The sequence below is a fragment of the Halichoerus grypus genome, chromosome 6 (assembly GCF_964656455.1).
Source record: "Halichoerus grypus chromosome 6, mHalGry1.hap1.1, whole genome shotgun sequence".
Taxonomy (NCBI): Eukaryota; Metazoa; Chordata; class Mammalia; order Carnivora; family Phocidae; genus Halichoerus; species Halichoerus grypus.
Window position 1 is genome coordinate 93,915,148 of NC_135717.1, and position 144,179 is coordinate 94,059,326.

Genomic DNA, 144,179 nt, shown 5'->3' on the forward strand with positions numbered 1-144,179 from the left:
AGTTGCATAGATAACATGAAAGAGCAATCTGGTTAATTAAGACTTAATTAAGACTAGTCTTTAAAGACGGAAATAGTAAACTGAGCCAGAGAGATTACCAGCTGAACATTTTGTGAGACAAAGAGGAAGAAACAGATAAATAATTAAATGTAACATTTAATGCTTAAATATTATGTGCTAGAATAAAAACATTCTTCCATGTGATAGACATGTACATCATTCTTTACAGTGATAGAGCAGAGATCTTCCTTCTCCTCCTCGCCTTTCTCCTCCCCCTTCTCTTTCCCCTACTTCTCTTCCTCCTCCTCCTCCTTCTTATTATTCCTATTATTATTGAAATAAACCATGTGTGAGATCTTTCTTGAAATGCGAATGAATGAATTAAAATTTTTTTCCTAATTAATTTATACCCTCTAATATGTCAAGAAAAACCTTGGCCACTCTGGGAATTCTTAAAAATTTAGGAAGTGGCTATATTTATAGAGATATAATTTACAATAAAAATTTATTAAAATAGGCAATATTTTGATGAAAGAGAATTTTTTTTAATTACTACTTACATTAAGATGTCCTTAAGTGTATCCAATTTTTAAAAAGTATTTATTTATTTATTTGAGAGAAAGCACAAGCAAGGGGAGGGGCGGGGGGGAGCCCCACATGCGGCTTGATCCTAAGACCCTGAGATCACAACCTGAGCCGAAGGCAGACCCTTAACCAAATGAGCCACCCAGGTGCCCTGTGCGTATCCAATTTTTAATTTTGGGGTTGGTATACTTAAATTTCTCTAACAAGGCACAGTTATGACATTTCAAGCATGAAATGGTTAAAAACATTGACGGTTAGAATTGAAGTATATTTTATTTTCTAGAATTCTCACGAGTAGTTCAGAAATGCTATCACAGCACATTAAATGTTATGCTGATTATTTATCACACGGTTAATTATGCCTAATGCAAAGTGAGGGTTTACTGCAACTGATTATAATTGGCTATATTTGGCTGCAGTTAGAATTTGTAATGGTGCAAGGTTTATATTTTAGCTTGGCGTGAGAAAGGGAAAATCTTTGGTAATGAATTTATAGCAATAAATAGGTTATAGATTTACTGCTAAAAGCATCACAGTTAAACAATTCTATATATATCTCTCAAGGCTAAATGCATACACATATTTATCTGCAAAACAGAACTAAAACATTAAATTGCTGATGCAGATTAGTTTTCTTTTGCTGGTTGATTTTTGTATCACTCTTTTGAAGGTTCTTTGAGATCACTGAATTGAGAGGTGTGACTAGAAGTCTTTATGTATATTAAAAATTACAGGACCAATTGAAGTTCTTAGCAGACTATTATCAAACTTAGTTACATATTATTAGTGTGGGCATCTAGGCAAGTGAAAGTCTAAGTAAGCCTATTAGATGGGAAGAGTTGCAGAATAATGGATCTTAAATTTCCTTGCATGGCACAATAAATACTTTCCATAAGGATGTTGGCATACCCTTGTCCTTCAGCTTTTCTGTGGTCAATAATAGTAAAGTTTTTTAAAAATTAATTTGCTCAGGTTGGCAATTGTGTATATCCCTTAATACTACTATACTTTAATCCTTTTGTAGACAGGGAGCAAATTCACCTCAAAATTCACATCATGAAGTGCGTTTGGAATTTTAATTTTTGATTCATAATTTAAAGGAGATTTAATATTTTTATTTCATATATTTAAGTGCTTAGATTTTGTCACAACATTTTGCCCTTTACCCTGTCCTGTTTAGTATTTTGATTTTTGACTTGGATAATGGAAAGGATAGCTGAGAGCTAGAAAAAATGGCTAATATTTCAAATGGCAAAATAAGAATTCAAAAATCTTATTAGGTGGGAATTAATACTTTGCAATGTAACAAGAATAAATTTAAAGTCCAGCAGTTAGTCTAAAGTTAAAAGGAATATAATGGAGAGTCTTAACTTTACAGAAAAATATGCAAAATACCTTTGGGTTTTAGTGAACCACAAGTTTTAGAATAGCCAAGTGGTGCTAACAAGTTAAAACTAAGAGGACTGAATTTAGGTCAAGAATGGTTTTATGAGACCGTTGGCTTCCTGGTGTTTAGATCTTGTCTGCTGGCCTGTGCTAGGACCTGAGTGCCACAGGGGCATTCCTGATCTGGAGTCTATCAGGGTGAGATGGGGAGAGAAGACATAGGAGGGCTACCAGGGTGGCTGAAGTAGGCCAGGGCAGCTGAGGGAGGGATTGGTAAGAGAGAGTTGGGGTCACTGCACATGCTCAGCCTAAAGAGTAATAGACTTAATGAAGACTCAGCTGTGTACAAACACTGTGTACAAACAGTTGAGGCTATTATTTAGGAATGGAAATGAATTTATTTTTCACTGTTCTGGAGAACTTAGAAGTGGAAGTAATGGAAACATTCATATTATTTCAGTAAAAGAAACTTTCCCCAAATAAGAACAACATTGGGACAGTCTATCTCACAGTTATTGAGTTCCTTGACATTTGAAGTATACAAGTTGGAGCTAAATCTTTGAGGAACCATAGGTGGGGGGAGCTTGGCTCTTATGACTTCCCAAGACCCTAACTTTCTTATGATTCATTAAATTCTCTGGGCATTTTGGAAGGCATATTTTGTTATTGTGTTCAACTGCACATAACAGTATTCTGAAGTTAATCAGTATTCCATTTGGCAAAAGAGAAACAGAATTGTGAACTACTCAAGGCCAAAAAGTACATAACAAATGTTGGAGATTTTTATCTTGAGATTCCTCCATTTAGTCCCATGTACAATGCATATTTCTGCTGGTGATTACTCTCACTTGCAACATTGTAATTTATAGAATTGGGTAGAAATTATGAAATAGAAAGAAAGAAAGAGAACTCAAAAATGTTAGGATCACATGAATTTTAATGATTTATTAGCATATGCACAAAGCTTGAATGTTAAATATGGCAAGCAAGTTGATTGACTTGAGGCAAACTTCCAAAGGGGGAAAACTGTTACTTTCTCTCTCTCCTTCAGTTAATATCTGTTATATAGTAGAGACTCCAGAGAAGAAATGAGAGGGGCTGAGTGGGCACCATCCACATGGAGGAAGTAAGCTACCTGGGAATCAAGAACAGAGGATGGAAGGCTGGCTCTGACATAGTGAGCATGAACACTGATTTTGGTCCTTTTGAGAAATAGAAAGTGGGGTGATTTTCTCTGGTCCCTGCAGTTGTTGTTGGTGGTAAGGTATTGGAGCTGGGAAGAATCCCCCTTGGAGCCTAAGGATGTGGAAGAAGAGAAAGCAGTGAAAACCCTACATCCGAGAGGATGTCAGGGAAGGATCATCTGAAGGGGGAAGGATCAAGGCTTTGGTGGCAAACATGGGGGCAGCTCAGGAAGTGGCAGGGGATAAGCTTGCTTGGCAGGACTAGCTAAAGGAAAATGTGTGAGTGGCGGTATCAGCAGGTGGAGAATCTCAGGCCTAAGCTGTATGTGGTGGTATTTGGGGCCACTGACAGCAGAATTAAAGAAAACTTGTGAGTCTTGAACTTCTTGAGGATCTGTCGGGGAACAGGTAACCCTGAGGAGAGAAGGAGTATCAGGGGAGTCCTATAGTTGGTTTACCAACAGCTTGCAGGTAGCACTGGATTGCTTAAGGGGTGCCTGTAAACAAACCAGACCAAACATTATAAAAACAATAGAGCAAGTATTCTCCCATCAGTGTTCTCCAAGAAGTGTCCCCATCTGCATTATCATCTAGGCATCTCCATTACCGTCTCTCTATTCCTCATATCTGTCCTTATCACAAGCCTGTTGTTTATCAATTCCTTCTGCCATGCTCAGATTTAGGCCACATCCTCTCTTGACAGGATTATTGCCATGCCTTCCAATTGATCCTCTTTAACTTGTTCTCTACCCAGCAGCCAAAGTAATCTTGTGAAAAATAAAACAGATCATATCATCCTCATTCATAATGTGCTTCAGTGGCTTCTGTTTTCTTCTGTGGTTAAAGACAAAAGGCCTCACCATGGCCTCCATGCCCTGATGTGATCTGGCATCTCTGTTCTTCCATGTGATTAGTGCTTCTCTCTCTTATTCTCTGCCTCCTGCAATGTGTGCATTAACTGCTGTGGAAACAGCACAGGTCGGACTCAACTAGAGGACATGGAGAGATTTGGCAAGAGGGAAGACCTTATAGAACGGGGGAAATACAAGATGAGAGAGATCAGGAGCCAATATATCTGCGGCTTAAGAGAAAAGGAGGGGCCAGCAGTACAGTTGCAAACAAGACACATGGGATTCCTTCAGGGTATGGCTCTTCATTGAAGCCCCATTTCAGTATCAGCTGTGATTGAAAATTCTATGAGGTCCTGCCTGTTCCCAGAGATCATGGGATTCCTTTTCGACCCTGGTGATATTCTGCAGAATAAAGCGTTGATCAGAGATAAGGTCTGGGATCCCTCATGAATTTTCATCAAAATTGATTTTTTGGAAACCAGAGCTGCTCACGGGGGCATTCAGGTAAACGATAGGAGAGCCAGCAATTCAGCATTCTTTTTGGAGAGTTTGTGGGTGAACAAGTTTAATTCATCTGAACTTGGAGTGAAAGTGTAGTGTTTGAGAATATCTGTGAAAGGATAATTGGATGGATTTCTTTATTGATTAAAATAACACAAGCCGCTGTAATAGGAAAATCTCTGTGGTTTAATACAATAGGAATGTTTCTTGCTCACACAAAGTCCAAATTGAATGTTTTTGGTTGGCTTTCCATGCTGTGATTCAGTGACTCAGGCTTATTTCATCCTATGGCTCTTCCATCCCCCTCTAGACCTTGGAGTCCTGCAATTTCAGCCAGAAAATGGAGAGTGGTGGGAAGGCCAATTTGCTATTTAACCACTTCAGCCTGGAAGTGACTCACTTTGGCACAAGTTCTACGGGTGAGGACCAGTGATACAGCCACATCTCAATACAAAGGGCCCGGGTCAGGTAAATGCTTTCCAAAAACAACGCGACACCAGGAAAGGAGACATGCACCTTTGGTAGACAGCTGGCCATCTCTGCCACAGGAAGGGAATGAAAATCATGTCTCATGTGTTGCTTTCTATCCATTATCTTGCATATCATTTTGTTCCTCAGAAATTAGTACTAACTACCGATGTATTTGTTGAATGAATCTAAAAACAGCTGAACTCTAACTGGAGGGGAGAGACTTTAGGGTTTTCCTTTATGACAAAGTTTGCTCCATACAGTTTTTATCTATTGGATAGTTGAGCCTTTCCATTTTTCTCATTGTGATAATGATTGATGAGAATCTCATTGGCTTGAGATCTGCTTTTTCCTCCCATATTGACCCAAGTTCATTGACTCACAACATTTTGTAATCATCACACATAGTTCAGGGGCTTGGTGGAGATATTGTTTACAAATATGGATTTATCATGTGTGTGAATATTTTATAGGAGGAAGTAATGCTGTTGAGTATATAGTCTTATTTTCTCTTATACATGGAAAGAGACAAGTTTATTTCTGTAATACACCTACGATGGGCAGAAAGAGCGTTAACTAAAATGTTTCAGGTTGAAGTATAAGAGTGCATAGGGGAAAATTCTCTATTCTACTAAGGAAGAACTGTCTTCCAATACAGGAGGCACATCAGAGAAAGTGAGTGCAATGTTTCTACGGGGAAGATTAGGAGGATAACTGCTGTTGGTGGATGCAGAACCTGTTAGTTTATCCTCTGACTTTCATTGTTCCCTTCTCCAAAACATCCAATTAAGTAGACAAAAACTTTAAGAAAACACCTCTTCCTTCAACAGTGTCAAGAAGGACCAGCTCAAAGAGCCATTTGCCTGTCTCTCTCTGACATTGTTTTAGTTCTTCATATTTGAACTATTGGACGGAGAGAGAAAAGCAATAAATCCCCTTAAGAAAAGCAGATGAATTTTCTGTGACTAATGTTTGGGGACATGGGAGAAGGAGGGAACAAAGTATCTCCTAGGAAGGAAAGTTAAGAAATAAATGATTTGTAAATTGAAGTTTTATTCAATCCTATATACCTACCTAGGGTGGCATTTTATTTTTAATTTTTTAATTTAAATTCAATTAATTAACATATAGTGTATTATTATTTTCAGAGGTAGAGTTCAGTGATTCATCAGTTGTGTATAACACCCAGTGCTCATTACATCACATGCCTTCCTTAATGTCCATCACCCAGTTACCCCGTTCCCCTACCCCCCTCCCCTCCAGCAACCCTGTTTGTTTCCTATGACTAAGAGTCTCTTATGGTTTGTCTCCCTCTCTGATTTCATCTAATTTTATTTTTCCCTCCCTTCCCCTATGATCCTTTCCTTTGTTTCTTAAATCCCACAGATGAGTGAAATCATATGATAATTGTCTTTCTCTGATTGACTTATTTCACTTAGCATAATGCCCTCCAGTTCCATCCATATCATTGCAATGTTTATAAAAGCAATGTCCACAATAGCCAAACTATGGAAAGAGCCCAGATGTCCATCGACAGATGAATGGATAAAAATGTGGTGTGTGTGTATATATATAATGGAATATTACTCAGCCATCAAAACAATGAAATCTTACCATTTGCAATGACATGGATGGAACTAGGGAGGCATTTTAATGACTGGTGCAGTTCCCAATAAGGTTTTTCTGAGATACTTTTCTCAAATTAGAAATAGGCAAAAGGATGAGGACTGCCACATCTCAATACACATCTTATCCTACTGTTGGGATCTACTTTCACATTTAGCCCAGTGTTGTGGAGGTTGTGTATTTGCTTTAAAATATATGGGTGAGCAGAACAAAAGATTATCCCTGAGATATAAAAATAGCAAGAGTAGGCTGTGACATCAGGATGATTCTATGTGAATTCAAAGGCTACATTTCTTTCTTTTTTTTTTTAAGATTTTATTTATTTGAGAGAAAGCACAAGCAGCGGGGAGGAGCAGAGGGAGAGGGAGAGGGAGAAGCAGGCTCCCTGCTGAGCAGGGAGCCCAATGTAGGGCTCGATCCTAGGACCCCAAGATCATGACCTGAGCTGAAGGCAGATGTTCAACTGACTGAGCTACCCAGGCACCCCTCAAAGGCTATATTTCTTTTAATACAAGGTGTATCTGCTGAGAGTAGGCCATCAAGGAGCTGTATATACTCTCTGAGGGTCTTATTATTCTTCAGAACACAAACTAGAGCCAAGTAGTAGGAATTGGCAGTAGGCACATGTTTGTAATTATTAATGGCTAAAAAATTGAAACATTGAAAGTTGCCTCAGAATGGAATAGGTCATCTTATATTTTGGAGTTCTCCATTATGCTGTACAATGGACAGGGATTAAATATTTGTGTTGGGATTTAAACTAGATGACTTCTAAGAGACTGAATATGTAAACAGACAGTGGCCAGGCCACCTATAAAAATTGAACTCTGATTCACAACCTGCAGCAACCAACCCAGGAAACCAATCCATTATCTATAATGATGAACCCAGGAAGGATGCCTGCTATCTGTAAGTCAGATTTGTAGGAAGTCAGACCACTGTCTTAAGCAATGATAACTCCTATAACAACCAATCCCCAAAAGCCAGGACTTGATTAGTAACTGATAGCCTCCCTCAATTTTGTCCCCTCTTCCAACTTAGGACCAACCAGAGACAACCAACTATGTACCCCTGTCTAATCACATAGAATACCCAACTTCTAGTTAGCCCACTTATGGCTTCCCCAGGCCAACAGCCTCCAATCAGGGCCTACCTGGAAGTCTTCTCTTTTTTCTATTAGAAAGCTCTGCTACCCCTCTGACTGTCTTTGGGTCTTTGCCAAAACACAAGTGATGATGGCTGACTCCCTTGCTAGAGCAAGCTGAGAGACAGCTTTCTCTTGTTCTCATTTGGGTGGTCTTCATTTATTTTCACCCTTCTAATGATTTCTGATATTTAGATTCTAAAAATCTAAGTAAAGGAACCCCAGTGACAAATCAATGCACCACTAGCCCTTTCCATCTCAGTATTATTATCCCCTCACTGTTTGCAGGTTTTCAGGCTCATGACACTGGAGCACTGGTGGTAGTGGGGAGATCCCGGGCCTAGGGAGAATGCCTGGGTGCAGCTTTTGGCTGGAACGCTTCCTGTCTGTGTGACTCCGACCATGCTTCTCAGACTCTCTTCCCACGGTTAACATGGGAGCAGGACTGCCTCATAGTGTTGCTTTTTGGATCATGTAAAATGTAATGTACGGAAGAAGAAAAGTCAATGATTAAAGAACTTTAAAAAAATTGTGTTTGTTTTCCATTTTACCGAACACATACTTATGTAGTACTTACCATGTACCAGTCACTATTCTAAGTGCTTGACAAATAATAACTCACTTAATTTTTTTATAATATCCCTATGAAGTTTGTATTAATATCATCCTCATTATTAAGGTGAGGGAACTGAAACTTGGAGAGATTAAGGAATCTTCCAAAAGTGACATGAGTAGTGAGTGCTTTGTGCTCACCCAGGGGTACAGTTTTCTCTTTGTTCTTCTCATACCTCATTCATTAATAAGTTCTCAGATTGTTTATGAAATATATACCTAGCCTCCACCACTTTCTTTTTATTTAGGCACAGTTTTGGTCCAGATTCTACCAACCTTTCACTTAGATAGCCACCACGTTCTAAGTTGGACTCCTCAGTTATGGTCTCTTCAGTCAAATGACAATAAAAATAAAATTTTTTTGTTTTCATTAAAGGCAGCTTATCAGATACTTCCCAACACTACCCAATTGTCCTTGTTATCCAATTCCAAACCTTGTGCCCCCAAATCACCTAATAATTGCAACTAAAATGCATTGCACATTTATTATGTGCTAGGCTTTGTGCTCAGCCTAGCACATAATAATATAACAATATATAATAATATAATATATATAATAATATATAAGTGAACACATTTATATCCACTGAGTAGGTGCTGTTATGAGTCCCACGTTTCAGATGAGGACATTGAGACTGGGAGAATCCAGGTAATGAAATACTGGCTTGTGGATTTAGAACGAGTCTGTAAAATCTCAGAGTCCTTCTGTGTCCTTTTCCCTCATTGTCATTTATTTGTTTTCTGTTGATTAAGTTTGTGTAAAGCTACTTATTTTATTTCCCATTCCATTCTCTCAAGGCTGGTTAGGATGCATTATGTTTCATTCTTGAGTTCCTCCTTCTCAGTCACTTTCCCCTCTTCTCAATCAAATCAAATCCTCGACTCCAAAATGCGCCTCTCATCTCAGCTGTTTTGTGAAAGAATTCTTCCCGGGCTAATACTTTACATATATGTTCAGTGTTGTTGTGATGCATTCTTTTGCAGTGCTTGGTCATTTAATTTACATCTGATCCTTCTGCAGGCACCCTGTTTCTCCTTTTTTGTCTCTTCTCATTAATCTGTGCCAGATAAAAAAATAATAATAAATTAGGAAGCCCTTTGTCAAGCATGGGGAATATTTTCATGAGTCCCCATAGTTCTGATTTCTACATTCTAAATTCATACCTATTCCTGATTGTCAGCAATTGAGATCTTTGTATAACAGATGCTGTGAAAGCACTGTTATTAATTTCTAGTAGTTCTTTTTCCTGTGTGGGAGGGAAACAAAAAGTTGGCTTCCCTGGCAGCCAGGTTCATGTCTTTATCTTACTCACTACCTGCACTTAAACATTTTGATACTCGACCAGGAAGAGTACACCGTGATATACTCTGGCAGTCATAGCCCATTCTTTTTATCTTGCATTTTCCCTTCCCATATATTCTAATCACAGTGTTTATATAAGCTGCACAGAGTCACATGTATTTATACATGGCCTCATGCTCACCTAAATATCTGATTTATTTGTATATAGTTCTATGAAACACAGAACTGCTCTCACAGATCCATGGATGCACACAGTCACTGGAGGAAGGAGGAAATGGCTAGTAAGATGAGAGGATGCATGGTGTAGTAAAGGAAAAAGAGAGTGGTCCAAAGGAGCGTGCTTCCCTTCCTTCTCCTAGAATTGAGTCCTCCTTTGACCCCCATGTTTTGTTGTCTTAACTTAGTATCACATTCTTTCTAGTTTATTTTGTATCAGAGTTCTCTGTACACCTCTCTCTCATTTATAGTTTTATAGGTCTGTGCTGTCCACTATGATAGCCACTGGCCACATGTGGCCACTGAGCACGTGGAATGTGGCTTATTGAACTGAATGTACTGTAAACCTCAAATACACTTGAAAAACTTGATAAGAAAAAAAGAGTGTGAAATATCCCATTAATCATTTTTATATTGAGCATGTTGATAATACTTTTGATATGTGTAGTTTAAAAAGATATTATTCAAAATTTTACCTATTTCTATTTACTTTTTAAGTATAGCCCCTAGAAATATTAAAAGTCCACATTCGCTCTTAAGGACACATTAAACTCGTTTGGAAGGGCTCTTTGAGGACCTTCCAGAGTGTATGTTCCGCTGACAGGGTGACACCGTCATTAAGACCACCCCCTTGATTAATAAAAAAATTTAAAAAAAAAGTCCACATTTGCTTTCACTTGTGGCTGTCATTATATTTTGATTGGATAGTGCTGTTACAGATGGCAGTGACTGTACAATTTTCAAACACACAAAATGTTGCATCATATTTTCAGGCAGTTGAAGAGAAGTATTTGTTGAAATTGGGAAAGTAGATTGGGAGCTTGGTGAAAATAAATGAGTGAATGGGTGATGAGTAGCTCAAAGAGTTTGGTTAATTCAGAGAGCTAAAATTTGCTGCCAGACGCTCAAAAATGTAGGTATTATTAGATATACTGAAAACACTGAGGCAGGAGCCTCATTACAAACACATGCGTGCATTGCTAAAGGCATTCTTACGATAGTCAACACATTTATTGAGGCCCTACTAGATGCCAGGTCCTGTTTAAACATTGGTGACACAAAATGATTCTGATAGTGCACAGTAGCAACCCTCCAGGAATTAGGGTGAGGGTAGAAATGCACACAGGGGCACCTGGGTGGCTCAGACGGTTAAGCGTCTGCCTTCAGCTCAGGTCATGATACCAGGGTCCTGGAATCCAGCTGAGCAGGGAGCCCACTTCTCGCTCTCCCTCTGCCTCTCCCCCTGCTCATGCTCTCTCTCTCTCTCTCTGTGTCAAATAAATAAATAAAATCTTTAAAAAAAAAAAGAGAAATGCATACAATTAATTCTCGTCCAGTGAGGTACCTAGTCAGAGCAGATGATCTTTGCCATAATGCCGTATATAAAACACAATGGAGTAAATGAACCAAGGTTTAGAAAAACCTAGGGCAGCCAAATGGCCATGAGATGAGCGTTTAATCGTGATTGGGAAGTGAGACCCCCGCAGAGGTTGTCCTGAAGTTCTTATCGTTTGTTTGGCTTGGCACAGTTCCGTGGGTAACAGGCTTCAACAGAAGGGAGCTCTGGAAGCATTATCTGCGCGAGTTTGTAACTGTTTATCAGTCGAACTTCTGGCAACAGAAAATGTGTTAAGTGTGGATGACTGTGCATTTTAAGCATTGGCTGAACTGTTCCCTGCCTACCAACAAAAAAACAAGTACCTCTAAGATATACGAGGTATTCCCTCTGTATGCTTTGCATGGGTTTATATGGCTTTGTTTGGGAGAAGAACCAATTTTCAAGTTAAAGCAGCACATCAACGTGTTGCGAGTGATTGTTGTGCATGTAGGTAACCATACTTAGTGCACCCCTGTTGCATTTCCCAGCAGCAAAGGTGATGTCCTCAGTTGTGTCCCAGGCAACGACTGTACCATTATCTCGTTCAGTTTTATGCCCTTTCTAAATGTAACCTTCCATTTGGTAACATTTCCAAAGTAGCGTGTAGAGAACTTGTTCATGTGATGCTCATTAAAGTCACATGGCTAACATTTCTCCTCACTTCATTTGTGAGAACTAGATAGAGACAAACACTTTGCCTTCTTTCAGAAGAGACATAAAACCGACATCTGGACCACTTGTGGCTATTGAAGAGCCTCTGTGGTCTCATACTAGGGGTGCGGGCCATCTGTGGTCTCATGTTACTGACTGCATTGTCCCGGCAAATCAACATTGCCTAAATTATGCTCACAAAGAGTTTTTCTTTGAATTCATAGTTCGGAATTCTATAAAAACGGTACCGTTATCCCCATTTAACAGAAGAAGCAACTGAGACCCAGAGGTGAGATAATGGCCTGTTTTTGCCCAGATAAGTTGTGAATTTCTAATTTTATCTCAGGATTTTGTTTATTAAAGCTAATGCCTTCCTCCTATGCCATGCAACCACTCAAGAATTGCAGGTGTAGGAGGGCTTGTTAGATGAAATCTCGACTCAAGTCAGTCAACCCTGACATTCATTTTCTTAGTGACTGAATATGTCATTTAACTTTTCACACTCCTTAAAACAGAGAAAACAAGTTGCTCCTTTCTGTGAAGAATACAACATTTAAAATAATTTCCTATTTTTAAAATAGAGAATATAATGGCTAGAATATGTCCCTGAAAAAATTCAGATGTTCTTTTTTTTACAAGAAAACATACAAGGACACACACATCCTGCTATTTTAAACCTATTTAAGATAGAATCTATGTAATAGCAGGTTTTTAAGAACTAAAATGTTTAAGCATACCCACATAAATTATTCTGAAATAGTATACTAAGCACATCAGATTTCTCTAGAAAGCAAGCTATAAAACCTCTACAGAATTCTCATTCACCTTAAATGAGAATGGCTCCAAATAGTGGACTCTTGCCTTTGCTACCTTTCTAGTTTCTATTTTAGCCCCTTATTCTATCTAGAATTTCTGTCCCAAACAACTGATAACTGTCTCTCTCCATCTTAGTAGAAAAGTAATGTACAGCTCAGGTATCATTAGTTAGTAAGGCTTTATAAGTAGAGTTTGCAATTAAATGAAATAATCACTAGACCAAAGATCTGGTCAAATAATTCATAAACATTTATTACATTTTTTAAAATGTGGGCTCTGAGATGATCAGCCCCTGGGAAACAAGGACATCTACACCATGGATCCTGCCCTCAAGTGGGTCATCATGTTGTAGGTGGAGAAAGAAATGAAAACAAATACCATATGGTCAACAGAAAAGGCATAGCTGAGAGGAAGGGTAATTAATTGTAAAGGGAAGGTTGCGAGGGTTCATCAGAGACTTCACAGAAATATCACCTAAACCACATTTTTAAAGATGATTATGAGATAAGAATTCCAAATAGAAAGAAATAATGGACAAAAGCACCAAGATTGAATATAGCATTTAGATGTCCTAATCAAAGGAATAAATTTCTAATAGGTTTTAGATGACCTGACTTCTGTAAAGGACTTCTATTTGGGTAGGCTGGGTTTTTGTTTTTCCTCAAGGCTCCTCAGTCTGTTTTTGATTAACAAATGGGATGGTACAAAATATTTTGCAATATTTGATTGGAATTTTATATTGCTAAATTTGTTCCTATATTATCAATATACATTCATTATCATTTATTTGAGTTCATATGACATATAGCATTCCAAAACAGGAATTAGCTTTAATTAGGCATTCTTTATGATACTGCTGTTGAACTCAACAAAATGTCTCCAGATAACCTCTTAAAGAAAAAATAAATTTCCTAACAATACTACAGTAAGAATGAATACCACCTTGACAAGTCTTAGCAGTGTCTCTGAAGGAGGAGTACGAAAAGGGATGTTTTATAGGGTGTTGAGGTCTGGTCTCATGTTCTTTTTAAAAAAAATTTTAAATTATTTATTTTTTTTAAGATTTATTTTTTTATTTTGAGAGAGAAAGTGTGATAGAGAGCACAGGCAGGGGGTGGGGGCAGAGGGATAAGGAGAAGCAGGATCCCCAGTCAGCACGGTGCTCCATCCCTGGATCCCAGGATCATGACCTGAGCTGAAGGCAGACAATGCTTAACCGACTGAGCCACCCACACACCCCTGGTCTCCCGTTCTTTAAGGAAGAGTCCTTTGAGACTGGAATCTGGTTGGGATTGGAAGAAGTCTATGATATAATAGGCTTTATAAAAAATAGAAAAAGCTAAAGGAACATGTCCAAACTCACCAAATCATAAGAAAATATGCAGTTTTTTCAGCAATGTACATGAACTTCTTTATGTACCACAAATATAAGTAACTTGCAATAGTGTTCTGAAAATATCTTGGAATTTCTCATCATTAGAAAATGGTGAAATCTTTGGCTAGCTGGGCTAGAGGAATTACAATGATCCAGTCTGTTACAGATTTTTGGTTTTGTTTTTTCTTTTGTCACCCAGGTTTTTATTATTCTGCTTTGTTTATACCTTGCTGCTTTAGTTTCAGCATAGTCTGGCTGACATAGTCACTCCTTGAATCAGGGCACATATTAATATTACAGACAATTCTCAGGGTATAATTGCTTAAAGATCAAATTTTCACTGTGGAGTCTTAATCTGTATTGAAATGCACCCATTACTCACAAATGACCAGATTTCCTTCCTGGGCAGTATTACAGCTCTGTTCCGGTTGATATTTCTAGTTCTGGTGTCTTTCTTCATTGAGGAAGGGATGGGTTTCATACTACTGTATTGTTATAATTTATTTAAAGATATTTAAACATTGACAGTATGATATATAAAGTATATTATCTATCTCTTAAAGTTAGTTAAGTAGCATTTAAAACACCTATTCAGGAATAAACACTGCTGCAAATTTGGCTAGATTGGAAGGTTCTAATCCAATGGTCCTCAGCTGTATCTGTAAATTGGAATCACCTAGGGAGGTTTGAAAAATACCGATGATTGCATCCCACCCCCTACAACTCTGATTTTATTGGTCTGGGATGTGGCCTGGGCATTGGGATTTAAAAGCTCTCCAGAGGTGATTCTAACATGTAGCCATAGCTGAGGACCACTGCTCTAAGCAGACCTCAATACTCAGCTCTAGAGTATTTACAAACTAGTATGTAACTTGTTTTTCATTGATGAAGTGAGTGATATTCAAGACATGTTGATTGGCTAGAAACGTGTAGCCATCTTAGCCTTGCTCAAACAGGACTTAAGAATCTACTGGCCTGAGCTACCTGTACCCAGATTCTAAACTCTATCAACCTCATGTCCTAAGATCTTTGGAAGGTTCTGTTACTTGATCCACCTAGAATACTAGTTGACTCCTTCTGCCAGAGCATCTGTTTCTACCTAAATCTCTATGCAAAGTGCTTGCTATCAAAGTGCCAAAAAGGACAGAGGGCTGGGGCTTTGTTGAACATACAGAACAGTTTGTATGATTGTATCTGTGGTTGCTTGCTAATAAATGTTGGTATGTGTTACCAAAATTCAGTCTAAGACCCGCTTTCCTTCTAACATACCTCCCAGAGGTGAGATGGCAGGGGAAAGATACAGCTCTCACCTCTGACCTTTGGAGATTACACATAATGTACCACCCAAAACCCTAATGGCTATAAACAAGCAAATTATTTTAGGGCAGTTTGCAATATGTACACCCTTTTGATGGGAGTATTTTCCAGGTCAACTTCCATCTACAATATAATTCCTCATAAGCAGAGCGGACACCATTAAACCAGAACTTCTCATGTGAGATATTAAAATCTACTTTGGCTGAGCTTTTATCATATGTCATTTGCACTATATACTAATGTTACCCAATGATGTAATTACTAGGAAAGTGTCTTTTAACTCTAACATAAATTCCCAGCCCTTCTGTTTTGTCTATGTAAGTTTATTAAAATATCATCTACGTAGAGTGAAATGCACACATTTTAAAGGTACAATTCAGCCAGTATTGAAAAAATGAATACATCTGTGTAACTCACACCCTTATCAACATAGAGATCATTTCTATCATCCCAGAAGGTATACTTGTGCCCCTTTCTATTTAATACCCTCCCCCCCCCAACACACACACCAAGCAATCACTAATTGATTAGTTTGACTCATCCAGGACTTAATTTCAGTGAATCATACAGCACACATTCTTTTGTGTCTGGCTCCTTTTCCTTAGCATAATGTTTTGGCGATTCATCCCATGTTCTTTTTTTATTGTTGAGAAATATACCATAGAATAAATACCACAGTTTGTTTATCTGTTTTCCTGCTGATGGACACTGAACTGTTTCCAGTTTGGGGCTATTATGACTAAAACTGCTGTAAACATTCTTTATACAAGGCTTTCCAAGGACATATGTTTTCATTTCTCTTGAATAAATACCTATGAGTGGAATTGATGTGTCAGAGGGCGAACGTGTGATTGAACCATTTAAACTTCCACCAGCAATGTAGGAGAGTACGAGTTGCTCCACATCCTCATCGATATTTGTACCCCTTTTTCATTTTAGCCATTTTAATGGGTGAATAGTGGCTTGTCGTTTGTCACTGTGGTTTTAATTCACATTTCCCTGATGACTATTAGTGTTGAACACTTTTTTAATGTGCTTATTGGACATTCGTGTCACTTCTTTTATGAAATGACTTTTGCCTATTTTTAAGTTGGGTTGTCTACCATTTTGTTATGAATCTTAGAAGTTGTTTATGTATTTTGAATTCAAATCGCTTGTCATTTGTATGAGTTGTGACTGTTTCTCCCAATCTGTGGCTTGCTTATTTATTTTTTTTCAAGTTTAATAGAGATTTTTATTTAAATGTTATTGGATCTACAGATTAGTTTAAGAAGAATTGATATCTTGAACACATTGAATCTTTTATCCAGTAGTATATCTCTCTATTTAGGTCATGTTTTTGTTGTTATTTTGTTTTTACTGAAGTATAGTTGACATACAATATCCTATTAGTTTCAGGTGTACATTATAGTGATTCAGTATTTTTATGCATTATGAAATGATCTGGTTAAAACTCTATTTTCTTAATAGAGTTTTTTTTTATGAAAACAAGTTTTCAATTTTGATAACTAAGATTTAGCATTTTTTTGTTTTATAGTTAGTGCTTTCTCTATCTTATTTAAGAAATCTTTGTCTATCTCGAGGTTGAGAGATGTCCACTTATATTTCTTCCAGAGTATCTTTAGATTCTACATTTGTGCCTGTGAGCCCATCTTGAAATAATTTTTGCATATGGCCACTTTCTTTTTCCCATTGTGTTAGTTTGGTGCTCTTGTTAAAAATTATTTGACAGTATAAGTTGGGCTAGCCCTTCTCTTGTGAAGTAAGTTTAACAGTCATGAATTAATACAAGGCACCCCTTCTTGTATTATTTTTTGATAAATTCTCCTCAGCAACAATTTACTGTTCTTCTTCTGAGTGATTCTGTTAGTTGTATTAAATATCTCCTAGAATAATCCTCATTATTACCTTTTCTCTTCTATTACCTATCTAATTGGCTTTTGTTTTACTTTATATTTCCAGAACATTATTGTCTAAATCTTTGATTTTTCTATTGAAAAAATCCTACCTTAAAACTTTAAGAGCTCTTTTTCAAAATTTTCCTCTTGAAAATCATGCTCATCTCCCATTTCATTGATATAATAATTTTTTTTATTTCTCTGACAATGTCATGATTATTATTACCTGCATTGTCTATTACCTTCATTATTTGTTTCCTCCTAGCTACTTTATTTCCTGTTTGTTCATTTTCTTCACTATATTTTATGTTGAATTTTTCCCTCAAATATTCAGTAATCCCAGGCTGTCTGTTAATTTGCATGAGGCTCTAAAAAGCTAGTTGGAAGATCTTTGGGGAGGAGTAGGCTCGTACACTGGTAGTCAGATGGCTAGTTAGCTTTGTCATTAGAGGATCCCAAATGTTAGTAGCTGTAGGTCTTTATCTCTTTATTTTCTTTGGAAATGGACACTGCAATCTCTTGCCTGGAAACATCAGCCTAACTGCTTCCATTCTGGAGCCAGGTGGGAAGGGTTGGGGGAGTGATCCAGTGGTTGGGTATGCAGACTTAATCACTTGTTTATGGTATGGCCTCTCCCACAGGCCCTTCTCTATGCCTGGAGCATAGGCTCCAAATGTTGGGTTGTCCACAGGGGAAACCTTTGGTCTCTTGCTTTACTTCTAGAGATTTTACATTTTTGGCTGCAGATCTAACTGCTGCTTGTACAGATTTTGGAAAAATCACCCCACTCTGTGCCATTTGCTTTTCCTTGTTTCCTATGGTATCTCACTTTTGAGACGTTCTGAATTGTCACCTGCATTGTTGTTCTGAGGTTCTGCAGGGATAGTCACTTGGCTTTTCATTAGTTTCCACCTTTTATAATCACTTAGGTTTGACTCTTCCTTGCTAAACCATCTTTATATAAAAAGTTTTATTGTACATGTCTCCTTTGCATTGAAGATGGAATTGGTTTTATGTTTCATGTTCTCCTCATTATTTGGGGGCGATTGTTTGAGAGGAGAAAAAAATGTTTTTACTCTTCATTTTGAAACTACATATCTAATTGGGTTTAAAAAGAGAAAAAAACATACCCTCTCAAATAACAAAGATAATTACAAAAGAAGAGAGAAACACATACACTCCATTTCATCGTCTTTGTCAAAATAGCAAATACCACTAAGATATTTGCATCACATCTTACATGAAGGAAGAAGTATGTAACCCATATATGGAGATGAGTAGAAATAGGACTGCCTTGTTTCTGATAAGTCATTGAATGACTGATCCGTATATTAAGGTCCTCACTCACAATACAATACATTCTTACTTCTATCTCTTTCTTGCATCAGATATTTTGTATGCCTATTGCCATTTCTGTACTGTATCTCGTATAGATAAACATTCATATCACCCTTCCTTCCACAAAAATAAGTAAAAACTGTTACTTTCTTAGGCTGTTGGATGGCAGGAAGGGTTCATCCTATCTTGTACATGTGCGTACTGAGATAGCCACTAGAGATAATAACTGGTGGTTCACAAGATTTATTTATTTATTTATTTTTATTTTATTTTATTATGTTATGTTAAATCACCATACATTACATCATTAGTTTTTGATGTAGTGTTCCATGATTCATTGTTTGCGTATTAATACCCAGTGCTCCATTCAGTACATGCCCTCTTTAATACCCATCACCAGGCTAACCCATCCCCCTACCCCACTCACCTCTAGAACCCTCAGGTTGTTTCTCAGAGTCCATAGTCTCTCATGGTTCGTCTCCCGCTCCGATTCCCCCCCTTCATTTCTCCCTTCCTATTATCTTTTTTTTTTTTTAACATATAATGTATTATTTGTTTCAGAGGTACAGGTCTGTGATTCAACAGTCTTACATAATTCACAGCACTCAACATAGCACATACCCTCTCCAATGTCTATCACCCAGCCACCCCATCCCACCCACCCCCCACCACTCCAGCAACCCTCAGTTTGTTTCCTGAGATTAAGAATTCTTCAAATCAGTGAGATCATGTCTTTTTCTGATGACTTATTTTGCTCAGCATAATACCCTCCAGTTCCATCCATGTCGTTGCAAATGGCAGGATTTCATTCCTTTTGATGGCTGCATAATATTCCATTGTATATATACACCACATCTTCTTTATTCATTCATCTGTCGATGGACATCTTGGGTCTTTCCATAGTTTGGCTATTGTGGACATTGCTGTACGTACCCCTTGAGATCCCTACATTTGTATCTTTGGGGTAAATACCCAGTAGTGCAATTGCTGGATCCTATGGTAGCTCTATTTTCAACTTTTTGAGGAACCTCCATACTGTTTTCCAGAGTGGCTGCACCAGCTTGCATTCCCACCAACAGTGTAGGAGGGTTCCCCTTTCTCTGCATCCCCGCCAACATCTGTTGTTTCCTGACTTGTTAATTTTAGCCATTCTGACTGGTGTGAGGTGGTATCTCATTGAGGTTTGATTTGGATTTCCCTGATGCCGAGCAATGTTGAGCACTTTTTCATGTGTCTGTTGGTCATTTGGATGTCTTCTTTGGAAAAATGTCTGTTCATGTCTTCTGCCCATTTCTTGATTGGATTCTTTGTTCTTTGGGTGTTGAGTTTGATAAGTTCCTTATAGATTTTGGACACTAGCCCTTTATCTGATATGTCATTTGCAAATATCTTCTCCCATTCTGTCAGTTGTCCTTTGGTTTTGTTGACTGTTTCTTTTGCTGTGCAAAAGCTTTTTATCTTTATGAAGTCCCAATAGTTCATTTTTGCCCTTCCTTCTCTTGCCATTAGCGATGTTTCTAGGAAGACGTTGCTGCGGCTGAGGTCAAAGAGGTTGCTGCCTGTGTTCTCCTTTAGGATTTTGATGGACTCCTCTCTCAATTTAGGCCTTTCAAACATTTTGAGTCTATTTTTGTGTGTGGTGTAAGGAAATGGTCCAGTTTCATGCTTCTGCATGTGGCTGTCCAATTTCCCCAACACCATTTGTTGAAGAGACTGTCTTTTTTCCACTGGACATTCTTTTCTGCTTTGTCGAATATTAGTTGACCGTAGAGTTGAGGGTCCATTTCTGGGCTCTCTACTCTGTTCCATTGATCTATGTGTCTGTTTTTGTGCCAGTACCATACTGTCTTGATGATGACAGCTTTGTAATAGAGCTTGAAGTCCGGAATTGTGATGCCACCAGCTTTGCTTTTCTTTTTCAACATTCCTCTGGCTATTCGGAGTCTTTTCTGGTTCCATTCAAATTTTAGGATTATTTGTTTCATTTCTTTGGAAAAAAGTGGATGGTATTTTGATAGGGATTGCATTAAATGTGTAGATTGCTCTAGGTAAGCATTGACATCTTCACAATATTTGTTCTTCCAATCCATGAGCATGGAACGTTTTTCCATTTCTTTGTGTCTTCCTCAATTTCTTTTATGAGTATTTTATAGTTTTCTGAGTACAGATTCTTTGCCTCTTGGGTTAGATTTATTCCTAGGTATCTTATGGTTTTGGGTGCTGGAGTTCTGCCGTTTTCATTGATGGGTAAACTTGGTCTTGGCTGGCTGTTCTTGCTGATCTTCTGGGGGAGGGGCCTGTTGCCATGGTTCCCAAATGTCTTTGCCGGAGGTGGAATTCCCCCGCCCTTGCTGGGTCCAGCCTAAGTAATCTGCTCGGGTTTGCTCTTGGGAGCTTTTGTTCCCTGCAAGCTTTCGGTGCAGCTTTGGAGGCCAAGAGTGAAAATGGCGGCCTCCCAATCTCCTCCCTGGAGGAGACAAGAACTCGGGGCCCCGCTCCTCAGTGAGCCCCCAGAGAAAAGCAGTCAATCACTCCCGTCTCCCCGGTCTCTGGCCACACTCTGTGCTCCCCTGGCCTGTGACCAAGCGTTTCTGTCTCTGGCACCCGACCCCATGTGGAGTCTCCAAACCCAGCAGAGTCCTACAGTGCGCTCCTGTGCCCCTCCTCCCGGGGGAAGAAGGGGAGTCTCCCCGGATCTGCCGCTTGTTGGGTCCCTGCTGGAGGAGCAGTGGCCCGACTGTGCCGGGGATCACGGTTTATGGCGACCCCGAGCTGAGAGCCCTTGCCTTGCCTCGGTCTCTGCAGCCAGCTTCCCTGTTCCCATACCTGGGAGCTCTGCCGCACTCAGGCACCCCCAGTCTTTCTGTGACCCCGAGGGTCCTGAGACCACACTGTCCCGCGAGGGTTCCACCCCCCGCTTAGCCACTGGAGTGACGTCCCTCAGCGGAGCCGACTTCTAAAAGTTCCAATTTTGTGCTCCGCGGCTCCATCACTTGCCGGTAGCGGCTGACTGATGGAGGCTCCCGACCCATGCGGCCTGTCCTCCCGAATATCGCCTTGGATTCACTTCTCCGCACGTCCTGCCTTCCAGAAAGTGTTCGCTTTTCTGTTCAGAGAGTTGCTGCTGTTCTTTTCTTCGATCTCCTGTTGAGTTTGTAGGTGTTCAGAATGGTTTGATCCCTATCTAGCTGAATTCCTGGGACCAGACGAAATTTAGGTCTCCTACTCCTCTGCCATCTTGCTCCTCCACAAGATTTATTTTCTAAACTGGATTCCTTGTTATATCACATAGTGAAGTAATTCTTGAACTACTTCAGATATTTTTCCACTCTATTGGAGTCTTAGTATGTATTATCTTTCAAATATGCTATAAATCGGTTTAAACTAAAAAAAAAAAACTTTTATACTAGCAGTTGGGTTTCACAATTTACAAAAGGAAAAGTCTTATTTTATTAAAGACTGCATTTATTTATTTATTTATTTATTTATTTATTTATGATTCTATTTATTTGTCAGAGAGAGAGAAAGAGCACAAGCAGGGTAAGCAGCAGGCAGAGGAAGAAGCAGGCTCCCTGCTGAGCAAGGAGCCCTATGCAGGGCTCGATCCCAGGACCCTGAGATCATGACCTGAGCCAAAGGCTGAAGCTTAACCAACTGAGCCACCCAGGCATCCCTTAAAGACTGTATTTAAATGCTAGTTGGAAACTTGATGCAGTAACTTCCTTTAAGACTAATATGGATGGGTTTTTTTAGCTATTGACGCTGTTCTTATCCCATCGTTCACTAAAGAGAACTCTCTGACTTCCAGAATTTCTTGAAAGCCAAACCCTGTCTCCTGCAAATAACAACAGGAACTGGGGGTTGGAGGGTGGGAGGGCAAGCCGATTATCATTGGACACTTTTTGAAATGCTGTCTAAGAGATGCAGCTGCAATCCTTTAGTATTGCTGCAAGCTTATGCTATGCCATCAAGCTCTAATCCATCAAGACAGGAGATAAGCCTGGCATCATGGTAAAAAAAAAAAAACTAGCAAGGCCAGCACCCTATGCAGCATTAAATAGTTTATTTTCCCTCTTTTTTTTTCTAATGCATCTCCCTTAAAACATTAGAAAGCAGAGTAGAGAGAACACCAGCATTTACAAGGAGACATTGCAAATATGGCTGTGAAGATTTTATGCTCCAAAAAACAATTAGGTCAACCTAATTTTTCTTGCATGATGTAGGTTAAAAAAAAAGACTCCTGCCAAAGAATGATTGAACTCACCTTAACAAGCATATAGAATGGATCATTAATACACTGTGTATCTACAGCCATAAACAAAAAAGGAATTAAGATTAGAAGTTGGATGATTTAAGACGGGGAAAAGCTATGGCTAAAGATAATTCAAATTAAGCTTGGTATGTCATTAAAACCCACTGCATATTATTTTAAACAATTTTTATGATAGATCATAAGAGTGATAAATGTATTTTGGAAAGGAAAATGACTCAATGATCATCATGATGCAGTTATAAAAACTTACTGAAATTTTCTTTTAGTTTAAGATGTTAGTATACCCAGCATTACTCAGCAGATTATATAAAGTAACTGATCCAATGTTCTAAGAATTTTTTAAAAAAATTTTACTTTGTTACAGTGATAAGAGAAATTCAGTTATGGGGCGCCTGGGTGGCTCAGTTGGTTAACTGTCTGCCTTCAGCTCAGGTCCTGATCCCAGGGTTCTGGGATCGAGCCCCGAGTCAGGCTCCATGCTCAGTGGAGAGCCTGCTTCTCTGTCTGCCTCTGCAGCTCCCCCTGCTTGTGCTCTCTCTTTCTCTGTTAAATAAATAAATAAGAATCATTAAAAAGAGAGAGAGAGATTCAATTAGCTTAATGTTTTTCAGTAAATTTTATGAGGGTTTTATTTTTTATTTTTGTATGTGACCATACTTTAAGAGTACCAAATTATCTGTGTGGGGGAGCCATTATTCTCCTGATTCCGTAAAGGAATAAGAAATGCATATTGACTTGAAGTCAAGTTTTAATTAACGTATGGCAAATTCATTTAATAGTTTTCCAACATAGTATGCCCAGCCGTTGAATTTTGGGGAATGAAAAATACACAGTAGCAAGAAATCAATACTAGCTATTATTGATACTAATACTATTATTTAACTGTGATATTTTTCTCTCTGTGGAAGTAATTCCTAGAGATTTGACATCCAGTATATCCACCAGCATTGTCCATGAATGCACATGAGAAAGAACAACCTTCCCATCTCCTCCGACGGCTAAAAATGGTCAAGAGCAGTGATTTAGAAGATACTTATAGACAAAGAAATGTAGAATTACATGAAAATTTAGAGACCATCTCTCAGTCAGTACTATTTAGCTCTTTTCCCATTGAAAATACTGTAGTCTTTATCCATTTAAGTGCTAAATAAAATAGAATTAAATGCTTTCTGATGCTACAATTTACCCTTACCACACGCATTCTAATAAGGATACCCTAGAGAAGCATAACATGCTGGCTCTTTTATAAACTTGATCCCTAAGGAGAAATATTCTTCCTTCTTTTGAAGTTTTACCCTTCCACCTGTACTATTTTTTTCATCTGTTTTGTGATATTGCCTCCATTAATTAGCCTCTTTTCTTAGACCTAGTCACATGTTCAGTCTTCTCTCATCAATTTTGAATTCTTGTCCCTTATTTTCTTTTTTTTTTTTTTTTAAAGATTTTATTTATTTATTTGACAGGGAGGTAGCAAGAGCAGGAACACAAGCAGGGGGAGTGGGAGAGGGAGAAGCAGGCCTCCCGCCGAGCAGGGAGCCCGATGTGGGACTCGATCCCAGGACCCTGGGATCATGACCTGAGCCGAAGGCACTTAACGACTGAGCCACCCAGGCGCCCCCTTATTTTCTTTCATTATGAAAATTCTCAGAATGATCTCTTTGTTTTTGTACCTGTTTTATTTCCACTCATTGTGAAACTCCTGCTTTTTTTAAAAAAGATTTATTTATTTATTTAAGAGAGAGGGCAAGAGAGCAAGCACAAGCAAAGGGAGGAGCAGAGGGGGAGAGAGAATCTCAAGCAGACTCCTCACTGAGCATGGAGCCTGATGTGGGGCTGGATCTCATGACCCTGAGATCATGACCTGAGCTGAAAGCAGGAGTTGGATGCTCAACTGACTGAGCCACCTAGGTGCCCCAGAAACTCCTACATTTTTTTATTCTCTCCTCCATTATCCAGCAAAGACAGTCTCCTAAAAGCTCCTACTTTTCTATTCACCAAATCCAGTGACCACTCTCTGTCCTAATCATATTCTGATATTCTGCAGCAGGCTGTATTTCCAGACAACATTCAAACCCTACCCATGGCAAATCCCAGCATGATATTAGCCTTTCACAACCTACCTTCAAGTTCCTTTTTTTTGTACCGTCCCTGCACCATCTCCCAATTGTCCATTCTCCTGTGGTCCAGCCCCTCCAGGCACCCTCTTGCACATGCATAATCATGCCTTGCTATGTTATGCTAGCCTTCACTGGCACCGCCTGTTCTTATTCCTTCCTCTCATATGACCTGAAACTTTATTTTATTCATCTTTCAACTCCAATACCATTTTCCCCCAAAACCTAACCTTTCATCCTTCAGTTCAAAATTAATGGGCCTTTCTTGTGCACGTTTAGGTATTGTATTTTATTGTAGCTCTTCTTGCATTTATTTATTCGTTATGCTGGGTCAATAAGACGCATAATGCCAAGAGCTCATATTTTGCCGGAAAAAAAAAAAAACACAACAGATGCTCCAAAATGATTTTAAAATGTAGTCACATACTCTTGTAAGGGTATTCGCATTTGCTCTGGGAGCATAAAAGAGGGGCTGACAAAATTGTCTGGGGAAACTGAGAAATTCTTTCTCAAAGAAGGAAGCATGAATTGAAGTTTACTCAACAGAAATATGGGCAAGGTTTTCCAGGGATTCATTCATTTTTTCAAAAAACACACGACACCTAATATGTGTCAGGAATGGTGCTGAACACTTAAGATAAAACAAACAACAAACAACAACAACAATAAACTCCAGTGATGTTAAAAACAATATTGGTCTTTTCTTTTTTCACCTAAACAAGACAAAGAATATCAACACCAAAAAAATGTTTTCCTATGCCTCAGTCAGGACAAATATATTAAGTGTCTACTATATGCCTTTCATGTGCTAGAGCTCATATATTGGCATGTGGTAGTAGGCATTCAAAAGTATCTGTTAAAGAGTTGAGAAAATGAATAATCATTAGCTATAGCAGCTAACAGTCCAGTGGTTGCTTTAGCCATATATTTGAATAAAAAATATTTTGTGGAAAAAAATGGGGCTAATAATAACATGAACACGGTAAGTCTTAACCTAAGAACCTAAAAGTCCTAGCCATAAGGATCAAGCAACCCAGCCTTGGTCTAGCCAGAAAAGGCCAAAAGAGGCAGGAGGAGTCGAACAGAGTCCTAAAGAAAAAATATGAGTTTATCAGGTAAAGTGTAAAGAGTTCATTTAGAACCAATGAATCACAAATACTACAGTATATTCTGGAAAAGGTTAAAAGCTTGGCATGGCTGGAGCATGGGTGGAATGTGTATGAAGATTTGCTGAAGGTGAATTCTTGGTTGACATTGCTATTGTTCATGGATTCTGACTTCTGAGCAGTTTTCTCTGTCCTCTTGCCTTAGAGCCCCAGATGCTAGCAAGTAAAGGTTTGGAGGATGGTATGAGATTCATATTTAGAAAAGGTATGACTGTATTGTGCAGACTAGATTGTAGCCTGGAAAGGGAAAGGGATTCAGGAAAAACAGGAGATTATTTTGGAAGAGATGTATGCAGCATAGCCTGAGATGAAACCATCGCAAATGTATTTAGGAGATAAAAATCAACAGGGCTGGTGTGTTTGGATGTGTGGGCTGAGGGCAAGGGAGATGACAAAAATGCCTTAGTTTTATGGATTATGGACCTGGATTGATGTTGGTACCACCATTGAGATGAAGCATATAGAGGAAGGAATTGGTTTGAAAAGAGGATCTTAAGTTTTGTATTAGGCATGTTGATTTTGACATGGGGTTTTTGTTTTGTTTTGTTTTGTTTTTGTATCCTCAAAAAGAAGTTTGTAATTAACACTTCTTGATGGTAATATTTTATGCTCAGAGACTAGCATATAGTAGATGCTCATAATACAAGAGTTCCCCTGTCATTGCTATTGTTTGCACTGAGAGGACATTTCTTAGCCCTGGTGCTGAATTATGATTACTGTACATCGGGACTTAAATATTTCTTCTATTATTTAAAATATCTTAGTTTCATTATAAAATATTGGTACTTGCAAGGGGAATTTTCCTTTTGATTTAGCTCTTGTTTTCCATTTGTTTTGAGTGGTAAAAATAAGAAAATTAATTACCAAAACCTGTTATAATTAAGTTTAATCCAAGCTTATCATTTAATGAAGCCTAATTAGTGAGGAAAAGAGAACCTTTTAGAAGTTGGGGTACACTAATTAGGTATTTAATCTAGAGCTATTTTTACCAGTTTCAATCTCTTTCTTTATACATAACACAAATTCAATGAGTGAGAAACATAATGTTGAATAAACAGAAAGATACTGTTCCTCTAAAGTAAGGCAGCAGAAATTTCTCACATTATCGATTGTCTCTCTGGCAGGAATGCTAATCTTTTACAGATCCAGAGCCCACAGCTTCCAGTGACGCAGTTTGAAGATACACAAATCCATACTAAACCCAAGGAAATCAATGGCACAGAGGTATCTCCTGGTTGGCAAACAGCAAGGACGTTCTAATATTTGTTGCCAACAATCAGTCACCTGACCCCTTTTATGGGTAGCTACCTGGTGGCTGATGTCACGGCAGGAGCGCATTACTGTTATTGACTATGTGTTCGGGAGCCACAGGACACGGAACCTGTACAGAACGGAGTGGGAGAGCTAAGTAAGACAGTGGAAGTGCTGGGCACGAGAACAGGGACAAGGGTAAAATCGTCACGTGGTTATATCTGAGGAAACACTGGAATGAGTATGTTGATTTCAGGAGCCCGTGTTTAATAATGCCATCCGTGTGCATTACATCCCTCATCCACTCTCCTGTAAAACATTTCCTCATACTTTGGAGCAAGCCGGTCAGGCACAATTATCATTTCTTCACAAGTGCCACAGGGAAAGGATTTTCCGTGTGCCGTGTGGAAATACATATATATTTCCCCTCCTCTTCTGCTTTCCCTCGTATTCTGGTGCTACACGACCCTGCTGTGGTTTACCAAAGAGAGAGATAGCTTTGACAAAGACAACCAGGATGATGAATGGAATTTAATTTATGCAACATTCATGGAGGGTGAGTCCTCTGGGTAAATCACCATGGTAGCACTCTCCTCCTCCCCTTCCATGATATGTTCTGCTTGGCTGACTCAGCTGCCTCTGAGAAGCCTGGCACTTAAGGTTATGTAAGCATGCACTGATGTTCAAATATTTATCACAAGAATGGCCACACGAAAAGAGAAAGAAAATAAAAATGGAAGGAGGAGTCTGAGGTAAAGAGCTACCCCGATCAGCTAGGAGAAGTTGAAGAACTAAAAGGGATGTGGAGATCTAATTTGGAATTAGGGATTTACTCCCTGAGGTGATTAATAAAATGGATTTGAGTCCTGTGTGCTGGGAGTGCTATTGATTGGCCTTTAGCCCAAATTGATTTCAGCCCCTTTCCCCTGCTACTCAATGTAACCAAAGACAATAATTTTGTTTCATCTTAGGAAAAATAATAGTTTCTTCTCCTCATAAAAAATTAGCTAGTTATTGCCACTTGACCTATATTTTTCTTTCTTACTGACATTTCCACTCATTCATATTGTAAATTGCTAACTATCTAGGAAGGTTTTACCAGTGATCAGAATCAGGGCAGAGAGCAAATGCCAACTGTGAGTACTAAAGAATTATTGAATCATTTGGGCCTGTCTCAGAGATGATTTAGGATAAAGAATCTGTTTTACTCATTTTATAAATAAGGAAATATTCTAGCTATGTGACTAAGCCTTTCATAACCAACAAATAAATTAACAAGGGACTTTACTTTGAAATGAAAAATTTTAGTCTGTGCCATATTGTGTGCATTAATTTCATTTATAATTAACGTCACCAAAGAATCATCAATTCAGTGAAGAATTATAAATGTCTAAGTATGCTAATTTTCTTCCTTTAACTGATTGGGAAGTATAGTGAACTTTATCATAATGCTCAAAACTACTTGGCCATATCAGCATTGATATTTTCACTGATAGAGAGGAAGAATAGTGCTTAGTAAACTTTAAATTTGGGAAACAACTTCAAGTCTTAGTTTAATTTTAAATTTGGATCAAGTTTGTCCTGTTACTTGGAGCCATTTTGCTTATTCGTATAAAATCATATTTAGTTCACAAGACAAGAGAGGGTATAAATATACTACATTTTCTTATGAGCTAAAATGATAATTCTCTCACTATGCAAAATAATTTGACTATTTTCAACTCATGGAAGATAAAGTTTGGCTATCGTTTTAACATTCTTTTCAATTTCTCATACACACTCCTTATAAAGATGGCATTTTCAGGAGAGGCAGAAAACTGTCCATTTGGAAGTAAATGAAAACAATGTGGTTATCATATACTTGATATCTTTTTATATGGCTAAAGAACTCTGAGCAAAAAAGACAGAATATAGGCTGTTTTGCTAAAAATAGAATTAGATATACTCAGGTTTAAATGGAGCAGGATGTGTCTGTTGCCACCTGCCTAATTCAGGCCATTCATATCTCTTGCCTAGACTATGATAATTGATTCCTTTTTTTTTTTGGGCTGTATTTTGTTTGTTTCAGGTTTTTATTTAAATCCCGGTTAACATACAGTGTAATATTAGTTTCAGGTGTAGAATTTAGTTGATTTCATCGCTTACATTCAACACCAGGTGCTCATCAAGACAAGTGCCCTCCTCAATCCCCACCACCATTTAGCCCATCCCCCCCACCTCTCTCCACCAACCCTCAGTTTATTCTCTAGAGTTGAGTCTGTTTTATGCTTTGCCCCCCTCTCTCTCTCCCTCTCCCTTTTTTCCCCCTATGTTCATCTGTCTTGTTTCTTAAATTCCAGTCTCTTCTTTCTCCCATCCACTCTCCCACAAGCTGGTGATTTTTTTTTTTTTTGAACTGCAAATCAGATCTAATCGTCTGAATCCTCACTTCTTACTCCTTCAGTGACTCACCAGGGTGCTTAGGATACAATTCAAACTTTTCATCCCTGCAGCCCCCTTCTTGATAACCACATAACTGCTTCTCCACTTTTCTCTCTGGCCTCACTCCTCTCTCTGGGCTCCAGCTACACTAATATTCTCCATTTTGGGGAACACCCCATGCTCCTTTCTCCTTAGGGCCTCATGCAGGTGTTGGTTCCTTTGCTTGCTGTGATTCCAGAAGTCAGCCTGTCTTTCAAAGTTACCTTCTCCAAAAAGCCTTCTGTGACCACCATTTCTGAACCAAATTCACGCCTTCTCATCCTCTCCATCCTCCCACTGCTGTTATTTGGTACCAAGTAAGATTTTCTGGCTTTTATTACAATTTCATAATAATTATATGTATTTGTGTTTGTTTTTTCTTTTCCAGTAAACTGTACAATCTTAGAGGGCCTTGTACTGTCTTGATAGTGAATGTTCAGGAAAAAAGAGGAGAACAAGAGAGAGAGAAGGAAGTGGTAGAGAAGACAGGCAGCAAAGAGGAACCCACACAAAATAATTGGCCATATTTTTTTGTGATATGTCCAATACACTCAGGTTTCAAAGTCTGCTGATAGAATACATCACAGATTTAAAAGTAGCTTAAAAAGTCATCGAATGTATATTCTTTGAATATCTTCTTGGCAATGGAAATATAAGAAATTAAAACAAGTAAAAAAAGATAAATAATGATGGAAGGCACATTGAAACAAAGTTTGAAAGAATCCAACATTATGGATGCTTATCTGATTCAAATGTGCAAACGCTCAGAGTTCAGTCATCACTCACAATTAGGCTGACAGCAGAGTTCCCAAACATTGTCTGACCACCATCTGGATCCACACTTTCAATCACTCCCTGGAATTTCATTTAGTGCTTCCAGGCATTTCAGTGGGTTACTTACTCATTTCTGCAATTCCAATTTGAAATAAATTATGGAATCTGATGAGCAGATCCTTTTAAAGGAATTTTCTCAGGACAAACTAGGGGAAACTATTGTGCCATTTCTTCTTATTTAAAACTCATATGATAAATGCCCCATTGAATTTAGCATTATCATGTAACTATTTTGGCAAACGTATGCTGCGTTCTCAGACTCAACACAAATAACTCTTGGTTTAATGCCAATTCGGTGGATTTTTTATGGTAAAAAAAGGACATTTAAAATGGAGCTTGCTGATAAATATGCAAGCCGTTGCCCCTTTGGTTCTCACACTAAAATTTATCCTTACGAAACATCTAAAATAATGCAGCAGATAACCATCATGAGAATGCCTTATTTTAGAAGATGTTAAATAATTTGATAGTGTTTGAATTCTTAGGTTATGACTTTAAAAAATCTTTTACTTGATTTTAAAATTTTTCTTTTTTGCCATACTAGAATCATTAGTCTTTAAGACCCTTAAAAAGTTGGCCAGAATGACTTATGTATGTCGGTAGCTGCTCTCCTGTTTCCTCAGAAAGGATTCTCTTTTCCACAGACACCTCGTTCATTGTTCGCCCTTAAATTAGTATTTTTAAGTTTAGTTTGTTGAATAAGTTGTTCCCCGATGATTAATTAGGTTCTCAAACTGTGTGTTTCCCGCCCCCCCCTCCGGTGTTCTCTCTTCCTATATCCATCTTCTATTTCCATACTTGCCCCATAGCAATACTGGGTTTGAATGTGTTTCCTATTTTAGTAATGCATTGTATTACATCCTTGTGCTACCGATTTCCCACTCTCTTCAAATCTACTTGGCCACCCGTCCCTCAGTGAGAGTTAATAGTTAAACTTCTCAACTAACATTTAAGATCTTCAGTTTCTTTCATTGATTTGCCCTTTAGCTATACCTATCCACAAACCCCAACTTGAGATCAATATAAGCAATCCCTTCTGCTTCTACGATGCAGCTGGCCGCATCAGTGGAGAAAAGTCACGCAACTGTGTGAATTGATGCCACTACAAATTTATGGCTTCCAATCTGAGTTGGCCCTGCACCGCCGGTCGATAATCCTTTTAACAATCTCTGGTCAGTTCCCAGGCTCATTACCTCAGCTAGCATTCCAAACTTCAACCACTCTTCTCATGCTCGTTTGGATCCCCTCAGCCATGAAAAATGACCTTGCCTAACCACCTTAAAAGAAAAAAAAAAAAAGATCACTCTACAGACTTTTGGTTTTTAAATTTTTCTGTCCTTGAGTACAATTTCTATTTTGTGTCTGTCTTCTACGAAGGTGGTAAAAACACATCTCTGAGCCAAACAGCAAGTCCCACCACCCTCCTTACTTTCTCCCTGGGTTGTGACTGTCTTGTCGGGGGAGGAGTGTGTATGAAAGAAAGAAAGGGCTCTGGCCACAGAGGCATCTTCCGAGCTGTCTGTCCCCCATCTTGTTCTTGATCAGTCATTGACACCAGCTTTCATCCAGACATTCATTTCTTTGGAGTTAGAGGATCACACCACTACTGCTGAACAAATCTCTTTTCCTTCTCCTCAGCCCAGATAATCCTTTTCTTCTTTTGGAGAGTGAGGAGGTTGAGGAAAAGGGCTATTACCCTTACTCAATGATGTCTTCTCCAAAGTGTTTTAATATCAGCCATGAGTCCTTCTTTGCTGTTTTCCCAAGGACCTGGGATTTTGACATTCAAAAGCCAGGCAGGAATTCTCTCCTCCACCATCCCTCCACTTTCTGCTTTCATATCAGAAACTCACTTGTGCAGGAAAATTAGGTTTTTTAAAATTTGTGTCTGTTTCAGTTAGATATTTAATTTGTGCTTCCATTCCCTAAGGTGGTTGAAAGTTAACTTCAGTCAGTCAGCTTAGGAAACCCCAAAACTTTACCGTGGGTTGTATACAGGTTTTTCCAGAAGGGAGAGGGCAAGAGGGCAAGTTGTTTCGAGAGTGGAGAAAGTGGCAAATCTGAAGGAGCTGTGTGGAAGGAGAATGAGGAGTATTTCCTCAGGGATCTGTATGAAATGCTGACATGGGACAAGATGGAGGCATAATAATGTTTTGGAGGACACCTGTAAGGCTGGTGAAATTGAAGGCTGTATTCTCTTGCTTTTTTCTTCCCAATATCTTGGAATTTATTAGTGTCCCAGAACTTAAGATGCAATCCCCTGGAAAAGGGTGTGGTAAGAGTCACTAAATTGAAATATATTAAGTTTCTGTGATTCTTGGCAGACTCTAGAGCTTGAATTAGAAATTCAGGTAAGGGAAAGGTGAAGAAAATTACATCACCTGGGTTGGTGGGCTGATGTATGTTCGTGCTATATCTCTCTGCAATGGTCTTTATCATGCTAACTTTTTATAATATCAGTCCAATAATTTATTTTGAAAGAATTTCAAACTCATAGAGGAGTCAAAAGTACATGAGCAAGACCTCTTAGGTATCCTCTCATGAGATTATTCCCCAACAGTTAACATTTATATATTTGTTTTATTGCCCCCTTTTCAAAGAATACTTCCATTACTGTTAGTATTTTTTTTTTTTTTGGAAGTATTTGAAAGCAAGTTGGAGACATTACCCCTAAATATGACAGTGTGTTCTTTTTTTTTTTTTTTCAAGATTTTATTTATTTATTTGACAGAGGAGACACAGGAGAGAGGGAACACAAGCAGGGGGAGTGGGAGAGGGAGAAGCAGGCTTCCCGCTGAGCAGGGAGCCCGATGTGGGGCTCAATCCCAGGACCCTGGGATCATGACCTGAGCTGAAGGTAGACGCTTAACTGACTGAGCCACCCAGGCGCCCCTACACTGTTATTTCTTTACACATGGGCACCCTCCTATATAACCCCTGTGAAACCCTTCAAATAAAGAAGTCATTGGTACAGTGCTACTGTCTAACCCACAGGTCCCATTCATATTTCTCCAGCTGTTTCCTCACAGCATCCCATCCAGAAATGTGTGTTGCATGAAGTTTTTATATACCTTAGGTTCCTCCAGTTTTAAAGGTGTTTCTTTTTCTCCCATCTTTCCTACCTCCCATCTTTCCTACTGTGTTCTATCACATGACATTCAGCCTGGGTCTCTCCAATGTTTCCTCATGACCTGACAGAGGGCAGGCTCTCTTGGCAGGAATATTCCAGAAATGATGCCTTGCTCCTCTGTGTGCATCATGTCTGGGGGTACGCGTGGGTGATGTTAACTTTCACTTGGTCATGCTGATACTAATCATAGTATTTCATGGGGGGAAATATCCCAAGATTACGCCCATATCCTTTGGGCATCGAACCTTCCCTGTCACCTTTAAGCCTCTATTAACAAGCCCCGTCCACATCAACAAACCATTATCATGCTTGCTAAGTGTTGATTTTTTCTACCGTCTACATTTATTCATTGGCATTCTAGAATAATTTCTCTTCTCATTTATTTATTTTTAAATTTAATCAGCCTAGTAGTCTCATAGATTCCTATTTGATTCACTGGTTTGTGATCTGTTACTGTCTTTATTCATGTTGACATTCAAATATTTTCTGTATATGGCTCTTATGCAAGGTGGCTCCTGTGGTTTTTGTTTTTGTTTTGTTTTGTTTTTGGCATGTCCTCGTTCTTCTTTGAGAACTTTTTTACTTTTGGTCCCAAAAAGATACTCCTGCCTTATCTTGTACGTTCCTGGCCCGGATCCTGGAATCATTATTTCTCCAGGAAGTACTGGTTCTAAGACTTGGGCTTGCAGTGTGTTCATTGCTAGTGGGATACCATTGCTTCTCCACCCTCTCAGCATATAAAACTAGGGAATAGAAGTATAGATATACTGTTTCTCTCTCTAGAAACATAAGTTCATATGGATACCTTTAATTTCCAGGCAGCACTTCAGAGTTCCTTCCAGACTTCTTTCTTTTTATGGGAGTACATTTGTCAGTGAGAAACCTGGCTCTCATTATCCTTAATAATTTACTTTGTTCAGTTTAATCCATTTACCAAACCCTCCTGCCCTCTCCACCTCTAGGCATCCACTCCATGTGCCCTGCCTCTTGAGATGTCAGCAGGCACACTGCCTCTGATGGAAACAGATCTGTCTTCTGCTTGGGTCCCTCTCCCATTTCTCACTTCACGGTGCCACAAGTCTTCATGAACTCCTCTCTACCTTCCATGTTGTTATGCAGTTGCCCTGCTTTGGGGAAGGGGAGGATAAGGAAAAGGCTCTTATGCTAAGTGAAATAGAGAAAGGCAATTCTCAATCAGAGAAAGGCAATTATATGATCTCACTGATAAGTGGAATTTAAGAAACAAGGCAGAGGATCATAGGGGAAGAGAGGAAAAAATGAAACAAGACAAAACCAGAGAGGGAGACAAGCCATTTAATCTTAGGAAAAAAACTGAGAGTTGCTGGAGGGGAGGGAGGTGGAGGGATGGGGTAAACTGGCTGATGGACATTGGGGAGGGTATGTGTTGTAATGAGCACTGGGTATTATATAAGACTGATGAGTCACAGACCTGTACCCCTGAAACAAATAATACATTATATGTTAATTGAATTTAAATTTTAAAAAAAGGAAAAGGCTCAAATTTATTTCAGTCATTTTCTGGCAAGTTGTTTCCTCCCTTTTGAGACCTGAGGTTCTTGAAATTGAGGACAGAAGTTGGAATTATATCAACTTTGTATTTCGTGTCTCTTATAAACTGTCTTGCATGTAGTAGACATCAGTAAATTGTTGATGAATTCCTCTGAGTTCATACTCTTGGCTTACTGTGGACATTTCCATTATTCGCACTCAGGATAGTCATCTAGAAGATCTTGCTGATGACTATCTTCTTTTGAATGTTGGATTGATGAGCATACCTTGGGTCCAGATGCCTGGAGGAGCAGGGAGGACCATTATGACAAAATGGAAGGTTGGAGGCTTCATATGGACTCCAAGCTCCTTTCATGTTTTCTTTGGTCAGAAGCACTTTCAGAGTCCTTTTGGGTCTCCTCCAATGAGGCATAAATGGCCAGCTTTAGTATACTCCCATTCCTTTTTTTTTTTTTTAAGATTTTATTTATTCATGAGAGAGAGACAGAGGCAAAGGCAGAGGGAGAAGCAGGCTCCCCGCAGAGCAGGGAGCCTGATGCGGGACTCGATCCCAGGACCCTGGGATCATCACCTGAGCCGAAGGCAGATGCTTAACTGACTGAGCCACCCAGGCGTCCCAGTATACTCCCATTCTTGATTCAATGATTTGGTTTATTTCACTGAAGGACTTGGAGTATTTCTGCTAAGTCCTTAATTTAAAAAGCAAGTTTTCTCAAATTTAGTAATTTCTGGTATAGCTACAAGTTGTGAAAACATTATTGTTTTGTGCATGTTAGATTGTCCTGTGTAATCACTTAGTTGAATATTTGATCTTTTCTACTAAATCATAACTTTTTGAAGACAGAGACCAAACTGTGTTCATTTTAAAATACACCACAATAACTGTTTTACTTCTGCCTAATACTTAGAATAGTGCTTGATAAGGAATAGGTACCCAATAAATAGTTATTGAAATAAATACATAAAATAAATTACATTGGTGTGTTCTAGAGGATTACTGATTTTCATCTATCTCACTATGAAAACTTATGTGATGTTAAATAGAACTTAAGTTGACATTTAATAAAGTGGCTGATTATCTAATTTGTATTATTTGTACCCTTAGGATCCATTCTTTATTCTTATAAATTCTGGATATTTCTGTCCTGGTTAATTGATAAATGAACTTCTGTTTGTTTCTTAGCTCAGGTAGAGCAGTGCATTGGGGGAAGATACCATGGATAAGTGTCAGAGTAATAAACAAATCAGATGGTTTGGAAAGTGGTGGTATTGGGGGGGGGGGAAGAGCTCCAGCACCTGTGGTAAAGTAGATAGAAAAAAAAAAAAACCAGAATATTTACATTTTTTAAAAACTTCATTTAGTTGACTTTAGTAAGTGAAAAAGAGCTATAGTTTTTTTTTTTTTTTAAAGATTTTATTTATTTATTCGACAGAGAGAGAGACAGCGAGAGAGGGAACACAAGCAGGGGGAGTGGGAGAGGGAGAAGCAGGCTTCCCGCGGAGCAGGGAGCCCAATGCGGGGCTCGATCCCAGGACCCTGGGATCATGACCTGAGCCGAAGGCAGACGCTTAACGACTGAGCCACCCAGGCGCCCCAAAAGAGCTGTAGTTTTTATATTTAAATTATAGTCAATTTTAAGAACTCATATCATAAGTAGGATGGTGTATTTTATACATGCTCTACCCACTCCTATCCGTGGCAGATATTACTAATCAATTATGGCATTCTTCCTTTTTGATCTTAGACTCTACCTCCAAAGTTTTTTTAATATAATGTTCCAGATAAATACTAGCAATCAATTAGAACTGATACTTGAATTGAAACTTTTTGGTATGTCTGCCATAAAATTTTAGAGTAACAGCTTATTTCTGCCCACCAGGCTTGTATTTCTTCCTCATCAGATCTAGAATAATTGTCACTAAAAATCCTGTGTCCACCACAGAACATCTCATTTTCCTTAATTAGTTAAGTCCACGCTAATGTCCACTTTCTAATTTCTGAAGGTTCAAGGCTTGGAAAGTTCCAGATAGCACAGCTTTTGGTGTTAAAAAATATATATAATATATGTACTTATATATATTCTTTTTTATCTTTCTCCATTCTCTCTTTTAATACCATCTGCAAAAACCCTACCATCCTGATTCAATATAAGGCTTTTCATATTTAATCGTTCCAAATGTTGAGTTATAAGAGATCTTGACTAATGGTATTCATAGTAAATCTTATTTGTAAATGTGTATTCTGACCATTGAATTGATTATGCAGGTATAAATAAAAGAGATGTTTAAACATGCTCTTTGGTTTCGCTTTTTGCTTTGCCTTTTGCTAGCATCTGGGAGCAATCAAACCAGCATGCAGCTGTGTAGAGGTAAAATGTATTATGCATAGTCTCCCATTTTGCAATATTGTATAGAAATGATTTTTTCATTATTTATCATTCTGATCCAAGAGAAAACCAACTTCTCAGAAGTGATATTACTGACTCTTAGACCATAATAAAGGTAGGTAATGTCACAAAGGATTTGTCCATTGAGGTCAGGCTGACCAATCATTAGTTAAAATCAATTAGCTAATTGATTACATGTTTGCTCAATTGAGCTTTTAGAACTTTTCATATAGTAACAGTTATTTTTTCCAACTAGAGGCCAGTTGTAATTAATAGCTGGAACACTGTTCCATATTAGAGTGTTGAAGTAAATATAATGCCCTTCATCTACTTTAATCAAGGTTCATGGTGCTATAGAGGAGACAGTTCCTCACAAGAACATCTGGCAGCCAGAGTGGTAATGTAGGTTGGCTTCAGATGTGAATGCTTGGAATTACTTAGTTGGAACAACACAATGTGTCAACATTAACCCACATAGAATCAGAACAGTTCCTGTTATGTGCAGGGAAACTGAATGACTGGGAACCGCACGTTAGCCTCCATTTTATGGCTGGAATCCCAGAAATGCCAATGGGAACTGTGAATGTTGACTGGAAAGATGTGACCTATCCATTATGTTTGGGTTCCAAAGCCTCACTTGGTAGGTCTGGCGCACTTTAAAATGTAATTTATGTATTGATGGGAATTTTTTTCTTTAAAACTTGGATAATGCTGATGTTCAATCAGTTCTTGCTTTTATTAAAAACCAACTACTGAATATGGCTCTATGTGGTTTTTTTTTTTTATATATACCAAAAGTAATTTGCCACAATAAGATATTTTAATGATACTTGTTTTGATAGGTATTTTTCTAGCTAGCAGTTTAAGAGGAAAATGATAGCTTAGGATGCCATGGGGACCTTCTAAACACTCTGGATATTTATTTGCTTGTGCTTTCAGGTTACAGCAGAGCTCATCCATAACTGCGAGCCCTGGTTTACTCTTAATCCTGCATTGGCTTGAGGAAATCAAAGAAAAAAAAGGTGAGGTGGAACAGGAGGGATTAGGTCATGGGTTTAAACTTTTAAAAAGCCAATATATGATATATCTAAAACTAATGATGTAATGTATGGGGATTAACATAACAATAAAAAATTTAAATTAAAAAAAAAGCCAATATATGAGATTGATAAAGGCAGAGATTGAGGCTTTTGGAGATAGGAGCCTCAATAAAAAGCTTAGAGAGTCTCTTCTGATTCATTTTTTGTCTTGAACAAGATTCTCTTTGCTTATTTACTCTTTAGTGTTTTCTGTTTCTTTTGGTTGTTGTTGTTTTTAGATTTTTTTTTGTCCTCTTACCCATAAATTTTCCTTTGTTGCTGAGTCAGTATGACTTTTAGCTATATAGAATAGAAATCTGATTAGAGTGCCTTACCAAATAGAACTTATTTTTTTACATTTCAAAAGAAATCTGGCGTTAGGCAGCTCAGGATGGTACAATGGCTTGAAGGACCCAGATTCCTTTTTTTCTTCCATGCTACCATCCTTTGTGTGTGGCTTTATCCTGATGTTCACAAATGCTTGCTCCATCTCTAGGTATTATGTTCATAATTCAGGCAGAAAGAAGGGGTAAAGTTGAGCAGAAAAGCATGTGTTAACTGTGTATCTTCCTTTTGAATGAGGGAAACAACAGCAACAGATCTTACAAAAGCCCTTCCCACTACCTCTTACATCTTATTGGACAGAATTATGGTCCTAAGGCTTTAGCTTCCAGTCTGTGTTTGAAGGATGAATAGTTTTAATTTAACACATTGCCATCCCAAAGAATATTATAATTCTGTAGGTGGTGATGAAAGGGAAAAGAGATATTACACAGGCAAGTAGCACCATCTGCCACGATTGTTAACTACAGTCAGCTTCAGAACTCTCTTGCTTGTTTTTCCATCAAGGAAGTGGCCTATATAATATTCCAAATTATAATAATCTCTTAGCCCAACCAAATCATTCTGGATGCTTCCACAAGTTCTCTTTCTAAACCACAGATCTGATGAGGTCATTCCCATCGCCTTCAGGAAGCAATCTGGATTTCTTTAACGTAGCATACACGGTCTGACTGCTTCTCTTCCCAGCTACTTACCCTGCTCCTCGCCTGTACGTACTCTGTGCACCAGGCCTTCAAAACCCTGTGAACTGCTCTTTCATGTTTCCTTGTATTTGCTTGTGCTTTTCATTTGCTTGCATTATCTGTCCCTCGTGAGTCTATTGTTCATTAGGTACTTTTTTTTTTTTTTGGCAAGGCTGTGCACCATTGTTGCCCCTGACATGTGGGCCTAGTTGGCTACCCCTTCCTCTGTCAGCCTACAGTGCTCTGAACATGTATCCGTTATGCTTTCTCTCACTCTTTTAAAGTTGTTGGTCACTCCCACTATACCCTGAATTGAAAAAGGGATCATCTCTTATTTACTCATGTCTTATTCATATGATTAGTGTAGTACCTGGCATAAGGTAAGCCCTCAATAACTGCACCTTGGATGGTTGGATGAATCAACTGATCAGCTGTGCACAACACTGTTTTAAGAATCTCTGCCTCCATTAAAAACCTTTTACCTTAATAGTTAAGACCAGAGTAAATCTACATGAGTGCTCTTCATGAATATGTTCATTTCCATGTAATTGTAATTCCTTACTATAATTGTTTTTCTGTAGAGAAAATATCTTGTATAAATACCACATAATACTTTCAAGACTTATTCTTTAGTGTTTTCTCTAGCATATGTTTAATGATGTAAGAGATAATATTTAGGACCTACAGTGGTCGTGTAGAACATGGAGAATGCAAGCCAAGGCTGACATCACTAATGCCTACAGAAATACCAGGTTCATGTGAGCATTACTAGGCCAGAGAACTGCATGGGTATTTGCTTTTCTTGCAGGAATTCTGAAATGAAGCAGCAGAGATTGAGTAGAAATTCCACAATTTGTTGCTCTACTTAGAGAAAGTCAAATGTTTATTAGGTTTTCAGTGGGTAGCTTTTATTTACACACATTTTTAGGTCTTGTTGTGAATTATGTTTTTAAGGAAGTGTGCCCAGAATTATTAGTCTTCCATGTCAGATATTGCTTTGAAATATTTTTACTTTCACTGTTCTGGAGAACAGCCCCATACGGTTTTTTTCTTTTTTTATGTTCATTTCTAAAATTTCCTCTTAAACTCTTTATCTCTGTGTGCATTCATTTGTGTTTAGTTTGAGAAGTCACTTATGTGTTTTCATTTAGGGAAGTGTATCTCTTACACAAATTCAGGTAAGACAGTACTAATAATGAATTCAGAGTTTCCAATTTTACCATCGGAGGCCATGTTTGTGTGGAAGGAAGGAAGGCTGTGTTCAGAGGAAGAAAACTACAAGGATTCATTTTAAGGGAAGAAAATTCTATATTTCAGATTCTCTAGTTTCTGGTGGCACCGGATGCATATAGGATACATGAGCTTTGACATATTTTCTCAGGAATAAAGTTTTGGTATGATGTGTTACTATTCAGTGTTCAGGTGTCTGTGAGTGGGATAATATTTCTGTCTGTGGCACTGAGCATAAACTTGACCTCAGAAGGGAATGTGGGGCTGGGGGGCAGACAAAGATGTTCTCTTTCTTTCTCTACACATGAGCAGTAGGACATGAGACCTGGAAAGAATGAAGTGAGCAAAATATGTTATGTTACTGCAACATAGCTTTGCTGGGCTTTAGAGATTTGCCTTTTCTTTCTTCTTTTAATACTACAGTTCAGGTCACTCCAGCCTAATTGATCTTCTTGCTCTAAACTCCCGTAGTTCCTGGTTTGTATCATAAATCTAATCCTTTTAATGGATTGCTTTATATTGTTTTCTAGTTGTTTCAAATTTTGTCTTCTTGATGGTATTGAATGTCAAAGAAAGAAAGAACAAAGCTGGTTTCACGCTGGACCTCTTTTCTTGAATACATCCATTCATGGGAATGAGACAGAAATTACATAATGATTTTAATCCATAGTATTTCTGTAACACTCAGTTCCAGAATTTCAAAATGCTCATTTTTTTATAGAAATAAAGATTGCATTTCTTTGACAAACTTTATAATTTTTAAAGATTTTATTTACTTATCTGACAGAGAGAGAGAGAATGAGAATGAGCCAGGGGGAGTGGCAGAGGCAGAGGAAGAGGGAGAAACAGACTCCTCACTGAGGTGGGAGCCCAACCTGGGGCTCGATCCAGGAACCCTGTGTTCATGACCTGAGTTCAAGGCAGACTGAGCCACCCAGGCATCCCTTTAACAAACTTTATCATTAACCGTTTTTGACAAAGGAATGGAGATTGGAGCTATTTGCCTTGATTGTACAGCTAGTGTTAGAAATGCAAGAAGCTTCAATTTTCTTGACTTTCTAAGCTAAACCAAACTAACATCAGCTTTGAGAGTTACATGCGTTCTCTTGAGCAGATTTCAGACTAGCTCTAGTGCCAGGTTCACTGCCAAGATTGACAAACAGACACCCCCACTGTGGTTGCTGCCAGACATGGTAAGATGAATGCCTCCTGGTCAAAGCTTGAGGATGGCGGGGTGACATCCCATTTGTAAACAGATTTTTGGTGCTTGACTTGATAAATACACACACACACACACACACACACACACACACACACTTAAAAAGAAAAGTAAACTATGGCCAAGTCTATTTCATAAAATAATCCTCAAGACAACAAATTACAAGAGAAATTTTTTTTCCCTAGTCTTCCCGTCATGATACACCGCAAGAGGTATCCTGGCTTTCTGTAAAGTTCTGAGATTTAGGTTTTCTCTAGTCATTTACAAAGCATATAGTTACAGTATTCATGAAAATACTAACAATTAACAAGGCTATTGAAACACAGTGCCAGCAGTTAGCTTACCACATATCATGATTTCAAACTAACGGGACTAAGAATCCAAGGTAGAAAGACAAAAAGACTAAAAAATGTGTACATGGGGGTGCATGGGTGGCTCAGTCGGTTAAGCGTCTGCCTTCAGCTCAGGTCATGGTCTCAGGGGTCCTCGGATCCAGCCCCACATCGGACTTCCTGCTCAGCAGGGAGTCTGCTTCTCCCTCTCCCTCAGCTCCTTCCCCTGCTTGTGCTCTCTCTCTCTCTCAAATAAATAAATAAAATCTTTTAAAAAAATGGTACTTGGCCTTAAGAAATAATCAAACAGATAATAGAAAGTCATTCTAAGTTGAATAATCTTGAAATAATCATTATTATTTATGCACAATTATGGTCCTTTCTGAACATACACAGTATGACTTATTATTATTTCTGGACTTCACAGTTTGAAGAGAATTTCTATAAATATTTTCATTTGCTTTGATCCTTACAGACTTGGGGAAGAGGTAGATCAAATATTACTATCTCTAGGTACGGATGGGGGGAAAGACTTTCTCAAGATCCAGTAAGTGGAGTTATTGTGTTTGTTTGATTGTTTATTTACTCTGAGACTTGCTCAATTTCAATCCTTTTACCTTCCTTAGTTTTTCTATTCCAGATAGGAAGATTTCTCTTCTAGATGAAGATAGACTCTCTGCCTGTTATGTGTCTTTTCCATTGTCCCATTGTTTACACTTTCATCATTGAATGCCCATTTCCTATTTATGTCTTAATTTCCCCTCATCTGCCAAATGCAGATAATAATAGTGCTTACCTCAGAGGCTTTTAGAAGAGGGCATAACATAATATAGATGCAGCACTGTACGCTGGACTACTGTGATTACTTTCCACATTTGCTTCAAACTCATGCACACCAGGCATGCATGGGACCCATGCGCACACATTCATGCCTCACCTCAATTAGCTGTGGGGCTACGGTGGCTAGGTAGAGCCAAGATTCGGTTTATCCGCAAGGTACAATAGCACCTGCAATAGCACTTCTCAAACTCTTTGTCTCCGATCGCCTTCACAATTTTAAGAGCTACTGAAATTCCTAGGAGAGCTCTTGATTTGGGGGCATGATATCTACCAATATTCTACATTAAATATTAGAAATTAAAACAAATTTTTGAATATTTATTTATTTAAAAATAACAATAACAAACCTATTAGTTAACATAGACAACTTAAAAAAATACTGTATTTTTTTTGAAACAAAAGAATTTTGTGAGAAGATCTGGCTGAGGCTTTGTGAAATCTTTGGGAGGAGGCAGTGAGACCTTGCCTCGGCTGTGATACTTTTAAGCCTGCAAAGACAGAGATACCACCTACAAGTGTGTCCATGTGATTGGGCACACACCCCACAATTATACAGATAAAGCAGGTGGAACCTGTAAATGGCATTTTATGACCTATTTACCAGTAAATCATGGGAAGGCCTTCGACATACTTTTGCTTTAATATCCTTTAACTGAATTTTAGGTTATAAATATAAAATTACTGAGAAATAGTGCTTCTATGAATCAATAACACTAGGAATATGACAAGAATATTTTATTTTATTTTATTTTATTTTATTTTTTTTTAAAGATTTTATTTATTTACTTGACAGAGAGAGACACAGCGAGAGAGGGAACACAAGCAGGGGGAGTGGGAAAGGGAGAAGCGGACTTCCCGCCGAGCAGGGAGCCAGATGCGGGGCTCGATCCCAGGACCCTGGGATCATGACCTGAGCCGAAGGCAGACGCTTAACGACTGAGCCACCCAGGCGCCCCATGACAAGAATATTGAAATGAAAAACATTTTACTGTAGTAAATTATATTTTAAAGAAACTGAGGAAGATATTGGTCTTCTCAGGACACAATAATAATGGCTTGTATTTACTTACTACATGCCAAATGCTGTTTTAAATACTTTTTGTGTTTGGGGCGCCTGGGTGACCCAGTCAGTTAAGTGTCGGACTCTTGGTTTTGGCTCAGGTCTGAGATCAGGGTCGTGAGATTGAGCCCCATGTCTGGCTCTGTGCTCAGAGAGGAGTCTACTTGGGTTTCTCTCTCCCTCTTCCTCTGCCCCTCCCCACTCTCTCTCTCTCTCTCAAATGAATAAATCTTTAAGAATAAATAAATAAATACTTTTCATGTTTTAACCCATTTTTTTTTGGTTTTTTTTGTTTTTTTTTGTTTTTTTTTGTTTTAACCCATTTTAATCCTCATAGTAGCCCAATGAATTAGGCACTATTATTACTGGTTCCGTAACCTTGAATAATTCCTTTAATCCTTCTGTGGATCATATGAGTTCCCTACTTTGCAGGATAACAAATGTAAATAGTCTAGGAGATGTTTTAGCACAAAATAGATGCTTAACCAGTGGTAATTATTATTAGTCCTTGTTCCTTCCCTATTTTTCAGGATAGAGCTGTCCAGGCATTAAGCTCTCATGAAAGCAATGCTTTGATAAACTCACGTTGAAAGAGACTAGAAAGAAGAGAAAATAATGCACAGATTTTTTTCCCAGCCTCTTTTTTTTTTTTTTTTTTTTTCCTGCTTAGCTCTTGATTTCTTTTGGGTCCATGTCCCTAGCATTGTGCTTATTTTCCCAACTCTTAGTGTAAGCATATCTTGACATCTGTGTTGCACAATCACAAGTACTAAAAAAAAAAAAAGAATCCCTGCATTTATTTCATTTATAGAGACCAATCTTTCCTTTGAGAATATAATTGCTAACGTTTGGAATAATTCTTGAGAATTTCTGCAAAGCTGCTTGTATTTAAAATATTTTTCAAAAACATATGTGCATGTTTGCCTAAGCATATGCTGTATTTTTCTTTATCAAAAGCCGTTGATTAATATTTACATAAATATATCATGCAAAAAGATCACTCATTTTTCTGTGCTGCAGATATGCCTGGAAAAGATCATTTTGTTTTCCTTTGAGCATGTTAGCTATTGGCAGAAAGATGGAAAAATCTGTTTGACTTCTGTAGATTTAAGTGGATCTATTGGGGGGCAGTACACACCACTGTAGGACTTAATTTAGAGTGAGTTTATGTTGTCAAAAATACCAAATCCCCAAGGAGTTTGTTTGGTACTTTGAGTTTTTTGAATGGCCAAAAACTGCATGCAGTTCTATTATCCAGGCAGAAATTATGTATCAGAGGGGCGCCTGGGTGGCTCAGTCTGTTAAGCGTCTGCCTTCGGCTCAGGTCATGATCCTGGGGTCCTGGGATTGAGTCCCAGGTCAGGATCCCTGCTCAGCAGGTAGCCTGCTTCTCCCTCCCCCTCTGCTGCTCCCCCTGCTTGTGTGCTCACTTGCTCTCTCTCTGTCAAATAAATAAACAAAATCTTTTTTAAAAAAAGAAATTACATATTAGAAAATAGATTGATAGACGGATAGATAGAATTAAATGAAGAATTTGGTTTGGTTTTAAGACCTGGTATCTGATATTTTTCAGGTTCAGACCTCAGAATCAATTTTCCTACGTGTTAAAGCCCTCCTCTTTTCTATGTAGTGCTGTGTGGAGCACATTGTCACCAGTTGACTCCATGTCTTAGTTTATTGATCCTATTCCTTGGGAAATGAAATATACACTACACTGCCAACCATTCAATGGTCTCTCAGTTGGGTACCTGTTTGAATTTCCGGCATTTGGGCCAGTTACCCGCTATACTGTAGTCAAACGCTGCCACTCACTCTTTCTCACTCATATAGTGGGTTTTATGTCTCTGTGCCTTTGCATTTTCTGATTCCCATCAAGATTATAAGCTTTGGAAAGTCTATCTCAGATGAAATACATCCCTTTAAAGCTTTTCCTTACTCCCCTCACCTGATGTAATTACTCCTTTCTCGAGCCTACTAGATCTATTTTGGTACAATACTCTCATGACACTTCTTATATTACACCTTATCGTGTAATTACTTACTTGTTTGATTTCTCCTACTAAATTTCAGGTCCTTCCAGAGTATGAGCCATGGGTCTTCTCATCTTTAAATTAGCTACAGGGCCCAATGCAAAACTATGCTTATTATAGAATACAAAAAAGATTTGCCTATTTCTTGTCTAATCATCAACATCCTGGTAAAAATACAGATTCTCAGGCAATTCCCTGAGTAATTCTGATTCATTAAATATAGGTAGAGGACCATGAATCTATACTTTCAGAAGCTTTCCAAATGATTCCGATGATTAACATTTGAGAAACTAAATTAACCAAACGATTGGTTAAAAATTCATATTTGTGTCTCCTGATTACTATTTGAAAAGGAATATTTCTCAGAAAGGCTAAGTTCTTTTAAGTTTTTATTTTAATAGAAAGGCTAGATTCTTAACCCTTTTGTTTATGAAGGAATGCTTATTAAGCAAGTTCTATGTAGGTAAATAGGATGTTATAACATGCTAACATCTTCACTCTGAAGTTCTCTAAAACAAATGTTCTTTGTTTTGTTTTGTTTCTCGTAGTGTTTATGAGATGGCATTTGGCCACGATGGCATTTGACTAGTTTGTTGTCAGGATCTGACTTGTGAAGGCAAAACTTAGAGGAGGAATGTTGGGACTTGGGAGAGATGAGGATAGCTACAGCGGGGAGTGTGTGAAGACTGTTTCTCCAGAATCACACTTGCCCTGTGGAGCAGTGTGCACTCTGGGGTGAACTCTGGTTTGGCATAAGGGCCCACGGCCCTAGATCTCTCCCTCACCCCACATGGCAGTTTTAGGCTGCTGGCGAGGGCTTTGCAGGGAGGGCCCATGATGTCCTGCCCTCGCAGTGATGACTGAGGGCTTTTCTCTTGCTGCTGCAGCCAGCACTGGGAGGATGCTGGAAGCTTGTACCTGCTGAGTGCGGTCCTGGCCCTGGCTCCCTTGGCTAAAGGCATGAAGAAGAGGAATTTGTTTCTTTCACGTACAAATAAAAGTGTCCAATAATTTAGGGCAACAATGGGAATTTCCTTTATAGACAAAGATTGCAAAAGAAAGCTCTAGGATTAATGAGTGTAAATGGTCTCCTAGCAGTAAATTTTCTGAGTACAACTTGTGTAATGTGCTTGGAACCAAATCTGTTGGAGAAAAAGAGACCATTTTAATTTAGTTGGCCCTACTGGTAAGGATACTATTAATGAAGCAGATGCCTTTTTCTCTGCTTTCCTGAATGCTTTGATAGCAAGCAAAATTTCTTTTCTTTAATCAAAAATAAGGTAGTTAATACATGTTCAGGAATTGTCTTGCTCAATTTTCTAACAATGTTTTAGTGATTATTTTTGTTAGACTTTTTTTTTTAAATTTATTTTTCAACAGAGAGAGAGACAGCGAGAGAGGGAACACAAGCAGGGGGAGTGGGAGAGGGAGAAGCAGGCTTCCTGCTGAGCAGGGAGCCCGATGTGGGATTTGATCCCAGGATCCTGGGATCATGACCTGAGCCAAAGGCAGACGCTTAACGACTGAGCCACCCAGGCGCCCTAGACTTTTTTGTGTATGTGAAAAAGGAGTTTCTGTTGATGTACTGTGCGCTGAGCAGTGAATATCTCATCCTCTTCAAAGACTCCTAAGGAAAGGTAAGTGGTCTGGAACCTATGGGAGTGTCTCCCGATTTAAGCTTGTATTTGGATATCCACAATCATGCCCTCAGTAGTGATGGACTGATATGAGGGAGGGGGAAAGAATAGGAGCTTTAGTGGACAGTGGAGCTGGGCTCATATCCTGAGTGACTTTGGGCAAGTCATTCTACCTGACCGACATAGTACACTAAGACAGTACTCAATTATTTGAGTTATTTTGAAAATTTACCTTCATAACATGTGCAAAAATGTCTGACAACTATTTTGTGCCAAATGATGAATGATAGTCCCTGTACTAAGGAACTCACAAGCACGTGGGAAGATCAAGATGGAAGAATCCAACATGGGGTCTAGAGAAGGCACCTATGTGCTCAGAGTTACCAAGAATGGTAACAGCAAGCTCATTTAATATGAGCAGAAAACAATCCTGGAGCATCCAGGGTTCTGTAAAAGTAAGGTATATTACTTTAACCCAACTAAGAATTTAGAGCAAATAATCCTAACTTTCAAATGAAACATTTCTAGTACTTAAAATAAGTCAAAGTAAAACAGAAATATTAGAGTCAGGTTTTTAGAATAATAGTATATGTTATTTACTGCACAGAAGAAAAAAAAACACTAATGCTTTAGATTTAGAGATGAGTTCTAGCTTCTCAGAAAATTCCAAATACTGAAACAAATTGTTTATCATGCTTGTTTTGCAATTTTTTGATTACTTGTTTGCTTCTGGGCCACTTTCAAAATAGCTTTGTCTAGTAACACCTCTAGAGTTTATAAGGATATTGTGAATAGAGTGCTACCAATTCAGAAAACTCAGGACTAGAATAATCACAATTTGTCAATTAACAATGTGGCAGGGCCCAGACTAGGGTGTGGAGAATGAGGCAGGGTCATACAAGTTCAGGGTTAGACCTTATCTATATTAAGCAGAAAAATGGCCCCCAAGGGTTTCTAAGACCCAATTCCTGGAAACTGTATGTTACCTCATATAGCAAGAAGGACTGCAAATGTGATTAGGTAAAGGACCTTGGTATGGGAAGATTATATTGGCTTATCTGGGTGGGTCCAGTGTAATCACAAGAGTCCCTAAAAGTGGAAGAGGGAGACAGGGCACAGGAATGTATTGTGAGGTCTCAACCTACCCTTTGCTGGCTTCGAAGATGGAGGAAAGGGGCCATGTGTGAAGGAAAGCAGGCAGCCTCTAGAAGCTGGAAAAGGCAGAGAAGTTGATTCTCCTCTAGAGCCTCCAGAAGGAACACATCCCTGCGGACATCTTATTTTTAGCCTAGTGAGATCCACTTCAGACTTCTGGTATGCGGAACTGTAAGATAATTAATCGGTGATGTTTTAAGCAACCATGTTTCAGGTAATATGTACAGAAGCCATAGAAAACTCATTCACTGATTTTATGTAAAATTTTGGTATTTGGGTTATCATGGGTTTTTTTTTTTTTTTTTTTTGCATTAGTTTTGATAAAAAAAACAACCTTTGCATTGCAATATTATTTATCTGAATTATTGATGTTTTTATACCCAAGGTGAGTGCCTCACTTGCCTCCCCCTAGTCTTGGTCTCTCATTGGGACCAAGGATGCATCATTACTGCATTATGGATAACGTTGGTGCTGGCCTCATGTAGAAAAATGATTAGCAAATTTGCAGACCATGTCTCTTTTCATTTTGTCCAGCCTGAAGAATGTCTACTCTTATCTGACACTACAGTGAGGCTTTAACTTTGACTCTGACAAGCTATCATGGATAGCTATTAGCAGCAACATGGCAAAGGGTATATATTGAAGAACTGTTCTGTGACCTATCTTTATTATTATTGGAGATCTTAAAACTGACATTGAATTTTACAGCTCTATTCTGTCATGTGTATAAAGGACTTTTTAAATGTACATCAGTTTCAATGATTTACTTTATCTGGGAATAGTATCTTCTGTTACTTGGGTGACCCCAAGTACAATTCTAGATGTTCAATTCTAGACTTGTGTCATAAGCTGTCATCCTACAACTAGAGAAAGATCAAGCTCAGTTTTTCTTCCTCCTGTTAGCATGAGGGATGTGGTATCATAGTCCAACACAAAAAACTAACCTGCCTGGAGAACAACAATAGAGTAGCAGTTTAACAACAAGAACAATAATAGTACCGTTTATAGAGTTAAGTATTAAGTTTTCACATATTTCTCAAAACAACTCTGCAAGGCATGTTCTATTATCCCTATTTCGCAGATGGGGAAACCGAGTCTCAGAGAGATATTAATACATTAGAGCAGCTAACACTTAAATAGGACTGACTGTGTGCCAGGCATTCTTTGAAGGGCTTATACATACACTGATTCATTTAATCTCCCATAACCCTGAGACGCATTATCCCATTTTACAGATGAGGAAGTGGAGTCATGAAAGGTCAAGCAACTTTCCTAAGGGCATATGCCTTTTAAATGGAGAAGACAACTTGCTTAAAGTCATGCTGGTGGTAAAGAAATTGAAGAATAGGAATTCAAACTTAGATTCCTCTGATTTAAAAATGCTGTGCTCTTTTTACTACGCGAGTTACCCCCTAGAACCTTAAACCTAACTGATCTAACTGATCTTCTAACCTTGGTCACGCTCTTCCCCTTCTCTGCCATGAAATCCCAGGCACAGCTGGAGCCAGCTCCCTGGGAGGGGTTTACGGACTCCTCGCCTGCTGTCCAGGACTCACAGTGATGGATGTGAGCGCCACACCCTGCTGGGCCCTCTGCCTCGGGCTCCCTTGTTTGCTCCTAATCCTAGCAGTACACTCGAAAAGGGGTAAACTGCTTTTCTCAGAGGATTTACAGTCCTGACACCATGGCTTAGGCAAATCTTTATTGCCCTAGTACCTTGGCAAAGGTATTATCTGACCAGGGTGGGTAGTCGATAATGCTGTTACATCAATAGAACCTATCATAGTGTTAAAATACAGTCTGTAGGATTTGTTTTACTCTACTTAGCAACACCTAGGAATAGCTTTAAAGGGACACTTCAAAATGAAGGTCATTTTAAAAATTCAGGTATCTGCCAATATCTTCTACAGGTTGCATTCAAATATGAAAGGCTTTTTTTGAGTCTTAAAAAAATAACTGATTAAACTTAGGTACTTTATTTCATGAGGTATTTTTAATTTTTCTATTCCTAGTTGGTTGTAACCTTAAGTTTATTTTGAAGGGTGCATTGGAGGATTGAAACTTTTGTCAATTTATATTGTAAATTTATATAAAGCTAACAATGACCATGACCTTTTCTCTGAGGGCAAACTCTCAATAACATAATTCTAGGCTGCATACTTAATTTTATATATGTATCAAAAATTCACTCATTTGGATGGCTCTGTTTTTACACATTTAACATTAATTAATGAAGGGCAGAGAAGTATCAGTTTTACAGCTGAAAACCACCATAATGCAAAGACTGAAGAAAACTCTTGAGCAGGCATCCAAGTACCTGGTTTTTGTCTCACCCATCACTGGCTATGAAATTGTACTTCTCTGGGTCTCAATTTCTTCTTTAAGATGCAGTTAGTAAGATAAAGCCTTCCTACCGTACAGGGTAGATTGAAGAATAAAATGAGATTGTATAAAGATAATTTGAAGACAAATAGTAAAGCATATTCTACATAATTTGAACCACTGATATTTATTTTTAAGGTAACTTTTCTAGGGACTAAATACAGTAGTTTCTTATTCACATTTAGTTGCCTCATAATATGTATCATGTATGGTGTTTTTGTATTTTTGATATAGAACAAGTGACCATAAAATGAAGAACATCTGACGTCAGAATTAAGTTTGTTTTGAGAAGTGTTCTGAACTGGCCTTTGTCAAAAGCCCTGGCTTTTGCTCCACACTCTACAATGTCTTATGGCTGCATTCTGGCCCCTCTATTGTTGGAGGTCATTTTACCTCTCAAGGCTTTAGTTTTCTCATAAGTGAAAGACAAGGAGATTATACGAAATAATATCCAAAGCCCATTCTCGATCTATTCAGTCTTTTCTACTGCCTTAGATTTTAAATTCTAACGTCAGTTTTGGTTATCAAGGAGCATATTAAAGAGTGAATGCATTATTATCTCTATAATTTTACTTAAAAATATAGCAGGAAGACTGACTTGAACTCATGCATTTGAGTGCACTAACAGTTTCGTAAGGCTCATTCACGTAATTTAAATTTGGCATTACTAGTCTCATTAAACTCATGTTTAGTATTACTGTTTAAAAATAACATTTATTTAAAAAGTATTCCTTTGAGCAAGGCAGTTTGATAAACACTTTTTATACACTGTATTAGATAATCCTAAAAATAATCCTAAACAGTAAGTGTGATCGTTACCTCTATTTTAGAGATGAGGAGATTGAACCTGAGAAGAGTTAAAAAGTGGTGAGTAAGACCTTTGCTTTACATTCTGTCATGTAAGTGAATAAATTCTAGTTTGAGGTATTCTGTGAATTATCTAAAGAAAGAGGCTTTCTTAGATTAAGCAAATAGAACCTCTCTGTTTTAAGATATGAAGGGGCACCTTTGAATACCTGGACCTAAATTCCTCACCCAAAGATTTGGCTAATGAATCAATTTGGAAATCCTGACTTTGAAGTAGCAATGATACCTGTTGTTTTTTTGTTTTGTTTTGTTTTTTTGCTATAGTGGTTTTAGATCTTCCATATTAGCTTTGAAAAAACTTTACCTTAACTGAATGATTATAGTCAGATATTATGGTATGCAAGATAAGAATATTTATTGTTAGGGCGCCTGGGTGGCTCAGTTGGTTAAGCGACTGCCTTTGGCTCAGGTCATGGTCCTGGAGTCCCGGGATCGAGTCCCGCATCGGGCTCCCTGCTCGGCAGGGAGTCTGCTTCTCCCTCTAACCCTCCCCCCTCTCATGTGCTGTCTCTCTCATTCTCTCTCTCTCAAATAAATAAATAAAATCTTTAAAAAAAAAAAAAAAGAATATTTATTGTTACTTTATATGCCACACTCAACATGAGCTAGAAGAAAGCAGTTACTATTTTGCCATTTTTAATTTCATGTTTTTCATAATTTCCTACAGTATTCTAATAGATAAAATCTGGGTTAGGTAAATATTTTGATACTTTAAAGACTGTAGAAGTGATATAACTTAATTGTTATGGGGAGTTAAATGTAACTTATTTTATTTGAGTGGAATAAAAACAAAGTGTTTCATTTTGGCAAATTATTTTAGACTAAAATAATTTCACAGGGAAGTTAGAAAAAGATTCCCTTAATGTACAGCATAATGACTCCAGTTAACAATATCGTACTGTGTAACTGAAAGTTACTAAGAGAGTAGATCTTAAAGTTCTCACCACCATGCACACACACACAAAAGGTAACTATGTGAGGTGATAGATGTGTTAGTTAACCTTATTGTGGTAATCATTCTGCAATATATACATATATTGAATATGTATACACATATAAATACATCAATTATATCTCAATAAATCTAGAAAAAAGATGTCTCAAGAAAAAGGTTGCATTCAGAAGTACATTTTCTTCTTTATTCTAGTGTGGGCTCTGGCAACATATGAGGGCTTTTCATACATAATCTGGACTTACTGGCGTTTTCTTTGAGGGTTACAAAGATAGATTCATTTTATAGATGTGTGTGATCAGTATACAAGTTTCAAGTTTCAATAAACTTCAAGATGTATTGAAAAAGCAAAAGAAAAATATCCCTTTACCATTTAATAACTTAAAAAAATAACCACGTCATCTTACGTTATCATAAGGTGTAGATCACAAGTACAGTGGCTATATGGTACTTGGTACTAGCATGATTCCCCTTTCCCAATCTGGAAGATGGTTGCCCTTAGGATTCTTTGTCTTTGAAATCAGTGATTAAATGTAATCAAATGGTAGGTCTTGGGCTAATAGTAGTATTTCTTTACTTTCTTTTCATAAAAGCCTGAATTTCTGAGGCACCTGGGTGGCTCAGCCAGTTAAACATCCGACTCTTGATTTCGACTCAGGTCATGATCTTGGGGTCGTGGGATTGAGCTCCATGTCAGTCTCTGTGCTAAACTTGGAGCCTGCTTGGGATTCTCTCTCTCCTTCTTCCTCTGCCCCTCTGTACTTGCATGCTGTCTCTCTCACTCTCTTAAAAGAAAAATCTAAATTTCTTATGAAAATTGTAATTATTAAAACAGTGGAAGTGCCAGAATTTAGAGATGTACAAAAAGACATCAGTCTGTTCAACCAGAGGAAGAAAGAACTAAAAACTTTGAAACTATCCCTAAACAGGAGTTGGAAAAACAGTTTTTTGAATTTTGATGAAGTGAAAATACCACAGGTAGATTGATATGAAGTAGCTCATATTTTTTTTAACCAGGTAAAGAATTGTTCTTATTTTTATTATTTTCTTATTGTCTTATTTAATAAGAGATTTTTAATATAATGTCAGGATGAAGAATTTAAATGTGTTCTTGAATGGCAGTGAATATATAAATGTCATTTAAGAAATGCTAAACCTAGGTAACCCAATTGCAACTATTTAAGCATTTGGCTAACTGTTTGAAATAAATTTAAATTCTCCTCAGTCATCCTCTCTTCTCTTTAGTAAAGTTCCCTGACACCTTCTTCAACCCCAAAATGCAGCAAAACCTGTACTGTTAATGAACAAGCCTCAGTGTTGGTCAACAACTGACCTTGGTGCAGATTGCAGATTGTCTCTGAAAAGGGGCCTGTGTGACTTCTAGAACATCCTAGAAAAATGTTTGTGGGGATGTTGGGCCTGGGTGGTAGCTGCGAAAGATACTCAAACACAGGGGCTAACAAATTTACCATATCCCAGCTGGTACTACAGCTTGAACATTTTATTGTTCTTGAGTTTGTGCTTCTGTACAAAGCTACTATATAGAGCAATGATTCTCAAATTGCGGTCCCAGGCCCCCAGAATTTCACTAAGATACTAAGATTTATTAACGTGATCTTTACCTTACTTAGCTGGTTCTACTTCAGTTTTGGGTTGACTTCCAGCGGCATCCACAAAAGATGGCGTGTTATGATGTATTTAGTTTTAATGAGAATTTTTGAATCACTGGAAGTTTTTATGTCATAGAGCAGATAGGATTTTACTGAAGCATGCTCATCAAATAGAATTCTTCGAGAGTTTTTTTTTCTCTTTTATTTCAACAACCAGAAACTCTCTCTCATATCTTCCTCCCCCAAGAGTGCTTCTTTGTATCAAGAACAAATTAATCCGTTCCTTTCCTCTTGAAAAGTTATTATTGTTTTTATGCTGTTCATTAACTTTTCATTAAGTCTATGCTTTTCATTCTGTTCAGTGTTTCTCATACTTCCTGGTTTTAATCAATAGTCCAGGATGAAATATATGAGTAAATATATAAGTAAAATCTGCTTAGCTTTCCATCTACTGGCTTAGCCTAAGGATGACTAGAAATTAAGTAATTGGAAGGTTTTAAGTCAGTATCCAAACAAAACAAAACAAAGCCCTCTAATTTGCGGTGCTCATTCTCTTTGTAAGACTAGCTGTCTTCCCCCATGTAAATTTCAATTATTTCCCCAATTTCTATTAAACTGTGTGTTTTGCAAATCATGTCTTAAATTATGTTACTCTGCCAGTTTAAAAAATGAATTAGAATTTTTAAAACTCAACAATGCATATTATAGTATTACCAAATTTGATTTATGACATGTAACAGAAAAAATGTTTGGAATATTATCTAGTTCACGCTGGAAGATAATTTGTAGCAAAGAAATTGGCATAGGCAAGGGACTTCTGAGAATGCTTAGGCATAGTCCTGTTCAAACTTTGATTAAATCTCTTGGTTATAAATGTTTTTTAGTCTTTTCGTTAGCTATGAATTCCTCCTCTTTCTTATTTCGTACTTTTTATAAATTTGCATTGTATCAGCTAGCACATAGCTATTTTCACACAGTGCTTATTAGTATCGCTTAATAAATGAATGAAGCTCTCAGTGGATATTTCGAGTTGATTTATAGTGCTTTCTGTCTTTCCTTTTTTTTTTTTCCCCCAAAGCATTCATGGAGCAAAGTCCAGGGAGCTTCCTCTGATCGTGCATAAACATGGGCTTCCCTAAAATGTTTTGAGAAGAGCAAATAACTAGAACTCAAAAGACTCAGGCTCTAGGCTTTATTCCACTAAACACTGTGCTTCTCTGAGACTCCATTTCCTTTTCTGTACAATGAGAATAACAGTGCTGGGCCCACCCTCCAAAGTTAAGCTCAAATGGAAAAGTTTCTTGTAACTTCTAAATTGCCTTATTATCATAACTTCAAATTAAGGGAAGCATAATTTTCATGCTTGTCTGATCATCAGGAAAGACTCACACAATAATTTCACACTCTTAATAAAAACCACAGTTTTTTACCCTGTATACCTGTAACAATTTTCTGTGAGCTATGGATTTTGAACAACTTAAGGAGTTTGACCATCATATCCAGCATGAAAGCAACATAGTGTTATCAGATTTGCAAGTGGACAGGTCCTATTTCAAATCCTGGCTTCAACAATTACTAGGTATAAGATGCTAGGAAAATTTCTTAAACTTGTTAAGCCTCTGTTTTCTTTGGAAAGGGGATAATAATACCTACTTGATAAGGTCGTTAGAGAATTAAATGACATATATTTTAAAAAGCCCCCAGTATACAGAAGACTTCAGTGAATGGTGTTTGATGATGATGATGATGATGATGATGCCAATAAGAAGAAGGCTACTGATTGTTGACACCTGACCCAGGCACTATAGTTATTAGGCTGATGTGAACAACTCAGTGGGATGTGGTGGAAAGATTTTACATGCCAAGTACATATAAATTAAGCAATGTACTCTTTTTGTAAGGACAACTTTCAACATGAGCAAAAACATGAACAGAATATTTTTCTGACTTCTTTAAAAATGATTTTGAAAATGTTAAGATTTTGTCCTTGATATTATAGTATATAATGCTTAAGACATCCGTTTCATCTGCAGGTCAGTACCACTTGTGGTCATTCCTAAATGAAATTAACCTAGAGACGAAGGTGTTAATCTTTAAAAATTGCAGTAACTGGGGAGTGACATCATGAACAGAGTATCTCATTCCTACGGTCAAAGGTTATCTTCCCCCCCCCCCCCCGGAGATTTTCATAATGCTTAAACATTTATAAACTAACCCAATATAATTTTTCTCAAATATGGGCAATATTTGCTCATTTGGGAACATGCAATCTTCTGGCTCTTGTCTTTGTGTTCTTATTTGCCTGTCTTTGGAGCATTTTAACAGTCATTAGTGTGACAGTGACAGGGTGGGAAGGAAACATGAAATCAAAACTAAAATCAGTCCAACAGTCTTGTATATCAACCTTACGATGTGAGTTATCATAAGGTTTTTATAAGAAAATGTAAAATCTCCAAAACATTTCTGACAAATTCTGCAGCTCTGAAAGAGGTGTGTTGGGAGAAGAAGTAGATTAGGGTGGCTTATGAAACTATGGGGGTGATTTTTCAAATTACATCATCCTCTCCAACACTGAGAACCTCAGGGTCAGAAAGAAAAAGAAGCAGAGAGAATAAGAGAGCAAGTGAGAAAGGAGCAGACTTTTGAGTTCTGGGGACGTGATTTTCCTGCAAGCCCCCTCTCTTGAAGTCAGTCCTTTCCAGACTAAACCACAGGATTTTTCTGAATTAGAATGACGCTTAGCAGGAGTGAAAAAGCACTCTGGAGGAATGAATGGGGAAAAACAGGAGACAATCCACAGTGTAGCCCAACCCACAGAGCCAGCCAACTGTGCTCCATAAATGCATGTTGAAAGTGCAGAATGAATGATTTGCAACTTCAAGTAGAAGAGAGAGACCACAGAAGAGGAACTAACAAATTTAGGAGGAAAGGGACACAGGGCCAAGGAGACATACAAATTGGTGATATAACCATAAAAGTGTAATAATGCAGCATTGTAGGAAAGCAGAGGGAATCCATAAATCTCTGGCAAAGACATACCAGCAAACATGGGAGAAAAAAAAAAAAGAAAAAGAAAGAAAAGGCAAACAGGGAAACAGGACTAGGAACAGATTGAGATTCAGATTTAGCGATCTGGGATCAAAAAATGATCTGGAGCATATTATGGAAGGAGGTACAGGTCATAGTTTAGGGCACAATTACTAGAAGGCAATTGGAATTAGTTGTAATACTTAATTTCAGTGTTTAGTAAATTCATATATTGTTTTTCCACAATACATAATTAAGTAGTAAGTCCTTTTTCTTCAAGTTAAAAAGTTTAACGTTAAAGTTAACAATTCTATCAGGCAGCAGAATATCCTTTTTTTTTCTCTGTATCTACATCCTGTTGTAGTGTTTTTGAATGCAGGGTTTCAACAAATGTTTGCTGAATTGAACTAAACTGAAAAAAGAATTTCTAAGCTTTTTTTTCTCCCCTCTACCTTTGGGATCTGTGTAACTTTTAACTTTATTCTCAGATGCTGACTAGCTCACTTGGCGCCGGGGGTCAGCTGGGTCAGATGCTCAATGTGGGAAGTTACATAGTTTGGAACCTTGGAATGTGTTGTTTATGCTAATGAACACACAGCTATCTTCTCCCACACACTGAGATTGCCTTTCAACCTTCAATTAGCGCTTGTCCCAGCCCTGCTCTTTATGTATTTCAAGTCCCTAGATACATCCTGAGCTCCACTTCGGAGGCCTGGGGAGCCCTAAGTAGGAGTCAGTTGTTTGTTTTTTGTTTTAAACGATGTTCTCCATTTTCTACTTATGTAAAACCAAACATGTTTTCTCTATTCCCTCTCTCTTAGATGGGGTTCACCTGCTTGCCAACAATAAATTATCAGAGCCGGTAAACAATATCCCTATTTAGCTTCCTCTCATTCGTTTGTCTGTTTTCTGTCAAAGAGGTGTCATGTTGCAGACTGGTGGACATCGTCACAAGGCTCTTTTACCTTTAAATACTAAGGGGGTGCTATAGGGAAATTGAAGAGCTTGTGCTTTTAAAAGTATTTACATGAATAATTTAGAAGTATTTTAAGAGTCTGTTAACAAAGGCTATGAATTAAACTAGGCAAGTACTAAGTATATTTATGTTGGACATGGTGGGTCTTAACTATTACGTTCTTTCTTGTAGAGTAGGATTTTTTTTATTATTTTCTCTTAAGAAACATTTAGGTAGCTACCGTGCACTAAGTTCTGAGCTAAGGAGTAGAGATTAAAAAATGAAAAGAGGAATTCAGAAGATCTCTTCCACATGCTCCTACATCCAAGTAAAGGAATCTGCATTTTATACGAGTATTTTACTTTTCTTTCAGTTACAATGAGTAAATTGTATATACTTCTTTCCATGGCTGTCTAGATCCGATTCTCTGCTCAGGAACTTTGTTCCTGCTGCTGCCTGACTCCTGCCTCATAAATTTCCCTTCTTTATTGCATATCTATTAGCTAACATGCTGCAATATCTCTCACTTTTAGAAAACTTATTTTAGACTACTTGTCTTGTTCCACTTTATATATTGTGAAAAGGTGATTTTTCAAAAAAAGGTAAAAGCATGGTTCTCCCACAAATACAAACTGAACAAACATTAAAGTTTTTAGCTAACTTATTTTTTTTTTTAAAGATTTTTTTTATTTATTTGACAGAGAGAGAGAGAGCACAAGCAGGGGGTAGCGGCAGGCAGAGGGAGAGGGAGAAGCAGGCTCTCTGCTGAGCAAGGAGCCTGATGCGGGGCTCGATCGCAGGACCCTGGGATCATGACCTGAGCTGAAGGAAGCTGCTTAACCGACTGAGCCACCCAGGCTCCCCTTAGTTAACTTATTTTTAATGAGAGAATTGGTAAGCTACTACAAGCAGTCGAAGAAGAATCCAACCACCTCACACCCATTAGGATGGTTACTATTGAAGAGAGAGAGAGAGAGAGAGAAAGAAAGAAAAGAAAGAAAGAAAGAAAGAAAGAAAGAAAGAAAGAAAGAAAGAAAGAAAGAAAGAAAGAAAGAAAGAAAGAAAAAAAGAAAGAAAAAGAAAGAAAAGAAAGAAAGAAAATGCAAAGGAAATGAAAAGGAAAAGAAAAGAAAACCCAGTGTTGGTGAGGATGTAGGGAAATCGGAATCATTGTGCACTGTTGGTGAAGATGTAAATGGTGCAGGCTCTACGGGAAACAGTAAGGTGATTCCTCAGGAAATTAAAAATAGAATTACCATATGATCCAGCAATCCCACTTCTGGGTCTGTTCCCAAAAGAATTGAAAGTAGAGTCTTGAAGAGATATTTGTACATATATGTTTATAGCAGCATTATTCATAATAGCCAAAATGTAGAAGCAACTCAAATATCCTTTGATGGATGAGTGAATAAACAAAATGTGGTATGTACCTGCAATGCACTATTATTCAGCCTTAAAAAAGAAGGAAATTCTGACACCTGCTACCACATGGATGCACCTTGAGGACATTATGCCAAGTGAAATAAGCCAGTCACAAAAAGACAAATACTGTGTGGTTCCACTTATATGAGGTAGCTGGAGCAGTGAAATTCATAGCAACAGAAGGTGGGAGGGTGGTTGCCAGGGCTGGAGTTGGTGGTGGAGGAGGAATAGGGAGTTCTTGTTTAAGGGGTACAGAGTTTCAGTTTTGCAAGGTGAAGACAGTTCTGGAGACGGATGGTGGTGAGTCACAGCAGTGTGAAGGTACTTATTAACACTACTGAACTGTACACTTGAAAATGATTCAGGTGGCAAATTTTTATGCTCTGTGCCTTTTACCACAATTAAGAATACATTTTAAAATATTAAGAAAGAATTGAAAGAACAGACTTATTTATAGATAAAGAATATTTTAATGTGCAAATGGAGACAGAGGGGCAGGGAATTTGATAGAGCCTGTAGGGGACAGAATTCCTTTGCATGTCCACAGACAAGAATCATTTGGTCTTGCCATCAGTTAGCTACAGTTTACGGGGTTGTAAAATAGCCCCCATAGAATCAGAAGTAGATAGCCTGAGGAGGATGCTCTAAACATCACATAGTTTTCCACTGAAGCACAAAGTCTTCTCTACAAACTAAAGTCTTGGACGACAGTTGCTGTCTTTCCTGTCTATGGTAGACTAAAAATGACCATGAATTATTTTCAACTCCTTCCCTCAAGAGATGGAGCCTGTTTCTCCACTCCCTTTGATCTGACCGGTCCTTGTCTTTTGTTTTGAACTGAAATGTGGCAGAAGTGACATTATGTAAGTTCTGAATATGAATCCCTAAAAGGCCTAACAGTTTTTACTCTTGCTGTCTTGGAACGCTGCTGCCATGTGAGTAAGCCTGAGCAAGCCTTCTAGAGAGGCCCCCTGGACTAAACAAAACTGCCAGCCCACAGAATTGTGAACTCATAAATCACTTTTAAGGCAGCAAGTTTTAAGTGGTTTGTTACAAAGCAAATGTTAACTGATAATATCACTTCAGTAAATAAGCACCTCAATTTTTCCAGTTGTTCACTTTCCAAACCTTAGACTTGCCCTTACTATTCTCCCTTTCCCCCCCCCAAGGTTTTATTTAAATTTCCAGTTAGTTAACATATAGTGTAATATTAGTTTCAGGTGTACAATTTAGTGATTCAGCACTTACAAACATCACCTAGTGCTCATCACAACAAGTGTCCTCCTTAACCCCCTTCACCTATTTAACCCATCCCCCCACCCACCTCCCCTCTGGTAGCCATCAGTGTGTTCTCTAGAGTTAAGAGTCTGTTTCTTGGTTTGCTTCTCTCTTTTTTCCCCCTGTGATCATTTGTTTTGTTTCTTAAATTCCACATATGAGTGAAATCATATGGTATTTGTCTTTCTCTGACTGACTTATTTCACTTAGCATAATACACTTGAGCTCTACCATTGTCATTGCAAATGGCAAGATTTCATTCTTTTTGATGGTTGAGTAATATTCCATTATATATATAAAATATATAAATATATAAATCATATATATATATATATATATATATATATAATCACATCTTCTTTATTCATTAGTTGATGGACATTTTGGCTCTTTCCATAACTTGGCTATTGTCGATAATGCTGCTATAAACATAGAGGTGTATGGATACCTTCGAATTAGTATTTTTGTATTCTTTGGGTAAATACCTAGTAGTGCAATTGCTGGATCATACAGTATTTCTATTTTTAACTCTTTAAGGAACTTCCATACTGTTTTCCAGAGTGGGAGAGCAATGTGCAAAAGAATGAAACTTACTTTCTTCTTTTATTTGACATCTGACCTATTTAGCAAATGCTCTCAACTCTTCCTTCAAGACATATCCCAAACCTAATCACTTCTCACTACACTGGCTTGTGCTAAGAGTTATGTTTTAAAAAAATTAACATGAAAGCCTTTATGAATTAGAAGTAGAAATCTTGTCCATTTACTTTAATTATACATGTTTTCATTAAATTTATAATACATTGTACCAAATTTTTTTGTCTTTTTTCCCCAAAGACTATGAACATTTTGCAGACAGCAACCACACCTTCATCATTCAACCACACTACATTTTTTTTTATTAGTAGTATTATGCTAGGTACGTAGTACGCTGTCAAGGAATCTCTGCTAAATGAATGAATGGTTTAATACAAATGATGAAGATAATCAAATAGCAAATAAAAGTCTTATTAAGGCTTTCTGCATTATCTCAACATTGATTTTTCTAGAACTAATAGTGTTATCCTATCCTTTAGAAAGCCCTTGCCTAGCACTAGGCATATTTTCATTTATATTTGTAGCTTTTAGCAGTTTTTTGAATATGTGTTTCTTTTTCACACAGACTCTACATCCCTTGAAGGATTTACTATTGTATCTCCTACATCAATGAGTAGTAACTCACATAGAGTAGTTGTTAAAAAATATATATATTTTTTTACCATCACTGAATTTTACTCTTCGAACTCAGTATCAGTAAGGACAGCTTCACTAAAAGGACAAAGCATATTGAAAATAAGAAAGACATTTCGGCCAAATACATGTACCTACACATGTACAACAAAAACAAGCAAACAAAATAGAAGAAAGCTAGCAAAATATTTTTTTATTGAAGAAAACCGAGCGTTTTAGAAAATCAGCCTTCTTTTTTATTGAGATATAATTGATATATAACATTATATATCTCTATATATATTAGTTTCAGGTATAAAACATATATATATATAAGTTTCAAGTATGAAACATAATGACTTGATATTTGTGGGTATTGCAGAAATGATCACCACGATAAGCATAGGTAATGTCCATCACTACACAGTTGCAATTTTTTTTCTTGTGAGAACTTTTAAGATCTACTCTTTTAGCAACTTTCAAATGTACGGTGACAGTATTATTAACTGTAGTCACCGTGCTGTATATTATATCCCCAGAACTTATTTATTTTATAGCTGAAAATTTGTACCTTTTGGCTCTCTTCACCCCTTTTCCCGACCCCACCCCACCCCACTCCTGCCTCTGGCAACAACCAGTCCATTCTCTGTGAGTTTAGTTTTTACTTTATTTTATTTTATATATTATTTTATTTTAGAAGTTCCACATGTAAGTGAGATTATACAGTATTTGTCTTTCTCTGACTTATTTCATTTAGTGTAATGCCCTTCATTCAGGTCCATCCATATTGTTGCAAATGGCAAGATTTTTTTTTTCTTTTTGACATCCAAATAATATTGTATTGTATGTGTGTGTGTTTGTGTATCGCATTTTCTTTATCTATTTATTCATCCATCAGTGGGCACTTAGGATGCTTCTGTGTCTTGGCTATTGTAAATTATACTGCAGTGAACATGAAGTACAGATATCTTTTCAAGTTGGATAAATACTTAGAAGTAAAATTGATGGATTGTATGGTAGTCCTATTTTTAATTTTTTGAGGAACCTCCATACTGTTTTCCACAGTAGCTACACCAATTTACATTCCCACCAACACTGCATGAGGATTCCCCTTTCCCCACATCCTTGCCAACACTTGGTATTTCTTATCTTTTTTTTTTAAATATTTTATTTATTTATTCATGAGAGACAGAGGCAGAGGGAGAAGCAGGCTCCCTGCGGAGCAGAGAGCCCGATGTGGGACTCGATTCCAGGACCCTGGGATCATGACCTGAGCCAAAGGCAGACGCTTGCTTAACTGACTGAGCCACCCAGGCGTCCCGGTATTTCTTATCTTTCTGATAATAGCCCCATTCTGACAGGTGTGAGATGATAGCACATTATGACTTTGATTTGCATTTCCCTGATGATTAGTGATATTGAGCTCATTTTCATATACCTGTTGGCTGGCTGTTTTCTTTGGAAAATTGTCTATTTAGTTCCTCTACCATTTTTAAATCAGTTTTGTTGTTGTGATTGCTATTGAGCTGTATGAATTCTTTATATATTTTGGATATTAACCCCTTATCGGATATATGATTTGCAAATATTTTCTCCCATTCAGTAGGTTGCCTTTTCATTTTGTTGATGGTTTTATTTGCTATGCAGAAACTTTTTGGTTTGATGTAGTCCCACTTGTTTATTTTTACTTTTGTTGCCTTTGCTTTTGGTATCAAATCCAAACAATCACCCCCAAGATCAGTGTCATGAAGTTTACTGCTTATGTTTTCCTCAAGGGGTTTTATGGTGTCAAGTTTTTTGTTCAAGTTTTTAATCTATTTTGAGTTAAATTTTGTGTATGTTGTTAAGATAGTGGTCTAATTGTATTCTTTTGTACGTGGCTGTCTAGTTTTCTCAACACCATTTATTGAAGGGATTGTCCTTTATTTTTGGCTCCTTTGTCATAAATTAGTTGACCATATGTGTGTGGGTTTATTTCTGGGCTCTCTACTCTGTTCCATTGATCTGTGTTTCTGTTTTTATGCCACTACTACCCTGTACCCCTGGAAACCTGTAGAAGCTTTTCCAAGGGCTATGCTAACACAGAGTTTAAAGGTAATCAATATCCTCATTCTCAACTTACAGATGGACTCTTTGCAGAAATTCATGAAAAAACCTGTGAGTTCTTTCATGATAGAGTACAAGCTTTCTCTTCCGACCTCCTCCCCATTCACAGTCTCCTTTTTCTACCTTACAAAGGCATACCTCTCACACATCCTCAATTAGTGTATTGTCCCAGGGTATAAAATCCAACTGAGGAACAAAGAGCTGTTAGACTCATTAGGGTGGATGTAAATGACTCTGCTGACTAGGTAGCATGCAGATCTTTTGCAAGATGTGGCAGTTTCTAATTCTTTGCTTTCCCCAGCTCCGCCCCCACCAAAAACATTAAACAAATAAGCAAAGAATAAATGGAGATCCTACTCAAAGTATTAACTGATCAATCTATATGATTTTTGTCATCTAACTTAGAGAGTTCAAAGACTTGACATTGCTCTTGCAAAAGAGTTCCATTCCCAACTCCTTTTTTTTAACCGTAACATATTTAAGATGTACAATGTGATAATTTTTACTTATTACCAAAATATCAATATTAATTTGGAAAACAATTGTGTCTTCTGCTATTTCCTTAAACTACAGTTCTTGGCAGTATTCAAGAAATGAGATTAAGAGAAATCAGTTTTCCCTGTACCAATCAGGGAACTCAAGACTAATTGTGTGAAATATTTTATTTTAGGAAATTAATGGGAAGGGAAGAAGGACAATTGACAGGATAATCAAATTTAGCCAATTTTCTTTGTAAAACAGTTATATGTAGAATGATACATAGAAAATTGAAAGCTAATTTAAAAATAAGAATCTAAATGACAATTTTAAATTTTTTTATTGAAAAACTACTCCTTATGAAATGATTCTAATAAAATGTATGAGCTTTTGGAAGTCTAAAGAACAGGGCCTCTATTAATTATCTTTTATATAAGAGAAAAGGAAATGTTGGCCCTAAATACTCCACATAAATTGAATGCAAAACTATTAGCTTTCATCACTGAAAGATTCTATTTTACTATATCTTATTGGTATCAAAGGCATTTACAAGCCTTGGTTATTTGCGTCAGTGATGGCATGTGAGGTGATTCTCAGTGGGATGGTGATGGTTGCCAAACTTGGGGTCTTGGAAAAATTGTAAGTGGGTGGTATTTATTTTCAACATTCTTAAAATTCCTTTTAAAACCTCTCCTCAGGCGAAGCAAGGCAATTACTTCTTGTCCCTCAAACTCCCCTTTCCTCCATGCAATTGATTTTGGGTTAGGTGTTGAGGTAAGGAACCTGATTATTTAAAATTCATCAGGCTATCTTAACTTACCCTCCCAAGAAAGGTGTTTTAGCTTGGAGGCAAGGGATGCTACTAGTGGGTTTACAAAACTTCTTCATGATCTTTCTCTCTATTAATTTTGTGAAACCAGGTCAATCGCTTTCATTAAATACTGTGATACAAAATATTTTAAGGACAACTGATCTAAATTGTTGCATTTATGTATTTCTTCTTTATACTCAGCTTTATTAGCGCTATAATTTACATGTAATAAAATTCATCAATGAGACTTAACAAGTGTAATGACCACCAAAATAAGATAGGGAACATTTATATTGCCCCCAAAAGTTCCTTCATGCCCTTTTGCAGTCAGTCTCCTCTCCCACCTCTGTCCCTTGCAACCAATGATCTCTTTCTGGCACTATGATTTTGTCTTTTCTTGATGGTTCTGTAAATGGAAACATATTGACTGCGGTCTTTTGTGTCTGGTTTCTTTCACTCAATTTTTGGAGATTTATCTGTGTTGTTACATGTATCGGTAGTAGTTTGGTTCTAGTTATTGCTGAGTAGTGTTCTATTCTGTGGCTATTTACCTGTCAATGGACTTTTGGGTTGTTTCCAGTTGGTCAGTATTATGAATAAAACTGCTGTGAACATTTGTATGCAGGTCTTTGCATGGCTATGTATTTCCATTTTTCTGAAGTGAAATTGTTAAGTGTATGTATAACTTTATAAGAAACTTTCAAATGGCTTTTCTGTGTCATTTTTTTTTTTTTTTCATTTTAAAGGAGGACTTTCTTAGACGTCTAAGAGAATCTTTTTTAAGAATGTGTGATAGAGAAATTTGGGGGGAGGGGATCTTTACCTCATCACTTCCAGTGAGCAAACTTCATCTACAAGGTCATGATCTAAACAAACATGCAAATGTGGACGACAGGGAAAGAACCTGGTGCCCTACCAAGACAGGCTGCCAATACAATTTTGAAGGGTTGCCAATGGGCGTCTCTGGAGATAAAATTAGTGAGATTCCATGTATGGAAGACTAGCCAGAAAGCAATAGAAGGGAAATAGTTATATAAGATTTGGTTAGGAATACCAGAACATTGGGAAGAAATGTGAATTTATCGTTCAAGGAAATATAATTTTATTATAAAATGCAATCTTCCTATTTGTAGCCAAATAGAAATATTCATGCCTTAATCAGAAATTTGGCAAAATGAACTGAAGAACACAGCATAGGGAATTTTAACAGATAATTCACCTATCAGATAACAGATATTTGTAATGAAATAATTATCCACTTAGTTGGTCTCTTAAATATTCCTAGTGTCTTTGAGATTTTGGAGGAGACTTATCATAAAGCGTGTTCTCTGAGAAGCTGCTGTTTTTATTTTTATAATTGTTTGAGGTGAGTCTTTTTACTGCTTCAACATAAACCATCTTCAATCACCTTGTTCAATGTTTTAAAATGTGATTAAGGAAGGAGCATATATAATGGGATCTTTTTCTGGATCCTTGAAATAGTAGAGGGTATCAATCTGTACCGTAATTATTTCTCTGTATAAATTTGCTACCTACTCCCTGAATTATTCTTACTACTAAGGAGTACTAATGAGAAGCTAGCAATTGATAGAAAAGAATGGTCATCATCTGGTTAGGCACATTCCTGGGATTTTCCCCAGGTGGATTTACCCCTGATTTTATTTTTTAAAACTCCCAAGGATCTTTATTTTAGGCCTCATGAATCTGATGGAAGCTGTCAGATGGCAGTTAGAACAGGAAAATGTTTTGGCTTAAGCAAGCCAATGCTACAGTCCACCTCCATGCAGGTTCTCTTCCTAGAGACTCTGGAGTCCTATTTCAAGTTTCTTTGCCTTGAGTCTGTCTTGACACCCTCAGGTTAAGTTAATACTGTGGATCATGGCCTTCTGTATGAGAATGAGATGTTGTGCCTCAAAGAATCTTCACCTCCTTCATCTATTTAACATTTACACTTCAATTCTCATCTCAAGTCCATACAAATACTGTACATAAGTGAATCTTAAAGGAAGATAAGCATATACATACACGTATATATAAAGCCTTTCCAAGAGACTGTGCTCCCAAGGGTTGCAAGCTACCCTAGGAATAGGTGTAGTTGTAATGTGAATGTAAATAGAGTTATTTTAGCATCAGCTGCGTTCCTATGTTCCTCACTCCCATAGGAATAATATCTAAAGTTGGTAGCTATGTGGCTCTTAGAAATAAATGAATATGGCTGTCGGAAAAAAAATCTACAAAAGATGTATTTCAAGGTCACCATTCTAAGCCTCACGCTGCTCCCCTGCACAAATTTGCTATGCACCAGAGCTGAAACTTGAGACTCCTTTCAGTTTAAAGCCAAGATCAAGAAATCTAGCTGGTTCCATATCTCCCCCCTTATCTTGAGGGCAAAGGATGTCACCAAATAAGATGCTGTTTGGTGAAATGGTTCCTCTGATTTCAGGGTGAAGTGTCCGGCCAAATGTTCCTCAAGTTCTTAAATATACACTATGTTTTCCTTCTTACTCTTCCCTCACTCAGCCTCCATCCCCATAATTCAGGGTTTTGTAAGGTTTTACTTTCTGTAGTTTATAACTTAAAAACAAGACTTTTCTTGCCTCAACTATAATATTGTCTTATAATGAATCCACTTTTCCAAACTACACCTGCTTCCCTGAAGATTCTGATCTGTCACTCTCTTTCCTCCATTCTCCTTGAGCATTGCTGATCTAATATAAGATTAGCCAGCAAAACCATCCATCCGGGAAGAGTGTTTCCTTGCAGGCATGGAAGAAATAACTAAATGAAGGTAAGCACAGCTAATGTATACTTAAGTCTTCTAAACAGGTCACCTGAAATGATGTCACATTTCACTTCATCATAACGAGACAGCAAAATGGAGGCCCCGTTGATGTCTGTTAAGAGATTTCCTTTGTTAGCTGTATAAGTAAGATTTTCTTTAAATAAAGGAGGTCACAGAGGGACAGTGGGTCATAAACTACGTGCATTTCTTGAACTACATAATGTTTTACTGATTGAATTATATGTAGAGATTTATTGGAACTGTGGTTTAACACTCCTTTTAAAGTCTTTTATCACTGGCATTTATCAATGAAACAAATGTGCTAAAACACTTTCGGAGTTTAATCATTTACCTGTGTAATGGGGTAAGGGTAAATGAGAGCAGTGGGAGGGGCTGGGCATTAATGAATGGTGTGCCATGTAGAGAGGAGGATTGACTAATAGCCTCCTTACTATTTTGATTAACAGGCTGACATATATGGTCACTGCATAATTCTAGGGGGACACCGTTCACATTTGTGGTCATTATGGATTTCTATATTTATAATGGCAATTTTCTAGCAGATGTTAGTACATTGTCTTGAGATAGTGTCAGAGTCTTCTAATTTGTGCAAAGATGCTTTTGGGTCAGTAGAAAGATTGCCTGATTATTATTAGAGAATCCTGCTACCACTACACCTTAGGTAACTTGGACAAAATACCATATTCCTGAATCTCAGATTCCTCATTTGTAAAATGGTTTAAAAAGTATACCTAAATGTAAGGATTGTTGTGGGTACATGAGAATATGTATGGAAAGTGCCCGGCCCAGCAGCTATAAATGGAAGGTATTATTATCATATATAATACTATAACATTCTGATGATTTGTTTTTAGCTCGTGAACTGATACTTTTTATGCTGACTTTACAGAGTTTTAGAAAATATATATCTGAGTTTGTGATTTGCGTACAACTACTAATTGAAATCTAATGAAAAACACTAATAGTAGTTTAGAAAAGAATTTTTCCAATGTGGACTTTTCCTTTCCATTGTGAGATATTGAATTTCAAAATATAATTATTAAATCCATGCCTGAGTTTCAGATATGTTCTTCTATACTCAGCTAATTAAAAATGCTCTAATGGGGGTGCCTGGGTGGCTCAGTTGGTTAAGCGCCTGCCTTCGGCTCAGGTCATGGTCCTGGAGTCCCGGAATCAAGCCCGCATCGGACTCCCAGCCCAGTGGGGAGTCTGCTTCTCCCTCTGCCCCTCACCCCTCTCTCATGCTCTCTCTCTCTCAAATAAATAAATAAAATCTTCTAAAAAAAATAAAACATAAAAATCCTACAATGTTACAATAGTTACATGTTGTCTTTATTGTATTAGGAAGGATACTTTCATATCAATATAATTATGATCACTAGCATCTTCAGTATAGAGGGCATTTATATAATCTCTAGACATTAATTTTCTCTAAACTGAACAAGTTTTATTACTGATATCAATTGTCTATAAAAAATTACTTGGTTGGTTGGGCAGAAAAGGAAACAGTTTCTTCAGTTATCCCAGCCCCGCCCAGCCCTTGTGGCCTTTGCATATCAGGTGATTTCCAACACCCCTCCCCCAGCCCCCATTCCTGGCCACACTTGATTGGGCCAAGGTGAAATGTGATGCAGCTAAGACAACCAGATTCATTCTCTTTGTCAATTAAACCCAGAGCCCCCGAGACTGAATTAGACAGCAATGGACATTTGACCTCTAAGTTAAAGAGATAGGGACAGGAAAGTAAACTCACTTGAAAGCTGTTGTGATGGAAAAACAAAAAATAACTGCATTGTAGAAGATGGTCTAAAAGAGAAGTAGAGAAGTTGCAGGAAGGATGGAAAACTGCCTTAAGAGTTTTTCATTTTTTATCAAAATGTAAATATATTTCTTCATTTGGCTACTCTGAGATACCCTTGAATCTCTCTCCTAAATTCCCCTTTCCCTTGACCTGATTTGAGTGGATTTCTATTAGTTTCAGCTAAAAGATCCTTAAGACTCTTGCCTTGTTGCCAGAAGGATTTCAGGTGGTATGATAGGATTATGTCTTTTGAGAGCCACTGCCCTTCTAATGAAACACACACACACACATCTTTCCAGATCAATTTCAAGAGGTTCATTGGGGGGTGAGAATCATTCTCCTCTTTTTTTGCTTATTAATGACACATTACATTTCTAGATGAAGAGTCAGTTAAAATTTTTCTAGTCATTTCTGGATCTTCATATTGTGAAAATTGGAAGACCATTAACAACAATTTTTAGCCATTTTAAACACTTGGTTGTAATTTCCACTGGATAAGGGACTGGAGAATAGGGTGCTGGCGCTATTGTCTTAAATCACTAGAATAGGTCTTATGTGGCAATTTTTTTTTTTAAGATTTATTTATTTATTTGAGAGAGAGAGTGAGAGTGGGGAAAGAGGCAAGGGAGAGGGAGAGAGAGAATCCCAAGCAGGCTCCGCACTGAGTAAGAAGCCCAATGTGGGGCTTAATCCCAGGACCCCAAGATCGTGACCTGAGCCTAAATCAAGGGTTGGGCACTCAACCAACTGAGCCACCCAGGCACCCCATGTAGCAATCTTTATAAGGTTCGTGATAAAGCTTTATAACTTTGCTGAGTAGGAAAACTAAATATCTATATCATTTCCTAGGAACTGAACATTTAGAACTAACAATTCTCTTCTGGATTACATTATACTTTGTGGGATTCAGTGTAATTTTTTTCTTTAATAATTAATGAAGCAACTGGTCAGTAATTGAACACAGATCATTCTATCCCCAGATGGAACTTACATTACTATCCTTGTGGAAAAGTTTCTAAGGTTAAAAATTTGATTATAGGAACAATAAAATGAAGGGCCTCTTTTTATAACAAAATCTTAGACAATGGAAGAAGACTATAGCCTGGAAATAGAACAGATCTTGCCACTTGAAATTCAAATTGAAAACTACAGGCTATCATAAATAGTGTAAGATAGTCCTTTTATTGTGTACTGTTTTTGATCAAAATCATATACTATAAAGGCCATACACTGGGTGATCTTTCGATTATACCCTGTCTGTTCATCTCATTTGTCCACTGCAAAAGGAATTACAAATTGTGCATGTGGCAGTCATTCAGTCTATCACTAAATGCAGCTACTTCTGGGTAAAAGAGCAGCTGTTTGACATCTCCACACAAATTTACTGAAGCAAGATGCAAGCCTTGGATCGTCCAACTGAAATAGCCAAATAGTTGGTTCTTGTGGTTTGGGATATAGTATACGCTAACCTTATCTCTACAAAACAGCCTCGTTTTGTTGGGGTCATTTTCCCATTATTTTCTGGTCAGCCTTATGGTAATGGGATTTTATGGACTTCAGGACATCAGTCAAATTTTGTAAATTATATTTTAAGACTTAGAATTTTCTTGCCTTCACGAAAAAGAACAGGGGAATTTGAAGGAAAAAAAAAGCAAAGTTTTCTCATTGCAAAGATTATTGAAAGATGAATAAATGTATAGAATGCTTTTGGGAAGTAAAAATATAAATGATTCAACGATATTATAAAGGGGGAAAACATTGAAGACAGAAACAAGCATGGTACAATTAAATGGAGAGGGATTCTGTGTGCTTCATCTAAATTGTATTCTGTGAGAATACAATTTGGCATGTGAAAAAAAATGCTTTTAAATCCATAGTCCCATTGTCACGTAATATCATTGGATTACTTAAAAGTATTTCAATGACCCAGACTTGTTAATTTACCCTGCAAACTATTACTAATTTAGCCACTTGAGAATTAAACATTAGCATTATAGAGGAATTTTAATGAAAGGCAGTGTTCTGTTTTCTGAATTCAGAGGGAGGTGCTGACACCTGGAAGTCCTGGCTGACCTTCAGTAAAGACCCGGAAAAAGATCAGCCACAGTGAACCCAATACTTATTTATGGGCAAATGGTGCTTCTTAAAGTGGTTGGTCTCAGTTTGTCTATTTGAGCAGCTTAATCAACCCCCTCAACCCTTGCAGTCTTGTTTGAAACTGTAATGTGTGTAGTAAAACATTGTATAGAGTATAAAAGAAAGCATAAGTTTATATCATATATAGTTTCAGTGAGCAAAGGTAAATTATCCAGGCATTACTCTAGTCCAGTAGTCCAAACCAACAGGCAGAAAAAGCAGTAATTGTCAAGGTGAAAGAAAAAAGATAAGTTGTTGATTTATTCAAGGTCATTGAGTGGGTTGGTAGTTAATGTTATTCTTTTATCTCTGCTCTGCTTCTCCCAGAGTTCTACTCTGATCGCTCATCACCATAAAGCCACCCTACAGTGGACCTCACCCTACAGTTGAGCAATCTTTTTCCTCTCCGTCATTATAGGACATTATAATTTGCTACTAGATGTATTTAAGAGGTCAATTTAGTTTTTTTGGATGTACAGGTGTATTTAATTAAATACAAGCAAAGTGCCTTCTTTATGATAATTGCTGGAGTGGAAAATATTTTGAATTACAATAATAAAAGACTTAGATTTATAAAAGTTGGTAGGGATAAGGGGAAGAGAATATATTCTGATTTTTAAAAATCAGAGAAATAAGGAAAGAAAAGAGAGAAAGGAAGCGAGCAAAAAAGCAAGCGCAAAGTCATGCAAAACAGTGAAAACAAATTTATCTTGCTGGCTAAAAATTAACAGGTATCATAAACCCATTGACAATTTTTTTTGATAATGTATCAGCTCAAGCCCAATAAAAGTAGTTGATCATGTCATTCTTTTGCTTTTTTTTCCTTTTTCACCCTTTTATGTAATGTCATTCTTTCATTGTGATGGTGTTACATATAATTAAAAAAATTTATGGCTAAATAAACTAATTGATGTTATCGACCTTTTGTCATGGGAAGGCCGAGGACTGTAAATAAACATCAAAAGAGGCAATTGTTCTTGAGATGACGTCTGTTTATAATAGGTAAGAATTATGCAATGCATTTCAAATAGAAAATGTTTTATTACCATCATTCCATGTTACCTGAGTTACATACATAAGTAGTATAAAGTTAGATATTTGGGGAGACGCAGTCCACACTGGGTCTGAGTATGATGCATTCTGAGCTTTGAATAAAAGAAAAACATAATTGTTAATCTGTTTCCGAAGACATCGATCCATGTTTGTTGTCAAAAAGTCAACACAATGGCAGGCATAACCATGATTCAGAACAAAACATGAAAAAATATATATGTATAAAAATATATAGGGGCACCTGGGTGGCTCAGTTGGTTAAGCAACTGCTTTCAGCTCAGGTCATGATCCTGGAGTCCCAGGATCGAGTCCCGCATCGGGCTACCTGCTCAGCGGGAAGTCTGTTTCTCCCTCTGACCCTCCCCCCTCTCATGCTCTCTCTCTCTCAAATAAATGAATAAAATATTTAAAAAATATATATATATATGTATGGGGCACCTGGATGGCTTAGTCAGTTAAGCATCTGCCTTTGGCTCAGGTCATGATCCAGAGTCCTGGGATTGAGCCCTGCATGGGGCTCCCTATTCAGCGGGGAGCCTGCTTCTCCCACCTCTTCTGCCTGCAGCTCCCCCTGCTTGTGCTCGCTCTCTCTGTCATATAAATAAATACAATCTTTAAAAAATATATATACATATAGATAATTTAAATTTATATAAAGATTATCTACATTTATATACATATATAAAATAAGGCTAATATATAGTAGTATGCTAAATAATATACATATATCTGTTATATATACTTGTAATCAGAGAATTATATAGAAAAATTTTATGATCACTTCCAATTTGAGATGACATTGCTAAAATTTTTAATGACATATTTGCTTATTTTTTGGTTGTTAGTCTTACCAGAAAATTGACTTATTTAATATTTAATTTTTAGCTTGAATATATATCATTGAACATAACATTTCGAGAAACTTTTGTTAAGGAAAGAATATAAATTTTCAATTTTCAATATGGTGTGTAAAATAGGGGCTAGTAGGCAATTAAGTTTGCAGTAGAAATGGAGAATATTTTAGAAACTAATTTTTTTTAGTGAATCATAACAAGCAGAAGTAATCACTGTATTTAAAACTATTTATTTCATTGGTGATTATGACATTTAATCGTTTTCTTAATCCAATCATAAACTCACAAATTCATATTATTCCTTGTTGAGTGTATATTTTATGTACTAACTTTTCTTTGTCATTTAAAAACTTTTCTAATTATAGTAACACCTTTATTATCAATTAATGAAATATTTCATACAAATTAATTTTCCAGGCAGTAAAAGAGGCAGGAAATTATAAACATTGTGACCATTTAAGTTATCATTCTTTCTAAAATATATTGCAGAGTACCCTGCTAAAAGGATAATTTGAGAAAATGTAACTTTTACCATGTGGACCAACATGATGATGAACATGCAATTAAATATTTTTATTGTCCTTTTACTTTTGGATTTTCATTTAACTTTTAGTTTTTTGAGTTTTATGTCATATCTACATAGATATTTCACTGAGGGCAGGGATCACTTTTTTTTTTAAATTTAATTTTATTATGTTATATTAGTCACCATACAATATATCATTAGTTTTTGATGTAGTGATCCACGGTTCATTGTTTTCGTATAACACCCAGTGCTCCCTGCAGTACATGCCCTCCTTAATACCCATCACTGGGCTAACCCATCCCCCCACTCCCCTCCTCTCTAAAACCCTCAGTTTGTTTCTCAGAGTCCATAGTCTCTCATGGTTCGTCTCTCCCTTTGATTTCCGCCCCCCTTCATTTTTCCCTTTCTTCTCCTAATGTCCTCCATGCTATTCCTTATGTTCCACAAATAAGTGAGACCATATAATAATTGACTGTCTCTGCTTGACTTATTTCACTTAGCATAACCTCCTCTAGTCCCATCCATGTTGATGTAAAAGTTGGGTATTCATCCTTTCTGATGGCTGAGTAATATTCCATTGTATATATGGACCACATCTTCTTTATCCATTCATTTGTTCAAGGGCATCTCAGCTCTTTCCACAGTTTGGCTATTGCGGACATTGCCACTATTAACATTGGGATGCATATGGAGGGCGGGGATCAGTAATAGTGAGTGGTAAATGTTTATGGGTGATGTATTATGGGCTGAATTATATCCCTCCAAAATTGATATGTTGAAAATTTATATGTTTTATTTATAGTCACTTTCAAAATGTAATTATATTTGGAAATAGGATCTTTAAAGAGGCAACTTAAAATGAGGTAATTTAAAGAAGTAAGTTAAAATGAGGTCATTAGGCTGGGCCCTAGTCTAATATGATGGGTGTTCTTATAAGAAGAAGATGGTATCTGCACATAGACACATGCAGATGGAAGATGGTATGGAGGTGCAGGGAGAAGGTGGTCATCTATAAGTCAAAGGGAATGGCCTCAGATGAACCAACCATGCTGATGCCCTGAGCTCAGACTTTTAGCCTCCAGATCTATGAGAAAATAGATTTCTGGTTTTTAACCAGCCAGTCTGCAGTATTTTGTTATGGCATCCCTAGCAAGCTAATAGCTTATTACCCATCACCCATTTAGCCTAAACCCCGCCCACCTCCCTCCATCAACCCTCAGTTTGTTCTCTGTCGTTAAGAGTCTTTTATGGGGGGGCACCTGGATGGCTCAGTTGGAAAGTGGCTGACTCTTGATTTTGGCTCAGGTCATGATCTCAGGGTTGTGAGACTGAGCCCCGTTGGGCTCCAAGCTGGGCGTGGAACCTGCTTTTCTCTCCCGCTCCCTCTCTAAAAAAAAAAAAAAAATAATAAATAAATAAATTCTGCTTGACTTAAGGATTTGTGATTATATTTACCTCTGTAAAACATAATTTGAAATTACTAGAGGAAAGACAAAATCTTATCTCTTTAGTCTTTAAATAAACTCTATAAGAAACTACCAGCAGTCCTTCTCATAATATGAATGTAGAACTTCCATTTGCCAAATTATGTCTTCCAAAAAAATGACTACATAAAGTCTTGATTTAACATGAGGCCATCAGTGTTTTAAATTACTTATTATTGACAAATGAGAAATTAGCTGGTACAACAAATCCCTACTTGCCAGTAGCTACTTGTCCAGATTTTGGGTTATGGTAATTAGTGTTTGTGCAGTAATTGTGCAACACTGTTGTGCACTGATCCATTTTTCCATATATAGTATTTCATTTAAGTCTCACAGCTACCTGATAAAATATTATCACCACTCTCCTTTGACAGAGGGAGAAGCAATATTTGACAGTCGCAAGGCTCATATAGCAAAAAGCCTTAAAATAGTACCTGCTCCTCCAACTCCATTTACCATGATCTTTCCACAAAGAGAAAGGTCAAAAGACCATTTGAAATGCAGATATTAAAACAGCCACAATGGTTTTGAGAACTTAAAATCAAGAGTCGGACATTTACCCGCCTGAGCCACCCAGACGCCCCTCAAGTGGAATTTTTATTGTTGACAATGCTTAGTTGAGGTTTTATTTATTTTCTTGGCATATTAGTATTAGCTGTGCCTCAAATGTGAGTCTGTTGCACGGAATATCTGTTTTCCTTTTTATAAGTTATACTTTCTGCCGCAATTTGAAAAAAAGAGAAATTATCTTTGAATTATAGGACCCAGAACTCCCTGCCGTTGCTTTCAAGTGTGCTGCTCTGTATGACACCTAATGTTAGTCGCACAGTGGCGGCAACCTGATGGTGGTTAGGAATCTAGTTTAGCTGCCAGATTTGTCTCAGGTGCGCCATTAGTCAGTGCCTACTTGGAAGGTCCAATCTGGTGCTTTCAAAACAGGTATAATCTTTACTTTTAAATCAGTTTCTATCCTAGAAACTTTGCTACTCAACACCTCTTCTTATACATGCCCCACCTAATTTTTTAAAAAAGATTTTATTTATTTGAGAGAGAGAGAGAGAGAGAGCATGCACATGTGCATGGGGAAGAGGAAGGGCAAGCAGCCTCCCAGCTGAGCAGGGAGCCTGACACAGGGCTTGATCCCAGGACCCCGGATCATGACCTGAGCCGAAGGCAGTCGCTTAACCAACTGAGCCATTCAGATGCCCCATGCCCCACCTAATTTTGGAACTTCACATGTTTATAAGCATAGACGGAATGAACACAGACTTAACGAGGTGAAACACCAGAACTTTTCAAAGGCCAAAACTTTTGAAATGATATTAGTCTATACAGAAACAAAAGGCCTCTGCTTGTTAAAGTTGAGAGGATAATTTCGCAGCAAGAGCATCCTTGATGTTGGATTTACTTTGGTGATACTCAGATTTTGGGTTCTGATGCCTTTTTAGAATCTGAAATATGAGGAATAACCAGTATCGTGGTTTTTGTGGGGATTTTTTTGATAATAAAACATATATCACATAAAATTCACCATTTTAACCATATCCTTCTTATCAGTAAGTGCTGTTTTTATTCTCAAATGTCCTGTACTATTAAGAAAACCACCTTTATCTAAATGACAAATAAAATCTATATTCTAATCCAGTTAAGTCCCAGGCCAGTGCTCCCATAATGTCCAATTTTCCTTGCTTTGTGCTCAGATGAGACCTGCAGAATCATAGAGACTCTCAGCTGCAATCACTGTATTCAGAACTCAGCCAATAAATTGCTCCATGCTCCAAACAGATGTTTCCCTTTTAGGTTAATGCACCACTTGTGGACCATTTTTCCTCCCCTAGAGGAATATCAGCATGGCCATAAACTAGAAAGCTTCTTTTCAGCATCCAAGAACATACCCAAGAGTGGCAAGAGAAGTAGCAGGATGTGAATGGGGAGAAGTGGGGATAAATTTCTTCATGAAATGCCCTCCTCATTTTCATTTTCCATCCCCCCCTGACTTTCTATGTCAGAGATAATCTGAGGTATTCTAGAATTGCCTGTTTTAATTTTTATTCTAAAAATGTTTTTTGGCTGATTTATTTAACATGTTTCAGTACAACAACATTTGAGAGAAGGGCAAGGACACTCTCCAAACTGCTGTTTGTAGCAAAGCACACTCTGGAAGGATGCCCCCTTAAACTGTGCTGGAATAGAGACGTTTCAGATTATCAAAACGAGGGAAATGAGGTCAATGTTAAAAACTTAGACTTTTCATGACAGAGAAAGAGGCACTTACTAAGAGATTATAATTCTCTGAAAAAATGAGAAGGAAAAATAACTTGCTCCTTCATGGAAAGAGCAAAATGCCAAAAACTTTCATTTCTTCCTTGATGGTATTTCGCTTTCCGTGAAGGATTAGACTATTCCTCCTTTATGTAGAAAATAAGTTATAACATATACAAATGTGAGTTCCTTTTTATGGATGGTGGCATTATTTTTTTATAGCATGTGCAAGTACAGTTTATAGGCACAATTTTTTCCTTCCCAGAGTGATATTGCCATAGATATACCTCAAAAATTCATGTCTCTACCTCTATTCAGTAGACTGGAATGAAAGCTTTATATGCCAGTGAGAATGGGGGAGGGTAGAAGGAGGAATATGGGAAATGTTGAAGACATTTTACAATTTGATAAAGTACAACCCTGAGTACATTATTAAAAAAAAAAAGCATCATTTACATCTCTAGAAAACTTTCCCCAGATTGAAAAATCAAAAAAGTTTTAAAAGAAAAGAATTGTGATAATTGCTGTGGTAAAAATGTAATGTTTTGGACTTTTCCTTTTGCTTGGTAATCAAAGTACTATACTCTTATTTTTTGGTCAACTGAAGGAAAGTTTATGAACTTTTTATAAATTTTCTTAATGCCACCTAAATTCAAGACTCTAGATTTATTTGCAGATACTTAATATACCTGATGACTGAAAACCCAGTTTAAATTGTTAGTGAACAAAAATGAATATAATTCAGGGGTTTGGTAATTCTGAATTTAGTTTTTCTTTCCCTTTAAATTTTTTTTTCTTTAATCACACACAAAAAAGATTTATATAGAGATCTATATAGAGTCTGGCATAATCAGTGTTGTAGATCTGAATTGGCAGGATAGAGTGAGGTTTCTAAAACCGCAATAGTTTTGCTCAAGCGACAGCCTTAAAAGGATAATTGTATGATTAAAGTCACACAATTCTATATGTATTAGACTTGCCTTCATCTTACTTTTTCTAAAATGCTACCACCTCCTTTTAAGCCTACTAATAAACAAAAACTAGATAGAAAATTTAGTCAGGGGAACCTGGGTGGCTCAGTTGGTTAAGCGTTCAGCTCTTGATTTCAGCTCAGGTCATGATCTCAGGGTCCTGGGATCTAGCACTGGTCAGGCTCCACACTCAGGAGGAGTCTGCTTGAGATTCTCTCTCTCCCTCTGCCCCACCCCTGCTCTCTCTCTCTCTCAAATAAATAATTCTTAAAAAAAAATTTAGTCAGATTTGAAGTCATAGACTAGAGATGAGTCAGAGAAAAGGGAGATGGATCATTGGAATCAGATGGATGGTTAAGAACTCTTTCCATTAATAAATCAGTCCACTGATTAATTATTTAGTCTATTAATATACACATTGAGCAAATATTTACATTGTGTCCTATGTGTCAGGTATGATGCTGAGTGTACAAGGTGAGCAAGTACTATTGTTGCTTTCAACTAGTATGTGCAAGGCCCTATACTAAATACCATTGACATTCTCTCCTCTAAGCTTCATAACTATATTGTAAAGGAAGAATTGTTGTACATTTTGCAAATGAGGATCCTGAGATTAGCCCAAATAGCCCAGCTAATAGATTGGTAAGCCACGATAATATGACGATCTATCTGACTCTAAACCTGTGTTAAGATTTCTGAACCAGAAGAGGCCTTACAAATCATCTCTTTTAACTTCAAAACTGAGTTTCTGTTTACATCTGTTTTGTCTCATTTTCTAAATCAGTGAATTACTAAGCCTTTTTGATAGGTGTTGTTAGAAAAGCAGTACTATTAAGGTTAACAATACAGGCTGGGACTTGGCTTTTGGATCAAATTCCTGCTCCTCTGTCGAAGAGCTGGGCAAAGCTTGAACTCTCTGCCTCTTTCCTCTTTGGTAAAATGGGAGTGTTAACAAAGCCTGCTTCTGTCAAATGGGAAGAATAATTGAACGTGGAGCAAAGAAGTTAAATTCAATACCAGTCAAGAGCATACACTTTGGAATTAGACTGCTAGGGTTTTAATTCTGGGCCTCTATCACCAGTTAGCTGGGTAACCTTGCACAAGTCACTTTAATCTCTGATATTAATGTGCCAATATATCACTAGAAATATAGTGTTATTTGTGTTAGTTATTATATATTCACACATAATTAAAAAATTTTGTTCATCAACCTTTTATTTCTTTTAAAGATTTTATTTCTTTATGGTGTGGGGGAGAAAGCACTAGCAGAGGGAGGGGCTATGGGAGAGGGAGAAGCAGGCTCCCCACTGAACAGGGAGCCCAACATGGGACTTGATCCCCAGAGTCCTGGGATCATCACCTGAGCTGAAGGCAGACGCTTAACTGACTGAGCCACCCAGGCGCCCCTTCAACTTTTTAAAATTTTAATATGTAATGTCCATTTTCCAGTTCAGGTCATAGAGATTAACCTCTTTTTTAGTCTCCTAGTTTCCTATGTCAGTGCTGTTATTTCTATTATAATACTGCCATTCTAGGTTGATTTGTAATCACCTCTTACATAAACTTTGCAGTACCCTGGTCTCCCTAACTTGAGTTTTTCTTCCCCGACTTCATTCAGCATAGTACTGTCAAATAATTCTTTTCAAACACTACTTTCATCATTTATAAACTAAACAGAACTACTCAGATGAGTCATGCTTTTCCATATCACGTACTTGCCTTTTCTTTTACCTCTGCTTTGAATTTCCTTCTCCCTAATATCATATTTCTCTCTTAAAGATTACGTTCGTCCAATGCCACCTTCTTAAAGAAGCACTTGGATACTGCCAGCCCTTTTTTCTCTCATCTCTCTCTCTCAACCTCTCTAATGGTAGAGATAAAATTCTCATGTTTGTGTTATTCTCATGGGAATCAGGAGAGTTTTAAATGGGCTAGAGTAATAAGAATTGTAATAAGAACTGGCTTTGTTCAACAAAACATCTTGAAAAGTGATTTTTTTTTTTTTTTGCCTTTGTATGTGTTCAGATTTTGTTTGCTTCTTTGTTTGTTTCAAATTTTTATTTAAATTCCAGTTAAGGGGCGTCTGAGTGGCTCAGTCAGTTAAGGGTCCAATTCTTGGTTTCAGCTCAGGTTGTGGTCTCAAGGTTATGAGATCAAGCCCCACATTGGGCTCCACACTCAATGTGGAGTCTGCTTGGGATTCTCTCCCTCTGCCCTTATGCCCTGCACTCTCTCTCTCTCTAAAGTAAATAAATAAATTAAATTCCAGTTAGTTAACATATGGTGTAATATTAGTTTCAGGAGTAGAATTTAGTGATTCATCACTTACATACAATAACCAGTGCTCATCACAACCAGTGCCCTCCTTAATCCACATCACCCATTTAGCCCATCCCCTGCCCACCTCCCCTCCAAGAACCCTCTGTTTGTTCTCTATAGTTAAGAGTCTGTTTTATGGGTTGTTTCTCTCTCTCTCTCTCTCTCTTTTTTTTTAACAAAGACTTCAGAGGATGTCAGGGATGAGACCAAGAGGTAACTAAATTAGAATTTATAAGCATGTTTTGGGATTTGTGGGAATTTAGAGCAAATGTGCTGGGAGGTGAGGGTGGGGAAAGGAAGTTATAGGAGAGAAAAGGGCTTAGCAATATAATGAATGTCTGGAGCCCTAGTAGAAGAGATGAGTGTGGATTTGAAGGAGGAGAAAGATAGTGATTGAAAGACTTTAAAACAAAATCAATATATAAAAATCCATTGCATTTCTATACACTAATAATGAACTATCAAAAAGAAAATTAAGAAAACAATCCCATTTGGGCGCCTCGGTGGCTCTGTCATTAAGCGTCTGCCTTCGGCTCAGGTCATGATCCTGGGGTCCTGGGATCGAGCCCCTCATCAGGCTCCCTGCTCAATGGGAAGCCTGCTTCTCCCTCTCCCACCCCCCCGCTTGTGTTCCCTCTCTCACTGTGTCTCTCTCTGTCAAATAAATAAATAAAACCTTAAAAAAAAACTTTAAAAAGAAAACAATCCCACTTACAATTGCATCAAAAAGAATAAAATACCTAAAAGTAAATTTGACCAAGGAGGTAAAAGACCTATATACTGGAAACTATAAGACATTAATGAAAATAGTTGAAGAAGTCACAAATAAATGGAAGAATTGGAAGAAATAAATTGGAAGAATATTGTTAAAATGTCTATACTACCCAAAGCAATCCACAGATTCAGTGCAATCCCCATCAAAATTTCAATGTCATTTTTCACGGAAATAGAGCAATCTAAAATTTGCATGGAACCACAAAAGACCCCCAATAGCCAAAGCAATCTTGAGAAAGAAGAACAAAACTGTAATGCATCATGTGTCCTGATTTCAAACTATATTACAAAGCTATACTAATCAAAACAGTATGGTATTGGTGTAAAAAGAGACACATAGATCAATGGAACAGAATAGAGAGACCAGAAGTAAACCCATGCATATATAGTCAGTTAATGACAAAAGAGCTGAGAATGTACAGAAAACTGGACAGCTACATGCAAAAGAATGAAACTGAACTACTCTCTTCCACCATACTCAAAATGGATTAAAGACTTCAGTGTAAGACCTAAAATCATAAAACTCCTAGAAGGAAATATAGGTGTGGAACTCCTTGACTTTGGTCTTGGTAATTTTTTTTTTTTTTGATTTGGCAACAAAAGTAAAAACAAGTGAGGCTACCTCAAACTAAAAAATTTCTGCACAGCAAAGGAATTTTCATCAACAAAATGAAAAGACCACCTACTGAACAGGAAAAAATATTTGCAGATCATTATATCTGATAAAGGGTTAATATCCAAAATATATGAAAAACTAATATTACTCCATAACAAACAAAACAAAACAAAACCAATCCAATTAAAAAATGGGTAGAGGGTCTGAATGGACACTTTTCCAAAGAAGACATACAGATGGCCAACAGGCACATGAAAAAGTACTCAACATCACTAATCATTAGGGAAATGCAAATCAAAACCACAATGGGATATCACCTCACACGTGTTAAATGACTATTATCAAAAAGACAAGAAATAACAGGTGTTGGTGAAGATGTGAGAGACGGGAACTCTTACTCACTGTTGGTGGGAATATAACTGGTGCAGCGACTTATGAAAAACAGTATGGAATTTCCTCAAAAAATTAAAAATAGAACTACCATGTAATCCAGTAATTCCCCTTCTGGGTATTTATCTGAAGAAAACAAAAACACTAACTTGAGAAGATATCTGCATCCCCAGGGTCATTGGAGCATTATTTACAATAACCAAGACCTGGAGACAACCAAAATGTCCATCATGGATAAATAGATAAAGAAAATGTGTGTGTGTGTGTGTACATACATACACACAATGGAATATTATTCAGTTATAAAAAAAATGAAATCTTGCCATCTGTGATAACATGGATGGACCTTGAGGGCATTATGCAAGTGAAATAAATCAGAAAAAGAGAAATACTGCATGGTATCACTTATATGTGGAAACTAAAAAACCAAAACCAAAACCAAAACCACAACCAAGCTCATAGATACAGAGAACAGCTTGGTGGTTGCCAGAGGTGGGGGGTAGGCAAAATGGTTAAGGGTGTGAAAAGGTACAAACTTCTAGTTATAGATATGTCATGGGGATGTAATGTACAGTCTGGTGACTATAGTTAATAATACTGTATTACATATTTGAAAATTGCTAAGAGTGTGGATTTTGGAAGTTATCACAAGAAAATTAAATTTTTGTAACTGTGTATGGGTGATTGGTGTTAACTAGACTTATTGTACTGATCATTTCAAAATGTACACAACTATTGAATCATTATCTTGCACATCTGAAACTCGTAAATGTTATGTGTCAATTATACCTCGTTTTAAAAAAAGTAAAAAACAAAAAAGACTTTTAAGACCAGGCTGTGTGATATTCAAGTTACTTTGTGTGCTGTAGTGTGTGCTATAGTGTAATTCTCACTATTACACCTTAAATATTCAGGAAATAACTATTCTTCATTGTAACAATTCAAGTCCTGAAAGGAAAGAGATGGCTACTGAAATTTGGTAAACAAGGAGTTTTTAAAAGATATTATGTTAAGAGGCACGGGCAGGGTTTAGGAAAACCAAGAAGTGATAGTGCAGTCGCCTAGGACTAAGACTGTAAGGAGAGGAAACAGATAGGAGAAGGAACTCAGTGAGAGTAGCAGTAGTTGGCCAGTCGCTTGATAGGAGCGGTGGGAGAGAAATGGAGTCAACATACAGAGAACCACCAGGAGGGGAGCCGGAGAAATAAACTGCTTTACCTCACTTTACCCCCATGCGCCGATCTTGTTGGCATCTTCCATCAGCTAAGCCCAACTGCAAGTCACGGGGCATGGGAGACCATTGAGCAAAATATACATTGCAACCTCAGGTTATGGGGCAAAGTAGATAAGATAGAGTGATTTGGAGGTACAAACAGAAAATATCGAGCACCTACAAATTGTGTGAGCTTAAAGAAAAGGAAGCATGTTCCATGTTTGGTTCAATACACAGTAGATAGACGAGAACAGTGTCAGAGTCAAGACAGGATATTGAGAACCTGGCCAAAGCTAGAATTAGAAGTAACTAGGCACAATGTCAATCATCTATCAAGAGAGGCTCACTAAATCTCATCCTCAATTATTTTATTTTATTTTTAAGATTTTATTTATTTATTTTAGAGAGAGAGAACACGAGTGGGGAGAGGAACAGAAGGGAAGGGAGAGGGAAGGGGAAAGAATCTCCAGCACACTCCGTGCTCAGCTCCAGCCGATGAGGTGCTCTATCTCATGACCTGAGCCGAAACCAAGAGTCTGCTGCTTAACTGACTGGATCTCAAAAGGCAGAGTGACTCAGCTAAAATACGTTACATGCTTATTTGCACACATATCCTTCCTTCTCTACTTGGCTATAAATCTCTCTGAAGATAAGGAGCACATATATTGTCCATCTTTGTTTCATCCCACAGCCCCAAGACAATGCTTTTATATAGTATGTGTTCCATAATTATATGGTGAATAGATTAAGAAATAAATGGAATACTCCTGCTCCGAAAGGTCACGAGACATGCTGAGATTTTTTTCAGTGCCCTTAATAATATCGTTCCAACCTACCTTTTCAGATATAATCTTATTCCACTCTATGTACTTAATTACTTTTTACTTGAACGTGCCTTTATTTTTTTATTTATTTTTTAATATCTCTGTCTTTGCTGGTTTGGTTTCCATCCACTGACTGCAAACAATATACATGCCTTTAGGCTCTGCTCAATGTTAATTTCTGAGGCAAATCCACCACTGACCTCTGTAGCTGTTTCTGAATGCCCCTAATATTTGATACCTTTACTGGTCTTGTGGAATTAGACCACTTTCATTTGTCAGTTGAAAAAATTTCAACTCAGATGGGCTAAGGGGATTCACTTACTTAAAGTCTCTAGCTGACTTCTCTTAACTCTGTTTTTTCTATGCCACACTGCTTCTTAGTGCTCTGTGTTTGTGCCTTGTTTTCCTGACTTAATATTCCTTAACTACTTAGACGGTTTCTTATACAGCTTTGCCCAATCCACAAAAGGCCTATCTCAGGCATGTGGTATATACACCAGTATTATCTGACTGGCTAATCAGTTAAGTAAAAGTTTTAAGATCGGATACTAAGGAAAAGTGTGAATTACCTTGAAAGTCTCTCAAAATGCCTTTTTATGTGACAGTAGGCATCCCACTCACCTATCCCCAAGCTGTTGGGATTGGTTTTAAGATTGCTAATTGATCAGATGTATTATTCACTAATCTAGGTCCTCAGATGAAAACAAAACACTCAAGATACAGGATTAACAAAGACTGAGGTCTGTTTGTGTGACAAGTTGGTAGAGGATACTGATTTCCTTCTAGGTAACTGAATTGGGAAGACAGAGGGTAGCTAAATTCTCTTGGCAGATTTGGATAGTGTATTTCTCCCAGTTTGATGATTTCCAATCATGTATCCCTAGATCCCTAAGTAGTTCATACCTTTAATATTTCCCCCAAAGCTAATGAACTGCATATGTTTACCCAAGATAAGGCTGTATGGCCTAACTTAAATATCAAATTTCTGTTAAGTCAGTGTGGTATTAGTTCTGCACCCATGTACCTTTGACTGGTAAAACAGAGATCAATTATTATATAAAGCATCTATTCTGTAGCAGTGGTTAAAAAAAATAAGGGGTGTGTGTGTGTGTGTGGGGGGGGTGTTCTTGACTGATGAAGAGTTGGAGAAACACAGCCTTGTTGTGAAGGTTGTAGAATGTTTAAACCAAAGAAGACCTTAGAATAATTTGATCCAGTTCTTTATTTTATCAGACAAACTGGAAAGGAGACTTTCTTTCCTTGATTTATATAGAGGTAATGCTAGATTTAGGGTCTAGGTCTCTAACTTACCCTTTGCATTACTCCATTCCCCTCTAGAAGTTATTTTAATGTAAGTATTGGTGTCTAAAATTTCAAGACTCTGAAGAGCCATGTTGTGTGAGTAAGCATGTTGGATCTATGCCAGCTTGATTTGGTGTCACATTAACACTCCATGGTTGGTAAGACCAGTATTTCTAGGTTCTTGCTGCTTGGCACACAGTGTAGGTAAACTTTTGTAGTGATGTAGAGATGGAAGCAAATATCATTGAGCTGGCCATGGTCCCACAAACACAGTTTAATTATGCTTATCTGTTTAGAGAGACAACACCCACCTCCCCTGAGTTGTTGTTGCTTTTTAAAACTATGATAGCCCTTCTTATTCCCTGGTGAATGTCTATCTAATACTATAATTATAATCATCACCAGTACAGCTTATATTTTTTTTGTGTTTGAATTTCCAGTACATTAATATATAGGACTGTAATTTATATCAAGTGGCTTATGAAATTCTGTTCTGTCAATAGCTATTTGAGCATCTAAGCTTAATATTAAATCCTTGGTATCTTCCATAATTTTATACACAAAAACATTCAATAAGCCTTAGCTAATATTTGCTAATGAACATGGTTGGGAAATTGCTAGAAAAGGTTGGAAGAAGGAGTTCTTTATCATGTTATGAAATTCAGAATCAAAAGAAACACCATGTTCTTCCTGAGATGAAAACCTCCTGTTAGTTTTCATCACATATACCTGATTTTGGCTAAAATGTAATACACATTGAGTAAGACCAGAGCCTATTTTAATTCTTTTAGATTTATGCTTCTATTTCTACAGTTCATATTCGAAGAAGAAAAAAAAAAAACAGGATATAAAAGTAGTCTGAGTCCTCAACAGTCTGAAAGGAAATGGCAAAGCTACACAATTCCATATTTCATGGTTTAGACAAAAGAAAACATTTGGTTTTTTAATACTATCTTCTTAAGAATATTTACACAGTCGATTTAACATTCTATCAGTTTATGCCCTTTGTATGTTTTAGATAACATTGTTGAATTTCCTTTGACTTAACACGAGGGGGACTTGCCAATGTGGTGAGCTTGTGCGGGCAGGCACTCCATCCGCTAGCCCAACAAAAGCCATTTATTAAGCAGCTGTTATTAGTTTACCAAAGGTTTTTCAACACTGTGTGCTTTGACTTCACTCCTCAGTTAGTTTTGAGGAAAACCACATTCCTTAGATTCTCCTCTCTTAACTCTCATTATGCCAACAGAGTATGTGTAGAGCATGTTGTTTTGAAAAATTGGACAAAACCATAATATAAACATAATTTGCAATTTTTGTGGCTACCTACAAAGCTTATGTTGCTATTGGATACAGAAAATCTATAAATCTGAAAACAAAGGCACTTTGTGCAAAGTCATGCTCTTTAGGCTGCTTTCTGTAAATCTCAGAAAACGGAAAACCCCAAACAACTTTGGTGACCTGAATCTAAGTCTGCCAGTTTTCCCATTCAAAGTGGGTAAATGGCCACCTTTTCAACAATCGGATATTGTTTGGGTCAGATAAACTATTGCGGAGAAGCAATAGATCACCTGTCCCACCTGTGGGCCAGTGCCGGAAGGTATCTGCCCTCAGAGCCCAAACGGTCATAAATCAAATCCCTTTTGTATCTTGTTTTTTTTGGCGCCCAACACTCTCAGCACAGAATGAAAATGTTTTTTGTGAGTCAAGGCAAGTTGGGGAAAACAAATGAGGGTGTACATAATACCTGATAGCCTATTATTTTTACTCACAGATCATATGGACCTAAGTCAGTTTTGTTCAAAATATTTTAATGTTAGTTATAGTCAGGTAGGAAAGATACCCTCAAGTTCCCTCTCACAGTAGAAATACATATTGTAGTATCTACAGTGCATGTGCAATTTTGAAGAATGTATATACAACATATACTCATGAATTTGTGAATAATTGTATATTGAAAGATTATTTGGAAAGGAATTATTTCAAACAAGGATTGCATTTCCTCATAGAAAAGACATTGTGAATACTTAACTTAGGTTGTCAGAGCAGATTTCCAAACCCCATTGAACTTGGACTATAACTGCAGAGCGGTTGAGTGTGGTAAATTAGCTACATTTATTCTATGAGAAAACAGATTCTGGGTTACAAACAACTGAGGTGTAGGGACTATGTCTGTGGAAGAAATGGGACCTCTTGTTTCTGTATTCTTTTCACCAGACTCATTAAGGGGACCGAACTTGGGGCTCCAGGGCTACTAGGGAAGGGACAGGAGGCTGCATGATCAGACGTTGTGATCATGGTCAGCTGAAGTTTGATGGATTTTAAGGGGAAATGATTTCCAGGCCAAAGCAACTGTCAAACTTTGATGATGTGGGGTTTCCTTGCCAAAATGCTTACTAGCCAATTGATACATTGGAGGTGTAGGATCCTATTAAATAGGAACAGTATGAAAAAAATTTAAACTATTGTCACAGAGTCTCTATTTATATCTTTTGTTTTCTGGCTTGTACTATAGTGCATAGAACATAAGGCATGAAGTGGTTACAGGAAACCCAAATCAAACACTGAGCCAATACCACCAGGAGGGCAATTAATGCATAATGGGTAATACAAAAAGTATCATGTAGTTTCTGACTCAGTCTATTGGTGGTCTCCTCTCTACCCAAGATGGCCCCCAATCAGGTTTCTCTTCTCACTGAAGGGAATAGAATATGTTATCCTTGGAATAGGGATGGTCAGTGGAATGAGTGCATGGAGAATGCAAAAAAAACTTGAATGTTGTTTGCAGGAAACAAAGGACACCTACATTATGGAGCAGGGCTGTACCATTAAGCTAACTAAAGAAAAGTCACTTCAAGAGAATGAGTAATGATGTAAAAAAGCAAAGACATTTTGTAAAGCATTTAAGAGGTAAAGCATCCTTTGTAGTTGATATATAGAAATTTGTATATAAAGTTAACTTTAAGTGAGCATATAACCAGATAGGGTCTGGGGTGCCTGGGTGGCTCAGTCGGTTAACTGTCTGTCTTCAGCTCAGGTCATGATCTCAGGATCCTGGGATCGAGCCCCGTGTTGAGCTCTCTGCTCAGTGGGGAGTCTGGTTCTCCTTCTCACTCTCCCTCTGTGCTCTCCCCCGACTTCTCTCTCAAATAAATAAATAAAATCTTAAAAAAAAAAAAAACCAGGTAGGGGTTCCTCTCAAAGTAGTAAGGGTCCTGAAAAAGAATATGTTATTCCAGTGGATACCAACAAGAGTAAAGAATTGCACAGGACACACAGAAGATGATCACCAGACAAGAATAGAAGAAAAGTCTCTAAAATTGACCCAGAGAACATTCGCTTCATCACTCTCACTAAAGGCTTTCATTGGTTCCCTCCATGGGGATGACTGGAAAATGTATTCCAGAACTCGCCTGGGGATTGCAGTATGTATTTGTGTTGAAGTTAATAAATTTTAGTCTTTTTCTTTTTTTAAAAAAAGATCTTATTTATTTGAGAGAGAGGGAACATGAGCAGGGGCAGGGGGAAGGGGCCGAGAGAGAGGGAGAAGCAGACTCCCCACTGAGCAGGGAGCCTGTCACGGGGCACGATCCCAGGACCCTGAGATCATGACCTGAGCTGAAGGCAGACGCTTAACGACTGAGCCACCCAGGTGCCCCAATTTCAGGCTTTTTCATCCATTCTCACTAATCCTTTCTTCATAAATCCTAGAAGTACGGCCTCCTGATGAAATGGATACCTGAACTAGTTTGCCTCTGTGTGTCTATTATGGTTAGGATTTTAAGACCCAGAGTAAGAAAAACCAGGTGTGTGGAACTCAAATAGAATTTTGCTCTAGCAAAATTTGGTTTGGGCAGTCTGTATTAACACAGTGCATTTGTCTGCTACCTTCAAGGCTGAGTTACTGACTCTTGATTATTTTCCTATTACTGTAATAACCAGATCCCTTGTGGACTAAAACTGACAGAGCTTTTATGGTAAATCTGAAGTTGTGATTACATCCTCCCCTTTTCTACCTGGATTTCTAAAGCTGCTATTACTCACATAATTCAGCTATATGCTCAACTTATCCTGATTCATCTGGACATTGTAGGAATGAAGACTATTTAGATGTGAGTATGCAAACTTGCTGACTACTCAGCTGGATGCTCCAGATATTGTTGACTATATAAAATTAAAGAAATATTAACTGGTAGAGATCTTAGAAAAAAGTCAGACTGAGAAAGACAAATACCATAGGATTTCACTGACATGTGAAATCTAAAAAACAAATTAATTAACAAAAAGCAGAATCAGACCTATAAGTACAAACTGTTGGTTGCCAGAGGGAAGGGGGTGGAGGATGAACAAAATGGATGAAGGGGAGCGGGAGATACAGGCTTCCAGTTATGGAATGAGTAAGTCACAAGAATAAAAGGCACAGCATAGGGAATGTAGTCAGTGATACTTCCTAGTGTTGTATGGTGACAGATGGTAGCTACACGTGTAGTGAGCAGAGCATCACATATAGAGAAGTTGAATCATTATATTGTACACCTGAAACAAATGTAACATTTTTAAGATACTTCAAGAGAAAGATGTATTTTCTTTGCTCTGAATTGCCAAGCAGGAATAGCAGGATGCATTTTTTTACTGAATAGGATTGGACATAAATTCAAGAGGAAACCATGTATGTGATAAACAACAGGTTACTGGAACTACTCACAAGGTATGTACACCTGCTAAGTCTCTGAACAATCTAAACTCCATAATGTTTTTCTGACTACTCCCCCTTATGAAACTACCTCTACATGTGTCACAATCAATGTTTGTTCACAGAATGAGAGTGAGAATGATAATCCTAGGCTAGGGCAATTGTTCTCAAATATATTTGTTTCAGGAATACTTTAGGGGCGCCTGGGTGGCTCAGTCGGTTAAGCATCTGCCTTCGGCTCAGGTTATGGTCCCAGGGTCCTGGGATCAAGTTCCACATCGAGCTCCTTGATCAGCAGGGAGACTGTTTCTCCCTCTGCTTGTGTGCCCTTCCTGTCTCTCTCTGACAAATAAATAAATAAAATCTTAAAAAAAAAAGAATATACTTCTAAAAATTATTGAGGACCTCAAAAAGTTTTATTTATGCAGATGATATCTATCAATATTTACTGAGTTGGAAGTTCTTATTAAGAGTTTTTAAAATATTGTAGGGGTGCTTGGGTGGCTCAGTCAGTTAAGCGTCCAGCTCTTGATCTCAGCTCAGGTCTTGATCTGAGAGTTGTGAGTTCAAGCCCCACATTGGGCTCCATGCTGGGCATGGAGCCTACTTAAAAAAAAAAAAAAAAAAAAGAATTTTTAAAATATTGTAGCTTATTTTAAAATAATAAAATAACATCAATGAAATAATTTTATGAAAATAATTATATGTTCTTTATGATTTTTGCAAATCTCATTAATGTCTGGCTCAGAAGACAGTTGATTCTCTCATGTCTACTTTGCATTCAATCTTTTATAATATGTTGCTTTATTGAAGTATATAAAGAATCCAGCTTCACATAGGTATCTGGTTTGAAAAGGGAAGAGTATTTTAGTAACATTTTCAGATAATTGTGGGTATTCTTCTTTGATATTACACCAAACTCAATAATTGGTAGTTTCTTGAAGTTTAGTTGCAATATAGGATCTGAAAACATATTAACAAACTTTATGTACTCTATACATTACAATCCATTGGTCTGTCTTGCACTTTTACCCATGATTGATTTTGTAAAATGATAGAGTTGTCATTTGGAAACTCCTGACTCAACTGAGTTAATGCAGTCCTCCTAAATGTTGACATATTTCACTGTTTAATATAAAAATTACTTTTGTTAAAATGACACTGAGCTCATTTGAAAGTATTGAGAACTGTCAAATGCATGGTGGCAAATGGGTCTTCAAAATTCTAATTTTTTTACTCTCATTTTTTTTTATTGACGAGTCTGAAAAGTCTGTTTTCCTTGAAATGATGGGCTCACTTCTTTGATTTTGAAGAAATTATCAGCCAAATGGCTAGCCCTGTGTCATGATAGCTTGTCTGCCATTCTTTCGAGTAAAAGTAGTGTTCCATGGGAACAAGGCAACTCCTTCTGTTCGCAACTCAAAAAACTGCACGTGTGCTATTACTTGGGAATAATCATTGCCCTTCATTATGTGGCAAAAGTGCTTTATCTGTACTACCTATTATGTCACAAAGAATATAAAAAAGTGTCAAGATTTAAGAAAACTAACGTGGTTGTTTTTGTTTCCTAAAGCAAATTCTTTTTTTTTTTTTTTAAAGATTTTATTTATTTATTTGACAGAGAGAGAGAGTGGGGGAGGGGGGGCGGGGCAGAGGGAGAGGGAGAAGCAGGCTTCCCGCTGAGCAAGGAGCCCGATGTGGGGCTCGATCCCAGGACTCTGAGATCATGACCTGAGCTGAAAGCAGATGCTTAACTGACTGAGCCACCCAAGCGCCCTTGTTTCACAAAGGAAATTCTTAATGGAATCCATTGTTTTAAAAAATTGCAAGTGTGTAGAGATGGTGTTTGGTGCAGTGGCCTTAGTGTAGAGACACTGGAGGTTTCGCCAGTGCAAATGTCAACAAAGTGGAAGAGGCAAATAACACTTGGTTGTAATTATAAAAATAATTTTGACCCCATGAACTCCGGAAAAGTCTCAGGGCCCCCCAGGGGTCTGCAGAAGAGACTTTATGGACTGCCACACCAAAAGAGTATGTTGATTCCACCCGCTATTCAAAAACTCTCAAAGATAAAATATGAATTCATACCATTGGTTTAAAACACACACACTTTGGGGCGCCTGGGTGGCTCAGTCGGTTAAGCATCTGCCTTCGGCTCAGGTCATGATCCCAGGGTCCTGGGATCGAGCCCCACATTGGACTCCTTGCTCAGCGGGGAGCCTGCTTCTCCCTCTGCCTCTGCAGCTCCCCCTGCTTGCTCTCTCTCTCTCTGTCAAATAAATAAATCAATCTTTAAAAAAAAATAAAACACAAATTTTTTCTATTCCCAATAGTTAGTTTAACCAATTTGAAATTATTCACTTTTAGTAATAATGACATTTACTTAATACTACATTTCATGGCTAAAATGGCAATACATAACCAAAAATAGCATAGGAGAAAGTAGTGTACTTATCTGTTATGGTGTCATCAAAAGAAGAATTTAGCTCTAGAAAAATTCTTGTCCTATATCACATATTGTATATGTATTCTTTGCACTGGAAATTAGCTTTTTATTTCCCTTTTACATACATTTATTTTCATCATGTTTGCCTCTTTACCAATTAGCTACTTTACTTATGACATTTTATTACCAAAGTTTTTGAGACTGATTAAAATAATGAGTTCATGTCAGTAAATGGTAGTCCTTTTGAGTCTAAACAAAAATGTATAAATTGTACTTCATTATATTCACGGTAGGTGGGAGACTGAAGTAATATTTTCCCATTCTGACAAGTGTAGTCAGAATCTATGTTTTTCTTAAAGAAAGAATGAAATTCTCTGTACAAAAGATAGTAAAAACTGGGCTTCTGTTCTGAATTTGCAAATTGTCCTTTCTTGACCCAGATATGAACTGCTGCTATCTTAAATCTTATGCTCCTAAAGGAAAGTGTGCCAGCTCGCTCTCTTCCTTTCTTTACTCTTATCCCTACACATATAAATCTAGTCTGTGCATGCTTTCCAGAAGCTTCTACACATTTTTCAGAATACTAGTGACAAACAATGGACTAGATTACTGAAAAGATGGGGAATGTTGGTATAGTAGTTGTAATTTCTACAATGCTGAGCAATAGCCCAACATGGGAGAATGCAATCTTCCCAGAATCAGTTTTATTTTAGATGAGAACAATCTTAGTAAAATCTGATAAGTTAACAAAAATAAAACCTTCTGGTTACTTCAGATAAAGTGGAAGGAAAACAAGCTCTTTCGACTTCCTCTTATTTTAAGGAAAAGTCACAGGGGAATTATTTGACTTTGCAACTTTGATATACTTACATGAATTTTCAGTACTTCACATATTTTCATCCTAAAATCTTAAATCATTGTTAAGGAGTTCCAGTGACCACACACAGCATGTACGGAGAAAACTCTACTTAGCAGTGTGTAAAACACTAATAATTGATGTAATATTTATATTTTAGAATGTCTTTAGCTAGTTGAGAATTTCATTAGAAACCTTGTGTTGGGATATAAAATCCTCTGGGCAGATTTCACCAAGTAGAGCTGGTTACCCTTTGTTTCTTTGGCTGACCCCAGCAATATGCCGCGTGTCAGCTGCCAAAGCACAGCCCAGCTGTGGGCTGATGGAAAGCCTCAGCCAAGAGATTCACCTAGAATCCGGCTAACAGTGGGCATCCCCTTTCACGCAAAGGCATCAGGAGACCATTAGTTCTAGGGGCAAAACTGCCAACTCTGACAGGCCATATAGAGAATGACAGTGGCCATCGACACCATTGGCAGCCTTTATCTTTCCAAGTGATGGGAGACTCTTTATTCATTTTTGTCTTTTTGGAGCTACTCAAAAAGTAGTGTGTGAAATTATCAACAGCATGATAATTTATACAAGGAATGCGGTGTTAGGCTTTGAAAAGAGGAGCTTAGATAAACAGCTTCACAAGGGAGAGTCTCTCCTCCAGAGTTACCTTCCTCAATATTTCACCCGACTAGTCTCTTGCTTTTACTACCTTATGTAATCACGCCTGCGTCCCGTCTTTCCTCACATATGGCATTCCTCTCCCCGTTTAGAGGGGGAAAGAAAGAAAAAGTTTCCTTGCAGAATTCTCTTGCTCTCTCACTTTTTCGGTGTTGAGACGGCAGCCGACCCAGCTGTCAGCAGAGGCTGCTTGGTGCTTCAGAAATGCGTATCAGCAGAACACATTCCATCCCCTGTGCCAGGGTAAATGAAAAGAGAAGCCAGCTGGGTAATTACTGGTTCCAGTCAGGAGAGAGGAGTCTACCTCAGCACTCCCTTTTCTCTCTCTGCCCATCTACCCCTTTCCTTCCTACCTTCCTTCTTTTATCGACTCCTTCACCTTTCTAGGGCTGGTGCCACTGAACTTGGAACTAGCCAATTATTACTATGTGAACTGTGATGTTCCAGTGCAACTCCTAATCTGCAAGGAAGAATTAGAACCCACTCCTTCTTATCCCGAGAGCAGTAATTTTCAAACACTGGTGTGGTTTGTAGATCAACTGGGACTGTGCAGATCCCGGGTGAGGCAGGGGATCTTTATTTGCATAAAATAAGGTAATTTTGACTGAAGCGATCCTGAGACTAACTCTGAGAAAAATTTAAAAACTATTTCCACTCCATTCCCAGGGCATCATCTAACCTTGGGATAGAGTAAAGAGAAGTTGGAAAAGCTGTCTGGGGAATCTGATGCACCATCCATCCTCCTTGACAACCATATCTCTAGATCAAGAGTTCCCAATCCTGGCTCTACCATAGAGTCATTTGGGGAGTTTTGTTTTTTTAAAAAATGCAAATAAATGCTCAGGCCCATACCCCCAAGATTCTAATTCGCAAGGCATTAGTATTAAAAAAAAAATCCCCAAGTGACTTTAATATTAGATCTAGAGCAAAGGTTCTCAAAGTGTGGTCCCCAGAATCACCATCACCTGAGAACATGTTAGGATAATTCAGACCTACTGAATCAGGAATTCCAGGGATTGGAACCAGCAATCAGTTGTTAAAGGAGGTTTCCTGGTGATTCTCATGCATGCTAAAGTTTGGGAACCACTGGTCTAGACCAAACTTCAAATGTGGACATGTAGATACTATTCCAGTGATTGATAAATCAGCTGTGTTTTCCTTCTCCTCCATATTAGTATTTTTTTTTTTTTTGCACACACCCTTTCACAAAGAATCCAATGTCCTTCCTAACATAAAAGTTTATTTGCTAGAAGAAGGACATTTAATACATTACAGTGAGATAAAAGAATCAAAAACCCCTGAGATATGTAGGGTCCAGTTAACCCTGCTGCTCATTGCTACATCACTTTGAAGTCAATATTCTTCTAAAACAAATGTGAGAAAGGCAAGGATGAATCAACCGCAAAAAGGCAGAGGACAAACCCAGATTTACATTATTTCTCCTTTCTCCCTCCCCCAACCCCAGTATTACATGGAAAGAGTTGGAAATACAGAATTCAGTACATTAAGCAGCCTTCTAAATGCAGTGGGTTCCTTTGGAATTCAACTTCTACTAAAGTTTTGTAAATCAAGCAGTAGCATTTGGGGAGCATTTATGTAATAAGATATTTTATGTAAGATTCTCAGAGCTTTACAAATATCAAATTATTTAATCTCTACCACAACATTTGAGGTAGGTATGGCTTTAATATGAAGAAGGAAAGCAAAGAGGGGGAAGATGGAATAATTTGCCCAAGATGACCCAGCTATAAAGAGCCTGAGCCTGTGCTCTTCACTACTACACTATTTAAGGAAAAAAAAATCACAGAGGCTGATTCGTTTTTTAATGTCTTGAAACTTTATTTTGTTCGGAACCACTTTTTCTTCATTACCCCAATTTTTCTGCCTCTTCCCCTAGTGTCACTCTTTTGCATTTGTTTGTAATTCCTTTGTTATTACTTGGGGGAAACATTTTATATCACTTCTGTTTATGACTTGCAATGTGATTTTTCTCTTTTTAATCAGTTGGGAAAAGTAACTGAAAAAAAAAAAATCTGCCCTTTCAATCACAGGATGTTTTGAGTCCTTTGCTTTAACTAAGTTGAGATATTTGACTAAGTAAAGAGAGGTGAACATAATTCACTTTCCAATTTTCCAAGGCAACATTAGCAGCTTCCTCTGCTTCTTTTGAGAAAGATGAATTTGGCTATTTGAAGGAAATCCCCACCAAATTTAATCCCTTTCCCAGGATTTGTTGTTCATATTATTTCTCACATTGATAGGTTTCTATGTATTATGGGTTTGGCAAGACTTATAATACGGAAGGGCCAGAAAAATGATCTCTTGAGACTTCTGTGTCAAAAGAGAAATCCAAGCTGTCGGTGTCAGAAGAAGTCTACACCTTATACATTCTTCACCCAGCTTTGTAAACCTAGTGCCTTTGAATAAACATTCAGTTTTCTCATTTATGATGAACTGTGTGGTGGTTTCTTGCACCACAGCCTATGTTTTTCAGAAAAAGGAAGATTGAGAACAAGGGAGAGCGAGAGAAGAGTGTTTTATTTTAATCCTAAACCGAATACATCACAATTATGTTATATATTGAAAGATTAAAATGAACCGGATAAATCTAATGAATAATAGGATTTATGTATGCTTCTTTCATACAAGATTGAGGACGGAGAAATCTATTTGGAGTTCTGATTGCAGTTAGTAAGAGTTGATTGATCTAAGCACCTGCGCCTCCAACATCTCTCATTCTTTATCCCTTTAGGTTTTAATTTCTTTTTATCTCTGGGCATGCGTAAGTGTCTACCGGGCACTGTAGAGTTGGGGACTAAGTCAGTTGGAGGGCCCACCTTTTGGACAGATCCTCAGGAATTCACTACCCTCTCTTCTGGGTTCAATCCCAAGGTGTTTGTGACAAGTCACTTGTACATCTTGGTACAACTGAAAGAGCACCCGTCCTGGAAGGTGTATTGGCTTGCGTGTAAATCCTGACTGACAACTACTTGCTCTATGACTTCAGGAAACTACTTAATTCTTCAAACATTCTTCATTTCTGAAAATAAAATACAAATACCTACTTTACACGATTGTTATGACTAGCCTATGATTAATAACAGCAGCAGGAAAAAAAAAAAAAAAGCCTCGCAACAGCCAAACCCTATTCTGAAATGCTGATCGTGATATTAGCTCAGTGAATACGAAGAGAAAGTTTTCCTCTTTCACTTCCCCAACTGCCAGCAGAAGAAGAGTCCAGATATTTTGAAACCACTTAAAAGCATAAAGTGAACAAAAATCAAAATGGCTGCACTAACCCTCCCGCGAAGCCCTATTTTCAAGTAGCTTTTTTCCTCTCTTCTGCAAACCTCCCCTCCTCCCTTCTTAGCCTTTTGTTTCAGGAACCCGGTACCACCCTAAAGACATGACAAAGGAGGCTGGTAGCACGTACACAGTTTCTTTCAAAACCAGCTAGGTCCTGTATTTCCTTATGAAACACCCCAGTCCCTTCCTCCGGGGATCCTGCTGCAACCTCCTTTGCCAGGCAAAGCTGTAAAGCTATTATTCCTCTGCATTCCAAACTCTGTCTTTGCATTAGAGTTTGGCTCCGAAGCACGGAGGTTGGTTTTCGACAACAATTTGGCCATGTCATAGAGAGTTCTCTAAATAATCAGCTATTAAAGAACAATCTCTGAACCTCTGAGCTGGGTAAGGTTAACATTTCCCTCTGAATATGTGTTTTTGCAACCTCTCTTAATCTCTAACGGAGTTATGCAAATTTCTCAAAGGACCGATCTGGCCTTCAATCATGAAAATCTGGGGGTCTGTACTCTTTTAAGTATGTTTCAGTTTGACATTGGCTGTGCTTTGGGCTAGATCCATGCTTCTCAAGGCAATGTGTGACTACATGCCGAACCTCAGTGAATGCAAAAGGCCAAAGTCCTGCGCGTTGCTAGGAATTCTAATTGAGTTTTATAATACGTAAAATTTTCTTGGTACTATCAACATTTCATCAGTAGTTGAACAATCTGGTTTTTATCAATTCAGAAACACAGCTTATCTGTACACAGCCAGAAAGTGAGCGGAATATCTCCAGGAAAAAAAAAATTATACTTTCAGATTAATTCTCTCTTGGAAAACAAAAATAACAGGAGTTAGTGATTTATGGCTGAGGAATGCAAACGCGAGAGAATCAGCCTTTTGGGGGAGAAGTAAAAGAATATTCATTTTATTTTGTTCTTTAACTTACTGTAAAAGGGCACTTGATAAAGTTGTGTCTGGGACAGGCTTTTCCTAGACATGCTTTACATTCAAAGTGATAAAAAAAAAAAAAGGTTGAAAATGTTTTTTTTTCCCCTATTCTTTTCAGTAGTTATTCTCTTATTGTTTTGAAGTGTTGAATGTTAGATATTACCACACATCTGCAAGTGCAGAGTATAGAAGATTAGCTTACTTTAGATCAGCCAAAAAGTCGGCAATGCACCCTGATGACCCACATCTGTTCTCTGCTTTGAGCCAATCCCACATAATGTGAATGAGTCAGAGAAAAACATGCTGGTTCAGTCAACAGCAGCTCTTTTTCTTCATTTTAGTAATGACTGGGACTTAGAGCTGGAAATGGCTTAAAAATATGTATCTAGTCCTTTCCCTGCCTGAAGGCAAGCATATGGTAGAGAGTATTTTCATCGTGAACCATCCCTACAAAAGAAAGTTTACAACTTCCTTGAACACATTCAAGGGTCTAGCATCCACACGTTGTCATTTATCCATTCTCTTTTTTTGCCACTTTATATTATGACTGCTGAAACTTGCACTTCCTTAACTGCGCCTTGCTCCCAGCAGAAAGGGACTGCCACTCTTCCTTCCCAGTGGCTTAACGCTGTCACTGGCTGGAAGATCTCAGAGAGCATGACATTTAAAAAAATCATGCAGTGTGTTTGTGGTAAAAAGGATATGGCGCGTATTAACAGTCATTTATCTCTTTTCAGAAACATTTAGTGTCCGCTGATGTGTCTTCCTTACATGTCCTTGTGCTGTGTTATGTCCTCCTTATGTGCTCTTTTATACCTATGAGTGTGTGGGAAAAAGAAGTACATGGTGGAGAGTAACAGAGACTGCTATGCGTTTTTCCTGCTCCCTGGAACTAACAGAATACTTCACTAGAGTTGGTGCTTCTTGATGTGACAGAATCCCACAGTGTAGGAGTCTTATAGCCTAGGGAAGGAATGCCTCCAACACCTTTCCTAAGGGCAGAAGTACAACCCTGAAGTCATTTGCTTGTTTTCCTGCAGAAGATTTAGAAGGCTTTAAATCGTTTAGTGAAAGAAAAAAAGAAAGAAAGAAAGAAGAAGAAGACGATGAACAAATGTGGCAATAATAAGAGGATATAGAGGGAAGTAAGGAGTTTCCCATGATGCAACACGGTTTCTAAATTTGATAATACACTTGCATTAACAAACACACTCAACATGACAAATGTGAAAATAATGGTACTTGTTTGGGAGTGAGAAGGTATGGTCTCAGTCACTTTTTCCTGTGTTTTTGGTTTCTTGTGTTGAATGTGTTCCTTACCCGCCTTGAATCAATTATGGGAAGGACTAATGGAAAGTAAAGAATAGATTGAAAATGAAGCCAGTACACCAAGAAAAGTGTTTGCTCAGATCAGATTCCATTCTCGTGAGCAAATACCCTGAAGCCTTCATTTCTTTGCCATTGAGCCTAAAAGTACCTGATGTCACAAGAATAAAGTAACTCATTTCTGTTTAAAGATACTCAGCTTCTGTTTTGTTGTAACTTCTAGATACAATTCTTGGTAAAATTACATAAGTGAATTATGCTTTTGCAGTTTTCAAGTGACAGATTTAATTCAGTCTTAAACTAAACACGAACTTATTGGCTCATTTGACCAAAAATTCCAGGACGTAGATATGATTTTAGGTATGGCTGATTTAGATATTTGTTTTCCAACAGCATCCTCCAGGATCTCTCTCTTTCTCTTGGCTTTGCTTTCTTCTGCATGGGCTTTACTCTAAGGAAGGATCTTTCCACAAGTTAAAAAAAAGGACACGTCTCTGCAGTGTCACAATACCAAAGGAAAGAGTTTTTCTTTGCTGACCTGCCCGGAAGTAGTCCTGATTGTGGCTTTATTGTCCTGATTTGAGTCACATAACCATCCCTGAATATTTCAGTGGTTATGGAATATATCTGAATGAGCCCAGCTCCCCTTGTCCTGATCAGTTCAAGATGGTGATGATAATTCGTAGCCTGGGTGGAATGAGGAATCCACCAGGTGAGACCCCTGGACTAAGAGACCTACAAGACTTTTATCCTTTCATCTATGAGAAAGGTTAACCACAGAGCTCAGGAACCATTTCTACTAGAGTGTAAGGCAAAAACAACCTCCTCACAAACCATTACCACTGGTCTAATGTGTGGCTCTGGGTCCTAAAATTCTCGTTGCATTATACTTAGGCCATCTTTCTTTCTCGGTGCCTATGCCAAGGCTATCGAACCTCTCTTTCTCTGTAGCTACATTGCAGGACCTATGAAACTTCCATTTAGTCCATGTAGGAGCTCTCCATATGTAGGCAGGCTTAGCTCTGGGCTACCATATTAGATCAACCTCAGGCAGGTAATTAATTACCCATAGGAAAGTCAAACTACTCTAACCAGAAGAAAGGAAATTGGGATGAAAAGGAAAGATACCTAGGTCAGTACATATTAAAAAATACTGTTTTTTACTATTATCAAAGCCTATGTACTTTTATTATCTTTTTAAAGTATAGTTGACATATTATATTAGTTTCAGGTGTATGACATAGTGATTCAACAGTTATATATGTTGTGCAGTGCTCACCATGATAAATGTAGTTATCATCTGTCACCATGGAAAGTCATTACAATAGTATTGATTATATTCCTTATGCTATACTTTTTATCCCTGTGACTTATTTATTTTATAACTATAAGTTTGCACCTCTTAATCCCCTTCACCTCTTTCCTATCCCTCCATCTCCAACCCCTTTGGCAACCACCAGTTTATTCTCTGTATTTATGAGTCTATTTTTGTTTTTTGTTTGTTTTGTTTTTTAGATTCTACACGGAAGTGAAATGATACGGTATTTTTTTCTGTATGACTTATTTCACTGAGCATAATACTCTCTAAGTCCATCCATGTTGTGAATGGCAAGATTTAATTCTTTCTTATGGTTGAGTAGTATTCCATTGTATATATACACTACATCCTCATCCCTTCATCTGTTGATGGACACTTAGGTGGATTCCATGTCTTGGCTATTGTAAATAATGCTGCAGTAAACATAGGAATGCATATATCTTTTCACATTAGTGTTTTCATTTTCTTTGGGTAAATACCCAGAAGTGGAATTACTGGATTATATGGTATTTCTATTTTTAATTTTTGGAGGAAACTCCATAGTGTTTTCCATAGTGGCTGCACCAAGTTACATTCCCATTAACAGTGCACAAGGGTTCCTTTTTCTCCACATCCTTGCCAATACTTATTTCTTGTCTTTTTTAAAAATTTATTACTGAAGTATAGTTGACATATAATTTGTTAGTTTCAGGTGTACAGCATAGTGATTTGGAAATTCTATACATTACTCAATGCTCACCATGATTGAGTATAGTTACCATCTGTCACCATACAGTGTTATTACAATATCATTGACTACAGTCCCCATGCTGTACTTTTCATCCCCATGACTTATTTATTTTACAACTGGAAATTTGTACTTCTTAATCTCCTTCATCTATTTCACTCAACCACCATTCCCCTCCCTTCTGGCAACCACCAATTTATTCTCTGCATTTATAAGTATATTTCTGTTTTTCATTTGTTTGTTTTTTAGATTCCACATATAAGTGAAATCATATGGTATTTGTCTTTCTCTGTCAGACTTATATCACATATAATATCTTCTAGGCCCATCCTTGTTGCCGCAGACGGCAAGATCTTATTCTTTTATATATGGGAGGGTTCTCTTTTCTTTATATCCTTGCCAACACTTCTTATTTTTTGTCTTTTTGATGCTAGCTATTCTAACTGATGTGAGGTGATATCTTATTGTGGTTTTGATTTGCATTTCCCTGGTGATTAGTGACGGTGAGCATCTTTTAATATGTCTGTTGGCCATCTGTATGTAGGCTTTGGAAAAATGTCTATTTAGGTCCTCTGCCTATTTTTTAATCATTTTTTTGTTTTTCTGGTGTTGAGTTGTATGAATTCTTTATATATGTTGGATATTAACCCTTTATCTGATATATCACTTGCAAATATCTTCTCCCATTCAGTAGGTTGACTTTTTATTTTGTTGATTGTTTCCTTTGCTGTGCAAAAGCTTTTTAGTTTGATATAGTCCCAATTGTTTATTTTTGATTTTGTTTTCCTTGTTTGAGGAGACAGATCTGGAAAAATATTGCTAAGGCCAGTGTCCAAGAGATTACTGGCTATGTTTTCTTTTAGGAGTTTTATGGTTTCAGGTCTTACATTTAGGTCCTTAATCCATTTTGAGTTTATTTTGGTGTTTGAGTCCAGTTTTATTCTTTTGCATGTAGCTCTTCAGTTTTCCCACTACCATTAATTGAAGAGACTTTTTCCTATTGTATATTTTTGCCTTCTTTGTCATAGATTAATTGACCATATAAGTATAGATTTATTTCTGGATTCCATTCTGTCCCATTGATTTATGTTTCTATTTTTGTGCCAGCAACAAACTGTTTGATTACTACAGTTTTGTAATATAGTGTGAAATCTGGGATTGTGATACCTCCAGCTTTGTCCTTCTCTCTCAATATTGCTTTGGCTATGTTGGGTCTTTTGTGGTTCCATACAAATTTTAGGATTATTTGTTCTAGTTCTGTGAAAAATACTATTGGTATTTTGATAGGTATTGCATTAAATCTGTAGATTGCTTTGGGTAGTATGGACATTTTAACAATTTTAATTCTTCCAGTCCATGAGCATGATATATCTTTCCCTTTATTTCCAGTTGTGATAATTTTTAAAAATTTTATGTTGAATGGCAAGAGTGAAAGTGTTCTGTATACAAAGATATTTATGACCAGGGGAACTTATTGTTATAATGTATATAATTCTTTTCAAAAATATTTATTTATCTAGAAGTTAATCTTTTTAGGTTTGAATCTACTTTTGCCCATTTGACCTATGTTTATTGTTTCTATTGTGTTTTCCAGAGAAACACAGTCAGTAGAATGTGTAGGTATATAGAAAGAAATTTATTTTAAGGAATGGACTCATACAATTATGGAGGCTGACAAGTCCAGAATTTGCAGAGTGGGCTAGCAGGCTAGAGACCCAGAAAAAAATCGATAGTATAATTCAAGTCCAAAGATTGTCTGCTGCAGAATTCCTTCTTATCCCAGGAGAGGTCAGTCTTTTGTTCTATTCAGGTCATCATTTGGTTAGATGAAGCCCACCTACTTTACAGAGGGCAATCTGCTTTCCTCAAAGTTCATCAATTTAAATGTTAATCTTATCCTAAAATAGCCTTATAGAAACATTCAGAATAATGTGTGATCAAAACTCTGGGAACTGTGGCCCAGACAGATTGACAAATAAATTTAATTATCACATATTGTAAAGTATTGTGCTATAGCAAATCAGGCTTTATGAATTTGTGGTTATACTCATGAGCCAATGATTTGCATATTTTTTTGAAACTTTATGTTAGATTTTGTGACTATGAAATATTCCTGTTCATACTTCCCAGATGAGAAATAGAAGGCATGTATTTGCTGTACAGCTGAAGTGAATTCAGATTAGTATGTTAAAGAATTTGTTGAAAATATTAGGTGATCTTTGGAGATTATTAAGAGAAAACCTGGGATCTTATAAAACCAATATTTAGAATATGTTTTAAGAGCAAAAATTGTTCAATTTAGTAATTTTTTCCCTAAAGTTGGAAATATTAAAGACATTGACAATGACCAGGGAAAAGTGTTTTGTGTTTCTAAGGATTAGCAGACTGTAAGAAAGGGAAAAGGTAAACTTTATGGTTCCCATGATGGTTTGATAATGGCCAGCTAAGCCTATTCATTCATCAAGTACAGGACATAATGCCGCTTTACACACTCATTCACATCACTCCCACTTCCTGCATATTTTCAACAGGAAAATTTGCTATCTGAATCAATAGTTGCTGTTCTCAATATATTTCCTTCCAGAATTCTGGAACCAAAACAATTTGTCCCTTTACAACTTGGAATCGGTCCCAGGTTTGTTTGTTTGTATTTATGTATGTGTGTGTGTGTGTTCATTGTTTTCTTTAAAAGTGCCTATTCAGTTTGTGAACTCTCACTAAAGAGAAGTGGAATGTGTAAAGCATTCAGACACAAATAAGCCTGGTTGAGGTGCAATGTTGTAAGAGGTAATGCACATTTCATCTTATCCACTGTGGGCACCAAAATTTTGACTATGGTAATTTGCTCGTCCAGATATCTATTTACAATAACGTTTGGAAAGGCCTTGTAATTGTTACTTTAGGGAGACAATGAAAGTCTTAGCTTAAAATGGCTGAACACATGCAGTGGAATGGAAATGACATTTATTTTACTGAGGTGTTAACTTAAGCATGATGATACACAACAGGGTAATGGTTCAGATACTGATTCTCATTCTGTCCTAATTTTAGAACAGGTAAAATTTCCTTAGCCCATGTGGCTAAGAGAAATATCTTTGTTGTCATCCAGATGTAGTTTGCACCCCCCACATAACTCCTCGTTCTTACAGTGCTGTTCTGGATTAAGATGATGGAGTCAATTTGTGCTTCTCAGCCTGCCTTCTGCCTCTCACAAAATTTACCTCAAGAATCACTGTAAATTTTCTTACTAAAAAGGGTTCATTTCTCTATTACTCTTGAAAAAACTTCTGTTCTTATTGCATATTATCCTGGGGCTGCCTCTTCTTTGACAGGCCCCATACAACATTGTCTCTTAATTCTGTGCTTTATGGATGTCTTCTGAACCACTATATTCTGACTAACTGCAATACTGTATTCTGACACCAATTCTCTGACTCCCCAATTGAATTGAATTAGTATTCCATTCTAACACTAACTACCTAGAGTTATTACTGACCCCACAGGTTAAAGTTCTTCATTAGACTGCCTCCCACTTCAGATGTCCCCCATAAGTTTGAGTGTCTTCAAGCCACCCTCACTTCTGTCTGTCTGCCTAAAAATTTAAGGGCTTCCCATAACCCCTTCAGGTTTGATAATTTGTTAGAACAACTCAGTTCTAACTGAAGGTGCTATAATTATGATTACAGTTTCATTATAAAGGTTATAGGTCAGGAACAGCCAAATGAAGAGATGCTTAGGGCAAAGCCAGGTGCTGGGGTAGAATGCAGAGCTTCCATGCTGTCTTCTTCTGGAAACTGGGTATATCACTCCGAGCACATCAGTGTGTTCACCAACCAGCAACCTCCACTGAGTCTTAGTGCCCAAAGTTTTTATTGGTGTGTCATTACATAAGCATAAATGATTGAATGAATCATTGGCCATGTGACTGAACTCAATTTCTAGCCTCTCTCCCCTTCCCACAGGTTGAGTTGGCCCAAATTTCTAACACTCTAATCACACAGTTGGTCATTCTGGTGACTCCATCTTGAAGGTTTTCAGGGCCTACCATGAGTCACCTCATTAGCATAACAAAGGCACTCCTTATCACTCAGGAAATTCCAAGGATTTTTGGAGCTCTGGTCAGGTAAGAGGGACAAAGACCAGATATGGATACAGATAGAGATATTAATTTTTATTATACCACAAATTGATTCTTCCCATTTCTGATCTCTATTTGTGACATGATTAAGAAAAGTTAAATTGGCCTACCTTTGGTGAGAAAATCCTGCCTGGCTTCCAGGCTAAAGATGGTTCTCCCATTAGGTGGAAACATGGATGACATGACATTTCTGCTGAAGTGACTGAATATTGTTCCATCATAAGTCAGGAACTCCCTGTTTAACCCTTTCATGATCTACGCTCATGTGCGACGTAAAAGTACTTTTTAAACTTAAGTATTTATGTTTCCTTCTAGGATTTTCATATTTCCAATAGCTAACTAAAGGTAAAGCCTCAACCAATATTTAAATATTTATTGATCCCCTATTATGTGTGAGACACTTCAGATGCACATTAAAATGAAAAAGACTAAGTTCCTTTTCTCTCTAGCTTTAAATAGGAGTTTAAAAGCTGAGTGATAATATATGTCAGTGGTTTCCAAACTTTATTCTTTTCCAAGCAGAGCAACTCTTGTTAAAAGAGTAGTACCAAAACCCTTCATTAAACCTCAGGAGTTGGAACATGGCACACACACACACACACACACACACACACATCACCAATAAAAGACACATTTTGAAGGATTTTGCAAGGCAAAACATGACTGGCTAAAATAACTAGAATAGATGAACTGTTCTGAGAGTGGAGGAATGATCACAGGAAGCTGAAGTCCCTATGAAGCCTACATTGGGTAAGGGAGTTGAGTAGAATGGAGAGCCTATGTGCGGAGGAATAAGAGAAACAAAAGAAGTAGGGAAATGGAATCTATTCTTTGAGACACCATAGCTTATTCCCTGTTTTAGTGGGAGCACCAGGTATATGTAGATGAGCAACAGTTTATGGAGTTCTATCCAATCTGCTTGGCAAAGAGAGAAATAGGAAATTTTTAAGATGATGACTTGTAGGACGAACTGGGACAGATGAGGCCTTCAGGCTGGATAATAATTTCAAAAGCATTTGAAAATGTTTAGGCAGATGATAAAGATTCCAACCAGGAGTGATAGCGGGAATGGGGAAGGACAGGGACATAGTTAACTTTGAAAAGGACATTGCCACAGGACTTGGCAGGTGGAAATGAAGAAGAATTTGGTGGAAGTACCAGAAGCTTGAGGAAAATAGAAAAATCACAATTGGCTGAGATCAGACAATAACATCTTCAGGCAAAATGGAGTCTATTAAAATGTGAGAGGCTCTTTTTTTTGCAACAGTATTTTCAGGTTTAAATGTTACTTGGAGAGGATTACAGGGATTGGTTAATTGTTCACCTGTGCATTTAAGTTTGTGAGAATGTATGATGGCTTGAGAATGTATTCTAACAGTCATCTGGTACATTAGTTACTTTTGTTTGTTTGTTTGTTTTTTAAAGATTTTATTTATTTGACAGAGAGAGACACAGCGAGAGACAGAACACAAGCAGGGGGAGTGGGAGAGGGAGAAGCAGGCTTCCTGCTGAGCAGGGAGCCCGATGTGGGGCTCGATCCCAGGAGCCTGGGACCATGACCTGAGCTGAGGGCAGACGCCCAGCGACTGAGCCACCCAGGCGCCCCTGGCACATTAGTTATTATATTAATGTCCATTAAAATCAAACTACGTTACTTGATCTCAGTGTTACACACGGAAACAGAGATGTGACATTTGCAGTATAAAACAAGCTTGTCTTTTTTGTCCAGTACGTTGTGGAGTGCTTAGAGCATTAAAGCAACATCTGGACAATACTTGCTTTATAAAACCAATTAGAGAAGCAAACATTGACTGTAATGGCATTTTAATAGCTGAAAAGCATATTTCAAAATAAAACAGGGAAGGCCATTCTTGTTTGAAGGTAAACATTTTCAAGATGAACATTTATTTCAAACATTGCACTGAAACCACCCAGGCTGAACTCTTTTGCACGTGGCTCCACAGTTGGCTGCTGGGTCACACCCCTCTCAAGAGGCCATCTACAGGAAGCCATTGACTCAGATGCTTTGGTCAAACACCTTTTTCAAGGCATTAGCCATTTTTTTTTTCTCAAAAGCAAAAATGTTTTGTGGGTGGACTCATTGATGCACGAAACCCACTGTATTCTGTGGATTCTTTCCCTTGAAATTTGAAGAAATTGAACAGTCAGGTTTATTTATGGTTAATTACTAGAGGCTTAAGGTTAATTACCATGTTTTCATACCATTCATTCCCTTCACAAAGAGCTCTGCTGGTTGGTTTACCACATCCACCCATCAGTCGCCCCCACTAGTCAGCCAGCCAACTAGCACAGGACTAAGCAAGGCACAGACACCCGGCTCCCTGGACATTTCTGATTATCTTCATTCTCAGGGGCATTTTTTTAATGATAGAAACTAATGTTCCTTCTACCATTTCTTTCTAGAACAGTTTGAGATTATCACTTACCTACACTCTGTGTTTGGTGACTAAAGAACACTTTTCTGACTTTTAGACTTTGGATTTTTTTTTTTTTTTTTGAACTTCTTATTTAGAGTTGAAAGTTTGTACAAACTGGCTTGATATTTCTGAGTGACTTGATGAGATTAAGCGCAAAGCTGATTTCTCTCTGAATGCTTTCTTACTGGCTTCTCCATACAAATGTCACAGCCATTCTCCTCTAGAACTCTCTTCTTTACCTGTGAAATCAAAACTTCCTTTACAGGGGCGCCTGGGTGGCTTAGTCTGTTAAGCGTCTGCCTTCAGCTCAGGTCATGATCCCAGGGTCCTGGGACAGAGTCCTGCTTCTCCCTCTCCTTTTGCTCCTCCCCCTGCTCATGCTCTCTCTCTGTCAAATAAATAAATAAAATAAAATAAAAAAACTTCCTCTTAAATCTCCACTAGTATCCTTGGAAATATTCAATGTGTGAAATAAGAGACTGAAGTTTTGTGATGGTTTTATGGTAAAGCAGAAAAGTATTACATTTTAGGAAATATAAAACTTGACTCATATATATATGAATGTATGATATAAAATGATATGATAGGTATGTGAGTATCTATATAGATATATGTATATATAAAATGCAGAATTATTGACTACCATTCTTTGATATATTAGGAACAATTTTTTTTTTAAAGATTTTATTTATTATCAGAGAGAGCGAGCACAAGCAGGGGGAGCGGCAGGCAGAGGAAAAAGCAGGCTCCTCACTGAGCAAGGAGCCTGATGCAGGGCTCGATCCCAGGACCCTGGGACCATGACCTGAGCCAAAGGCAGACACTTAACTGACTGAGCCACCCAGGCGTCCCTATTAGGAACAATGTTGACAGTGATTCCGAGTCAGGAGACCTGAGGCCTGGCTCCACTTCTATGTGATTTTAAGTGTCTATACCTCATATTTGGCTCTTGATTCCTTTTAAATAGATAAATGTATATCTTTGATCATTGATACTAATACTGATGTGTTACCATTCTAAACGATATATATTTGAAAGCAAGGTAAAGATGAGAGTTAAATACTTTTCCATGGTGATCTGTTCAAAATCATCACATATGTGGTGTCTCCCAGTCAGATGGGGGCCCCCAAATGTGGGGCGAACCCATTGGGTGGAAGCCAGAGGAATGAGCCGTGAAAGAATTCACTGGAGGCAGAACAGAGGAGATAGAAGTTTACTGAATACACTGCAAGGGAGCTGCGGGCCGGACAACAAAGCAGAGACTGTCTGTCAAAGGCAGTGGGCGGGGACTGTATTTAAAGGGGGAAGATGAAGAGGTATGGGGACTTAATGGAATGACCTCTTTTTTGGTAACTGTGCCTGGTTGCAAGTAGCCCTTTGGTTAGTTATGGCCTATGGCTATTTTGAGGCAGGTACCCTGATGGGCCTGTCTGTATTCAGCTCTGAGGCTGCTGTGGGCCCTTTTGACCTTCCATTGCTCAAGCCTGTTGCCTAAAAGTGTCCTCTACCATACACACTTAATAGAAATAACTCTGGCAAGCACAGTTGCTAGCCTGTGGTTCCTTTTCTTTTTCCTGAAGCCCATTAGAAGTTGCATGATGGGGACGCCTGGGTGGTTAAGCATCCCACTCTTGATTTCAGCTCAGGTCATGATCTCAGAGTTGTGAGATGGAGCCCTGCGTCAGGCTCCATGCTTAACATTCTCTCCCTCCCTCTCCCTCTGTGCACCCCCCAACCCCCTGCTTGCATGTGCACTCTCTCTCTCTCTCTAAAAAAAAAAAACAAAAGAAATTGCCTGACTGAGGAGAAAGTTTGGAAGTCATAGAGGTGCCCACAGCTAAAACAGGGTTAATTTGTTTTATTGAAGGGAAAAATAACTTTATTCACTTAAGCACAAATCTTTTTCTCATTCTAGCTCATCCTTGCCAGTTTGCAATCACTGTCACCTTGAGCACTGATATACACTGAAAATTCAACCAAATGAGTAGCAATCGATAGTTAAATAAGCAAAGTAGGAATAAAGGAGAAGATGGAGCAAAAGAGAAGGAATGCAAGAGAAGATGCTTGGTTGAGGTTAATTTCAACACCTACTATGTCCTTTTATATTAGATATTTGGTATGAACTGCTACCCTTGCTCACAGGATCCAGTTGCTGTGGTATTACACCTTTTTTTTTTTTTTTTGGCAGCAGTCTAATGAAAATGATAATGATAATAGTGACAAATGCTTCCTTACCTCAGAAAACCTTTATACTGGTGTAAAAAAATTCCAAAGTTTGTATAAAGTTCTTTTAAAAAAATGGTAAACTTTTTGCAAAAAAGGAAAATATGTATCTATAAGATCTCAGAGAGGAGAACATTTCTAATGTAAGCAGACATTAAAATGTTTGCTTAAAAAAGGTCTATCAAAATTACCTACAAAACAAAACACTGGAAACTTACTTTGCAAGTAGTTTGATGTGAAATACTCCTCTCTTTCTGGTGAAGTAGAGACTTGAGCAAGCTAATATAGACAACCTGAAAATTAACATCACCTGGGCAATGAGATTTTCTTTTTTTCTGAAATTATCTCAGTCTTTTTGGTTTATTGTTCCTCTGATATTTGAATTGTGGAATCACAAGAGAATCTCAGGACATAAAATCATCAGTTTTTGTTGTTGTTCTGTTCTTGATGTAGAATTATTTTATTTTAATTCCAGTATAGTTAAAATACAGTGTTATATTAGTTTCAGGTATACAATTTTGAATGCTTAACAGCTTTAAAAAATAGTAAGAATCAGTTTGCCAATTTTTGCCTCTTAGTAGCAATATGAAATTTGCTAACTAAAGTAAATTATTAAAAACTTTCCTTTTAGACATTATTTATTTTTAAACTTTAAGAAGACACACAAGTAATACATAAATACATTTGTGGTGAGTGTTAAGTAATCAAAGATCACAGAATAGGAATCAAGAGAGCTTCATGAAGTGGGTGTGGTTTGAGTAGTACTTTGAAAGATGGTGTATTTTGACAGGCAGAAGATGAGGGAATAGAGTGAGTAAAGATCTAGAGTCTTAAAAAGTTGAATATGTAATCATAGAATGGGAAGTCCTTTGGTCTGGCTGGCATGTAGGGTGCATGAAGAGATGGAGTCAAGGCTGGGATGGTTGCTTTAGGCCAGATCCTAGATGGCCTGAAATGCCAGACTAAGGAGTTTGACTTCATTCTTTCAGAAATAGTTTCTCACCAGAAGATTCTGAATATGTGGACAGAAGAGTGATGATATAAGTCATGTTGCAAACCTGGATCTTAATTATGCCACCCAATTGCTATCCTTATTCTTTCTAGACATTTGTGAAATTTAAGGTATAGATTAAAAGCATATACAAGAAAGATATTGAATTTATTGACTAATAATAAAGCAAACACTCATGTCAAAAAGTATTATCCAGAAGCCAACTGATCACCTAAATCTTCCCTACTGACTAGAGATAACCATTGTCTATTTTGTGGCAATCCTTTTTCCTTTTCTTTATATTTTTACTATCCACCTATAAATTACTAAACAATAGGGGCTCCTGGGTGGCTCAGTTGGTTAAGCATCCAACTCTTGGTTTCAGCTCAGGTCATGATCTCAGGGTCCTGAGATTAAGCCCCACATCAGGGTCCAAGCTCAATGCAGAGTCTGCTTATCCCTCTCCCTCTGTTTCTCCCCCCTTTCATAAATAAATAAAATCTTTAAAAAAAAATAAATTACTAAACAATATAGTTTAGTATTGTCAGTTTTGAATTTCATATAAGTGGAATTTCATAAATATGGAATTTTAATTTTATTCTTTTATGTGACTTTTTTCATTCAATAAGATGTTTGTAAGGTTCATCTGTGTCGTTATATCTGGTAGTAGTTCATTCTTCTCACATTGATGTATAGCATTACACTGTGTGAATATACCGCAGTATATTTAAGTTACTCTTGATAGATTTTTCCAGTTTTGGTCTATTATGAACAATGCAGATATGTATATTTGTGTACCATGTTCCTGAATTTCTCTAGAGCATACACTTAGGGGTGAAATTGCTGAGTCACTAGGGTATGCATAGATAGTACCAAACTGTTTTCCAAAGTGGTTGTACTGCTTGCACTTCAACTACTCATCTATAAGAGTTCCCATTGTTCCCCAAACTCAACAGCATTTGGGATTTTCAGATTATATTTGCCAATCTGCTTTCATTATGTTTTTAATTTTCATTCCCTGATTATTATTGAGGTTGAGCATATTTTCATATAATTTTGGGGGGCATTTGGATTTTCTATTTTGTAAAGTTGAAGTTTGTTTATTTTTCTTTTTGGTTACTTTTTCTTATTGATTTTAGTGGTTCTTTGTATACTGTAGACCTAGTCCTTTGATGTTGTTTTAGATGATTTGGACATCTCTCCTAGAGTTTCCAATTTGTATTTTCCTTTCTTTATGAATCCTTTGATTAACAGAAGTTTTTTTAAAAAGTTATTAAATTGATTAATGGGGAAATGTTAGTCAAAGAATAAACTTTCAGTTATGAGTAAGTTCTGAAGATCTAATGTATACCTTGGTGATTATAGTTAATGCTGCATGGTATGATTGAAAGTTGCTAAAGAAGTAGATCTTAAATGTTCTAACTCCAAAAGAAAAAGCAATTATATGAAGTGATAGCTGTGTTAACTAATCTTGTTGTGATAATCATTTCACAATATATACATGATCAAATCATCACATTGTACATCTTAAAGTTACATAATGTTATATGTCAATTATATCTCAAAATAGCTGAGGAAGAAAAGCTATTAAATTTATTAAACTTTTCCTTACTGGTTAGCATTTTTTATGTCAAGAAATTTTACTGTACCCCAAGGTCATTGTGTTAGTTTCCTATTTGCTGCCATAATAAATCACCACAAACTTAGTAGCTCAAAACAACAGAAATTTGTTACCCTAAAGATCTATAGGTCAGGAGTCTGACACAGGTCTCACGGGGCCAAAATCAAGATGTTGGTAGGGCTCTGTTCCTTGCTGGAGACTCTAAGTGAATATCCTTTCCTTGTCTTTTCCAGCTGTAAGAAGCTTCCCCCCTTCCTCTCTCTTCAAAGTCAGAAATAGTGGGTTGAGTACTTTTCACATCATATCACTCTGCTCTGCTTCCCTCTTCCATTTTTAAGGACTTTTGTCATTACAGTGAACCCACCTAGATATTCTAAAACCATCTCCCTATTTTAAGATCAGCTGGGTAGCAATCTGTATCCTTACTTTCCCTCTGCGAGGTAATCTATTAACATGTTCCAGAGTTCTTCAGAAGGCCACTAGTCTACCTGTGATTGTATTTTTAAAATATGATCTTCTAACATGTTGTCTTTCTTGATATACCCATTTTTCATCAGCATGTATTTATTGAATATCTACCATATATACGAGGCAAAATACCAGGCATTCCACACTCCAGTTCTAGTGGGGAGAGACAAACAGGTAAAATGGCAGTTGATAATTTGCATAATAAACACTTGATAGGTGTTTCATCCACTCTTGCTGGTCATGGAAGATTTGATGGGGGGAAGGATGTATCTAATCTAATTATTTGAAAGGCAAGGGGTTTTAATGAATCGAGTGGGGCAAGGCAGGAAGGAAAGGGGGTTTGAAATAGAAGGAAAGCCCATGCACATGGTAGAGGTGGGAAAGAGAGTAGGGGATGTTGGTGGTGTTGTAGGTGTTTTACTATGGCTGGAGGGAAAACTGAGGTGGGATAGGATTGGAGATGCTTGAGATGCACCTGGGGAGTTAGATAGGAGCCAGATGTAAGAGATTCTTGAAAAGGTGTTTGGGCAATTTGGAGAAAGTACTTTATACAAGGACAACAGAGAAGTTTAAAAGGAGTGTTAGCAAAAATATTGTCATTACACTATGAAAAGGGACTCATTAAGATATTAAACATCCAGAGATTCTGCCTTAGCAATCAAAAGCATCTTATTGTGTTATGAGTGTTTAGGGGTGCAGTCTGAGTGATAACCACAGAATAATGCCAGGCTATTTGAGAGATGAAAGCAAGTTACTTACACTTAAGCCAAATTCAGTCATTGTACTTAGTGACCTGCTAGAGCTCTAAGTTCTAGTAGTAATAAAGGAGTCATAAGTGGTCTTCCCCATTGTTTATTTACACAGAACTCCTAACACTTTGGAGATTTATCTAGTAAAGTCCATTTTAGAAAAGAAGGAGTTATTTTCTGACTGTATTTTTCTTCAGGTTTATCAAGTCAAATTCTTTCCTTTATAAGGGGAACTTGAATATAATAAGCGAAACTTGAGATTGATATAATGCTTTAACAGAAAAAGCTATTCATTGGAAAAATAATATTTTATGGGTCTACTTCCATCATACTAAATTCAACAAATTCTTGAATAAATTTCTACCTTTTCTTTAAGTTGCTGTAGTGACTTTTCATACAGTTAACTGTTTGATCTGCCATTTGGTCATGGAAAAGATTATTTTGTGGACTATCCAGGATCTTTGTTTCTCTAGCTTCATAAATTCATTATAAATAACAGATATTTATTGAGCATCTAAATGTTTATTGCTTCTGCTGATTATTTTTCATTTACATGATAAACAATGAATGAGCGCTGACTATGTGCCTGGCTCTCACAGCTCAATTAAGGAATCAGGTGTAAACTAGAGGGACAATAGGGGTCAGAAATGCATTCAGGTATCAATACATTCATTTAAAGGGGAGCCTGCTTCTCCCTCTCCCTCTGCCCCTCCTCCCCTCTTATTTTCTCTCTTTCAAATAAATAAATCTTAAAAAAAAAACCTTTAAAAAAAAAAAAGACATTGACAGCAAGAGAGAAATGACCACAAGCACACATTCATTGCCAATCATCTACCATCCATCCTTTGTGATTTACCTATTATATTCACTTATCTCTACTTTTCGTGCCTCTTATAAGCAAAGATAATTTCAAGTTTTGCTTTGTTGTTTTTTTAATTTATTTTTATTTTTTTATTTTTATTTTTTTAAAGATTTTATTTATTTATTTGACAGAGAGAGACATGAGAGAGGGAACACAAGCAGTGGGAGTGGGAGAGGGAGAAGCAGGCCTCCCGCGGAGCAGGGAGCCCGACACGGGGCTCGATCCCAGGGCCCTGGGATCATGACCCGAGCCGAAGGCAGCCGCTTAACGACTGAGCCACCCAGGCGCCCTTGTTGTTTTTTTTTTAATCTGCCAAGTTGCTTTCCAGTTGTACTTGTGTACTTAGGAAAAACTTTTAAATGTCCGTAAATCAACTCATGTTCAAAAGTAGGTCTTTGTTTTTTTTCCTCTATACTAGAAAAATTCCAACTCTGAATATACTTGAAGATTTAAAATAAGCAGTCCTGTGTTATTACATTCCTTATATATAATATATAAAACTGAGTAGCTACCAAGCAGTTTTTCTTATATAAAATGAATATTTAAATTACTGTGTAGTTTTCAGACAGCTTAGTTCCCCTAATCACAATCACAGACTAGTTTAATTTAATCTATTTGCTCAGTTACAGAAGAATGTATGTGCATGTAAAATGATGTCACAATATACTTTAAATTGCATCATTTATTATTCTACACAATTATATTATATATAGAAGCCTGGGAATCCTAAGACCACAGTTTAAAATATAGTTTTAAAAAGTTCAATATTAAAAATATCTGAAGGCACAGTTTTCTTTATTATACTGGATGAAGCCCTTCTAAAGTAGGATAGTCAGAAGACCTTTATGTTTACTGACTTTTTGTTCCTTGATATCCCAATACATGAAATTTATAGACCTTTCATGACAGGAAAGACCTGGAAGTGTACTTAAAATTTATGTTTTTTACCTGGCAGGATAATTAATGTTATGTCCTCTGTCATGGAGTATATGTGATAACATTGATAACACTAAGCTATACTTTTGCAATAAGACTTTTTGTTATGTTGCTAAATGATGGTTTGCTTACTGAAGAAAGAGGAAAACAAAAAACATGACCCCCTAGTATTTTGTTCCTTCCTGGGATATTATGGTCATTCTTAGCTCAACCTTGAGAAAAAAAAGATCTAACTGTTTGTGACTACTCTGTCCTATTTACTTAAAGTATAGAGTGTGGGAAGGGAGAGTCTGTCTAGATGTTATCCATTTGTGCAGAAAATACAAAAATGTAAAACATTTTAATCACTATATCTAATTGTAATAGAAAATAAATCACTGAAAGCAACATGAGAAGTATTTCAAAGCCAATCTAAAATAAAGAATGGTAACAAGAAAACAGGAAACCAGCTAGAACAGGATTTAGTAATAATTCAAGATGTGACTTAGGACTCGTAGGTCCCAGCTCTGGAATGATTGCCTTTCTCTGCATGAGATTTCAGACCATTTAGTAAGGATTTCTGGGCTTTAGTTTTATCTACAAAATGTTAAGAGTATAGACTAATTTCTTTGAGCCCCAGGGAGGTTCAGCCCCCTCCTCAGAGCTGATCAATAAGCCATATATCTTAATGGAGACAGGTTGATTCTATTTGTCATACTAACTCACCTGGCTGGAAAAAACTATAATCAGATCACATACTTTGTTTGACCATATAGGAAAAATGGAACTTTTATGGTTATAAAGTCCTTTTCATATGTTCATCCCCTGAGAGATTTTCTTTACGTCCTTAAAATTTTAGTTATTAATTGAATAAATTCTCCATCCAGAGTGTTTCTTTCCCAGGAGTCGTTGTTCAAATAAATGTGATATTTAAATTTGCTTATAATTGGGGCACTTGGGTGGTTCAGTCTGTTAAGTGGCTGCCTTTGGCTCAGGTCATGATCCCAGGGTCCTGGGATCAAGCCCTGCATCAGGCTCCCTGCTCAGTGGGGAGCCTGCTTCTCCCTCTCCACCGCTTGTGCTCTCTCTCTCTTTCCCTCTCTCCCTCTCTCTCTCTCTCAAATAAATAAATAAAATCTTTTTAAAAAATAAATTTGCTTATAATTAGCCATAGTTACTCTGATAGCATCCATGATTCAATGTGGAAAGTCTGGATCATTAAGAACCAACTATCCAGAAAGATGGGACTTAGCCATGAAAAGAGCATGATTTCAAGATAATACCCAATTTCCTTTTTCATGTTGGTTTTGCAGATCAGTTCTTACTTTATTTTGTGATGTAAAAATAAGTTAAATGAAATTTTAAAATTCTATGACAACACACAATAAAAGTCCTTAAGTAAGACCCTAGCCACATATCCACTGTGAATTGGTCCATCGCATTTGCCTGGTAAGATTTATAAAGAATTGTCTCCAAGGTATGTAGATTATAACATTAGTATCCACTGGTTTTAGTTATAAGAGCCTATTAAGTAGGATACTAAAATAATTTGAATCCTATGCTTTCCAACCTGTTTAATGTACCTGGCAATTAATTTCAAATCTTTGTTGGCACTTACTACGATTCTTACCATATAGCCTTGAACTGTATAAAACATAATCTCCTCCCTTAGTAGGTTTAGAACACTTTTGGGAAGAGAAAAAATTAAGTAACATTGCAAAACACTGCAAAAATAAAAAAGCATTTCTGTCTGTCTTTCCTTATTTATTAAGAATGTTCTTTAGTCTTAGGCCCTCATCCCTGAGAATGGCACAAGGCTTCCCTGGGCATATTTTTAAGTGTATGATGGTTGTTATTCCTTATGGCAAATTGATATCAATTTGCCTTTCTTTGGAATACAAGATATATTACCATAAAAGTCATATCAAATATTTGAGCTCAATTCTATTTTAGATTTCAAGTCATGGAATAACAAGATTTAGAAAGTATTATGTGTCATATCTCCCTAAGAAGATTTGAAATCAGATTTATAGGAATCAGTATAATAGAACAACTAATATTATCCACATTTTAACAATGGCTTATTTAAAAAAAACCCATATATTATGATCCTGTTCTGGGGAAGCTTAACAGGCTGTCTTTCCTTAGGTTATTCATAAACAAATTGTGGATGAAAAATTTGAAACCTCTAGTCTTCTATTTATTAGTTAGAATAGATTCTTCTAGAATCTAAATATTTTATAGATATTATATATAACTTTTCTCATAGTTATGTGGATTTTAAAATTGTGCCCTTGGAACAACCTCAGGGAATAATGACAATGAAAATCACTTTCACCAATAAATTGTTATCCACTCTCCATTGTAAAATCATCAATAGCATCTTTTAATGAATCTCTTGAGAGCAGGTTGGCTTTTTCACTGAGGCAGAAGTGGGTCAGACAGATAGCTTTTGCAGTGGTCTTTTGAAATCAGCAAACTTGTGACCAGAACTAGCATGTTTTTCCAGGTCTGATGGCTACTGTCAGAAGTCAGCTCAAATATCTCTATTGGCTTCAAGTCTTTAAGAAGTTAAAAGGTTTCACTTATTCTTTTTTTTTTATTATGTTCAATTATATGTGTTTATCTGAGGATATTTTCCCTCCCCAGAATATGGAAGAAGTTACAATTTGGTTTAATTTGCAAATATAAATTCAGGTAATTTATCCATAACTCCAATAAAAAAAAAAAGACAAGAACAGTCTTTCATTATTTCCAGATTTCTGTGTCTGGGTATATCAGAGTACGTTGACCTCATGTGAAGACATATAAATATGTAAACTTTTCTTTTAGTGTGAATAAATTCTATTTAGGAGTCCTGCCATAATATTTGTGTTGACAATATTATTTTTAACAAGTAGAGATTAACAAAGGAATCACACAGTTTCCAGTAACAAAGTTTGGGTCTGAGAAATATAAGTCCTTTTTTTTTTTTAAACTAATGTGAGTTCAAATCGCAAAGACATTCCCTAAATGGTCATGTCCCTGCTTTCATAATAAGTTGGGTTCTCTGGGATAACATGATGGTGATATAAACCTACAAAAAAAGTAATTTCATTTTCAAGTTACCTCTTTTTATGGTGACTCATAAAGACAGTACGATTAAAATGTTAACTGGAGTTCTGAGAAAGATTGTAGTGGAATGTATGGGCGGGTTTGTGCTTTCTTCTTAATTACCTTTGACTCCCCACGTAACAAATCCGGAGGAAGTGCAGAGAAGACAGGAAATCTGTAAGAAGAATCTCAAAATGTATGGTGATTAACATAATATAATTTAAAAAAATGAAAAAAAAAAAGAAGAATCTCAAAATGTAATGCTGCTCGTACTTCCCAGAAGCACCAACAAGTGGCAGCAAGGCTAACACGTGTTGCATATTCTTTGTAAATCAGACATTACTTTCACATGTAGTTCAGGGAAAAATATGTGAGAGAGGATGCGACTGTCTTCCTAGTTCCCGTAAAAGTCAGAGTACTGAATCAAAACAATTCTTTTCTCCCTCCTTCTCCCCCTCCTTCTTCCGTGATTCTTCAGGTGCCTGCCAAAAGCCAGATAGCCCCCGAGAAGGACAGGAGGACCCAGCCCCTGCCCTTGTGAAGCTTAGGTTGCACTGCAAATGTGTGAGGTGGGGATGGAGGGATGGAGGGTACGGAGAGGATGGGGCAGCAGTGGGCGAGACAGTGGGAACAGACCTACACTTAATTTTTTAGCAGGTGAGTTTTCAGAAAGACTTTGTCGGTGCTAGTTTTCTCACCTTTGAAAAGTGAGTGTTTACCTGCCCGCAGGGATCTTAGGTACACAGAAAATCAAGTCTCAGTCTGGGTTTTCAGAATTAAACTACGCTGCCTGCTGGGTTGCAGTTGCTTCATACTCTTGTGTTCAACTGGCAGGAGTCGCTTCTTCCCACTCGGCGTTTCCCAAGACTGCAGGCTCCTTTTCCAGGGACCCATTGTCTTGGGCAGGAATGCTTAACAGCCACTGGGTTCTGTTCCCTGGGTGAATTTGTTAGCGTCCTGTTGCTTTTGTGTAACTTGAAAGATGGATCCAATTTCAGCCGCGTAAAGCTATAATTACATTGTTACTACTTCATGCTATGTTATCTCAAATAATGAAGCCTTGGGGGAGAAAAAAACAAAACTAGTTCCATTCAGCATTCTAAGGAGAATGCCAGCTTGATATCAGTGTGACTACAGAATATGGAAGATTCTGGAACTGACTGGTTAAAGTTAAACTGCATTTTCTGTGCTTTGATTAAACACAGTGAAGGGTGACAGATTTAATAAAAATGTTAATTCTCTGGACATGGGCAGAGCGATGTGAAAAAAATGAGAATTATTATGTGGGTCACTAAAAAAAAAAAAAAAAGTCCAATATGTCCAGGGTCCTTAGGATTTAAAAAGTTGCTGAAGGGGTGCCTGGGTGGCTGAGTCGTTAGGCGTCTGCCTTCGGCTCAGGTCATGATCTCAGGGTCCTGGGATCGAGCCCTGCATGGGGCTCCCTTCTCCGCGGGAAGCCCGCTTCTCCCTCTCCCGCTCCCCCTGCTTGTGTTCCTGCTCTCACTGTCTCTCTCTCTGTCAAATAAATAAGTAACAATCTTTAAAAAAAAAAAAAAAGTCGCTGAAACTTGTTGCATAATTATCTAAATTCTTGCCTCTACCCCACCAGGTTACTCGGGTGGTGGTTGTTTTGGGGACTGGAGACTGGGAGGGGAGGTTGGGATGCTAAGGGAATGTAAGTTCTGTCACTGAATTACCCTGTTTTACTCCTTAGTTAGTTATTTAAATGGCCTGAGTCTTTCTCTGATATCTATCTTCTTCCGTTTGTGGAGGGATTTCCTTTCCAGCAACTAATGTTCTTTCTGGATCATGTTGTTTATTGTAAATGCCTAAAAACCACAAATCACCCCATAGCTATTTAGACATATGGGTAGTCTGAGCAGACACGAAGCTCTCCTACTATACTGTATTTCCCCTTTTATCACATTTATGTGAGTCCACTGTAATTATTCTTTCCTGCTAAGGCTAGGTGCCGTGTGTCTTTCCTTGCCCACTCGTGCATCCTAGAGCCTCAAAGATCACTTGGCAATAATACATTTCTGTTTAATGAACAAATAACTGAATGAGAGAGTGATTGTGTAACCAACACACACAAAAAAGTGCTCAGAATAAGTACAGCTTTTAAGTGCCTGCTAACTCATTATCATGTTGTTGAGAAATTGTTTAATATTGTTTTTGCTTAAATCTAGTGGCTTCTACACAGAATCTCAGAGTTTCTCTTTTATAAAATTTACATTGAGTAGATTAGACTTTTTTTCAGGGGGGCATTATTATTAAAGAGTATGGCAGATTTTATTTTCCAGTATATCTTATCCCTGCGTTTTGCTTGCAGTGTGACATTGGGAGGTGAGTTCTGAATTCCCACCACTGAGTATGGATGGGCTAGCCTCAGGGACTCACTTCTAAGAGATAGCAGCACTAGAAGTAACTGAGTGACTTCTGCGAGACTAGGTCATTAAAGGTGAAACTGCCTCCACCTGGCTCTCTTCTCTCTCTGTTGAGACACTTGTTCTTGGAACTTGGCCACCATGCTGTGAGAAAGCCCAGGTGATGTGGCCAGGCCATAAGAAAGTGTTCTAGTCAACACTCCCAGCAAAGGTCTCAGCCCACAACCAAACGTCCACTACCAGACATGTGACTGAAGGTGTCCACGGATGATTTCAGCCCCTTGGAGCCTTCCAACTAAGGTCTCAGGTGTTGTAGAGCAGAGGAGAGCCATCTTGCCCTAGCCTGCTTGAATTCCATGACCATATTAAATGAGTGTTTTTTTGCTACCACGTTTTGGGGTAATTTTTAAATCCAGGTATAGTAATGGAATAAAGACTTAGCTTTTACTTTTGTTTTATTTGTTGAGATGATTTATTGAGATCTAATTTACATATCCTAAAACTGACCATCTTAAAATGTATATTTCAGTGGTTGTAGTATATTCATAAGGTTGTGCAACGATCACCATAATCAAATTCCAGAACATTTTCATCACCCTAAAGAGAAACTCCATACTTGTTAGCAGCAGTCTCTCCCTTTTCTCCCTACCCCCAAGCCTGAGGCAACCATTAGTCTACTTTTTGTCTCTATGGATTTGCCTATTCTGGACATTTCATATAAATGGAATCATACAATATGTGGCCTTTTTGTGTCTGGTTTCTTTCACTTTGCATAATGTTTTCAAAGTTCATCCATGTTGTATCATGTATCAGCACTTCATTCCTTTGAATAATATTCTGTTGTATGAATATACCACATTTTGTTTATCCGTTCATCAGTTGATGGACATTTGGGTTATGTCTCCTTTTTGGCTATTGAGAATAATGCTGCCATGAATGTATATGTGCAAGAAGTTTTTCTTTGAAAATATGTTTTCAGTTCTCTTGGCTATATAAGAGGAATGGTAACTTTATGTTTAAATTTTTGAGGAGCTGATAATTTTTTTCCAAAATGGTTGTACTAATTTACATTCCCATCAGCCAGTATAAGTTTCTCCATATCTTCACCAGTACTTGTTATTTTCTATTATTATTATTATTTTTGTCATCCACGTGTGTGTGAAGTGGTATCTCATTGTGGTTTTGGTTTGCATTTCTCTAATTATTTAATGATGTCCAGCATCTTTTCATGTGCTTCTTAGCCATTTGTCCATCTTCTTTTTTTTTTTTTAAAGATTTTATTTATTTGAGAGAGAGCGTGAGAGTGTCAGCATGAGCTGGGGTGGGGGGGGAAAGGAGAAGGGTGTGGGCTGGGGGGGGAGGGGCAGAGGGAGAGGGAGAGGCAGACTCCCTGCTGGATACAGGGCTCAATCCCAGGACCCTGAGATCATGACCTGAGCCAAAGGCAGATGCTTAAGTGACTGAGCCACCCAGGCGCCCCCCTATTTGTCCATCTTCTTAAGAGAAATGTCTTTTTAAATCCTTTGCCCATTTTTAAATTGGGTTGTCTTTTTATTGTTGAGTTATTGGTACTTATGTATTCTGGATATTAGATCCTTATTCAGATTTGCAATAATTTCTCCCATTCTGTGGATTGCATTTCACTTTTTGATAGTGTCCTTTCATGCACAAAAGTTCTTAATTTTTGTAAAGTCTGATTTATCTGTTTTTTCTTTGTTCTTTGGGTATCAAATCTAAGAAACCATTGCCTAATCCAATATCATAAAGCTTTTCTGCTGTGCTTTCTTCTACAAGTTTTAGCTCTTACATTTAGGTCATTAATCCATTTTGAATTAATTTTTGTATATAGTCTGAGTTTAGGGTGTCCAAGTTCATTCTGTTGCATGTGGCTATCTGGTGGTCGCAGCAACATTTGTTGAGAAGAATATACTTTCCCCCTTAAATTATCTTGGCACCCTTATTGAAAATCTGTTGACCATAGATGTAAGGGTTTATTTCTGGACTCTCCATTCTGTTTCATTGCTCTATATGTCTATCTTTATGCCAGTACCATGATGTATTATAGCTTTGTAGTAAGTTTTAAAATTGTAAAGTGTCAATTCTCCAACTTTGTCCTTTCTCAATATTGTTTTGGCTATTTTGAAACCCTTGCATTTCCTTATAAATTTTAGGATCAGCTTGTTAACTTCTGAAAAAAAAAAAAAAAGGCAGAATTTTTATAAGAATTTCATTGAAACTGTAGATCAATTTGGAAAGTATTGCCATTTAACAATATCATCTTCCAATCTATATGCTTGGAGCATATTTCTATTTATTCAGGTCTTCTAAAAATTTTTTAAACAATGTTTTATAGGGTGCCTGGGTGGCTCAGATGGTTAAGCGTCTGCCTTCGGCTCAGGTCATGATCCCAGAGTCCTGGGATCGAGTCCCGCATTGGGCTCCCTGCTCAGCGGGGAGTCTGCTTCTCCCTCTGCCTCTCTCTCTCTGTCTCTTATGAATAAATAAAATCTTTAAAAAAAAAAAAACAAAAAAAAAACAAAAAAAAACCAATGTTTTATAGCATTCAGTGTACAAATCTTGAACTTTATTGGTTAAATTTATTCCTAAGTATTTTATTTTTGAGGCTATTGTAAATGGAATTGTTTTATTAATTTCATTTTTGGATAGTTTCTACCAGAAATGCAACTAATTTTTATATATCCATCTGTAACCTGCAAACTTGGTGAACCTGTTGACTAACATTTTCTTTTGTGAATTCCTTAGAATTTTTTATATATAAGATGATGTCATCTGCAAATAGAGACTTTTACTTCTTCCATTTAATCTGGATGTATTTAATTTCATTTTCTTGTCTAATTGCCCAGCTAGAACTTCTAGTACAACATTGAATAAAAATGGTGAAAGCAGTCATTTCATCTTGTTCTCAATCTTAGGGAAGGAGGGTCTTCAGTTATTCATCGTTAAGTACAATATTAGATGCAGAATTTTCACAGTTGGCCTTCGTCAAATTGAGGAAGTTCCCTTCTGTTTTTAGTTTGTTGAGTGCTTATGTCATGAAAAGGTGTGGGATTTTGTCTAATGCTTTTTCTGTGTCTATTGAGATGATCATGTGTTTTTTTTCTTTCATTCTATTCATGTGGTGTATTATAGTGATTGATTTTCATATGTTGAACCAATCTTGTACTCCTGGGATAAATCCTACTGGGTCATAGTCTATCATCCTTTTTATATGCTGCTGTATTTGGTTTCCTAGTGTTTCATTGAGGCTTTTTATATTTACATTCGTGAGTTCTATCAGTCTCTAGTGTTCTTATGTCTTTGTGTGGTTTTTGTATTGAGATGCTCCTGGCCTCATAGCATGACTTGGGAACTGTTCCCTCCTATTTTGGGGGAAGTTTGAGAAGGATTAGAAAATGACGTTTGACTCTAGGTCAAACATAAGGGACTACCCAGTTTAACAAAGTGTGTAGCCTGTGACCCAATTTAGGAAAATGAAACAGAATATTCAAGTTGACAAACTAAAATCTCTCTCACTCATCCATACACGTGCGCAGAGAAAACAATCCCCCTTGGAATAGTCCCATCTTACTGGGCCTGTGAAATCTTACGTGCTTATCTAAGGCTGACTTATTCTTAGGCTGCTGCCAGAGATTTAGCATTTGGAACCATGATAGGAACCACACCTATGACCACTGTGGGACAAATTGTTGGCAGGAGAATGACACTGGAAATTGTGACTGATTAGTCAAATAAAGCATTTGAGGTAATACAGAGCATCCTCTGGAGCAGGTGCTGATAGAAGGACTTTATATATATTAACTCATTTAATTCTCATAATAACATATAAGATAGATCAACTGGATGTCATTTTGAAATCTGTGAAAGCTCTTGGAACTAGGAGAAGAGAAATATATGAAAAGAATACAGAAGTCCATCAAGATCAAATGTTTTTAAAACATAATGCATATAATGAACCATATCTTAAAATTTTCTAATTAGCTTTATAAAAAGGGGGCACCTGGGTGGCTCAGTTGGTTAAGCGGCTGCCTTCGGCTCAGGTCATGATCCCAGGGCCCTGGGGTCGAGCCCCGCATCGGGCTCCCTGACCGGTGGGAAGCCTGCTTCTCCCTCTCCCCGTCCCTCTGCTTATGTTCCCTCTTCAGCTGTCTCTCTCTCAATTAAAAAAAAAAAATCTTTAAAAAAAAGTACTTAAGTACCTGAGGAGGTTCATCAGTCAGATAAATGAAGCACTTAGAAAAGAAATAGAATACATTTAATTTATAGATACAGATGTGAGGGAGGAAACATAATTTTCCTTGTTTCCTACTAGGTTCTTGCCTAAGACCCCTTTAATAAAAAGAGATTAACAGGAGAAAAACAAGCAAAAATGTTATAATATGTATACCTCCTCAATACATGGGAGATAATCCAGGAAAAATAACTACCTGAAATGACCCAAACCACCGCCTTAAATATCATCCCCAGTTAAAGTCAAAAGATATTGGAGGTGGGTGGGTGGACTAGGCCGGTTATGGGAGGTTATCAGGAAAAATACAATTAACAACCATATAGTTGTTATGCAGATTTAAGTCTTAATGCCTTCTGCATTGATAAGAGTATCTAGAGAATCATCCTTCTCTTCCCTTACAGAGAGGAAAATACCCTTACAAATGGAGATTTCCCTTTTAAATGTAAAAGTTTCTTACAAACTCCATGGAAAGTTGTTTCTTAAAAATAACCAGTTTAAAATTACCCATATGCCAAAGAGGCATACTTTGGGATGGCGTATTCTACTCCTCTTCACAGATTTGAAGATGCTTAGTTAAGTTTTTAATGGAGACCAAACATAGTTTAAAGAACCTGTAAATTGTTTAAATTTGCTCAATTGTGAATAGAATGTTTTATGTAAAAATGTATTAATAACCTTAATTAATCAAGCAATGTCAGTGAAAACCAAAGAAGACCTCTGAATAAATTTTCTGTCTTATAAACTACATTCTTGGGCATCCAGAAACTCACATTTAACAAAAGTGAGAAAGACATAAAACTGTGATGAAGTACCAAAGCTCCTAACCTCTTTCCCTTGAGGAAATGTTGTAGGAAGAATGTTTTACATAATCAGTGCAGAAAAGCAAATATTCACTTATTCACATGGCGTGTTACAATAGCCACCCCGCCTTCCACTGCGGTCCTCTCAGACCCAGCTTGAAATGGCAGAGCCTCTCCTCTTGCTTCCCCAGAACCTAGAGATCTTCTTACATTCCTTGTTACTGGTTTGTTGTTACTTCTTTTTGTTACTGGTGTATGGTGGCACTCAGTCAATTTTTCTCTCTAGCCTAAAAACACTCAGTATTTGGTACTCCAAATCTTACACAAAATGTGCTTTAAAACCACAAATTTATAATCAAGTATTGTGGTAGAAGTGTATTATGCAGTTTTTGAAATTTTAGTGCAAAGTTAAAAAAAAAAAAAACAAGCCTTAAGTAACAGAAATAAGTGCAGTTGCAAAGATTGCATTTCCCTTATTAAAAACACAAACGAGAGTAATTTTTAGAACATGAACTGTGAATATTTTCATTTTTTTATAAATGTATTTTTTAAAGATTTTATTTATTTATTTGACCGAGAAAACAGCAGAGGGAGAAGGAGAAGCAAAGGGAGAGGGAGAAGCAGACTCCGCACTGAGCAGGGAGCCCGATGTGGGATTCGATCCCAGGACCCTGGGATCATGACCTGAGCCGAAGGCAGACGCTTAACCGACTGAGCCACCCAGGCATCCTATTTCATTTTTCAAAATTTATTTGGCCCCTCATGGAGGAAAGGATGGAGGCTCTAGTGTTTGCATACCATCTTTCACATTATCTATAGACCAGGTCAGTGTATTAAATTGCAATTTTCTTGTAGGAAACATGGTCAAATATGGGCAATTTAATATGGTTCAGTCTACTAATTAAGTAATCTCATGCTTACTAGTGTCTCTAAACAGAAATATAGTCAAAATTGTTATAATTAATTAGTTTTTGAACTGGATTTGGCAGCTCTAGATGATCTTTAGAGAACTTTTTTTAAGAGAGGGAAAGGGTCAGAGGGAGAGGGAGCGAGAGAATCTTAAGCAGAATCCATGCCCAGCACTGAGCCTGATGTGGGGCTCAATCTCACAACCCTGAGATCATGACCTGAGCCGAAATCAAGAGTTGGTCACTTAACCAACTGAGCCACCCAGGCGCCCCTAGAGAACTTTTTAAGTTGCATAAAGTTTATTGTTACAATTGGCAGATTAAAATAGCAAGATGACATCTTCTGGAAGCTTATATGGCCCAAGAAGTTAAATTTAAAAAAATTACTCTTCCATTTATTCATTGTAAACTTATAAGTCTATCTCTGTATTAATTAGGGTTAGATGTAACTGTGAATGTCAGAGAATCCAAATTAACCGTGACTTAAACAAAATAGAACTTTATTGCATTCACATAAAATGAAGTACAAGGTCAACAGTGTAGGGCTGTGGAATGGTTTCATCTTCAGGAACCATGGTTTCTTTGATATCGTCATTCTGCCACCCTCTATAGATGGCTACCACCTCATGGGCCAAGTAGGCTCCCTGAACTCCAGTCATCAGATATGTATTACAGGCAGCAGGAAGGAAGAGGAGGGAGGAAGGGCACGTCCACTCACTTTACAGAATATGCCCATCCTACTTTGTTTATATCCCACTGGCCAGTATTCAATCATATGCTACACTATGCTTCAAGCTGGGAAATGGAGTCTTTATTCTGGGCAGTCATGTACCCAGCTAAAATTAAAAAGTTCCATTAGGATGAAGATACTATATTGGGGGCATAACAGGCTTTCGGGTTTGGGTTCATAGATACATTTCATGGGAATTATCAGTCCCTGCAGTTTGTCAAATTTTGTAAAGAAAAAGATATACAGCTTTTGCCAGATTCCCAAGTATCTCTGTCATGCAAAGATGTTTAAGAATCAGTGTCTCCTGGGTGTTATACGCAAACAATGAATCATGGATCACACATCAAAAACTAATGATGTAATGTATGGTGATTAACATAACATAATAAAATAAAATTTAAAAAAAAGAAAAGAAAAGAAACGTAGCGCTGAAGGCCAGAAAAACACCAAACATTGGGGCGCCTGGGTGGCTCAGTTGGTTAAGCGACTGCCTTCGGCTCAGGTCATGATCCTGGAGTCCCTGGATCGAGTCCCGCATTGGGCTCCCTGCTCAGCAGGGAGTCTGCTTCTCCCTTTGACCCTCCCCCCTCTCATGTGCTCGCTCTCTCTCATATAAATAAAAAACATCTTTAAAAAAAAAAAAAAATACCAAACATTGGGTACATCTGCCTATGGGCTAGCGGGAGGAGTGGAGTGGGCAACTGCCATCATGCGTTTTTTATGCATATAGACTATTTAGTTTCTTAAAATTTGATAAAAATAAAAACATGGGAGAAAAACAAAAAAAAATCAGTGTCTCATATATAATTTTAACTCTCTATTCAGTTTTAAATAAATAACATGCAAGTGATGTCTATTTCTCATTATGCCTTACAAATTGTGTTACTGTCAATAGTAAATATATCTAAGCTCATATTAGGTGCATAAGTATCCTACGAAAGATATAAAGCAGAATTTTAAAAAAATTAAGTCTGGGAAGTGAACAAATATCTGTAAACCCTAGAAGAATATGTAAAGAAAAGGTGAATCACTTGTTTCTTGCTTATCAACTATTATAAGAGAGTGGGGCTGCTTTTTGTCTCTTATAATTTATAACCTTGGATTTTAACTCAATATTTAGTAATCAAAGAAAAGCAAATTAAAAGAACAAAGCACTATTTATTTACTTTCTAAGTCAACAAAATAAAGGAAAACAGTAACAACTCTAATATTTTATGGCGGAATATAATTGATATGATCATTTTGGAAGACAGTTTGAGAATATATATAACATAGACAAATATTTTGATTAAGAAGATTTGTCCCATGGAATTAATACAAAAAATATATAGAAGAATATATTTATTGCAGCATTTATTTGTTTATTAGCAGTTTCAGGTTGGAAACTACCCAAATATCCAACTATAGGAAAATAATTATGCAATTCATCCTATATCAACAAAGGGAGCATATAAAACTGTTCCAAGTGATAATTATGACACTTTTATGAACAGCATTGGAAATTATCACATTATATTAAATTAAAAAGACACAATAGAGAATTATACACAAAAACCCAACAGTTCACGCTTGAACAACATGAGGGTTAGGGGCACCGACCCCCATGCAGTCGAAAATCCATGTATAACTTTGACTCTCCAAAAACTTAACTATGAATCTGTTGACCGGAAACCCTACCGATCCATAAACAGTCAATAACACGTATATTGTATATTACATGTATTATATGCTGTATTCTTACAATAAAGTAAGCTAGAAAAAATGTTATTTTAAAAATCACAAGGAAGAGAAAATACATTTACAGTTCTGTACTGTGAAAAGTCTGCATCATGTAACACTACATCAAAAACTAATGATGTAATGTATGGTGATTAACATAACATAATAAAAAAAAATATATAGCTAAAAAAAAAGTCTGCATGTCATTAGAGCTGCGGGCTTCAAACCCATGTTGTCCAAAGGTCAACTGTATAAACAACAGCTATATAGTAATATACCAAAGCGAAAAGTTGCATTAAATTTTTTCCCTACATGTTAATTTAATGGAGTAGAGTATCTTTAAAATTGATTGGATTATATGCACACATACTTTCAGACCACTAATGGAGGATCACTAAAGCATCAGATGTGTCTTCAAGGAATCTTACATAGTTTCATGTAATATCTGTACAACTAATAAAAATACTTCAAAAGGGAGCATTGGGCATTCAGAAAACTAGTTGAGTCAGGTTCACAGAATGCCATGAGGCAAATTAACTTCAATGTTCTACTCTGTTGCAGAAGTTTTAATCCCGTGGTATTCTAGGCAGGTGTTCTGGAATTCATCCGTGTATAGAATTATCAGTTTGTACTTCGACCCTCTCCACCCTTCCCATATGATATTACTCAAATCAAAAAGTTCATAATAAGTACTTTTAGTCTTATGATTTTTTAAGGCTTTCAATTTAAATTTCTTAAACAGAAGAAAAACACAAGAAAAAAATTTTTTTCGTGTATGTATAATCACAGTAGCCCTTCCTATGTTTGCCCAACATTCTGACACTCACTCTTTCCCCCATTTTTTTTATTGTGATAACATACATATAAACATACAATTTGTCATCTTGGCCATTTTTAAGCGTAGAGACCAGTGGTACCAAGTAACTTCATTTCTATATACACGTTAAAAAACTGTACTGAAGGGACGCCTGGTTAAGTGTTTGCCTTCGGCTCAGGTCATTGAACCCCACATTGGGCTCCTTGCTCAGCAGGGAGCCTGCTTCTCCCTCTGCCTGCCGCTCCCCCTGCTTGTGCTCACTCTCTCTCTCTGACAAATAAATAAATTAAAAAAAAAAACAAACCTCTACTGGAAAGATATTCTATGACCTTAATATTTCGATAATTTACTCAGCAATTGATTTAAACTAGAGAAGGATATCAGAAGGTTTAAATCTATAGGTTCCCAAATATTGAAATGGCATTTTCCTCCTTTCATGTTGAAAACTTGCAAACTTTTCAGAAAGGTTTTTCTGATTCCTTATTGAAGCTACTAGACAAATCTTCCAAGAGCAGTCATCCTAATTATTACTAACTCTTTCCAGAAGAGCAAAGGCAGAGTTGAACCTTTTTCAACCGCGTCATTTAATATTTAGGTGCCAACAACGTGCCAAACATTGTGTTAAGAGCTTTTGTACACAAAACCGCAATTAGAGCAAGAGTCCTCTGATGTAGGTGGGCACCACTCATATTTTACAGATGAGGAATCGGAACCTCTGAGATTTGAGGAGGCTTGGCGCAAGCATGGCAGACCTCGATCACAGTCCAGATCTTTGGTCTCCACGTCCACTGCTCGTTCTGCCCGCCACAGCTGCCATCCCACATTTCCTGCAGCATCTCTCAAACAAATCCACACCGGCTGACTCCCAAAATGCCACACAAAGGAGACGGTTCCAGATATAACTTTTTATCTTTTCTTCACCACTTTCAACTCTTTGGCATTTGTCACTTAAAAAAAAAATGTCAACTCTAAGGTTGGAGGTGGTTACGTCGTCATTATTATATTTTAGACATAATTCCTTTCTGGATCATACTTTTGTGGTTCTAGTAGATTTTCTCCTTGTTTGATTTGTGCTTGCTCAACTGAAGAGCAAGGCTGTAGTAAATAGGTGTAGGTGTAGCATATGGAGAATAGGTATCTGTATCTATATCCATACCTATAGATCTATCCTGATACCGGGCTAGATACAGATGAGTGAGAGTACATGAGTGTATAGACGTTTAGTACAAAGGCGCAGGTGTCCACACTTAGGCTGCAGTTCCTCGGATCCTAAAAAGACCAAACTCCTAGGGCTATAAGGGTTCTCTAGGATCTTAAATTAGTTGAAGAAAGATTGGAGTTTTCAGTAGTTCTGTATGCTACAAATTCTGTATATACAAATATACATACACACAGAGCTTTGCTATCAGGGACCCTTAGCATATGTATCATTCAGAATAACTGGCTCTTCTAGTTAGCTAAGGGTTGGCTGTTTTTAAAAATAGCTTTTCTCTTCCTCCTTTCCTTTCCTTTCCTTTCCTTTCCTTTCCTTTCCTTTCCTTTCCTTTCCTTTCCTTTCCTTTCCTTTCCTTTCCTTTCCTTTCCTTTCCTTTTTTCACGTTTGGGACAAAATTCTAAAATATGCTGCATATTCCTTGTGTTTTTTTAAGAGACTGTGGTTTGTTTGTCACTGAGCTAAAAAGACACCTCCTGCTCTGTCATCTAATCCTCACTCCCAACCCATGAGGTAGATACTATCACCATCATTTTACAAAAGGACCATCTTACCCAAACTTGTTCAGTTACCTCACTGAACTGTCTCTCTGAAAAAAAATTTTTTTTTTGTGGTGATTCTGCCTTCTAAAATTAAATACTGAATTGACCTGCATCATGATTGAGTGGGACCAATACTGTTCTGCAATAACATAATATATATAACATACGCACTGTAGTATTAGAGTCTTGAGCCACTGAATAAAGTTACAAATGTGGGTGCCTGGGTGGTACAGTGGGTTAACTAACCAAGTCTTGGTTTTGGCTCAGGTCGTGATCTCAGGGTCATGAGATTGAGCCCCACGTCCAGCCCCTAGTCGAGCCTCACGTCGGGCTCTGCACTCAGTATAGAGTCTGCTTTGGATTCTCTCTTCTCCTCTGCCACCCCCCTCCCCCCAACGCTCGCCCCTCCCCTCAAATAAAATAAATAAATCTTTAAAAAAACAAAACAAACAACAAAAAACCCACAAAGGGTCACCGTTTATATTTATACTCAGTGGTCCAAGACTACAACCCTTTTGGGTTTCATGACACTTTAATTTTTTTTTTTTTTTTTTTTTGTCCTCTTTCACTGAGTAGGCAGCCTCTTGTGGTCAAAAGCATGTGGTTTACAGGGTGAGATGCATTCAATTCCAGCTCTGACACACACGAGCAGTGTGATCTCCTCATCCTCATCTGTAAAATGGGTGTTGTATTGCCTACTCTGAAGAGGATGAAAGGAGACAAAGTAGCTAAATGTCTAACCCGGTGACTGGCTGCAGTCAGTTCTCAACCAAGGCACACTATTATTATAGCATATCACTGCTGTCAGGTGCTAACCATAATTTCTCGCTGCTATCAGTGTTCCTGTTATATCTGGCTCTTGCACTGATTTGTAGAGTCTAATCTGCTTGGGCTTTGAAAACAGTTCCTGTATTGGTAACGTAGCAAAATGGACTTGTGCAAGATATTGGCACTGACAAGAGGGTGCAAAGTCAAGCCAGGAACAAAACAGGGGTGGAAATGCTGAGAAAACATGGACAACATTCCAAAGGCACAGTCCATGTCTTTGAAACAGAATCTGAGACGTGCCTGGGGCCAGATATTGGGGTAGCACTAGAGATACCAATGAGAGAGCCAAAGTCCGCGGCTCAGTCCGGGGTCACAAGCTGACAGGAGCCAAGCAGAAGATAAAGCACAGGGGCTCGGGGAAGACAGGCCGGACTCAGTTTGTGCCAGTGTTCCTTTCGAAGGCCTGGAGCTTTCCCACGAGGACAGTTGGATCTTTTTTATAGATGCAGCTCTCCAAGAGGAACATCTCTTAATCAGAACATAAACTTTTTAGTTTCGAAGTTAAGGTGCGTAGACACTGAGTAAAGTTTTAGGGAATATTTCTTTAAATAATGAATAGGAATTTCAATGTGCACATTTTGTTTGACTGACTTAGATCTCTTATTTGCCGGTAGATCTTTGACTAAGTAATAGATGGATGAATTTTCTTGACCGCATTGATGTATGCATAGGGTTGCCAGGTAAAGTATAGGATGCCCAGATAAATTTTAAGTTGAGATAATCAATGAATAATTTTTTAGAATAAATATGTTCCAAATATTGCATGGGAAATACCTATGCTAAGAAATTATTCATTATTCATGTAGAATTAAAATTTAATTGGGTATCTGTGTTTTTGCTCAACCTGAAAACCATGAACATGACTGACTATATTACCATGCATGGTAGTTAATAATTATGGAGAACTTCCAGAAACAGTGATATATTTTAATGTACACTCTTTGACCCCTTACAACAACTGATGAATTAGATACAACTACTGTTCTCCAAACTGATGGTTACCAGAGGGGCGGTGGTGGGGGGTGGGGGGGAAGGAGATGGGTGAAATAGGTGATGGGGATTAAGGAAGGCATTTGCTGTGATGAGCACCGGGTGATGTATGGAAGTGTTGAATCCCCATATTGTACACCTGAAACTAATATAACACTGCATGTTAACTAACTGGAGTTTAAATAAAAACTTAAAAAAAAAAAACAACTGTTGTTCTCATGTTACCAGTCTTGAAACTAAGGCTTGGAAGATTAATTTCTAATAGTCTGCAAATGGCAGAGCTAGAATTCAAACTTTTATCTTTCTGACTTCAGAGCCTTAAATAACACACATACCTTTTTATTAATTTAAATCCACACACATAATCTGAGTCTGTGGCTGACAAGGCAAACACATGTGATGTTTCGATATTTGGATGCTGGCTACAATCATTATTAGTTAGCCCTATGATGTATTCATAAAATGCAGCCATTTCATGTCTATGTTTTCTTCGATCAAAAGGGAGAACTCATTTCTGACTGTTCAAGTTCAGACAGGTGTGTTACTGGGCTTTCTCGGCAGGTGCTAGTTTTCCTGTGCAGTTGGAGACTGCATTCAGGTGACTCAAAAAAGGCTTCTGACCCCTCTGTGCCGATGGGCCTGCAATAACTTATATCAGCAGTTTCACTTTCTCATTCATTTTTGTGACTTCCCTGGCCTTGGAAACTCTGCTGGGCAAATATAAATTTAATGTGGGTAGATTGGCCACTTTCCAGGAGCTAATTGTTGGCAATTCTCCCTTGCCATTAAATATTAAGTATTACAAGTAGGTGAAGCTAATAAAACCACTTAAGAAAATGGATGTCATGTTATCATAGCCAGTGATGGATGTCTAAAGCTATGTTGGTGCCCCAGACTTCCATGTGTTTTGGGGTTTAGGGATTTTTGCCTATTTACCACAACTAACCTTATTTAAATAGTTACTTAATCACTGGAAATGGAACTGCCACAATCTTCATTGATTTCTGGAGCGTGTATTATCAAGGCCCGGAATTAAAACTGTAATTCACATCCCCCTATCAGTTCTTCTGTTGTTATTGACTTCTATTGGCAAAACAGTCTGGAGGCATTTACTATTAGCATGACTAAAGCAATTATATAAAAGGCTTTCAAATAATGTCCAGCAAATATATTGTTTGTTGCATTTAACATTAAGGATTTATGGCAATTCAGGACCTCATTATCATTAAATGAGATATCATTATCCCAGGAGATGCCACAGGGAAACGTTAGTTTTGAAATACTTTTCAAAGGTGTTAGCTAATTCCTCTAAAAAACAAAAGTAGTGGAAAAACTTACTTTACTAAAAAAAGGCCCGTCTTTTTGTCCGCACGATGTATTTAGGAGTATTATATATTATGAGTACGAATGAGTATTCAGGTCTGTTCATACTAAAGTCAATCAGTATTCCAGTTACCATTTTATTGCTATTTGCCTATCTTTAAATAGACCACAAGAGAAAAATCAGGATTTCCTTTTTGAGCTCTAGTTTCATATTTAACAAATATGCAACTGAAACATATTATTTTCAACTAATTAAGTCTTGTATAGAAACATTCAAGTGGTTCATTGGGTTTTTCACTTTTTATCTGGCTGTTTGGGTTTTATGACCGTCCAGGCAGAGCTTGACTTTACTGTGATAAACTTCGGCAGGACGCGGCTATCCCTCGTGTGACATCAAAGTGTTTGAAGGGAAATGAGTGTACTGGTTCCTTTGAAGCAAAGATTGGACTGGATCTGAAACAGCAATTGTGAAATCTTCAAAACGAGCCATCAAAGTATAGGATCTGGGGGTTCATGATAAAGGAAAAATAATTTCTCAAATTCTTCAGGTACCAAGTAAACAAAAGCATCTTGAAGCCGGTAGGCATGATTATCAGGAGGTTGGGGACACATGTAGGCCTCTTAGGATTGCCTCAAACATCATAGAGCGGTTTACAGGCTTCTCAGAGGTCATCACTTGCATTATTATTATTTTTTTAAATTTTATTTATTTATTTGACAGAAACACAGCGAGAGAGGGAACACAAGCAGGGGGAGTGGGAGGGGGAGAAGCAGGGTCCCTGCTGAGCGGGGAGCCCTACGTGGGGCTCGATCCCAGGACCCTGGGACCATGACCTGAGCCAAAGGCAGCTGCTTAACGACTGAGCCACCCAGGCGCCCCCATCACTTGCATTCTTGTTAAGGTGCGTTTTTAGGCTGGCAAGACAATGGTGTTTCTACACAAAGCACATGACATGAAGTTTCGTCAGGTTAACTTGACACAATCCACTACAAAGCAACACTCTTTCATGATCAATGTTTAAAGAGTCTAAAGAAAAAAATCTACCAACGGGTGACAACATCAGAAAACTGAGGATAACAAAAAGGAACACTAGTTACAAGTCCATGATAGAGTCCAAGGAGTATTAGTGTGTTCTGAGAGTTTACTGTCTTTTCTAACTCCCCTGTTTTCTGTTTTAAACAATGTCCTTGTAAAATTGCAAATTAAGGGAATGTATCCCCTGCCATGAGCTTATTTTTTTTCAATGCATTATTTTTTATTTTTTTTTTTCAAGTTTTTATTTAAATTCCAGTTAGTTAACATACAGTGTAACATTAGTTTCAGGGAATGCAATATTTTTTAATGAAGAGGCATGAACCCACAGAGCATGTTTTATTTCATGCTGGAATTAACACCCAAGAACTGTATATGCAGAGGTAAATACTTACACATCTTTAATCCTAAGTATTTTTATCGTCTTTCTGTTTTCATGCAGTTAGAGTAAATTTTCTCTAAGACAGCCATTAGAAAATCTTTTTAAAAAATCTCTTATTATGGGAAATTTCAAACATACACAAAAGGAGAGAATTGTATAATGAACCCAATATCTTCTTTGGTCAGCTTGACCACTTGTCAGTATGTTACTAATCCTTTTTTCTGTCAACTACTTATCTTCTCTCCACCTCCATTATGTTGGGTCCTTGAAATTATATTGTTTCTTCTGTAAATATTTCATTTCTATAATAAATCTATTATCACACTATAAAAATAGCATTCATTTGCTAGGGTTGTCCAATGTTTAATTCACATTTCCTTTTTTTTTTTCCAGTTTGTTTATTTGAAATAGGACCAAGTAAAGCCCATATATTGTGGTGTGTTAGTATGTCTTTTCAGTTTCCCTAGTGTATTTTCTAGCATAAAGATGGTCATGGATATATTTCCTTACATAGTGACATTTGCCTTACTCTTAAGGTAGTTAAAATGAAAGACAACTTTTTAATTGATATTTTATCTATGTAATACCAAGTAAAACAATAAGTAGAATAGTCAATTTTATGATACCTGAGCCTAAGGATCATTTGCTAAATACATAAATATATATATATATATATATATATAAAATTTTCTGGTTTATTTATTTATTTCCCCTTTGTTCAAATATTTTCTTATGGTGCAAATGTAGGAATAAATGGTAAATATAAATTTACATGTTGACATATTTAAAGTTTTGATATTGATAGATATCTTTAAAAAATAACCTTCAGGTTAAAATACTCAATTAAAACCGTAGTCTGTTGCTCTTGATACTTTATATGCCATACTAATTACACATTTTCTCCTACTTTTATCAAGATCTTTAATTTGGTTCATGGTTTATCTTGATTATGAGTTAAGATTCTTTCTCTGAACCATGGAGATTGAAGATAAAGAGGATATTTATGTACATCAGTTAGACATAATTTATATTACTAATTGTAACTGGGACTGCAGTTGTTAGAAATTGGTTAAAACAAAATAACCCACTAATTGTTTACTTTTATAAAAAAATCATCATTTATACTTGGTTCTGTTCTAGATATTCATTTGATTTTAAACTGCTTTTTGACTGAGTAGTTTCTACTCACAAGGAATGAGTTGGAACCTTTTTTTTTTCTCCTTGAATTACTTAATTCACTTACCTAGGGCATGAATTATGAAGATAGGATTTAAAAGGTGAAAGATTTATATGATCTCAAGGGAAACCAGAGTGTTGAAGATGGGATTTAAGAGTACCCTCTATTAATAATGCCTTCTTATTTGCTAATGAGCATGAAGAGTGAAAATTGGAAGTAGATAATATTACTCTTATTATTGCTTAATGGGCACCTAATTTACTTAGACCAACAGAGATTTTGTTACAGAATGTGTTAAATAATGCAGACTACTTTTTTCTTTCCTGAATAAACATGTTCTCCTAAATTATCCCGATTCTCCAAAAAATATATACGTTTTTGCCTTTGTAAAGGAAATGAATTACAACATTATATCTTCAGCTGAATTTTCTAATATGCTTGGTGATTAAAGTTGCTTTCATAAATATATTTTCTGTTAAAATTCTGAATAGCAAACAATAAACAGAAAAAATAGTGGTTCATACTATCATTATGCCTTCTTCATATAACAGTAGGTCTTTAAACAAAGTTCCTGTGGGCAGTGATTTAGCACAATCTACCATGTGGTGGATCATAAAGTGGGTCTGTGACTAAAGATTAGCTTCAGGATTCTATATTCCATACTGATTTTCTTTGCTTGTTCTATCACAACAAAGGGAGCTATACCAAACAGATCGTGATTTTGTTTCTCCTTTGTATTCTCTTTTGTCCATATATTTTTGCCCTTTCTTATTAGATACATATAGATTTTTTAGCATTGTTTGCCACTGGCGTGATCTCTTTATCATTAAGAATAGTCCCTCATGATTTCTAGTCATGCTTTTTGTTTTAAAATTTATATTAACGTGGCTACATCATCTTTTCTTAGTTGATATTTGCATGACATATCTTTTTCTGGCCTTTTCTTTCAGCCTTTCGGGGTCCTGTATTTTATAAGGACATGCACTTGTAATTGGTTTTGCTTCTGTTTTGTTTTTTATATTCTGAGAATATTTCATTAATTTTTATTTAATCACTGATATATTTGAGTTTACATTTACCATCTTTCTATTGTTTTTTTTAAAATTAGTTCCATCTAAGTTCTTTTTTTTTCTTTATTTTCTTCTTTTTGATTGATTAGTTTTTTTATTATTTCTTCTCTACCTCTTGTTAGTTTTACATTGCATTACTATCGTTTTGCTGTTTACTTTGAGATTACAGTATGCATACCTTAATATAGTCTAGTTAGAAAATATAACTTTTACCATCCCCCAGTCAATCTAGGAATTTAAACCATTTAAATTCCATTTTACCTTTTCTATTTTTTATATATTATTGTTGTAATTTCAGTTCCACATACATATTTAAACCTAAGGGAAATTATTATTTTGCTCAGTCAGTATTAATTCATATTTACTATATACTTATTCTTTCCATTGTTCTTTATTCCTCATTCTGAGGTCATTTTGACCTCATTTTTCTGGGGTCATTTTTCTTTTTTCAAAGAAATCCCTTTAGTATTTTCTTTTAGTGCAGGTCTCTGGCAATACATTTTCTAGAGTTTCATTTTTCTGAAAAAGTCTTTATTTTGCCTTCATTTTGGATTGATATTTTCCCCTATTGTCTATAACGTTCTAGATGGGCAGATATTTACTCTGGATACTTTAAAGGTGTCATATTGTTGCTTTCTGGCTTTCCTCATGTCTGTTAAAAATTCACTTGTTGGTCTTATTGTTTCTCTTTTTAATAATGCATCTCCCCCCATGCTCCCCAACCCCCTAATCTCTGGGTACTTTCAAAAGTTCCCTTTGTTTTTGGCTTTCAGCAGTTTGATTGTGATGTGTGAAGGTTTCACATTCCTTGTATTCATCCTAGGAGTGTGCAGAGGGCTTCATGAATCTGTGGCTTGATGACTTTCATCAACTATTTTCTCTGCAAATACTGCTTTTTCTTGATTCTCTTCTCTTCTCATCCAGAACTCCAATAAAATGTCTGACATGTAAACTATTTTTCTTATATACATTTCTGGATTTTTAGTCTTTACCCTTCTGTGCTTCAGTATGAAAATTTTTATTGTTCTGTATTTTAGTTCACCAAGCCGCTATTGTTCTCTGCCATATGTACCTTTATCAACCTTATAAATTTAATTGTTGTATTTAGCATTTCTAGAAATTTTGTTTGACTTTCTTTTCAAGATTTACACTCTGGTGACATTTTTTCATATTTTCATCTCTTTTCTTCATCTTTCTCTCTATTTTCTTGAACATATCAGTCATGATATTTTAATGTCCTTATTTGATAATTTCACTATCTGGATAACCTGTGGATCTCATTTTATTGACTATTTTTTCTCTTGGTGTTAGGTTATGTAGTCCTGGTTTTTAGTATGCCTGGCATTTTTTTGATTTAATGTCTGACATTATATATGAAAAACTGTAGAGGCTTCTTCATAACATCTTCCTCAAAGACCAGAAGGAGTACAGGCTGATCCCTTTAATTGAATCAGATATTAAATTCCAGACTGGATTGCACCTTTTCTAAGTTTCCTTAGAAACTTCCTTCTAGATTTCTCTCATTCATGGTCCCAGATGTAGTTCCCAAGGAATTCCTATTGAGAACCCAGGATGCTCACCCGCACCTTTATTTTCTGGTATGTCCAAAACTTGAATGTCTGTCTTCTAGTACAACTGTTAGACAGCCAAATCCTCTCTCTGTTTTTCAAAGACATTCTGCTTGGCTTCTTACATTCTTTTTCCCACATAGCTACAGAAAGCAATGTCATGAAGGGGAAGCCAGCAGAGTGTGGATGTTGTTTTCTGTCCCTTCTTTCTGGCTGGAATCCTAGATCCTCAAGTCTCTAATTTATGCTTTTCCAGCCTCATGGGATGGTCAGAAGTTCTGCTGGGTTTTCTACCTCTTAGCAAGGCCATCTGCTTGGCCTTTTTCCTGGACCCCCAGCCTCTTGCTCCATGCTCAGAACTGGCAAATGCACGAAGGAAACAAAACAAAACAGAACAGAACACTGCAACATGTCCACTTGCCTCCAGAGCTATTTCCCTCCTCTTAGCACCTTGTACTTTCATGCCCTGGTTGCCAGACTTATTCTTTTGTTCAGCTTTTCTGTATGTCTTCAACAGAGGCTTTATCTCTTTCAAGATGCTCCATAATGCCCCATTATGAATCTTCATATCCCAGGTAAGACAACATCAAAACCACAAACAACAATTCAGCACTTTCAAGAAGCAATATATAGGAACAATAATAGTAAGAGATTTATAACTCACTTCACATGAGAGGCAAAATGGAAAAAATAAATAAATGAGGATATGGTGAATCTAAATAACAATTAATCAAATAGAACTAATAGATATACATTTAATTCTATTTAATAATTACAGAAAATGTTTCCCTTCAAGTCTCTATGGGTTGTTTTCCAAAATTGTGTAGATGAATGCAAGGAGAATCTCAA